The sequence below is a fragment of the Vigna unguiculata genome, chromosome 6 (genome assembly GCF_004118075.2).
Source record: "Vigna unguiculata cultivar IT97K-499-35 chromosome 6, ASM411807v1, whole genome shotgun sequence".
In the NCBI taxonomy this organism is placed as follows: domain Eukaryota; kingdom Viridiplantae; phylum Streptophyta; class Magnoliopsida; order Fabales; family Fabaceae; genus Vigna; species Vigna unguiculata.
This window is the reverse complement of record NC_040284.1, coordinates 13,172,588-13,316,766: the sequence shown is the minus strand read 5'-3', so window position 1 is coordinate 13,316,766 and position 144,179 is coordinate 13,172,588. Positions and strand designations below refer to the sequence as shown.

The 144,179-nt window shown below is 34.2% G+C and overlaps 4 protein-coding genes and 5 non-coding genes across 12 annotated transcripts; 3 read left to right on the top strand and 6 right to left on the bottom strand.

The window, feature by feature from the left end:
- Nucleotides 1-41,044: 41,044 nt before the first annotated feature.
- Nucleotides 41,045-46,302, top strand: LOC114186883 (pentatricopeptide repeat-containing protein At3g49710). Its single transcript, XM_028074946.1, has one exon. The coding sequence runs from the start codon at nt 43,204-43,206 to the stop codon at nt 45,370-45,372; it is 2,169 nt and encodes a 722-aa protein (XP_027930747.1). The 5' UTR covers nt 41,045-43,203; the 3' UTR covers nt 45,373-46,302.
- A 724-nt stretch (nt 46,303-47,026) lies between these two features.
- Nucleotides 47,027-50,116, bottom strand: LOC114187073 (reactive oxygen species modulator 1). The gene is made up of 3 exons (XM_028075197.1): nt 49,958-50,116; nt 48,234-48,271; nt 47,027-47,437 (listed from the first exon to the last, which is right to left on the bottom strand). The coding sequence occupies exons 1-3, from the start codon at nt 50,100-50,102 to the stop codon at nt 47,324-47,326; spliced, it is 297 nt and encodes a 98-aa protein (XP_027930998.1). The 5' UTR covers nt 50,103-50,116; the 3' UTR covers nt 47,027-47,323.
- Nucleotides 50,117-81,735: 31,619 nt separating this feature from the next.
- Nucleotides 81,736-81,896, bottom strand: LOC114189358. The gene has a single exon (XR_003605661.1). It is a non-coding gene; the product is annotated as a U1 spliceosomal RNA (small nuclear RNA).
- Nucleotides 81,897-83,606: 1,710 nt separating this feature from the next.
- LOC114187234 lies at nt 83,607-88,422 on the bottom strand. 2 transcript variants are annotated; one of them, XM_028075426.1, is made up of 13 exons: nt 87,640-88,422; nt 87,189-87,262; nt 86,502-86,656; nt 86,156-86,423; nt 85,944-86,040; nt 85,572-85,690; nt 85,400-85,484; nt 85,192-85,324; nt 84,930-85,084; nt 84,728-84,848; nt 84,267-84,446; nt 84,087-84,155; nt 83,607-83,964 (listed from the first exon to the last, which is right to left on the bottom strand). In XM_028075426.1, the coding sequence occupies exons 1-13, from the start codon at nt 88,125-88,127 to the stop codon at nt 83,812-83,814; spliced, it is 2,097 nt and encodes a 698-aa protein (XP_027931227.1). In that variant the 5' UTR covers nt 88,128-88,422; the 3' UTR covers nt 83,607-83,811. The 2 variants fall into 2 exon arrangements, with proteins under 2 accessions (XP_027931227.1, XP_027931228.1); XM_028075427.1 differs by having other exon boundaries at nt 83,607-83,961.
- A 4,087-nt stretch (nt 88,423-92,509) lies between these two features.
- On the bottom strand, nt 92,510-92,667 carry LOC114189276. The gene has a single exon (XR_003605591.1). It is a non-coding gene; the product is annotated as a U1 spliceosomal RNA (small nuclear RNA).
- Nucleotides 92,668-107,923: 15,256 nt separating this feature from the next.
- LOC114188948 (squalene monooxygenase-like) lies at nt 107,924-113,082 on the top strand. 3 transcript variants are annotated; one of them, XM_028077626.1, is made up of 8 exons: nt 107,924-108,251; nt 109,471-109,582; nt 110,499-110,673; nt 110,795-110,966; nt 111,140-111,355; nt 111,532-111,789; nt 112,018-112,296; nt 112,600-113,082. In XM_028077626.1, exons 1-8 carry the CDS (start codon nt 107,982-107,984, stop codon nt 112,702-112,704), a joined length of 1,587 nt encoding a protein of 528 aa, XP_027933427.1. In that variant the 5' UTR covers nt 107,924-107,981; the 3' UTR covers nt 112,705-113,082. The 3 variants fall into 3 exon arrangements, with proteins under 3 accessions (XP_027933427.1, XP_027933426.1, XP_027933428.1); XM_028077625.1 differs by having other exon boundaries at nt 107,926-108,251; nt 111,514-111,789; XM_028077627.1 differs by lacking the exon at nt 107,924-108,251 and adding an exon at nt 109,098-109,285 and having other exon boundaries at nt 111,514-111,789.
- Nucleotides 113,083-113,948: 866 nt separating this feature from the next.
- On the bottom strand, nt 113,949-114,109 carry LOC114189335. Its single transcript, XR_003605638.1, has one exon. It is a non-coding gene; the product is annotated as a U1 spliceosomal RNA (small nuclear RNA).
- Nucleotides 114,110-129,032: 14,923 nt separating this feature from the next.
- LOC114189285 lies at nt 129,033-129,192 on the top strand. Its single transcript, XR_003605593.1, has one exon. It is a non-coding gene; the product is annotated as a U1 spliceosomal RNA (small nuclear RNA).
- Nucleotides 129,193-138,546: 9,354 nt separating this feature from the next.
- On the bottom strand, nt 138,547-138,626 carry TRNAL-UAG. Its single transcript has one exon. It is a non-coding gene; the product is annotated as a tRNA-Leu (tRNA).
- Nucleotides 138,627-144,179: the final 5,553 nt, after the last annotated feature.

The following is a 144,179-nucleotide window of genomic DNA, read 5'->3' as shown; positions in this document are numbered from 1 at the left end:
TTATGAACACGAATTAGTTCCACAATGGCACTTGGTAGATGTAAATGGTAAGAGCACGACAGTTACCTATAACATGGATTCAAATAACCCAAAAATCATAGAAGGTTGGAGTAATATGAGAGATTTTGTATGACATCAAAAGTGACTCTCACATGCGGTTTCAGTATTTGGGAAATTCTTTATTTTACATAATTATGTTTAAAAGTGGTTGTACACCAAGGAGTTTGTCAACATTTATGTGCCGTATCAGTCATCAAGAAACAAGATCTATATTTTCAGTCAAATTGACAAAGTATCAAAGCAAAGCAAGTCACTTGGTATATGTCTTACGAATTCTTTTGATCATTTCAATTATTATCATATCAATTTACATATAATTAAATGACAATAATTAATGCACTAACAATAAAATTTGAATCATACAGGACTTGTTATCAAAGTTTGTCAACTTCATTCGGGACGAGAATGTAGAAGATGTGTTTCTTATAGGGCCCAAAACTATAGTCAATTGCAAAATTCTATTATCAAATAGGAATAGAAGTCCAACAAAGATAGGTCAAGGTTGGAGGTTATTTTGTTGTGAAAATGAGTTAAAAGAAGGTGATATTGTTGTCTTCCAAACAGACAATGATTTTATCGAACCAAATATTGAGGTCTTTGTTAATGGTTGTTGTTGTGATTAGATTAAGCATATTTCTATAATGTTGTTGTTCTAAATGATGTATTTCATGACTTATGTTTATTATCATTTCAATAATATCATTATCTAAGTTTAACATTTTATAGATTTATATTTCATTAAATTCTTAAAACAAATTGTTACACATTTATAATTTATTATCAATAATAAAAAAACCCCGTGCATTGCACGGGTCAAAAACTAGTTATCTAAATATAGATGTTATTAACTTTAATATATAAAATAAAATTATATTTATTATAAATAAAATAAAATATATTAAAAAGATAAGAGAATAATTATTAATAAATATAAAAAAAATAAAAATAGATAATTTTATAAAAAGTTAATAAAAGTAATGGATAATTTTAAAAATTTTAATAAATAATTATATTTTAAAAAATAAAAATAGAATTTTGAAATGAGAACATAAATGAGGAAATCCTCTTTATATATTGTTATAGACTAACATAAACACATGCACTATCACAATTGTGTATACGCAATTTTTAAATATGTGTGATAATATATTATATCGTTAATATTATAATTTTATTAAATTAATATATCAAAAAAGATAGGAAAATAACGATTGATAAATAGAAAAAAAAAAGAGAAGAAACATATATAGACAGTTTTATAAAAAACTTGTAAAAATAACAGTCAAATTTAAAAAAATTAATAAATAATTATATTTTATAGGGTAAAATTGAAATTTTGAAATATGAACACAAAGGAGAAAATCATCTTTATATATTGATTGATGATATATTGATGATGATATTGATGATATTGTTTAAATATGTATGTTATTAAGTTAATATATAAAATAAAATTATATTTATTAAAAATAAAATGAAATATATTAGAAAATTGAGAGAATAATTATTAATAAATATAAAAAAAATAAAAAAAGATAATTTTATAAAAAGCTTATAAAAGTGATGGATAATTTTAAAAAATTTAATAAATAATTATATTTTAAAGAATAAAAGTAGAATTTTGAAATGTGAACATAAATGAGGAAATCTTCTTTATATATTGTTATAGCCTAACATAAACATACATGCACTATCGCGATTGTGTATACGCATTTTCTAAATATATATGATATTATATTATATTGTTAATATTATAATTTTATTAAATTAGTATATCAAAAAAGATAAGAAAATGGCGGTTGATAAATAGAAAAATATGGAAGAAGCAGAAATAGAAAATTTTATAAAAAATTTGTAAAAATAACAGTCAACTTTTAAAAGTTTAATAAATAATTATATTTTACAGAATAAAATTGAATTTTGAAATGTGGACACAAAAAAGGAAATCCTCTTTATTAGAGAGAATTCTCTTTATATATTGATGATATATATATATATATATATATATATATATATATATATATATATATATATATATATATATATATATATATATATATTATCTAATCTTACTATTATCGATTTCTTTGTTTGTTATTTTATTTTTTATATAATAATATAATATTTTTTTAATTAATTTATTTATATACCATTATAAAGAGATTTCCGTCTTTTAATTTTACATTTTATATAATAATTTTAAATTAATTGTTTTACTATTTTATATTTTAACTGGACACTTTTTTTAAATTTAACTATTTCTTTTATTTGATTGTCTTTTTTTAATTCAATTAGTTTTTTTAAACCAAATTAATAATTTATAATAAAAATATTGGAAATATTTATATTTATTTTTAAAATTACAATAATAATAAATTTATGAATTTATATTATTATAAAAATAATAAATACACGTACATAATATATTGTGTTTTCATTGTTTACGAATACAAAATTTCATTTATATATTAAGAAACTTAATTTTAATATGATAACACAATTTTATTTATTTATTTATATATATATATATATATATATATATATATATATATATATATATATATATATATATATTATAGATTTTGGTATGCTTTTAGAAACAATCTCTTTATTTCGTTAAGTATCATTTTATATGTGAGATATTGATTCATTTTATATCATTTTATCATTGAAATGTTTATGTGTATCCTTTTATAGTTCATTTTTTTATTCAATTCTTATCTTATTAATTAAAATGAACCATATCTCACTGTGTTTCTTTTAAATGGGAATTACTTACGGTGAATTCATGAATGATAAAAAATATATGTCAAAATAAGAATAACTATTAGATTTTGAATGAACAAGATGTTTTTATAATTAAAAATAATTCTTTTACTATTTTTTTAGTTCATATGGTTTTATTTGGGAATAAATATTAACGAATGTATTTGTATAGTTTGGTTTTTGTAGGTATTTTTGAATCTGTAATGCTTTCAACAATTGTAATTTTGTAGGTAATAAGTACAAATTTATGTCTTTATTTAAGTTCTTAACGTGTTTTCAATTTGGATTTCTGATTTTAGGACTCTAAAATGTTATAATAATTAAAAAAGTAAATAAGTGAGATTGATTAGATATTTTAAGTAAAGATGAAAGAGTTTCAAAATTATTTAATTAAATATTAGATATTATGAGATAATTTTAGATATAGTTAGATATTAAAAAGTGATAATTAATTATTTAAAAAAATTAATTTGTTATAAGAGATATAATGATTTATTATTATTTATTGATGGGGAAAACAATAACACAAATAATATATCAGAGAATGCAGCGGATATAATTTCTCCTAACTTGCAAGAATCTATGAGGAGCAATAATCAAATAGCAGCAATAATAAATCACCAAAAGCACAAAAAGGTACCAAGATTTTTAACGTGGAAAACCCCGCAAATCAAGGGTAAAAACCACGAGTCGTCCAGGCCAAAGAAATAGCTCCACTAGGTTAAGTGAGACATGGACTTCTCAAATTTTGGGCCTTTTCTCCACATAGGAAGGGAGCCCAATACCCAACAAATCTCCCCCTCACAACTATGTGGAGATAACCGCCAAACCGGCGATCTCAAAACAAACTTCAAACTTCCCTCTTGACAATGCTTTAGTCATCATTTCAGCACCATTATCATCTGTATGAACCTTTTCCAACTCCAACAACTTAGCATCCAAAGCATCACGTATCCAATGATACCTCACATCAATATGTTTGGATCTAGAATGAAAAGTTGGATTCTTACCAAGATGGATAACACTTTGGCTATCAACGAACAATGAATAGTTATCTTGCCTAAAACCAAGCTCCTGCAAGAATTTCTTCAACCATAACAACTCCTTGCATGCTTCAGTAATAGCAATGAACTTTGCCTCTTCAAAACACTCAGGTTCTCCACCGTTTGTCAAGGTTATGTACTCATCACAAGAATACCTTGTAGAAGGTTGTTTCTGTCTATTAGACCTCCTGAGTTGGACTTGAGGTGATTCAGGTATACCACCAAGATCATCATCAACATCATATTCCTCTTTAGCATCATCAATTGGAACCTCTACTCCACTTCCAAACTGTTGATCATCAACATCACCATGTTGCTCATTGCCTTGAGCTTCCATTTCAACATTCTCCAAATTGTGAGCGGGCAACCTCATCGGATTACCATCAGTGAGATTACTATCTTTCTCGGGTGTGGTCTTCTCCACCTTATTAATGTCTTCAATGGTCTGGTCTTCCATGAATTGTACATCACAGCTTCTAACAAGCTTCTTCTCAACAGGATCATAAAACCTGTAGCCAAATTCATCCTCACCATAGCCAATAAAGATACATTGCCTTGTCTTTTTATCTAACTTGGATCTTTCATCCTTAGGAACATGAACAAATGCCATGCAACCAAAGACACGCAAATAATCATAGCTAACATTCTTACCAAACCAAATTTTGTCTGGCACCTCAGTATTCAAAGCAACTACGGGACTGAGATTAATAACATGCACAACTGCAAGCAATGCCTCTCCCCAAAAGTGCTTAGGCAACTTTGCTTCTGAAAGCATCCATGTAACCCTTTCAACCAAGGTCATGTTCATCCTCTCTGCTAGACCATTCAACTGAGGAGTTTTAGGAGAAGTCTTCTCGTGTCTAATACCATGCCGCCTGCAATAAACATCAAAAGGTCCACGGTACTCACCACCATTATCACTACGGATGCATTTCATCTTCTTGCCTTATTGCCTTTCAACCATAGCATGAAATTCCTTGAACTTTTCAAGTACTTGACCTTTCCGCTGAATAGCATAGACCCACAGCTTCCTGGAACAACCATCAATAAAAGTAACAATGTAAAGTGCACCACTAAATGACTTTACCTTTAATGGGCCACAAACATCAGAATGCACCAATTCAAGCAATTCTGACTTCCTTGAGGGAGGATGCTTCTTAAAAGATACTCTGGTTTATTTACCAGCCATGCAATGAGAACATTTCTCCAATTCTGCATTTCTCAATCCCATAAGCACACCCTTTTTAGCTAAGTAGTTAAGCCTTTTCTCACTTATATGACCAAGCCTCCGGTGCCACAAAGATGCCTCCACATACATAACATTCACACTCTCTTTAGTAACCAAAGCTTTAGTCCAGTACAATTTAGATTGTTTCTCCCCTCTAGCCATAACCAAGTTACCTTTAGTGAGCTTCCATTTACTAGAACCAAAGTGATTGTCATAACCACAATCATCAAGCAACTGCACAGAGATTAAATTAAAATGGACATCTGAAGCATGTTTGACTCCTTTAAGCAACAACTGCACTCCCATGTTGGTTTGCAGGCAAACATAACCAACACCAATCACTTTAGACTCACCATCATTACCCATCTTCAACACTCCAAAATCACCAGAAGTGTAAGATGTGAAGAACTCCTTCCTAGGTGTAACATGCAGTGTAACACCACTATCAATAATCCACATGCTCTCATCAGATACAAGATTAACGGACTCAAAGTCACGAAGAAGAACAAGATCACCATCTGTAGCAGTAGTGACACGATCATCATCATCATCATGGTCATTCTCTCTTTGTTTGCCCTTCTTGTCTTTGTTCTCCTTTTTCCACTTAAAATAATATTTCTAAATGTGCCCAGTTTTATAACAAAAATGACACCTAAATTCTTGTATCTTGACTTGGACTTGCTCCTACTCTTCTCTCTACCACTTTTATGTTCCTTTTTCTGACTTCTCCCCCTAGCTTCTGTAACAAGCATCTCAGATTGAGATGAAGAACCATGTGCCTTCCTTCTCATCTCTTCATTAAGAGCACTGCTTTTTGCCATCTGAAAAGAAACAACACCAATCGAGGCAGAGTTTGTAATTGAAACCCGAAATACCTCCCAAGACTCTAGTAGAGTATTAAGCAACCATAATCCCATAACTTCGTCATCAAACTTTATGCCCATTCCTGACAATTGATCTAGGAGCCCTTGAAACTCATTTAAGTGATCAGAAATAGAAGAATTCTCCATGTACCTCAAATTCATCAAGCAATTTAACAAATACAATTTATTATTGCCCGACTTTGAAGCATACAAAGACTCAATCTTCTCCCACAAAGCTCTGGCATGTGTCTCATTAGCAATATGATTATAAACATTATCTTCAACATATTGCCGAATAAAACCACATACATGTTGGTGCTCAAAGTCCCATTCTTCTTCAGACATAGAATCTGGCTTCTGTGTAGTAAAGACCGGAAGATGCAATTTCTTGACAAATAATAAATCTTTCATCTTGCCCTTCCACAAATGATAATTTGTACCATTCAACGCAACCATCTTTGCATTTGCCTCCATCATTCAAGCAAGTAAATATAGCCCAACCAAGAGCTCTGATGCCATTCTGATGGGGAAAACAATAACACAAACAATATACCAGAGAATGCAGTGGATATAATTTCCCCTAACTTGCAAGAATCTATGAGGAGCAATAATCAAAGAGCAGCAATAATAAATCACCAAAAGCACAAATAAAGGCACCAAGATTTTTAACGTGGAAAACCCCTCAAATCAAGGGTAAAAACCACGAGTCGTCCAGACCAAAGAAATAGCTCCACTATGATCAACAAGAGTACAAATTAATAGCACAAATTAGTGCCAACACCCAACCAAATAACAAAGCAACAAAGCTTTCAAATAGAGAAGAACAAGAGAGGAAAACCTCTAAAAATCACTGTTGCAGTGCGAAATTAATATCTCCCAACTCAGACCTTGTATCAACGATCCAACCGGTCAGAATGAAGAGCAATGAGTCTCGAACTTGCTGTAAAAATTTCAGCGCGATCCAACTGTGAACGAACCCGCAATTCCAAATTTACGGCGACAGCTCTATGAAAAACAAACACGCAGTGTTCTGACTCTATTGTTCTGCCTCTCTCTTTATTTTATAGCCCCCTCTCCACTAGGTTAAGTGAGACATGGGCTTCTAAAATTTTGGGCCTTTTCTCCACATAGGAAGGGATTCCAATACCCAACATTTATTTTAGGTTAAATCATTCCATAGGTCCCCATTTTTGTAGCGAAATCTCAAGTAGGTCCCCCCATTTTTATTTGACTCAATTGAGTCCCTATTTTCGAAAATTCGTTGCAATTGGTTCCTTTTCGTTAGTTGACCAGTAACGGTGCTAATTATGTGCCACGTGTCAGCACGTGGTTTTTTTGACTTTTTTTTTAAATTTTTAATTTTTTTTTTAAATTTTTTTTAAATTTTTAATTTTTTTTTAATTTTTTTAAAAAAAATAAAATTTCCACGTGTCAATTTGACATTGTGCCACGTGGCAGAGACAGTGTGATGTGGCAGTGGCAGTGCCATGTGTCAAGATTGGATGTGAAAAGTCTCAATGTAGTCCCTGTATTTGTTATTTTGTCTCAATTTGGTCCAATTTTTTTAAAACTGAATTAATTTTATCCCTATATCAGATTTAATTTTTATATAAATTTACAATGGTATTTTTATTATAATTGATATTTTTAACAAAATTAAGTTTATTTAAATGTATATTTTGCATTGAACTTTATTTAAATGTTGTTTCAAATATTTATATATCAATAATTTATAGACAAATGTTAGAATTGTTATAATTTTTTTTTTTAATTTTATATTTGCATTTATAAAGTTTTTATTTTTAAAGCAACTCTAACATTTATCTATAAATTATGGATATATAAATATTTAAAATAAAATTTAAATAAATATTAGTGCAAAATATACATTTAAATAAATTTAATTTTGTTAAAAATATCAACTATAATAAAAATACCATTATAAAATTTATATAAAATTTAAATTTGATACAGGATGAAATTGATTCAGTTTTAATAAAATTGGGACCAAATTGAGACAAAATAACCAATATAGGGACTACATTGAGACTTTTCACATCTAATAGTGACACGTGGCACTGTCACTGCCACATCACACTGTCTCTACCACGTGGCACAATGTCAGATTGACACGTGGCAATTTTAATTTTTTTAAAAAAATTAAAAAAAAAAATTAAAAATTAAAAAAAAAAATTAAAAAAAAAGTCAAAAAAATCACGTGCTGACACGTGGCACATAATTAGCACCGTTACTGGTCAACTAACGGAAAGGAACCAATTGCAACGATTTTTCGAAAATAGGGACTCAATTGAGTCAAATAAAAATGGGGGGACCTACTTGAGATTTCGCTACAAAAATGGGACCTATGGAATGATTTAACCTTTATTTTATTTAAAAGATTATCTTTCATAGAATTATCAAAGAGGATATTTAAAATATACTAATCATGTGAATTGTTATTATAAGAAATATTTGACCGTTAAAGATATATTATGTAGGATATAAGGTGAATATTGACGTATAATTTGAATATTGTTACGCGAATAATTTAAAAAAATTATCTTTAAGGTCTGACATTTTATTTGAGAGATCTAATAAGTTTTTTTTTCTAAGAAACAAAAATAGAAAGGTAGGAAAAAATATATTTGATATTTTGTGGCCTAGAAGATCATGTAAATTCTCTTTAAGTGTATATAGGATTTTAAGGGTGAGAGTGAAACTTACAAATACGCATAGTAAACGAGTGAGTGAGTGAGTGTTACACATGGGTGAGAAATAGTGTGACAGTGTAGATTGAAGGAAAAGTAAGAGTAAGATTCGGACATAGGGAGAAACTTTGAAGGTTATGTACTAAATCCAGGTAAGGGAAGTTAATATTTCATGTGATTGTATGATAAGTATCGATATGCATTGTGACGAGCAAGCTAGATTGTTACCCACTATGACAGGTCAATGAGATCCAAAAGACACATTTAAAGAGTTGTGGGAACCTACATTGACTAGTTGTATGAAGGGTTGACTTGCTACTTAGGTGTTATGTTAAAGTATCTAAGTTAGTGAATATAGTTAGTTTAATTTGTAGTAGTTTAGGATAGTTATAATTACCTCTAATAGCTAGTAGCATAGGATTATTTTTTTCTTGTATATAAGGTTGAACGTTGTATATAAGGTTGAACGAAGCTTGTTGAACACACCACGAACAACACTACACAACTTAAGCACAAAATTTTCAATTTTCTACTTTTCATATATTTTTCTCTTCGAAGCTACTCTAGGGAGCCAGATTCTGGTTGGGAAGCTTGGTGCCTCGGGTAAACTTTGATCACCATTGTAAATATCCCATTCTTGTTTCAATTTTCAATTCAACTTTTCTCTTCATCTCTATTCATGATTCACTATTTTTCCACCGATTAATTTTCAATTTCTCTATTCTTCTCGTCTAAATTGATTTTGATTCACTATATTTGATTAATTAAATAAAACCTACATTTCAATACTAGATTTGGTGTAGGAACATGTTGAATTCAGAAGATACACCATGTATCTTTTTCGAATGTCTTTCGATTAGTAGGAACAAACTTCAATCATATTAGTTTCTAGTGAATGAAAATCTTATTTAGTGACCTATTTCCACTATTCAATTGTGATTTCCCATTTCTACATGTCAAAAACTGTATAGAATTGGTTTACATTCAATGTTATTGGTTGAATTGTTGATCTCTTTATTTTTCATCGTTTGTTTCATCTCAATTTTGCTTTTCTCACTAAAAATTAGATGACAATAGTTTAGTTTGCTTAAATTAGATTGGTTCTTACTTCTCAACATTGGATTAGGTATGGAACCATGGTTAATTCTACAAAGTACAAAGTAACAAATTTAGATCAAGAGGCTACATAGTGACTTGATCAAGTGAAAGCAAAACTGATTTAATAAAGCTAAATCATTGTCTATAGTTTTCGTGAGATGCTCATACCAGATTTTTTTTCTTCAATTCTCATTTTTTGTATGTTAGAATGTGTTGTTTTTGTCTCTCGTATGTTTCTTCCACTTAGGAGAACTTGTTTGTGCTTTCAATTTGAGAATTAATCACATAAAATATAAAAATCAAATTTTACAGTCTTTTTAGTTACGTAACAGTTTTTGTTATTATTTTAGGTTGTATATTTTCAAATTAAGTGTTTTACTCAATTGTTTTGTATCATTTTAGTTTTTATTTTCAATTGATGTTAATTAAAAATGTTCTGCATTTCCGATTCATCCATTGAACCATTTCATGAGCATATGTGAACTTGTCTTGCACTTTTATATAATAGTTTTTCACTATTTGCATCAGTTTTATGATTTTCTTGGTTTAACTCATGATTTTTAGTTTTAGTAGTTTCCATTTAATTTTAAATACATATTTGAGGTAGTTTAAACGTTTAGGTCATGTTTAGGAGAGCTACAGTGCATAGTTCATATCCATGGCTTGTTGTGACATTTTTACAAACACCTTGTGTGTATTCTATTTTCAGTGGAGCATTTATACAAACATTTTAGTTTTATGCATATTTACAACGTTTTGCTTAGCTTTAAAGTTGAAGATAAGTTATATATCATTCATTCATGTATTATAGATATTCATATTGCATCCTTAGGTGTTATAATTCAATTTGAGATGTTGATTCATTATTTTAAACCATTCATTGTGCAGTTTTGTGTTTGCAGTAAGAATTAGGTTCAATAATCATTTTCCACTACATTCTTAGTACATTTTAGTTAGTTTAAATCGTACCATTATGGCTTCAATCAATTGGAAATTCTCTTGCAATCTTTGATATGCAATGTCTTTTCTTCACGAGGCTTACTAAAAGTGAGGTACGAGTCACATGCCTTATCTAGACACATAGGAAAGGAATGATTAAATTAGTCCAGGGTTGGTTAAATAGGCCATCTAACCTATGACAAAGTGCACCATGTAACACTATATTCTAATGTTATATTTTGTTCAACATCATCCTTAGTAATTGTTTTCAATTATTTTAAAGACTATGAAATCAAGTTTATCAAGTAATTAAGATAATTTAGGATAGTATTAGAAAAATACGTAGATTAACAATAGTAATAAAAAAATTATTTGTTGGATCGCATCATATATAAATTTTTATTTGGCATAGGAGACAAATACATATAATGTTATTGTAAGGCCTCATTTCTTTTCTGCTCTAGAGTTGGTGGGCTGCCCTTGTAAGTAGGCCTAAAGGCTGGCCCAACGTATATAAACCCTGCTATGTTGCCCTAATCCCATCTCACACTCACTCTTTCAGAAACCAGCCGTCAACCCTCTCACCAAAAGAGCTCTGCTAGGGTTCCTTTCTTCATCTCGAACAAGTCCGCTCAAACTCCGTTTTTGTTTTCTGCTCCTTGTAAGTGATCCCCAATCTCATGCCTTTTCCACGTAAGAACTATTTTTTTTTTTGTATTCCTTCACTTAAGATTCCATAATAACGTTGTTCTGCTACTGTTCCGTCGTTCCGCCAGTTTTCCAGCCCGTCTCTCGAACTGCTGTGCTCCAAGGTCCCGCGTCGAAGTTCTGTTAAGCCGCTTTCTAGGTACGGGAAGTTAGGGTTTTAGTTTCGAGTCATTATTCTGAACCGTGTGTGAGTTGGTTGCTGATTTTATGGTGTGATATTTCGTTCTGATGTGTAAGAGTGTATTGCATGTGTTGTTTGGCCGGAAAACATGGCTGTGCAGTGAAAAACAGTGGCGAGACCTGTTAAACTCGTCCAGGCGAGTCAGTCTCGCCTAAGCGAGATGAAACAGGGAGCTCACCTAGAGCTTCTGCGCGAAAAGTCGCCCAGGCGGCTCGCTCAACTTTTGAGCGAGCAGGCAACTCGCCCGGGCGAGAGGGATCTCGCTTAAGCGAGATCCCGCGTTGCCCACACACTTGTTTTTGTGCTCTCGCCTAGGCGAGGGGGAGGCTCGCCTGAGCGAGCACGTCTCGCTTGAGCGAGACCCCTCAGCCTGAGCGAGGTGGTGGGCGAGACAGTGCCGTGGTTTTGGATGTTTGATGGTTCCCGAGGAATTTATCTTGTTTGAGTATGATTGTATGATGATGGACATGTATATAATGGAGTATGAAGTATATTTTTGGCATGATTCATGAATTGTGGATGAATGGGTTGGTATGAGACTTAGCATGTGGAATGAATGTGTGGTTTGAAATTAAAAGAACGTGGTATTGACATGAGATGAGACCCTAGACTCATTGGGGTGGTGATGATCAGAGGTATGGATTTGGGATGTGATTGATATGAGGATTAAACTTCGAGGGTTGATATGGGATTGAAAAATATAATTTAATATTCTCTTATTGCTGAATTATGAATGTTGGTCCGTGTCAGCGTGTAATTCCTTGGGGCCTCTAGGTGAGACCTCCGGGGTCGCGCTTCAGTGGTCGGGACGTAATTCCACGGCCCCTGCTAGTGGGTGTCCATGGTGGTGCCCCATCTGTATAACTAGGTAAGGATTCAAGGTAAGGTTGCATCCTGACGCTCCGAGGAGCCAGTTAGTCTCACTTAGAGCGGACTGACTCTTGTGGTGGGAGTAGCAGGAGGCCTGAAACTCATTAAGGGCTAACCTTGTGGTGGGAGAGATTTTGATTCATCATAACACTTGTATTACATAGCTCAGGGATCGAGCAGCTCAGGTTCGAGCAGAGGTATCCACACAAGTGCAAGCATCCGCTGAATCCGACCGAGTTATACGTATCCGGATGAGTCGAGTCGAGTCGTAGTGTATTGAATGAAGAGTCATAACATGTTTGGTTGCTATGTGGATGAGATGATGAAAATATATTTGATTGCATGTTGAATATGTTGATTGGCTCTAGCTTACCCGTTTTGTTGCATGGTTGTGATGTATGTGGCTGTTCTTTCTTGCGATGATCATCAACTTGGTTGATGGGAGCAGATGGGCGAGGTTCTCGTGGTCAGCAAGGGAACGATGATCCAGCAGCTTAGCCATCTGGGCTAGACCTCATGCTTCTTTCTTTCATGTTTTCTTTAGGGCTATGGCTCCTGTACTCGTTGTCTTTGGACTGTAAACTCTTAAGTAAACGGTTATCCTGCTTTTGTTGGCATCGTGGTGTGCCTGGTTTTGTAGGGGTGACGTTATGAACCCCAGGACTGCATAGTTGATTATCTCTGTGTGACGTTTCCTTTAATTTTATGTATTAAATTAAATGGGGCGTTACATTTATGGTATCAGAGCAGTTCGTCCTTAGGATGACCTGAGGTTGTGGGTTTGTCGTGCTTTGCGGGCGTAAGTAGTCATGTCTAGTCGAGTTTGTCAGTGAAACCAAAAGTTTAGGAACAGAAAACGCCTTGATAGAGTAATGAGGGTGCACACTCATGACTAGATTAAAGGTTGTTTTCCTTTCTTAATTCTGATGGTTCGGGAATTAGGGGCGACAGACAAAAAGGGGTTCGTTGTCTGTAAGTGATAGATTGTTGCTGGGTATGATCTAGTTTGTCTTGCTGCGCCTCTGTGCTTTGTGTCTAGTGTTTACGGAGATAAGGGAATTGAGATTTAACGTCTTGGACTAATAAGCTGGAGAATATGCTAGAGTTCCCAAAATAAAGATACTACAAGTTTTCTAAAGAGAGTGAATCAAAAGGGTAATAACACTAAGGAGTATCAGTGCATGCAAGTGCCACGTCGTTTGAGGAAATCAAGCTGATTCTACACCCCGACGATGGTGGGGTTCCGAATTATGAAAATGCATACGGTGTTAGATGGAGTGTCATTGAATATAGTCATATGGTCACATCTAGTGCTTCTTGGAGTGGTGTAAGAGGAACAATTGGCAAATCTGAGGTTGCTAAAAGTGGAGGAATTGCTTAGCGACAAGAAAGGTAAGAGAGGAGGAGACTGGGAAGTGCAAAAGATGGCAAACCTCTAGTGAGAGGCTGAGATGGATAAGGGTTACTGGTCAGTCAGGAAAGATGACGTTCCTAAGTAGGGGAAGGAACGATTGATGGATAGGGAGGAAGTGACATAAGGGATTCATACCAGGATTAATAGTCAGCAGGTAATGAGGGGTATTTCCAAATTTGTGAGTGGGATGCTTCAAGGGGAAAGTAGTTCCCATGAGTAGGACATCTGACCCTGGGTATAAAGTGAAAGGTTTCACGTACTAGAAGAAAGGGCAAGCCTTTAAAGGATTATTCTCGTATGGAAGGACAACCCAACTGGTGTCATAACACAATGATGGGGGAAATGAAGAGGGAAGTTCTGAGTGGTTGGCATGGTGTCTACGATGGTTGATGCTAAAGTGGTTAGCACGAATAAATCTCATACAAGAGATGTGCCTTACGAAGAGATGCTTGGACTAAGGGCCGATTTTCTTGGGATCGTGTACTCCTTGATGTCGTCGGTATGGTAGAGGAGTGATGGTTGTCCTTAAGAAAGGACTCAAGTTGAGACGATGGTTTTGCCAAAATTGCGACCAAGTGGAGACCCGCTCAAAGGTATGGTGTTTTCAGGATAATCAAAGTATTTAAATTTAAATCCGATCTGAATTATGCGATGTTGGGACGTAGTCTCAAGGGTGAATCAGTTGTTTTCTCAATCTCATCCTGATGAGCTGGACAACCCACGAGGTGGTGTTCTTGGATTAAAAAGAGATGATTCAATGGTGGCGTGTGAGGTATGGACCAAGCTAAATAGTGGGGACAAAGCTTCACGTGAATCAAAGACGTCTGACGAGGGAAAGTGGATGGTAGACGAAGAGGATCTCAGTGGTAAAGGGAGTTATAGACGTGCTGTGGGACAAGTACCAGAGTTTTGACCTTGGTGTGATAAAGTTTCCTTTGCATTGGTGCCTGAAGAGGAAACTTGAGACAATAGTCCCAAATGGAATGGTTTCTACAGCGAGTCTGAAATAAATACGGAGGTGGAGGAGATGTCGGAGAAGTAGTGGCTTATACTAAGTATGACCACAAGGATGGCAGCAAATTTGGTGAACATCAGAGGAAAGGTAGTGGTGGAATAGATTGTTCAAGGGAAAACGTTAAATAAGGAAGAACTGGCTTTTCGGACCTATGGTTGTATAGAGTGGAAAACATGATGAGGGTAAGACAATCTCAAACATGTTAGTTGTGTCGTCAAGGTTTAACGGCGAGTATCCAAGTGCGAACAGAGTCTTTAAAATGTGCAAGAAAGGGTATTGACAAAGGATGAAGTGCCTAACAGGACGCATAGTTAGGAAGGGTGGATGCAATGTTGCGAAAATGAGACGCTAAGACTATAAAGAGGTGAGTCCAAAGGATTTTACAAGTTGCATAGAAGTTTTGGAAGAAGGTTTCTCGGCGATGGTTGATTCCTTGTCACGATAGACATGAAAGGGGCATCATTTTGAGTAAATAAATGAGTGGCTTTTTGTGGTGATCAGAGTAGCGCAACGGGATGATGGCAAGTGATACTTATGAGGGGTAAAAGGTGTGTGGAAAGAACTATCTTACTTGTGAACAACAAATGTGTCGTTCTTATGAGTATCAGTTAAGGATGTTCAGTTACCAATTAAAGTTGGAATTATGAAGTTGCTCAAAGAAAGTTGTGCAAGAGAAGTAGGGGATGGTTTGAGTTATGATTTCAAGTTAGGGTGCCAACTTGGAAGTGAGGAAGTGAGAGTAGATGTTTAGCCAGGGAAGGGAATTGAAGATCCTTGATTTGACGAAGTAAGAGTGAGAGTTGGTTGAGAACCATAAGTGTTTGGGTTGGGAAGAGAATGTGTGAGGGGGTTTCATTAGTCTCGTCATCTTGCTAGCACTAATGAACCTCTCAACAAGGTTGAGAAAAGCCAAATCGGAATATCTTAGTTTGAGGTGTACCGTGGGGTTGAGTGGTACAAACCAGACTAGAAATTTGAAGTCAATGGAAGTTATGATTCTGAGGTTTTGTGGAATGTTGCCTATAAGTTAGGGGGGATTAAAGATGAAGATAGGATGCCGATGCGATATGGTGAAGAAAGCAGTTGAAGGTTTAAATGAGAAGAAGATGTAGGAGTCTCAATATACATAAAAGTGGTCAGAAGTGTTGATGGTGTGGCAGTAGGCCAACACTCAAGAGTGATCAAGTCAGTGGAGTGATGCATAAAGGAGTGAACAAGGTGATGTGAAGTGATAACGAGCGTGCCTTGGTTGGAGACTTAAGGTCATCTGAGAAGTTGATAAAAACCTACAAGAGGTAGCGGAGAACATATAGAAAGTGAGTCAGTGTGTTAGATACAAGTTAGTGGGGCATGCATGGAGGAGCATTCGGATTTTTAGGTTGGAGGATTTGGAGCGCTTCGAGAGTAGTGACTAATTTAATCTACATAGTTGGACGTATGTCGTTTAGCACAGAGGCAAAGTTTCCAATGACTATAGGTGTGAGAGTCGTTGTATATGTCGTGTTTGAGTAGTGGTTCCCAGAGGAGATAAGGAAGAACATAGCTCCTTCCTATCTCATCGATGAATTTTCGAGGACGAAAATTTTCTTGTTGGGGAGAATGTAAGGCCTCATTTCTTTTCTGCTCTAGAGTTGGTGGGCTGCCCTTGTAAGTGGGCCTAAAGGCTGGCCCAACGTATATAAACCCTGCTATGTTGCCCTAATCCCATCTCACACTCACTCTTTCAGAAACCAGCCGTCAACCCTCTCACCAAAAGAGCTCTGCTAGGGTTCCTTTCTTCATCTCGAACAAGTCCGCTCAAACTCCGTTTTTGTTTTCTGCTCCTTGTAAGTGATCCCCAATCTCATGCCTTTTCCACGTAAGAACTATTTTTTTTTTTTGTATTCCTTCACTTAAGATTCCATAATAACGTTGTTCTGCTACTGTTCCGTCGTTCCGCCAGTTTTCCAGCCCGTCTCTCGAACTATCGTGCTCCAAGGTCCCGCGTCGAAGTTCTGTTAAGCCGCTTTCCAGGTACGGGAAGTTAGGGTTTTAGTTTCGAGTCATTATTCTGAACCGTGTGTGAGTTGGTTGCTGATTTTATGGTGTGATATTTCGTTCTGATGTGTAAGAGTGTATTGCATGTGTTGTTTGGCCGGAAAACATGGCTGTGCAGTGAAAAACAGTGGCGAGACCTGTTAAACTCGTCCAGGCGAGTCAGTCTCGCCTAAGCGAGATGAAACAGGGAGCTCACCTAGAGCTTCTGCGCGAAAAGTCGCCCAGGCGGCTCGCTCAACTTTTGAGCGAGCAGGCAACTCGCCCAGGCGAGAGGGATCTCGCTTAAGCGAGATCCCGCGTTGCCCACACACTTGTTTTTGTGCTCTCGCCTAGGCGAGGGGGAGGCTCGCCTGAGCGAGCACGTCTCGCTTGAGCGAGACCCCTCAGCCTGAGCGAGGTGCTGGGCGAGACAGTGCCGTGGTTTTGGATGTTTGATGGTTCCCGAGGAATTTATCTTGTTTGAGTATGACTGTATGATGATGGACATGTATATAATGGAGTATGAAGTATATTTTTGGCATGATTCATGAATTGTGGATGAATGGGTTGGTATGAGACTTAGCATGTGGAATGAATGTGTGGTTTGAAATTAAAAGAACGTGGTATTGACATGAGATGAGACCCTAGACTCATTGGGGTGGTGATGATCAGAGGTATGGATTTGGGATGTGATTGATATGAGGATTAAACTTCGAGGGTTGATATGGGATTGAAAAATATAATTTAATATTCTCTTATTGCTGAATTATGAATGTTGGTCCGTGTCAGCGTGTAATTCCTTGGGGCCTCTAGGTGAGACCTCCGGGGTCGCGCTTCAGTGGTCGGGACGTAATTCCACGGCCCCTGCTAGTGGGTGTCCATGGTGGTGCCCCATCTGTATAACTAGGTAAGGATTCAAGGTAAGGTTGCATCCTGACGCTCCGAGGAGCCAGTTAGTCTCACTTAGAGCGGACTGACTCTTGTGGTGGGAGTAGCAGGAGGCCTGAAACTCATTAAGGGCTAACCTTGTGGTGGGAGAGATTTTGATTCATCATAACACTTGTATTACATAGCTCAGGGATCGAGCAGCTCAGGTTCGAGCAGAGGTATCCACACAAGTGCAAGCATCCGCTGAATCCGACCGAGTTATACGTATCCGGATGAGTCGAGTCGAGTCGTAGTGTATTGAATGAAGAGTCATAACATGTTTGGTTGCTATGTGGATGAGATGATGAAAATATATTTGATTGCATGTTGAATATGTTGATTGGCTCTAGCTTACCCGTTTTGTTGCATGGTTGTGATGTATGTGGCTGTTCTTTCTTGCGATGATCATCAACTTGGTTGATGGGAGCAGATGGGCGAGGTTCTCGTGGTCAGCAAGGGAACGATGATCCAGCAGCTTAGCCATCTGGGCTAGACCTCATGCTTCTTTCTTTCATGTTTTCTTTAGGGCTATGGCTCCTGTACTCGTTGTCTTTGGACTGTAAACTCTTAAGTAAACGGTTATCCTGCTTTTGTTGGCATCGTGGTGTGCCTGGTTTTGTAGGGGTGACGTTATGAACCCCAGGACTGCATAGTTGATTATCTCTGTGTGACGTTTCCTTTAATTTTATGTATTAAATTAAATGGGGCGTTACATTTATGGTATCAGAGCAGTTCGTCCTTAGGATGACCTGAGGTTGTGGGTTTGTCGTGCTTTGCGGGCGTAAGTAGTCATGTCTAGTCGAGTTTGTCAGTGAAACCAAAAGTTTAGGAACAGAAAACGCCTTGATAGAGTAATGAGGGTGCACACTCATGACTAGATTAAAGGTTGTTTTCCTTTCTTAATTCTGATGGTTCGGGAATTAGGGGCGACAGACAAAAAGGGGTTCGTTGTCTGTAAGTGATAGATTGTTGCTGGGTATGATCTAGTTTGTCTTGCTGCGCCTCTGTGCTTTGTGTCTAGTGTTTACGGAGATAAGGGAATTGAGATTTAACGTCTTGGACTAATAAGCTGGAGAATATGCTAGAGTTCCCAAAATAAAGATACTACAAGTTTTCTAAAGAGAGTGAATCAAAAGGGTAATAACACTAAGGAGTATCAGTGCATGCAAGTGCCACGTCGTTTGAGGAAATCAAGCTGATTCTACACCCCGACGATGGTGGGGTTCCGAATTATGAAAATGCATACGGTGTTAGATGGAGTGTCATTGAATATAGTCATATGGTCACATCTAGTGCTTCTTGGAGTGGTGTAAGAGGAACAATTGGCAAATCTGAGGTTGCTAAAAGTGGAGGAATTGCTTAGCGACAAGAAAGGTAAGAGAGGAGGAGACTGGGAAGTGCAAAAGATGGCAAACCTCTAGTGAGAGGCTGAGATGGATAAGGGTTACTGGTCAGTCAGGAAAGATGACGTTCCTAAGTAGGGGAAGGAACGATTGATGGATAGGGAGGAAGTGGCATAAGGGATTCATACCAGGATTAATAGTCAGCAGGTAATGAGGGGTATTTCCAAATTTGTGAGTGGGATGCTTCAAGGGGAAAGTAGTTCCCATGAGTAGGACATCTGACCCTGGGTATAAAGTGAAAGGTTTCACGTACTAGAAGAAAGGGCAAGCCTTTAAAGGATTATTCTCGTATGGAAGGACAACCCAACTGGTGTCATAACACAATGATGGGGGAAATGAAGAGGGAAGTTCTGAGTGGTTGGCATGGTGTCTACGATGGTTGATGCTAAAGTGGTTAGCACGAATAAATCTCATACAAGAGATGTGCCTTACGAAGAGATGCTTGGACTAAGGGCCGATTTTCTTGGGATCGTGTACTCCTTGATGTCGTCGGTATGGTAGAGGAGTGATGGTTGTCCTTAAGAAAGGACTCAAGTTGAGACGATGGTTTTGCCAAAATTGCGACCAAGTGGAGACCCGCTCAAAGGTATGGTGTTTTCAGGATAATCAAAGTATTTAAATTTAAATCCGATCTGAATTATGCGATGTTGGGACGTAGTCTCAAGGGTGAATCAGTTGTTTTCTCAATCTCATCCTGATGAGCTGGACAACCCACGAGGTGGTGTTCTTGGATTAAAAAGAGATGATTCAATGGTGGCGTGTGAGGTATGGACCAAGCTAAATAGTGGGGACAAAGCTTCACGTGAATCAAAGACGTCTGACGAGGGAAAGTGGATGGTAGACGAAGAGGATCTCAGTGGTAAAGGGAGTTATAGACGTGCTGTGGGACAAGTACCAGAGTTTTGACCTTGGTGTGATAAAGTTTCCTTTGCATTGGTGCCTGAAGAGGAAACTTGAGACAATAGTCCCAAATGGAATGGTTTCTACAGCGAGTCTGAAATAAATACGGAGGTGGAGGAGATGTCGGAGAAGTAGTGGCTTATACTAAGTATGACCACAAGGATGGCAGCAAATTTGGTGAACATCAGAGGAAAGGTAGTGGTGGAATAGATTGTTCAAGGGAAAACGTTAAATAAGGAAGAACTGGCTTTTCGAACCTATGGTTGTATAGAGTGGAAAACATGATGAGGGTAAGGCAATCTCAAACATGTTAGCTGTGTCGTCAAGGTTTAACGGCGAGTATCCAAGTGCGAACAGAGTCTTTAAAATGTGCAAGAAAGGGTATTGACAAAGGATGAAGTGCCTAACAGGACGCATAGTTAGGAAGGGTGGATGCAATGTTGCGAAAATGAGACGCTAAGACTATAAAGAGGTGAGTCCAAAGGATTTTACAAGTTGCATAGAAGTTTTGGAAGAAGGTTTCTCGGCGATGGTTGATTCCTTGTCACGATAGACATGAAAGGGGCATCATTTTGAGTAAATAAATGAGTGGCTTTTTGTGGTGATCAGAGTAGCGCAACGGGATGATGGCAAGTGATACTTATGAGGGGTAAAAGGTGTGTGGAAAGAACTATCTTACTTGTGAACAACAAATGTGTCGTTCTTATGAGTATCAGTTAAGGATGTTCAGTTACCAGTTAAAGTTGGAATTATGAAGTTGCTCAAAGAAAGTTGTGCAAGAGAAGTAGGGGATGGTTTGAGTTATGATTTCAAGTTAGGGTGCCAACTTGGAAGTGAGGAAGTGAGAGTAGATGTTTAGCCAGGGAAGGGAATTGAAGATCCTTGATTTGACGAAGTAAGAGTGAGAGTTGGTTGAGAACCATAAGTGTTTGGGTTGGGAAGAGAATGTGTGAGGGGGTTTCATTAGTCTCGTCATCTTGCTAGCACTAATGAACCTCTCAACAAGGTTGAGAAAAGCCAAATCGGAATATCTTAGTTTGAGGTGTACCGTGGGGTTGAGTGGTACAAACCAGACTAGAAATTTGAAGTCAATGGAAGTTATGATTCTGAGGTTTTGTGGAATGTTGCCTATAAGTTAGGGGGGGATTAAAGATGAAGATAGGATGCCGATGCGATATGGTGAAGAAAGCAGTTGAAGGTTTAAATGAGAAGAAGATGTAGGAGTCTCAATATACATAAAAGTGGTCAGAAGTGTTGATGGTGTGGCAGTAGGCCAACACTCAAGAGTGATCAAGTCAGTGGAGTGATGCATAAAGGAGTGAACAAGGTGATGTGAAGTGATAACGAGCGTGCCTTGGTTGGAGACTTAAGGTCATCTGAGAAGTTGATAAAAACCTACAAGAGGTAGCGGAGAACATATAGAAAGTGAGTCAGTGTGTTAGATACAAGTTAGTGGGGCATGCATGGAGGAGCATTCGGATTTTTAGGTTGGAGGATTTGGAGCGCTTCGAGAGTAGTGACTAATTTAATCTACATAGTTGGACGTATGTCGCTTAGCACAGAGGCAAAGTTTCCAATGACTATAGGTGTGAGAGTCGTTGTATATGTCGTGTTTGAGTAGTGGTTCCCAGAGGAGATAAGGAAGAACATAGCTCCTTCCTATCTCATCGATGAATTTTCGAGGACGAAAATTTTCTTGTTGGGGAGAATGTAAGGCCTCATTTCTTTTCTGCTCTAGAGTTGGTGGGCTGCCCTTGTAAGTGGGCCTAAAGGCTGGCCCAACGTATATAAACCCTGCTATGTTGCCCTAATCCCATCTCACACTCACTCTTTCAGAAACCAGCCGTCAACCCTCTCACCAAAAGAGCTCTGCTAGGGTTCCTTTCTTCATCTCGAACAAGTCCGCTCAAACTCCGTTTTTGTTTTCTGCTCCTTGTAAGTGATCCCCAATCTCATGCCTTTTCCACGTAAGAACTATTTTTTTTTTTTTGTATTCCTTCACTTAAGATTCCATAATAACGTTGTTCTGCTACTGTTCCGTCGTTCCGCCAGTTTTCCAGCCCGTCTCTCGAACTGTCGTGCTCCAAGGTCCCGCGTCGAAGTTCTGTTAAGCCGCTTTCCAGGTACGGGAAGTTAGGGTTTTAGTTTCGAGTCATTATTCTGAACCGTGTGTGAGTTGGTTGCTGATTTTATGGTGTGATATTTCGTTCTGATGTGTAAGAGTGTATTGCATGTGTTGTTTGGCCGGAAAACATGGCTGTGCAGTGAAAAACAGTGGCGAGACCTGTTAAACTCGTCCAGGCGAGTCAGTCTCGCCTAAGCGAGATGAAACAGGGAGCTCACCTAGAGCTTCTGCGCGAAAAGTCGCCCAGGCGGCTCGCTCAACTTTTGAGCGAGCAGGCAACTCGCCCAGGCGAGAGGGATCTCGCTTAAGCGAGATCCCGCGTTGCCCACACACTTGTTTTTGTGCTCTCGCCTAGGCGAGGGGGAGGCTCGCCTGAGCGAGCACGTCTCGCTTGAGCGAGACCCCTCAGCCTGAGCGAGGTGCTGGGCGAGACAGTGCCGTGGTTTTGGATGTTTGATGGTTCCCGAGGAATTTATCTTGTTTGAGTATGACTGTATGATGATGGACATGTATATAATGGAGTATGAAGTATATTTTTGGCATGATTCATGAATTGTGGATGAATGGGTTGGTATGAGACTTAGCATGTGGAATGAATGTGTGGTTTGAAATTAAAAGAACGTGGTATTGACATGAGATGAGACCCTAGACTCATTGGGGTGGTGATGATCAGAGGTATGGATTTGGGATGTGATTGATATGAGGATTAAACTTCGAGGGTTGATATGGGATTGAAAAATATAATTTAATATTCTCTTATTGCTGAATTATGAATGTTGGTCTGTGTCAGCGTGTAATTCCTTGGGGCCTCTAGGTGAGACCTCCGGGGTCGCGCTTCAGTGGTCGGGACGTAATTCCACGGCCCCTGCTAGTGGGTGTCCATGGTGGTGCCCCATCTGTATAACTAGGTAAGGATTCAAGGTAAGGTTGCATCCTGACGCTCCGATGAGCCAGTTAGTCTCACTTAGAGCGGACTAACTCTTGTGGTGGGAGTAGCAGGAGGCCTGAAACTCATTAAGGGCTAACCTTGTGGTGGGAGAGATTTTGATTCATCAAAACACTTGTATTACATAGCTCAGGGATCGAGCAGCTCAGGTTCGAGCAGAGGTATCCACACAAGTGCAAGCATCCGCTGAATCCGACCGAGTTATACGTATCCGGATGAGTCGAGTCGAGTCGTAGTGTATTGAATGAAGAGTCATAACATGTTTGGTTGCTATGTGGATGAGATGATGAAAATATATTTGATTGCATGTTGAATATGTTGATTGGCTCTAGCTTACCCGTTTTGTTGCATGGTTGTGATGTATGTGGCTGTTCTTTCTTGCGATGATCATCAACTTGGTTGATGGGAGCAGATGGGCGAGGTTCTCGTGGTCAGCAAGGGAACGATGATCCAGCAGCTTAGCCATCTGGGCTAGACCTCATGCTTCTTTCTTTCATGTTTTCTTTAGGGCTATGGCTCCTGTACTCGTTGTCTTTGGACTGTAAACTCTTAAGTAAACGGTTATCCTGCTTTTGTTGGCATCGTGGTGTGCCTGGTTTTGTAGGGGTGACGTTATGAACCCCAGGACTGCATAGTTGATTATCTCTGTGTGACGTTTCCTTTAATTTTATGTATTAAATTAAATGGGGCGTTACATTTATGGTATCAGAGCAGTTCGTCCTTAGGATGACCTGAGGTTGTGGGTTTGTCGTGCTTTGCGGGCGTAAGTAGTCATGTCTAGTCGAGTTTGTCAGTGAAACCAAAAGTTTAGGAACAGAAAACGCCTTGATAGAGTAATGAGGGTGCACACTCATGACTAGATTAAAGGTTGTTTTCCTTTCTTAATTCTGATGGTTCGGGAATTAGGGGCGACAGACAAAAAGGGGTTCGTTGTCTGTAAGTGATAGATTGTTGCTGGGTATGATCTAGTTTGTCTTGCTGCGCCTCTGTGCTTTGTGTCTAGTGTTTACGGAGATAAGGGAATTGAGATTTAACGTCTTGGACTAATAAGCTGGAGAATATGCTAGAGTTCCCAAAATAAAGATACTACAAGTTTTCTAAAGAGAGTGAATCAAAAGGGTAATAACACTAAGGAGTATCAGTGCATGCAAGTGCCACGTCGTTTGAGGAAATCAAGCTGATTCTACACCCCGACGATGGTGGGGTTCCGAATTATGAAAATGCATACGGTGTTAGATGGAGTGTCATTGAATATAGTCATATGGTCACATCTAGTGCTTCTTGGAGTGGTGTAAGAGGAACAATTGGCAAATCTGAGGTTGCTAAAAGTGGAGGAATTGCTTAGCGACAAGAAAGGTAAGAGAGGAGGAGACTGGGAAGTGCAAAAGATGGCAAACCTCTAGTGAGAGGCTGAGATGGATAAGGGTTACTGGTCAGTCAGGAAAGATGACGTTCCTAAGTAGGGGAAGGAACGATTGATGGATAGGGAGGAAGTGGCATAAGGGATTCATACCAGGATTAATAGTCAGCAGGTAATGAGGGGTATTTCCAAATTTGTGAGTGGGATGCTTCAAGGGGAAAGTAGTTCCCATGAGTAGGACATCTGACCCTGGGTATAAAGTGAAAGGTTTCACGTACTAGAAGAAAGGGCAAGCCTTTAAAGGATTATTCTCGTATGGAAGGACAACCCAACTGGTGTCATAACACAATGATGGGGGAAATGAAGAGGGAAGTTCTGAGTGGTTGGCATGGTGTCTACGATGGTTGATGCTAAAGTGGTTAGCACGAATAAATCTCATACAAGAGATGTGCCTTACGAAGAGATGCTTGGACTAAGGGCCGATTTTCTTGGGATCGTGTACTCCTTGATGTCGTCGGTATGGTAGAGGAGTGATGGTTGTCCTTAAGAAAGGACTCAAGTTGAGACGATGGTTTTGCCAAAATTGCGACCAAGTGGAGACCCGCTCAAAGGTATGGTGTTTTCAGGATAATCAAAGTATTTAAATTTAAATCCGATCTGAATTATGCGATGTTGGGACGTAGTCTCAAGGGTGAATCAGTTGTTTTCTCAATCTCATCCTGATGAGCTGGACAACCCACGAGGTGGTGTTCTTGGATTAAAAAGAGATGATTCAATGGTGGCGTGTGAGGTATGGACCAAGCTAAATAGTGGGGACAAAGCTTCACGTGAATCAAAGACGTCTGACGAGGGAAAGTGGATGGTAGACGAAGAGGATCTCAGTGGTAAAGGGAGTTATAGACGTGCTGTGGGACAAGTACCAGAGTTTTGACCTTGGTGTGATAAAGTTTCCTTTGCATTGGTGCCTGAAGAGGAAACTTGAGACAATAGTCCCAAATGGAATGGTTTCTACAGCGAGTCTGAAATAAATACGGAGGTGGAGGAGATGTCGGAGAAGTAGTGGCTTATACTAAGTATGACCACAAGGATGGCAGCAAATTTGGTGAACATCAGAGGAAAGGTAGTGGTGGAATAGATTGTTCAAGGGAAAACGTTAAATAAGGAAGAACTGGCTTTTCGGACCTATGGTTGTATAGAGTGGAAAACATGATGAGGGTAAGGCAATCTCAAACATGTTAGTTGTGTCGTCAAGGTTTAACGGCGAGTATCCAAGTGCGAACAGAGTCTTTAAAATGTGCAAGAAAGGGTATTGACAAAGGATGAAGTGCCTAACAGGACGCATAGTTAGGAAGGGTGGATGCAATGTTGCGAAAATGAGACGCTAAGACTATAAAGAGGTGAGTCCAAAGGATTTTACAAGTTGCATAGAAGTTTTGGAAGAAGGTTTCTCGGCGATGGTTGATTCCTTGTCACGATAGACATGAAAGGGGCATCATTTTGAGTAAATAAATGAGTGGCTTTTTGTGGTGATCAGAGTAGCGCAGCGGGATGATGGCAAGTGATACTTATGAGGGGTAAAAGGTGTGTGGAAAGAACTATCTTACTTGTGAACAACAAATGTGTCGTTCTTATGAGTATCAGTTAAGGATGTTCAGTTACCAATTAAAGTTGGAATTATGAAGTTGCTCAAAGAAAGTTGTGCAAGAGAAGTAGGGGATGGTTTGAGTTATGATTTCAAGTTAGGGTGCCAACTTGGAAGTGAGGAAGTGAGAGTAGATGTTTAGCCAGGGAAGGGAATTGAAGATCCTTGATTTGACGAAGTAAGAGTGAGAGTTGGTTGAGAACCATAAGTGTTTGGGTTGGGAAGAGAATGTGTGAGGGGTTTCATTAGTCTCGTCATCTTGCTAGCACTAATGAACCTCTCAACAAGGTTGAGAAAAGCCAAATCGGAATATCTTAGTTTGAGGTGTACCGTGGGGTTGAGTGGTACAAACCAGACTAGAAATTTGAAGTCAATGGAAGTTATGATTCTGAGGTTTTGTGGAATGTTGCCTATAAGTTAGGGGGGGATTAAAGATGAAGATAGGATGCCGATGCGATATGGTGAAGAAAGCAGTTGAAGGTTTAAATGAGAAGAAGATGTAGGAGTCTCAATATACATAAAAGTGGTCAGAAGTGTTGATGGTGTGGCAGTAGGCCAACACTCAAGAGTGATCAAGTCAGTGGAGTGATGCATAAAGGAGTGAACAAGGTGATGTGAAGTGATAACGAGCGTGCCTTGGTTGGAGACTTAAGGTCATCTGAGAAGTTGATAAAAACCTACAAGAGGTAGCGGAGAACATATAGAAAGTGAGTCAGTGTGTTAGATACAAGTTAGTGGGGCATGCATGGAGGAGCATTCGGATTTTTAGGTTGGAGGATTTGGAGCGCTTCGAGAGTAGTGACTAATTTAATCTACATAGTTGGACGTATGTCGCTTAGCACAGAGGCAAAGTTTCCAATGACTATAGGTGTGAGAGTCGTTGTATATGTCGTGTTTGAGTAGTGGTTCCCAGAGGAGATAAGGAAGAACATAGCTCCTTCCTATCTCATCGATGAATTTTCAAGGATGAAAATTTTCTTGTTGGGGAGAATGTAAGGCCTCATTTCTTTTCTGCTCTAGAGTTGGTGGGCTGCCCTTGTAAGTGGGCCTAAAGGCTGGCCCAACGTATATAAACCCTGCTATGTTGCCCTAATCCCATCTCACACTCACTCTTTCAGAAACCAGCCGTCAACCCTCTCACCAAAAGAGCTCTGCTAGGGTTCCTTTCTTCATCTCGAACAAGTCCGCTCAAACTCCGTTTTTGTTTTCTGCTCCTTGTAAGTGATCCCCAATCTCATGCCTTTTCCACGTAAGAACTATTTTTTTTTTGTATTCCTTCACTTAAGATTCCATAATAACGTTGTTCTGCTACTGTTCCGTCGTTCCGCCAGTTTTCCAGCCCGTCTCTCGAACTGTCGTGCTCCAAGGTCCCGCGTCGAAGTTCTGTTAAGCCGCTTTCCAGGTACGGGAAGTTAGGGTTTTAGTTTCGAGTCATTATTCTGAACCGTGTGTGAGTTGGTTGCTGATTTTATGGTGTGATATTTCGTTCTGATGTGTAAGAGTGTATTGCATGTGTTGTTTGGCCGGAAAACATGGCTGTGCAGTGAAAAACAGTGGCGAGACCTGTTAAACTCGTCCAGGCGAGTCAGTCTCGCCTAAGCGAGATGAAACAGGGAGCTCACCTAGAGCTTCTGCGCGAAAAGTCGCCCAGGCGGCTCGCTCAACTTTTGAGCGAGCAGGCAACTCGCCCAGGCGAGAGGGATCTCGCTTAAGCGAGATCCCGCGTTGCCCACACACTTATTTTTGTGCTCTCGCCTAGGCGAGGGGGAGGCTCGCCTGAGCGAGCACGTCTCGCTTGAGCGAGACCCCTCAGCCTGAGCGAGGTGCTGGGCGAGACAGTGTCGTGGTTTTGGATGTTTGATGGTTCCCGAGGAATTTATCTTGTTTGAATATGATTGTATGATGATGGACATGTATATAATGGAGTATGAAGTATATTTTTGGCATGATTCATGAATTGTGGATGAATGGGTTGGTATGAGACTTAGCATGTGGAATGAATGTGTGGTTTGAAATTAAAAGAACGTGGTATTGACATGAGATGAGACCCTAGACTCATTGGGGTGGTGATGATCAGAGGTATGGATTTGGGATGTGATTGATATGAGGATTAAACTTCGAGGGTTGATATGGGATTGAAAAATATAATTTAATATTCTCTTATTGCTGAATTATGAATGTTGGTCCGTGTCAGCGTGTAATTCCTTGGGGCCTCTAGGTGAGACCTCCGGGGTCGCGCTTCAGTGGTCGGGACGTAATTCCACGGCCCCTGCTAGTGGGTGTCCATGGTGGTGCCCCATCTGTATAACTAGGTAAGGATTCAAGGTAAGGTTGCATCCTGATGCTCCGAGGAGCCAGTTAGTCTCACTTAGAGCGGACTGACTCTTGTGGTGGGAGTAGTAGGAGGCCTGAAACTCATTAAGGGCTAACCTTGTGGTGGGAGAGATTTTGATTCATCATAACACTTGTATTACATAGCTCAGGGATCGAGCAGCTCAGGTTCGAGCAGAGGTATCCACACAAGTGCAAGCATCCGCTGAATCCGACCGAGTTATACGTATCCGGATGAGTCGAGTCGAGTCGTAGTGTATTGAATGAAGAGTCATAACATGTTTGGTTGCTATGTGGATGAGATGATGAAAATATATTTGATTGCATGTTGAATATGTTGATTGGCTCTAGCTTACCCGTTTTGTTGCATGGTTGTGATGTGTGTGGCTGTTCTTTCTTGCGATGATCATCAACTTGGTTGATGGGAGCAGATGGGCGAGGTTCTCGTGGTCAGCAAGGGAACGATGATCCAACAGCTTAGCCATCTGGGCTAGACCTCATGCTTCTTTCTTTCATGTTTTCTTTAGGGCTATGGCTCCTGTACTCGTTGTCTTTGGACTGTAAACTCTTAAGTAAACGGTTATCCTGCTTTTGTTGGCATCGTGGTGTGCCTGGTTTTGTAGGGGTGACGTTATGAACCCCAAGACTGCATAGTTGATTATCTCTGTGTGACATTTCCTTTAATTTTATGTATTAAATTAAATGGGGCGTTACAGTTATAATTTCATTTAATCGATCATGCTTAAGCTCACAACTTTCTCTAACGGAATAAATGCAAGGTCCTTTGCTTTACATTTTTGCAATTTAAACATACATCATATTAATGTGGTTAAAATGTTAAATATACGTATATATTTATGTCAAAGAAGTTTACTTATACTTTTGCAACAAAAATAAAGATAGTCTTACTTTAAAACACATTACAAAATAAGCTAAATTTTATCAACTACAAATTTAACAAAATTAAGGGTTACAAGAAAAGTTATAGTGGACTATTCTCATAGTTACAATTCAGCTCCCCATTTTCTTCTTTTGAAAAAAAGAAGTAAGGGTGAGTCTTTTTTTTTATCTTTAAAACTTCATCATAACATCTCAAAGTTTACGCATAGTTATTCAAATGAAGTTGCAATTGAATTAAGCAACTTCTCCAAATTTTAGATTTTCATGAACCATAACTAATCATGCCAAAATAAATCAAATTAATCATAAAAAAAATCATGTCTGTATATTTTGAGTTCAAGCTCTTACTCACAATTATCAATCATTTAATAATCATATTTATATAATTTGAGTTCAAATTCATCATTAGATTTATCGCATAATCATTCTTTAAGTGCTTAGGTCCTTGATAAACCCCCTTATTGCATAGAGATTTAGCAAACATATAAGTTTCCCCCTAATGTAGTGTAAAGGTCAACCAATGTATCAATCTGAAGACATATAATTCATTTAGACACACTAGCAAAGCATTGACCAAGATTAAAATGCATGATTTTGGGGGAAACTATGAAGATATCAATGCATGAAACTAATGCAATGGAATGATCTAAAACAATGAATACAGTAAATAACATAGAGTTTTGACAAAATGCCCAAGTGACAAAATGCATATGTTAAAAGGTGTTTATTAAAATGTCTCAATGAAATGGAACTATGCAATTATGATGCTTGGAATATGTTTAAATGATTATAATAATGCATGAAATGTTTTTAGAATCATGAAACTACTCTAAAACAACAAAATCACAAAACAAAATTTGACAACAAACTGGTGTAGAACAATGTATCAGGTTTTGACAACTTTTTACTCTTGGAGAGAATGTATAAAATTGTGATGCAATGGGTTATATGATAGAATGGGCAAGCAAACAAACATAAAGCAATGCTAATTTAACAATGAAATCATATATTGCATCTAATTATCAATACATAATCACAATTCCTAAAACTAGGAAAGCTAGAAAACCTAATATTTATAAACAAGAATGAACTGAATTAACATGAAAAGCTTGAATCATTTGTGCAAGAAATGTTTCGAGCATGTCACCCCACATTATTGATAGTATAAGTCTTTAGTTTCTTTAGTGATGATAGTTGATTAAATCTTCCAGTCCTTGAGACAACCAACAATCAGTTCATTAAAGCAAGAATAAAACATAAGAGTTGTAAGATCCGAGAAATTTAAATAATTAAATAAATAATTATTTAATAAATGCGGGTAGGGGGAACCTTTATGGTATTTGATGCGGGCATTTATGACATGGAAAAGTATTAGTTCAAATAGTTGAGAGTACTTGATTGTGTTAAGAGGACTTGGCTTCAAGTCTTAAGTTTGCTAATTGTTTGTTAATTTAATTGTGTTATTATTTGCTTGAGACTAGAGTAAGAATATAAAATCATAGAGAAGTAGGAAATACCAAGAAACATGAATTGGTTTAATGGTTGTGCATGCACTTGATAATTGGAAGGTCATAGGTTTAAACTTTGGTTAGAGTAAAATCATCTCATTTTTTTTATGCCTCGGGAGGTTCCACAAATGTGGACACAAAGAGGTTAATTGGACTTAATTAGGCTTTAAGGACCCAATTAAAGGGCAAAATTAATTTAATTAATTTTTAGAGCTGAAAAGTGAGGAAAATTCACTTAATTTTCGTGTGGCTGCCAACCAAGGAAGTTTAGGACCCTAAAAGTTGAGTTGGGAGAGTGTTAGAGGGTTTGGGAGATGGTCTCAAGGTTGGAGTTCAAAGGTGGGACGAATTAGGAATAGAGAGGAACGCTAAGAGAAATCATAGTAGTAGAAATTCCAGGTTAGGAGAAACTGAACTTGTTTTTTTTCTCTTTTGCAGTTTGATGTTTGGTTCTTGTTGTTTGCTCAGATGTATGAACACGTCAAAATGTTGAATGTCTTTGTTCTCTTTCCGTTGATTATTTTGTGACTTTCAGGTGTGTGAAACTGTAAGTTGGCTGGTGGGTTCTTTTTGAACCTATGTATGGACGTGCATTATAGTTTTGGGTTTCTTTTTTTTATGCGTGCATGATTTTTTTATACGTTGGCTTGGTATAGCAATTGTTGGGTTGATTTGGTGCAGTAAGTGATACAATTATAAAGGTTTGGAGTGGGTCTTTCCACGTCAATCGATGGGCAACATTAGAGTGTGTGTATGTCGGGTGTAGTTTTGATTAAAACCCTATTTATCAGAGTTTCGTAGGGGTGGGATGGAATCACTTGGTTGACAACCTTTGTACTTTTTATTCTTTGATTAAAACCTAATAACCTTGGTTAGGAGCGTGATGTAGTGTCGGTCTTTGGTTGGTTATTCACACTCATTGCACATCAAAAATTGTTATCAAAATTTAAGCGAGGAAGAGTGCATTCATTGGGTGGGGACGTATGTGTGTATTGCAGGGGTGCGTTGATTACAAATCAAATGCATAACCAAATGTTTCGAAAATGGGTTACGTTTTGGTTAGTTTTCAGTGCAGTGCTTTTGCTTCAAACTTGGTTTAATTCCATGGTAGATTATTTGATCAAGGGGCCCACTATTGAAAAAAAAAAGAAACACATTTATGGGTGTGAGGCCGTTTTGTCTCTTCCATTGTTTTATATCACTTTTAGATTCCTTTCTTTTATAGTTGTGTGGTTGCAGTACACGTGAGTGAATGGGTTTTAGCCTAGAATTTATGACATCTTTGTATCTAATGGGATCACGAAAATGAGAAAGGGTTTAGTTAGTTTTGGATTCTTCCTTGTTCATTTTAAGGGAGGTATATAATGTATTATATATCTATATCTTAAGCTATATTAGGTGTGGAATGTTTGATACACGTATATATCTGTATATATAATATAATGATAGTATAATATTATATAAAGGATTCAATTTAAGTTTTAAGATTGGATGGTAGTGGGGTATATTATATATTAACCATCCGTGAAAACCTAAGAAATAGAAGGTGCAATTACACTATTTCTCAGATTTTTCGCGCAGCAGTGACCGTCGGGCGGTGGTTTCCTGTCATTAGGCGCTAGGTCACTGGTCCTATTTCGTTGGGCGATAAGATCAAGTCGCTGGGTGACTATGATTTTTCTGGTTTGTGCAGTTTTCGTAAAACTATATTTTTCGATTCGTTAACCGTTCAATTTAGCTGAATTTTTGACAGAGGTTTCATAACATGTTGCTCTTAGTGTGAACGGTGTGATATTAGTTTGGATGTCTGTAGCTGGAGATATATGATACACATGGTTTCTGGATTGGAAGTCTTTAAAATGCACAATGATGATAAATTGTGGGCTGGACATAATGTATTTGGAATGAATAGAATGTTGTAGAAACTGTTTTGGTGTTAAATTCAATATGGCATGATTTATTGATAAAATAAAATCTGTAAGGGATTATTGTGAAACCTGAAGTGATGGTTTAATGAATTCATGATGAATGTAATTGTGTTGGATTGTGATCTAGTCATGTGATTATGACTGAATAAGCATATTTGATGTTATGGATTGTATGTTGAGTGCTTGGGGTTTTTTGGAACTTGCTCCAAAGTTCCAGAAAGGCAGTAGCAGTGACGTTACTAATGTGACGCCTAGGGCATGGGGTGTGCTGCTAAGCGATAAGGAAAAACTACAAAAAGCCTGCAATGTGTGGCACTGGCGAAAAGGGTGATTCCGCCAGGCAGAGAAGATCGAGCAAAGGATCTAGGAAAGCGCATGGCGCCTGACAGCGTGAGGTGTCCGCCAGGCGGTCTGGAACTAGACAGCGCTAGGAGACGTGTGTGATGCGCCAGGCGGTTTAGGGTGCTGAATTGGACTACGAAGATAATTCTACACGGCTTGAATTGAGGTATTGATGCGATGATTTGTTGGGGGCCCAATTACGAATGTAACTTGTATTGGGGTAACACGTGGCCACTCGAGGGTGTAGCCTAGTGGTTTTGGAAGTCTAGTGGAGTGTGGAGATCATGGCTCGTATGGCGGGGTTCCAGAAGATTGCCCTCTTCAGTTTAACCGATTGAGTTTGGTAGTCTGGGAACAACTACGGACTACGGTTTGTTTTGGGGAACTCCACTTGGAGTCGCGAATTATGGCCGTGGAAATTTATCCCGCGTGTGGACTATTAGGTAGTGGCCTGTAGTCGGAGGAGCGAGTAGACACTCGTGCAACAAAGATCGATCAATGTACTCATCAAAGGGTGTAGAATCAAGAGGCGTCCAGAGGAAGATATGAAAGTTTGGGTCCAAGTTTTGAGTGTAGTAGAAGTGTTAGGGGTTTTTAATTCTTATTATAATGTACATTGTAATGCATTTTTATTTTGAGCTTGTAACATCCTGTTAGGATATTATGGATTTTAATAACAAATAAAGAAATAATAAACAGTTTCATTTAATAATACCTCATTTCCCAAAATGCGGGAAATGTAAACTTTTATAGATTCCAATGATAAAACCAAAATCCATAATTACAAAAGTGGAATAATCCAAAAATATCTCATAGAAGCTTACAACTTATGCCAAAATCATAAAACATGAAAATATATAAACTCCCAAGCTTTTCCCCGCTCCGTGGCTAAGCCTCACCAGCACCACCTGCATCAACATCATCTGCTCACGTGTACCGCACACGCGATCATCGCCAAACACAAGCAGATAGGGTGAGCTTAACAGAATCAACATAAATTATATTCATACACATATATAAGTCACTTATATATTTCATGCAAACACACCAAATGAAATCCCTCCTTTGATTCCATATCACCTGGCCACAACCGGGTCATTCGTGTTCTACCTCTTTTAGTGATTACCCCAAGGTGACTTGCTGACATACCTATCGGCCACAACCGATAGAGCACATGCGAGAACCATTGCTACGGATCATACACCGTAACGCCAGGTGGAGTTCCCAAATACGAACACAGTTCGTAACATCCTAAGACTACCAAACTCGTCAACTATTTACTAAGGAGGGCAATCTATCTGGGCCCATCCGTACTGGCCACAACAAGCACACTCACACCGGCAACACTCACCAACCTAAGCTCAACTCGAGGGATGCCATTCTGAGCTCAACTCGAGGAATGCCACGTGCTTAACCCCTATCCCGAGCTCAACTCAAGGGATACGTTCCGAGCTCAACTGAAGGAACACCAACAGTCCCACCTTTGAAGCATCACCAAAAGCCTTGTAGATCACGCATGTAGAATCTAACAACTCAAGTCTACAACATCAAAATCGCCTGGCGAGGGACGCGTACCGCTAGGCGCCAAGCGCCTCGTTTCATACTGCCTCTGCAACTATCGCCTGGCAGGACATCCTTCACCGCCAGGCGCCTCGCGTCATACAGAGCTTCTGGAATAGAAGCTATCGCTTGGCGGGTTGCACTCTGCCGCTAGGCGCCATACCAATATCTGCACAATACAGTATTGGTCTGAAGTTAGGCACTATTTATTTGCATCCAGACTCAGTTAGTCACTCAACCAAGTTCAATGGTCACATCCAAATTCTGTCGTAGTGCCCACAATGTCTCACATCCATTACAATTACTAGATCAAAAATATTAGCTTGACCTCATATTAAAATTAAAATTCTTAGCCTTAAGTTTTAGCACTCTATTTGCATCCAATGCCAGACCAGTCTCGAGTCATATGACAGTATTCCCAACATGCACCCAAACAATCCTATTCCTGCATTCTACATTGCCCTAATGTAATACCTTGATTTCCAAACCAATTTCCACAATTTATTCACCCCACTCAAACTTATCACATGTCATAGATATCGATCAACCAACACAATGAAAACAACTTCACGTAATTATTGCTTTATACATTAGTCTAACTAGTTCCTGGTTGAATTATAAATACTAATGTGTTAGTATTACTCCATTCCTTTACCACAACTTAGTAACTCTTCTCACTTCGTTTCAAGACTTAACATCCAAATAACATCTCCACAAAACTCCTCTCTAGGTATTTATTTACTTATCAATTATTTCCAACTGCCATAACTGTCTCGACACCAAAACAATCTCACAATTTACTCCCTCAGCGATGGCGCCTGGCGGCTCAACCCTTGCCGCCAGGCGGTGCCTTCTATTTTGGAAAAATTCCAGAATTTCCCTCTTTGTACAGCTCCTCCTAACAGCTTCTCATAGCACTTCTATGCCTATTCTCATCGCTCATCTCATGAACATAATAATGACCTACCAATAATCAATTTTAATTATTTTCAACCCAATAACAATTGTATCCAATTCATCCAAACTCCAATCATTCAGCATAACTCACACTCATACCATGTTCAACTCAATTAAACCCCAAACCCCACGAATTTAAGAAAAGTATAATGTTGAACCATTCTCCATCATTAAGACATGATTTTCTTTTGATCAGAATCCTCCTAGAACACTTTAACCAAATTCGAGCCAAATTGCTCGCGCCGCTTAGTGGTTCGACTGTCACCGCCAGACTCTTCATCCAAAACCCAAAAACTGGTGAAATAGCTTTGTGTCGCTTGGCGGTCGGGAGCTTACCGCCAGGCGGTTCCTCTTCAGGAACCCAAAACAGGTGAAAATCACATGTGCTGCCTAGCGGCTATGAACAGCCCGCCAGGCGATTTTTGGAAAATTTCCAAAAACTCAGAAAAACACAAACAGAACAATGGAAATGCATGCAATTCATATCAAACATTATACAGTTCATGCTCATAAATGAAAACTAACGCGTAAACTCCCATAACCTGGTTCCCTTAGCTTAAATTTGGAATTGTTGTGAATTCTTTCTTGATCCTCAATAATCTCCCTTTGGCTTTCTCTCCCAATTCAACTTTAAAGCTCCACTCCAACCTCACAACTCTTAAAATATTGGCCTTTTAAAGGTGCCTTAAAACTAGATAATTACAAAAAACGAATTTAAGGTTTAATGGTAATGTTTATTATCATTCATTGATTCTTTATGGTCCATTTTTCAGCCACCCTTGGCTGCCCATGCATCTAGGGTTTCCCTTAACCCTTCAAATTCAAGCGAAAACCCAAAATGATCCATGCATAATCATCAAACCAATTCATGTTTCTTGCTAACGAATATAATTCAAGGATTATATCATTCCATAACAAGATCACATATTTATAAAAATATAATAACAAATAAATAACACATAATTGGCATACATAAGACTTGAACCCAAGTCCTCTCACATAATAAAGTACTCTTAGCCAATTAAGCTAGTACTTTTCCACGTCATCATCATCAACATTTAATGTCATAAAGGCTCCCACTTCCCGCATTTATTAATTATTTAATTATTTAATTAATTTAATTTTATGGGTCTTACAAAGCTCTCCCTATATGTATGTGTGGCGATGATCATGTAACTCGTTACATGGGAGCAAATGTTAATGCAGGTGAGCACGTGGATACTTAGTGCCAGAGTGGGGTCAACATGGGAATTTTTACATGGAATTATTTTATGTATTTTATGGATTATTTTTGTAATCAGTTACTATAAATTGTTTTATATTTGCAGGCGTTGAACACATTTATGGATTTTGTCTTTTAATGCTTTTAATAAAGTTTGAAATCTTCTCGCATTTCGGGAAACAACTTTGGTTATTAAATGCGTTTTATTTTAGCTTCATTTTATTTTATTTAAAATAGTAATATCCGACCGGGATGTTACAAAAGTGATGGAAAAGAATTATATTGTTAGTAAAATTCACAGAGAATTAAAAATACATTACACCCAACCCCGTAAATGAGAGAGTTAGCCACTCCTAGACAAACTGAATACAAGACTGATGTTGAAATTGAATGCCTCAATCCTTCATCCTTATGAATGCTCTTCTACCTTCTAGTGTAGAGACATCAAGTTTCTTTCTCTCCAAGTGTGTATTTGACCTATGCTAGGCCCTTTATTTATGATGTAGGATTATCTTGTTCCTTTTAGAAGATTATTGAATATGGTGATGATTGATTAAGAAAACCAAGAAAATCCCCACTGCACATTAAGATAGCAAGCTATCTAGATGTGAAGGTTCCTTTCCAAGGTTCTAGAGTAGAGAAGAAAGGATTGATTCAAAACAAATAAGAGTGGACAACACATAAAAAGAGTAAAACCCAAGTCACACACACAAAGGAAGAAGAAAGCATAAAATGGAAAGGAAAGGAATAATAAAAATGTGAGAAGCACACCACTACAAGGCTATGCTAGAAGAAGCCATGGCAACCTTGAAGATGAGTGGATGTGTGCTGCCACTTGAATCAAGATTCAAGATAAGGCTTAAAAGCATTCTCTCCTTAAGGAGGAAGACTCTCACAATGAGGGATTAGTTTATTGGATTCTCTCCTTAAGCAGGGCTAGGTTCTGTTACAATTTTATTTGGGATTAGTTTATTGGATTCTATGATATCTGGTGAAATTTGATGAGGGAGTTGTTTGGCAAGAATTAAAGAGGTTGGGATTACCTTAGGGTATAATGATATTTGCTATATAGGTCTTGCTTATATCAGTTATGGCATAGTAGAAATTATGAATTTTTGGATAAGATGGGTGTAAGGGGTTTAGGGAATTGAACCACCACTGTTGCGATTCGGAGTTAACTCCAAGTTAACATTAGAAAAGGGAATGAGTCGAGAATGGCTGTAATGATTAGAATTAAGTTAAGGAAGCAGCACTAGGGAGTGCATTGTGATGTGGTAGTGTTGAATAAGGTTGAATTAGAGAAAACCAAGTTGTACCCTTATGTGGTTGAATATAAATGAAAGTAGGAAATTGGATAGCAAGTTAGCCACTGGAAAGGAAATACCATAAACCGGAGAAAATAGCGTAAGTCGTGATGCTTATATGAGTAGTTTAATCTGTGCAGATTTGTAAAGAAACCAGTACAACGTCAATAATTATATGGCACCTGGCGGTGGCTGTTAGACCGCCAGGCGAGAGCCACAGCGTCAACGAAGTCTGGTAGGAGTTCGCCTGGCGGTGAATGTAGTTACGCCAGGCGGTTGCGGTGAATTCAGTAAGGTCCGAGCGTGGATGCGCCTGGCGGTGTGGAATTTCCCGCCAGGCGGTATCTACAATTATTGATAATTTTGAGGTGCTTGGCGGTATGGATTATTCAACTTTTGTAATCATGGATTTTGGTTTTATCTATTGAATTTATAAAAGTTTAAATTTCCCGCACTTTTGGGAAATGAGGTTTATTCATAAATGCGACGTCTTTATGACTTTATTTATTTTATTTATTTGAAATCCATAATATCTTGACGGGATGTTACAGGAACCCTTAAGTTGAGCTCAGGTTGGCGAGTGTTGCTGGGGTGAGTGTGCTGGTTGTGGCCAGTACAGATAGATCCAGATGGATTGCCCTCCTCAGCAAATCGCTGACGAGTTTGGTAGTCTTGGGACGATGCGAACTATGTTCGTATTTGGGAACTCCGTAGCAATGGTTTCCCGTACGTGCTCTGTCAGTTGTGGCCGATAGGTTTGGCAACAAATTACCTTGGGGTAATCACTAGAAGAAGTAGAACACGAAATACCTGGTTGTGGCCAAGTGGAATGAATGAGAGGGATTGGAATTCCTATGGGTTGAATGTATTGTCTATATATATATATATATATATATATATATATATATATATATATATATATATATATATATATATATATATATATATATATATATATATATATATATATATATATATATATATATATATATATATATATATATATTTGTGTGTATATATGTGTATGCTCTTTCATATGTTTAAATCTGTTAAGCTCACCCTATCTGCTTGTGGTCGGCGATGATCGTGTGCACGGTACACGTGAGCAACTGATGTTGATGCAGGTGGTGCTAGTGAGACTTAGCCGCGGAACGGGGATAGCATGGGAGTCTTTTTAATTATTATGTTTTAGAAAGAATTTGTAAACTCCTATGAGACCTTTTTGTTTATTATTTCAATTTTATAAACTATGGTTTTGAAATTTTATGTGGATTATATTGTACGTTAATAAAAGTTTAAAATTTTCCCGCATTTTGGGAAATGAGGAATTACTTTAAATGCGATTGGTTATTTAATTAATTCCATTTTATATTATTAAATCCGTAATATCCTGTTGGGATGTTATAATAGGCACAATGTCACATAATACCTCATCCTTAAAATTGCCTATTGAAAAATTAATGAGGACTTGTTTAGTTACTTTTATTTCTTCTTCCTTAAGCCATGATAACTTGTAGGGTTTGGCATGAGGAATGATTTTCAAGCTAAACGTATCCACCACCCTTGGGCTAGCCATATTTACCCAACTTCCACTATCTATGATGAAGGGACATATCTTGTCATTGATAAGGCACCCTCCATGAAAAAGGTTTTGTCTTTGAGAAGGATCAAGTTCTTTGGGAACTTGCCCTAGTTGGCGCCTTACCATTAACAATCCACTTTAGTCCTTTCAATTGAAGAAGAAGAAGTGTGGGAAGAAGTACTTTAGGGGGAAGGAGAAGAAAAATGTTCACTCTGATCATCACTCTTCTTTAAGATCATTGTCCTCTTGATTGGGCAATTCAATGCAATGTGTTTATATCCTAAACATTTAAAACATTTAATGGAACTTGATCTTTGAGAAGTGGAATGGTGAGTGTGACCACTTGGTGACTTATTTTTACTTGATGGTGCTTGGTGAGACTTAGAAGGAGATTTATCATGTTTCTCTTTAGCTTTTCCCTTCCATGAGTGACTATAGTAGTGGTTGGATGAGTAACTCTTCCTTGCCCTATTATTTCTTTTCAAATGAGTTTCAATCCTAAGGGCAAGTGTGAAAACATTTTGAAGAGTGGAGTACTCATACAACTCTACTTGGTCTTGTATGTCTCTCACAAGACAATTCACAAACTTTTTCATTTTTTTCTTTGTTAGTTTCTTTTATTCCAACCCTAAACATTTGAGACTCTAATTCTTTAAAGTACTCACTCACACACATAAAATCTTGGTGAAGCCTTTGGAGCTTCAAAAGAAGTTCCTTCCTATAGGAGGGAGGAACAAATCTAGCGGGCATAAGAGTTTTAATGTCCATCCAAGAAGCTGCGGGTGGCCCTTGGTCAAAACTTTTACAAACTTTATGCCACCAAATTTTGACATACTCCAAAAATCCTAACACTACTAGATCAACTTGTGCTTGATCCTTTACATGATTTTCATTGAAAATTTGTTCCACTTGAGCTTCCCAATCAAGATAGATTTTGGGATCACATCCACCATAGAACTTAGGAATCTTTGGAGTTTCCTTCTTTTGTGATGTTTGGCGTCTAGAATACTCTCTTTGGAATGGTTGCAATTGTTGTTGAATTTGTTGTTGCATTTGTTGCATGTAAACTTGAAGGGTTCTTTCTTGTTGTCCTCTATCTTCTTGTCTCTTAAGCTCCATTTCTTGTAAGATTTTACCAATGTCTACCAATACACCTTGATTGGCCATGGGAGTCACCATCTCACTTTTCTACAACAAAACTCAAAATCCGAGAAAAGAAGGTGTTATTAACAATTGGTAACCAAACCCGAGATTAAGTATGGTCCAAAGAATTCACCCAAGTGTTTAGATCACTTTCCCCCAAAGCAACAAGGCAAGGTTACACTCAAATCCACCAAAAGGAGTGAAATACTTTTAAAGTTTTTAAAACCTTCTCAAACACAAACTCAAGTGGGTCGACCACCAAACTGAAAAGAGAACAAAGGAAGAAAACCACTAAGACAAAACAAAGATTACTTAAGGACAAGCAAGAAAAGCACAAAGCCGAGGAAGTTAAACTCTAATGAAAGGAAATTATGTGACAACTTTTACCAAAACAAACAAGAAAAGCATATTTAAAGACTCTATGGAAAGTACTTGAACATGCCACACCAAGTCTTAAATCATGCATACACTAAGAAAGATAATAGCCAAGTTAAGAATGGAACTAATTAGCAATTATCACCCACAATTTTAATATGAAAACTAATAGCATAACACCTAATCAAAATTGAACTTTTGGTTCACCAAAGAGCAAGTTTGCCCTTGAAAAAATGAGTAAAAAGGTGTTAAGATTTTTCTTCTTTCACAAGTTTCATAAGATAGAAAGACAATGTTTTTACGTGACTTGGACACTTAGTTCCTCAAATTTTAGGCCAAAATCAATTTCAAGGAGCATATATCAAGCAAGACATAAAATGAATGCCATATTCAAATACTTGGAATAACAAGAACAAGAAAACTTCAACCTAACATATGACATATGACTCAAGCAAAAGTTGGACACATTTATGACTTCCATGGGCAGAATATTGGTTCAACACGACATATCATGAGTCAACAGGTACTGCCCCATTTGAAGCGGTGTACGGACATAGACCTCCCCTAATTGTGCGGAGTGTACCGGGGGAAGTCAGAGTGGAAACAATGCAAAAGGAGTTATTGGATCGGGATGAGGCTTTAAAGAAGCTAAAGAATCACTTGTTGAGAGCTCAAGGTCGAATGAAGGTTTAAGCAGATAACACAAAACAAATATAAGCTTCGAGGTAGGAGAAATGGTATTTTTGAAGCTCAAGCCACATAGACAGAATTCGGTGGTGGCCAGGATATGCCCGAAGTTGAGTGCTAGGTATTATGGTCCTTTTCAAATTCTGGAAAGGATAGGTGAGGTTGCTTATCGTTTAAAATTGCCCCCATCATCAAGGATACATCCTGTTTTTCATGTGTCCCTCCTCAGGAAAGCAGTGGGGGACTAAAAGACAAGGGAAGAATTACCTACCGGGTTAGAGGATGATGATGCTGAAATAATTGAACCCCTGTCGATTCTAGCTTCCTGCAGTGTTATGAAGAAGGGAGAACGAATGAATCAATGACTCGTCCATTGGAAGGGAAAAACCACATAAGAGGCTACATGGGAAGATGAAGTTTACATTAGAAGTCAATTTCCTGAAATCGGTCTTGAGGACAAGACAATTCTTCAAGAGGAGAGTACTGATAAGGCCCAAAGAATAAGTGGGCTCCCTCAACAACAAGCCCACGATGGTATCAAGGCACGGTGGGGAAAGTGTACGTGAGAAAGAAGGATCCAAGGGGTGAGGTGGCAGGTAGTTAGAAGAAAGAGAAATCAGGAGGGGAATGGGGGGAGATTCTATTTGATATTCAGTTTTGCAAAGTGTGAGGGGGGAAGTTTTTTGGCAAAGAGAGGAGAGGAACCATAGGTGTTGCTCCAGAGAGGAGCGTAGCTCTGGGTGGGATTTGTTATCCTTCTATTTCACGTTTTCGTTTACAGTATAATAAATACATCAATGTGTTTTTTCTTCCTCATTTCCTTATTTCTAAACTTTTAAGGAGTGGGTATGTATCAATCATTTACTTCCTCTAGCTAAAGGGGAAAAATAGAAATTCACAAAACAAATTTTCTGATGATGAAAGAAGAGTTAAGGAAATTTCCAACACCTTATGCTGTCGAAAGTCCAAAGCAAATATAAATTACAAAAGGGTGTCAAAGGCATTGAAATGCAATACATAATTCTGTTTTGGGAATACATCAAATTGTGATTCTATGGCGGTTCTATGTCGTTGTTGATTAGTTGAAGTTATAGATGCCATGATTGGTTTCTTCATAATAGCTAGTTTGTAATATTAGATGACCCAATTCCTATGCAATGCATGTACCCCTTTCAAGTTCAAACCTTTCGCAACCTTCTCAAAGTTTGCATAGCCCAAAGAGACCTCATAACAGGCAAAACCCTCCATGCCCTTTACTTCAAGTCTCTCATCCCACCCTCCACCTACCTCTCCAACCACTTCACCCTCCTCTACTCCAAATGTGGTTCCCTCCACAGTGCCCAAACCTCCTTCCACCTCACTCAACACCCCAATGTTTTCTCTTACAACACCCTCATCAATGCTTATGCAAAACACTCCCTTATCCATCTTGCCCACCAGCTGTTTGATGAAATTCCCCAACCAGACATAGTCTCTTACAACACCCTTATAGCTGCCTATGCTGATAGGGGTGAGTGTGGGCCGGTGTTGAGGCTCTTTGAGGAAGTTAGAGAGCTCGATTTAGGCCTTGACGGGTTCACGCTGTCTGGCGTGATTACTGCCTGTGGTGATGATGTTGGATTGGTTCGGCAGTTGCACTGTTTTGTGGTGATGTGTGGGTATGATGGTTATGCTTCTGTGAATAATGCAGTGCTCGCTTGCTATAGTAGGAAGGGGTTTTTTAATGAGGCGAAGAGGGTGTTTAGGGAGATGGGGGAGGGTGGGGTCAGGGATGAGGTTTCGTGGAATGCAATGATTGTGGCATGTGGGCAGCACCGGGAGGGATTGGAGGCGGTGGGATTGTTTATTGAGATGGTTAGGAAGGGTTTGAAGGTTGATATGTTTACCATGGCAAGTGTTTTGAATGCATTTACTTGTGTAAAGGATTTGGTTGGGGGCATGCAGTTTCACGGAATGATGGTTAAGAGTGGGTTCCATGGGAATTCACATGTTGGGAGTGGGTTGATTGATTTGTATTCTAAGTGTGCTGGTGGCATGGTGGAATGTAGGAAGGTGTTTGAGGAGATTTGTGCACCTGATTTGGTTCTTTGGAACACGATGATCTCTGGGTTTTCTCAGTATGAGGACTTGTCTGAAGATGGCCTGTGGTGTTTCCAGGAGATGCAGCGGAAAGGTTTTCGTCCGGATGATTGTAGTTTTGTGTGTGTGACCAGTGCTTGTTCTAATTTGTCATCCCCTTCTGTGGGAAAACAGGTTCATGCATTGGCTATCAAATCTGACATTTCTTATAATCGCATTTCAGTGGATAATGCTCTTGTAGCTATGTATTCTAGATGTGGGAATGTTCAGGATGCAAGAAAGGTGTTTGATACAATGACACAGCATAACACGGTGTCTTTAAACTCGATGATTGCTGGCTATGCACAGCATGGTGTTGAAGCTGAGTCGCTTAGGCTTTTTGAACTGATGCTGCAGAAAGACATTGCACCAAACAGCATAACCTTCATATCTGTTCTTTCTGCGTGTGCACACACAGGAAAAGTTGAAGAGGGTCAGAAATATTTCAATATGATGAAAGAAAAATTTGGGATTGAACCAGAAGCAGAACATTTTTCCTGCATGATAGATCTTTTGGGTCGAGCAGGCAAGCTCAGGGAGGCTGAGAGGATTATTGAAACAATGCCATTTAACCCTGGTTCTATTGAATGGGCTTCTTTGCTTGGTGCGTGTAGGAAGCATGGAAATGTGGAGCTAGCAGTGAAAGCAGCCAATGAGTTCCTCCGGCTGGAACCTTATAATGCTGCTCCATATGTAATGCTTTCAAATATGTATGCAAGTGCCTCCAGATGGGAAGAGGCTGCAAACATTAAAAGGATGATGCGGGGGAGAGGAGTGAAGAAGAAACCAGGTTGTAGTTGGATAGAGATAGATAAGAAGGTTCATGTCTTTGTGGCCGAAGACACTTCACATCCAATGATAAAAGAGATTCATTTGTACATGGAGGAATTGTTAAGGAAAATGAAGCAAGCAGGGTACGTACCTGATATAAGATGGGCATTGGTGAATGCTGAAGAGATAGAGAGAAATGAGAGAGAAAGAAGGTTATTGAATCACAGTGAGAAGCTGGCAGTTGCATTTGGCCTAATCTCCACTGAAGAAGGAGTGCCTATATTGATTGTGAAGAACCTAAGAATTTGTGGTGATTGCCACAATGCCATCAAACATATTTCAGCCATCACTGGCAGGGAAATCACTGTTAGAGATACTCACAGGTTTCATTGCTTTAAGGAAGGGCAATGTTCCTGCAGGGATTATTGGTGACGAAAAACAATCAGTATTTCTATTTCAGTGGGAAAGTGTTATACTACTACCTTACTAATTACACACCTGTGTCAAGTTTGGGTAAACACTTTTTCAGTAGAAGTTTTTCACACCAGAGCTTATATCATTAGCTTGACTTTGAAGCTTACTGAAATAAGTTAAAAAGAACTTAATTTAGTAAGATTCATTGTGGTAGGAAGGCCATAAACGTTTAGGTGACAAAAGGTTATGGTTTCAATGAACATTTGGGTTATCAACTTTACTTTTTCCCAAGTATAACCATCCAAAAGACAGATTTCAATCTGCTGAAAGTTCTTGCTTTATATCTTAGGTGAATAATTCAGTCATTGCATAGGTCCCTTTTTTCCTTTGTTTTCCTTACTTGTGACTAGATTAGCCAAAGCATTAGACTTTTGGGTGTCCATTCCTCCACTAGCCATTGTTTTTTATGTCTTACACCTGATGATTAAACGAAAAAGCCAAAGGCTCTCACCATAAGTAAGATCAAGTACATTTGAGGATACCTTACCACAAAAAAGTAGTCATTGATGTTGTAGAGCAGAACAGAAGGTTTTATAAACTCCACACCAAATCTAGTACTTCTAATGTCAGACTCAAGATCTCTACTTTGAATTGGATTTGTTTGGGATTCAATTCTGTTGTGATGCTCATCTAGTTGATCGACTCATGTTTGTGATCCTGGGGATTCTGAAAGAACAAATTATTCATTGATTATGTATTATTCTGAAATGACGACTTATAGGACTTTCCTTTTGAAGAAAGCAATTGCGCCGGTGTCATCTATTTCTACCTTCTTATACCGTAGCAATGCATTTGAATTCATTTTCTGTTAGTCTTCATTCGAGAATCATTAATTAGATCTTATTCAGAAAAGTTTGTTATGTACAATATACTGATTAATTAATACAAAATAAATTATCTGTGGTAATTTTGTTTTAATGAGAAAGTGACTTACAAATTTGAAACTTTGGCATCCGTGATCTTCTGCTCAATGAATTGTGTAATCATTTTTAAAAAAAGACCCTTTCCTTTTCTTCTAAAAAATAAAACATTGTTCTCTGTAATACAGTACCCAATGGCATATACACGTTTTTAAATTATTTGAACTGTAGTGTTTAAATTATCCAATCAAGTTTTTTTTTTTTAATATCTTCATGAAAACTAGTCTCATGATAGAATTGATTTTCCATAAATTAGTGAGAGAAGTGTATACAACTTCCTGGCAGGTTGATTCATTTACTTAAAATTGTAGTTCATTCAGTATTTAAGCAAGAAATAAACTAAGAAATATACTTACGTTTGAGTTTAATTTTGATACATTGTAGATATAAATAAGTTGTCAATCAATTAAAGTATAACTTTAAAAAGTGAATTTCACAAAATAGATTAAATGAATTCAACTTTTTTTTTTTCTATTTCTCCGGCACCAACTTCTCCAAATCCCATCTTTTAAATGAATTTGGACATACTTCATACTTAACCAATAATTTATCTGGCACTAGTTACTATTATATACCAATTTCTGGCCAGAAATAGTGGGATCGACCCAATGAGCATCTCAATAACAAGTCTAGAATTACTGTTGAGTGAGTATTTGTGGAAGGACATGAGAGCTTAAAGACATTAAGTAAGATGAACACAACACCATCAACCCACACATCTTCACTCCTTTTTTATTGCAAGAGCAATTCACCGTCTCAGATGAAAGTGAGGAATCAAAAGTAGGAGAGCCCTAGTAAAGAAATTTCAACAGTACAGCTCAGAGATAAACAAATGGGAATTTTCATAGGAGTAGTGCCATGAAACCTTTTCCATGATCCAGAAAATAATACTACTAGTAACAAAAAAACAGGAAATCCCTGGTCTACTCATACTTTATAAGGGCAGCAACCAAAGAAATGTATGTAGGGGAAAGGTCAAATCTTTATCCTCAATATGATTTTCCACAATGTATCAAGCTTCCAGCACCCAAGAAAAGACCAAAAATAGCAGCACTTCCAAGTGTAGTTTGTCCAATATGCCTAATTTTCATTAGTCCAGGCACCTGCATACAAATCAATGCACTAATAGATAGGAATGCTGCTTTGTATCAAAGAGGAACTCATTTTTACTTTTATGATACTGTGTATAAATATCAGCACAAAGGATTCAAGATGTAAGTTTTGACAACCGGTATACTTCTCTTCAGTTTTTTTTACCGAGTTTGTTGCCAGCAGCAGTGTGTGTGCATTGCTGGAAAGTTTGAGGCGGGTTGATAAACAGCTGGGAAATACACCGTTATGTTGGGGAAAAATAGGCCAGCTATTGGGAGGATCTCAGCCTAAACTTTAATAACATGGAGAATTTCTGAATTACGTGTTACACACACTTTACATCTATATTTTAATAAAATTATTACAAGGTTATAAGACCTGTTTGTAAAGGATTTTTACACTATTTTCCAACCATAAACAACTATTTATGATGAGTTTGTTTACTTTTACAATAACTACCTTGAAAGTCATATTACTGATGACTTCTGATTGGTTGACAGTGTAATTTTTACACAGGGTGTGTTTAGAAATTTACTATACGTTAGGTTTTACTATAAGCATTTGTTCTTGTGTAGTCTCAGCTAACAAAAAAACATAAAAAGCGTTTTTCATATAAAATTTAAAAATGTTTTTCATATAACATAAGGCATTTTGTTTGTATATCATACAAAAAAAATTTAAAAATGTCTTTCATATAACAAAAGGCACGAGGAAGAGTATGAAAAATCTATTGTAATAAAAGGAAAGCCAAACTAAAGTTGCAAATAATATTATTCTTGAAGTTCAGGACGAGACCACAAAGCATACCTTATACCTAATAGCCTCATATGTTCCATACACAGCACCTGCAATAAAGCTAAAAGATTAGACAACGGTGTTGTACAACTTTTCCATGTTGAGTAAATTGAATCTATTGGACAACCAAGATGATCTTACTCTATAAATGCATTTGACTATAAAATTCCAGCAGTTACACAACCACTTGGCTGACAATATGGAACGATGCACCCAGATCCCTTCCCTCTCTTCTAGGCAAAATTTCAAGACTTCAAAATTCTGTTTGTCTGGAGTTGAGAGACTTCCATACAAATGTTGGGTTATATATTTTTTTTATATATATATGGGTTATAGTTATAGGCATGGTCATTAAGAAATTGTGGTTCTATATGGTTATATAACATTAGTCTTACACATATAAGACCTTAGACACCACTTTTACACCAAAACCTTAAGGCAATGTTGTTATGGGTCTTTATTTTTATATAGTGTTTAACTTTATTTATTCTATCCAATGTGGGACTTTTTGACTCACACTTGGACTATTCCCAACAACAAATGCCTTCTTGTAACAACCTTTTTGTGAAAAAAAAAAAAAAAACAGAGTAATGTTCTACTTTAAAATCCCCAAGGTCCAGGAATATAAAATATCTCTAGAACCACTACAATAAAATACATCCCAAAAAACAGAAAGAGAGCTAAAATATCCGACCAACCAATATCAAATTTATATATTCAATCACAAAGGCGCATAAACTGGTGCGGAGAGGGTAAAGGTAGGCAAAATTTAAGAAAAAGTGAGTGGTGAAACTCAAACCTGGTATCAGCTAGTTCCAAAAGATATCCCTAACACTAAACGACTAAAATTCTTGGTTTAAAATAAAATTTTTTTTTACTGAAGAATAATTAGTTCATACTGAAAATGAAGAGCAAGTGAAAATCAAATCTGTTGGTCAGACAAGTTTATACACCATAGTCCATACATTATATAAAATATTTATGAATAATGGTCTCTTTAGTTTTAAGAAATCATATTCTATTTCTGTTTCGTCCTTCACAAAAACAGTGTGTTAGGATAGGCATAAATAAGCATTGATACTCATAAAATCACATCAAATGCGTTCAACAATGCAGAAACCAGGGGACACAAACATGCTGACAATTACAAAAAACTATGTACAAATCTTGGAAAACAGAACCATTTGGTTACAGAAAATTCATTTCATCTCTCCTTTTTCAAAAGTTTGCACAAAAACCACTATGATAAATAAATTAAAAAAAAAACAAGAAAACATTCTCGTAACAAAAATAAAAAAGTTTTCTCAACCCATTGCCGAAATATTTTCTAACATTTTCTGAAAACCAAGAAAACTCTTCAATTCCACTCCAACACAACATCATCGGCGCCAAGGACACAGCACCTGAAGCTTTAAGAACACTTGTCCAAACTAAACATACACTAATAGAAAGAACCATTCTCTAATAAAATACAAACTAAACATACACTCAGAGAAAGAACAATTCTCTAACAAAATACACAAGTAAACCATCAAACTTCATTTTATTTCAAAGCAAATCTAAAACAAACCAAAAAGAGTTAAAAGACCGGGCCTACACAATAAGAAACAGGTAAAGCTAACACATATAACACTATATATAATAAGTTTTGAGAAATACCATCGAAATGGAACATAAATAAAGCCTAAGGTAACAGTAACAGTACAAGGTGAAGAAAAGGGATATATGAGACTGACCGACAGCGCCGCCCACAGCACCACCCATAGCGGCGCCAGCTACGACACGAGTGAGGCAACTGTCCCTTGCCATTTGAAGTCCGAGGTAGACACTAGAGAGGGTTTTGGGAGAAAATAACCTCTTAAAGGGAAAAACCAAACTCATGGGTTGCTTCTTTCTTTTATAATCCCTTGCTCCTTTTGTCAAAGGATGCGTCAAATTAAATTTTAGATTTCTCTTAATTTAGATTTAATTCTTCACCAAGTCTTAAAATTATTACTTTCAATTAACATTATTATGTATGATTAGACCTCACTTTTCTTCTTTAAATTTCTAATCAAAGCTAGGGATATTATCACTAAAATTAATAAAATAATCCATATAATTATATTCACACCGAAAATTCATGTTTTTTTATAATAATAAAATTATTATTGATATTTTATGGTACAATCGGAAATATAAATATTATCCGTATTTTTTAAATATTTATATGTAAAGTAAATTTTGATTCAAGTTAAATATAACTTTACAAATACGAATGAAGAAATAAAAGAAGAAAAAAAATTAAGAGCAGTTTCATTTAACAAATTTTAAAATAGGGATTATTCTTAAAAACACACAATTATAAAATAAATATGAATACTAAAAAATAATCCTCTCCAATATATAGATGGATAATGTAAGACCTGTTTATTTTTCTGTGGTTTATCCTAAGCAGATGGGCCTAAAGGTTTATTCATTGGGTGCTAAGACCCATAAAGGAGCCAGGATTCCCCATTTTGCACTCACTTGCAAACTTTTCTTTTCTCAAACACTCTTTTTTCCTTGCAGAAGGCTCTGCTAGGGTTTAGTCCTGGATTCTCGTCAAGTTAGCTCAAACTCGTCATCTTACTCCACGTAAGTCATTTTCAATTTGTACTCTTCCATTCAGTCTACTCTTCCACGATTTTCCAACTAGGGTTTTGTTAGGGTGAGCTCGTTTTAAAACTGTTTTACTGTTTTCAGCTCTTGAATTTGCTCTTAGAGCTACTTTGCTCAATTGTTGGGTGTCAGAGTCCCTTTTTCTAGCTATTTCCAGGTAAGGAAAGTTAGGGTTTAAGGTTATTTATGTTTTTCGTATGTTTTCTGAGTTTAAGTCATATGCTGGAGGTATGCTAATGGTTTGATTGCTTGGTATTGGTTAAAAGTGATTTGGTGTTGTTCCTGCATTTTTGCACGAGTGAACAGTGGTGAGCATTGGTTTTCTCGCCCAAGCAAGCGTGTCTCGCCTAGGCGAGATTAATAGAGGCTCGCCTAGGATCTGCTGCTCGAACTATTGCTTAGCTCACGAGTTTTCATTTTGAGCGAGGAGTGGTCTCGCTCAGGCGAGGAGGTCTCGCCTGAGCGAGAAATCGCAGAATCCATTATTCCCCTACTCGAGCCCTCGTTTAGGCGAGAAAGGGGCTCGCTTGAGTGAGATCTTCTGGCCTGAGCGAGACTGGGGCAGGTTTTGGTACTATTGTTTGAATGGTTCACTGATGTGGTTGCTTGTTTGCTTGACCTAAATGCTTTATTAGAAAAGGTTTGAGGGATGATGCCATGATTACTGTATGAGGTTGAGATGAAAATAAGATATTGCTTTATTGTGTATGAATTGGGAACTATAAGTTGTATGATTGGTTGTTTATATACAAATACATATCAACATGATATTAGTATTGATGGGAACTTTCTGATTGGTTGGTGAAACATGTACAAAGTCTGAGTAGGACGTAATTCCATGACTCTTGTAGCGATAGCTCATGGTGGTGCCTCACCTAATGGATGTAATCCCATGGACCCTCCTAGTGAGAGTCCCTAGTGGTGCCTCATCTATTGGACTTAAATCATGACAAACAAATTAATCCATAAAATAAATAAATGATAATTAAATTAATGTATAAATATTTATGGAGAATAAGGGAAACTAATTAATTCACGTGGAAACATAAAAAAGTAAATTCAAATCTTTGTATTAATAAAAATTGGAGAATTTCTTTCTCCACCTCCAAGATTTCTTTAGCACCTCTTATAATATTTTAAAACCCAAAAATACCCTTTAATTATTTAAGAAAAGTTATGCGGATCACATCTCAAATTTATTTTTGAATGTCGACTTCCAATAAAAATGCTTCCGGATGTTGATATTTGATGAAAAATTTAAACTTTCGGTATACCGAAAGACGACTTCCAAATATATATATATATATATTATTTCATTTTTTTAATTTAAAGTCTATTAATTTTTCGTTTTATTTCTTTTTTAATATTTTAACTTAGATTTTGATATGTTAATTTATTTTTATAATATATATTAAAACATAAAAAATAAATGAAACAACAAATAACTAAAACTAAACTTTAAGTAAAATTATAAAAATTGAAATAGAATAAGAATAATATATATATATATATATATATATATATATATATATATTAATTGTATATACTTTAAAAAGAAATCAAGTTAAAAGTAAATTAAATTAAAAGAATAATTAAATTTTAAATTAAATATATTTTAAAACTTCATTTACTATTTATCTTTAATATATATTTTAAAAATAAAATAAAATATTAAAAAAAGTTATAATACTAGAAAATAAATGAAACTAAAATAAAACTTTAAATTAAAAAAATGAATATATATATATATATATATGTTTTTTAATTTGAAGTTTAATTATTTTTTTTAATTTTATTTTTTTTATAAATATGTATGCAATTATTTTATTTATATAATTAAAATATTTTTTTCTATTTTATTTGAACTTTTTTTAATTTTATTTAAATTTATTTGTTTTAATTTTAATTATTTTTTCTTTACTTTTTTATCTTTAATTATATTTATTTATAATTTTTTAATTTAATTTCTTTTAATATAATGTGTTAAAAAATAAATGAAAGTAAAAAAAATTAAAAAAATAAACTTCATATTTAAAAAAACCAATATATATATATATATATATATATATATATATATATATATATATATATATATATATATATATATATATATATATATATATATATATATATATATATATATGATACAATATGATTTTTTTTTTATATTTAGAAGTTCAAATTCTTTATATGAATATCAATATTAGAAGATTTTTATTATAAGTCGACATTTTAAAATAATTGTGTTGCGTTATTATATCAAATGTTTAAAGAGTATTTTTGAAATTTGAAAATTTTTTAAAGATGAAAAAAAATTGAAGATGAAGGAAGAAATTCGCATATATCCAAATTTCTCGTATGGAGAAAAAAAACACCTTACTGGATTTACCGATGATTTTCAATATTGTATTTTTTTTTTATATTTTTTATGTGAGACTTTGACGTACTAAAAAAACCAACAAAAATTACTTCCTTTTGTTTAGATGCTTCCATTAACAAAACATTTGGGTTAAGAATTTAGGAAATGGAGTATAATGCAAAAAATGTGTATTATTTGAATTAGCCAAAATATATATGTGATAGTACATTCGCTTTTGCATTTTATTGTGTTATTATGTTTCTGACAAAAAAAAATCTATTTAATATTTTATTTATTTTATTTTGAGTTAAATTTATTTAAGTGTGAGAGTGATTTAAATGAGATAAAATATAAATAGTTTATTAATTAAATTAAAATAATTATAAATAAAAAAGAGATCATTTTCACTTGTGTTCTTAAACTAACTGATTCAAATATTTTAAAAAGATGTTTTTTAATTAATATTAAATAATTATATATATATATATATATATATATATATATATTTATTGATATATATTATTGAGGTAATTTCAACCAAATTTAGAATATGAGATCGAGGTTATTTCGACTAAACATTTTGATATTATGTCAAATTTTATGTATACTTCATCACAATTGATTTGAGTATTGGAGTGGTTGTAGTACTCACCCTTAGATCAGTTCAACCAAACAGTAGAAAATATCTCTAACAGAAGAGTAGGGAACATTTGGACAAATGAGTAAAGATACTATATCTTGTAGGACAACTCTTATAAATGTGTAGGGGTGACATTCAATACTCTAAGTACTCCCATGGTGAACTAATTAAACGAAAGACAAACATGTAGTTTTGTAATTAAGGTTGAATACATATAAAAGAATTCATGGAAGTAACCCTTTTGGCCATGGTAAACGTGCTAACCCGTTTTATGCTTATAATATCATCATCTATGATTTCAACCATCATTTCTACACTTTTAGCTAGGACGGTTATAAATGAAGACCATCTAAAGCTAGATAAATAGGCTTTCACCCCTAGGGTCTACCTAGTAGTAAGACTGACATTTCACCCCTCTTACCAGTATGTATACTAGCATTACTCCTTGAGGAGAATGAACTCGATCCCTGGGCACCCCTAGAATCATCAAACTTATCAAAGGAATTACAAGAGGTAGAAGAAGAGGGCAACATACTTGAGTAAATACGTCATCAACTCGGCTGGGTACTCTCAGGTATTAGACAAGTGAGGGCCTTTTTGTCTCCACTCCTCTATTTATAAGCATAAAGATATGATAACAGGCAGTTACATTAAGGCTTATCAACAATTATATCTCTTTAATCTAGCGGATGTAATGGTGTGACTCTTCATTTTTTAAGCACTGCGAAGTCATGTCTATTAGTTACCCTTGTCAAAAGTAAACCCTAATAGCTCTTAGGGGATTGATTATTTTAAAGAAGGTACCCATCATATCAAAATCACGATTATATCGACTCAAGACTCTAGTTACACTTCGTTCAGAGCGAGATTGAGAGCATTTTTGTATTTCAGGGTCATTTTGAAGTCAAAATTGTAAAAATGGGTTGATTGACTCTTTTTTTTTTTTTGTAAAATAGAGTAATGTCGTCAGGACTCTGGACAACATTACAAGTGAAGTTGTCCTGTATCATGTCGATTTCTATTTCTTTTTTGAAAAAGCAAAGTCGTTAGGAGTCAGCCGGTTTTAGTGCATGGAAAAAGTGAAGTTGTTAGAACTCATGACGATTTCATTTTAGTTTTTTTTAAACGTTCCAGTTTAATTTTTTTTTAAATTTTTTTCTCTTTAGAGATTTTTTTTTGTAATTTTAATTGATTGGTAAAATAAATTAACATAATAAAATACATTAGATAATAAAAAATTACATAATAAAATACATTAGAGAATTGGATAAAGAAACAAACTACTGATGATAGGGACAATTGCCCCTAGGATGTCCTTCATTTCTACAATATGAACATTTACTTCGTTTATTAGGATTTGGTTGATCCATTTCATTGTGGATTCTAATAGTTGGTGGTCTTCTCGGTATCCTACGGCGCATGTTTGGGTCTAGAATGAAATTTGGTCTGATGTTTGTGGACCAATAATCTTTATTCTGAATTCAATGAAACAATAATTCATATGCTTTATTGATGTTGTAGAGGCTATAAACTGGATGGATGTATGTGGTTAGGTCTATATGGGAGAAAGAGCAGACAACTATTACGTGATGACAAGGTAGTCGAAGAGCTTGGAAATTACCACAATCACACCACCAATCATTTAATTTAATTGTAAAAGGCATGGGTAGGCAGTGATCATGTGGAGAAAACATCTCTTGAACTTGAAATTCATTATTTTCTCTTGAGTATTGGCACACTTGACACATTCCCGCTTGTTGATTTTTTCTAATAATAGCATCTATTTCCTTGGGATACTGGTGGCATGCTTGTAACATCGAGTCTGCCTTAACTCGTCGCTCAACAAACCATGTTGTAGTCCTTTCAAATGTTGCCTTAATTAGAGCACAAATTGGTAATGAATGAGCTCTTTTTAAAACATAATTCATACGCTCTGCCAAGTTTGTTGTTATGTGTCTGAATCTACTACTCATGTCGTAGGCCTGACTCCACTTTTGTAGTGGTATCTTATCAATCCAAGATGCCACTTCGGGTGAATGGGATCTTAATGCCGCCAAGTTTGCATCCAATATGGGTTGTTTGACCTTATAAGCTGTCAAAAGGAAATTATATTAGTTAATTTAATTTTGAATACCATTTTCAATGAAGAGATAGTATGGTGAATGAAACAATATTTTTATTACCCATGTTCACTAATCGACTTTTCAACTCATGATTCTTGAACTTTTTGTTGAAGTTTGAAGCAATATGTCGTATGTAGTATACTAATTGTAGCCCATCTACTTCCCATTCTACTTCTTTAGATTGTAGGGCTACCAATATGCTTTTCCCCGTGTCTGTTATCAAGCAGAGGTTTGATTGTAGTATGACGTACTCCCTTAAGAGTTGAAAAAACCAGATTAAGGTCTCCTTTGTTTCTCCTTCCACTATCGCAAAGGCCAAAGGGAATATATTACGTGACCCATCTTGAGCGAGTGTTTTTAGCAATGTCCCTTGATATCTTCCTATGAGAAATGTCCCATCTACTTGGACAACGAGCTTGCAATAATTAAACCCTTGGATGCATGGTCCAAAAGACCAAAATACTTATTCCATAATATAGCAAGAAGGGCCAGGTTGACCATTTACAACTACGAGAGGTGTAGTACATTGAATTATTATGCTAGGGTTACTTTCTTGTACAACTTGATACCACCTGGGAAGTTCATTGTAAGAGTATTCCCAATATCCAAACTCCTTAACAAGCGCTTTTTGCTTACCATTCCAAGCTTTGTCATATGAAACTGAATATCTGAAACGATTTTTTATTTCAGCTATCAAACTTTTGATAGGTATGGAAGGAGTTTCCTTTACAAAGTTCAACATAATAGAACCAATTTGGTTGGAATCAATATTGACATGATCCGTAGGTTGCATGGTTGAAAAACACGTGTGTAAACCGTCAATCTTCTTTATTTCCCTCTTGAAACTACGCTTGCTATAAGCAGCCCATAAATGCCATGGGCAACCTTTTTTGTAGTCGACACATCGACATATATATATATATATATATATATATATATTTATTTATCATATTTGCTCTCAACAACCACAAATTTATAACCATTATCGATATGGTATTGTTCGATATATGACATTGTGGGCTCCTTTGTGTCAAAAGACATGTTGATACTTATTTGTTGTTCACTCCCTGTAATTGAAGTTTGAAATGAGGTGTGACTTGATGAGCCGATGTGACTTGATGACCCCCAAGCCGTTATAGGGAATGTGTATTGGTTGGGCACTTGTGCCCATGAACTGGGTTGTGAATATTTCTGAGGTTGATCCCATTGAGAGTATTAAAAATTATTTTGATCTACTTCACCTGTGGTATCCATCTCATCTTCACTAAAATAAGAAAGAATATAAGGATATTGACTTAAGGGATCAACCATTGTATGCAGATATGAACAAGAGATAACTAATTCAAATTTTGGTTGTTTATAATCACAATCTTGTGCAACTAAACTAGGTGCGCATGCAGTCTCCCCTAATAACTCTCACGTAGTTGAAATAGGTGTATGCAATATTCATTAAAATCCTGCATGCAACAACTTTAATGAAAACTGTTGAACACCACAACGATATCAATGCATATTTAATGGAATCCGACAACTTTCACTTTTAATACATCCACAAAAAATGTAATAAAAGCCAATGACGTCAGTGCATAAGGTTTAATGGAAACTATTGACAACCAGAACAATTTTAATGCATATTAAATAGAAATCGGTGCATGTCAGGATGACTTTGCTATGCATTTAAAGGAAACCATTATGTCTCAGGACGACTTTAATTGGCATTTAAAAATGAAACTAGTACGTGTCATGGACCCTTTCCTTTCTGTTGTTGCCAGCGCTTTCCCGGGCCAAGAAAAAAAGGGACGACTTTAATTTGGCATTTAATGGAAACCAGCTACAGTGGTGACGACTTCCACCAGAAATGGACTTAGGTCATAACGGCTTCCAATTAGAAACCGTATGCATGTATGACGACTTCCAATTGAAAACCATGTGCATTTATAGTGACTTTGCTTTGTCCAAAACGTTGACACATCCACTTCCCACATGTAGAGACAACTGTGACGTTAGAGGATGTGGCCGTCTTCCTTGGCCTATCGATAGATGGAAATGTAGTCACCGGTCCCACCACGGTGGAAAAGATATATTCTTGACCTTCAATCAACATCTAGGGGTCATTCCACCACTAACGTCCATAAGAGAAAACTCAATTAGAGTTTCTTGGTTAAATAATACTTTCCAAGAACATTGGTGGATACATGATTTTGTTACAATGTTGGGCTTGTGAGAGAATTACATCTATAGCTCCACAACTTGAGACTTTAAGTGATGAGGAGGTGGTCGAAGGGGATGGTTTCCCCCTTGTAAGAAGGTAAAAGCTGACTTTTAATTTAATTATTTATTGTTCTTGTTGCCTTGTAATTTACCTAACTTCTAATTGCTACTATTTTTAGGTGGATGAGGCTACGACATTAGACAAACCCTAGTTCCATTTTAGGTAGTGAATTTCATTTGAGATTTGATCAACTACATACAAGACAGGTAATAATTAAGGTAATTGAAAGATTTTTTTAAACATTTTAATCTAACATTTACAATTTTGTTTCGGTTCTTGTGGAGGCCTTACATGCAAAACAAAATCAGTCGGTTGATTGTCATTGACATCCCCCTAGTCGCCATAGCAACAATCCCTATAATTTCACGACAATCGAAATCCATCAGGCGGATTGGGTCATGCATCCATTTAGTTTAAGACAAAACATCCCATTTGACCCGGTTAACTTGGATCAAGTTCACAAGGACGACTTGAGGGGGAGAAATGACAAAGATTAGGCAGCACATCATCACCAATGGATTGCAATTTGTAATGACCGAAAAAATCGGGTCATTCAAGGTACACCATTCACCGGAAACGGCCATTTGCGTGATGAAACACCCTACATGCAGTGGTACATAAACCACACTATACGCTATATATCTTCATCTACAGAATCTTCCGACGATGATGTTAGTTTAACTTCAATATTATACATTTTTTTATCATGCGTTTTATTCATGACAATAACCCTTCTATTTATGTTACAATATGATATGTCACAAGAATCTCCCTAGCCTGTTTCGCAACCCTACACTGGCCATGTTGGGTCTTCTTCAAATTTTATACATCATCCCCACCAATTTTTTGGAGAGTCGTCTATGGGTCACGGTGAAATATTTGGACATTCACACCCTCAACATGGTAACCCATCAAACACCTCATTCCAACACGTCCCTTCCTCATATGCATTCTTTCCATCTCAATCAAGCTATGATGCAAGTCTGTCACACATGTTTGGCATCTCAGTCTGCCCATTATCCAGGATCTTCATCATCAATGTCATTCTATCCTTCGTCAATGCCTTTTCAAACCCCCCAAACTTCGGTTCACCATCCCTAATTTCCTCAAAGTCATCAAGATGAAGATGATGATGATGATGAACCACACCAATAATAACCACTAAAACGACCAACCAGACCTAAAAGACGACCTCCATGTGGCACTAGAGGCCACATATGAATGTGTTATTAATTTCCACAAACTTAATTGTTGTATTTTAATTTTTAATCAATGTTAAAATATATTAATGTTTACTTTTATTTCAATAATATTTTTATATTTATACTATTTATTCTTCCAATAAACTCAAATTAAACAACAAAATTAATTATGTTTAAAAAAATTATTTAAAAAAAATAAAAGCTGAAGTGAAGTCATCATGAGTCCTAACGACTTCACTTTTTCCATACACTGAAACCGGCCTGACTCCTTATGACTTTGCTTTTTCAAAAAAAGAAAGAAAAGAAACTAGCATGATGCAGGATGACTTTACTTGTAATGTCGTCCACACTAGTGACGACTTCACCCTATTTTACAAAAAAAAAAGAGTCAATCGACTCATTTTTACAATTTTGATTTAAAATACAAAGAAGACGAGATTGGGAGACTAATGTACTATATGTTGCTGAGGTCATCTCGACCAAGCTCAATATATGAGGTCGAGGTCATCTCGACCAAGCTTGGTTATATCATGTCAAAACTATGATAACATAATAGTCAACTTGTATGCTGTTACAACAATTACGATGAAGCATTTATTAGCATTTATGAAAAATTTTCCTAAAGTGGATACAACATAATTAATAGAGGTCAAATATATAAAGGTGATGAATTCATATGTAAAGGGTATTTAGGGAAATCTATTATTACTAAAATTATCATATATTTAACCGCTATCGACTTAGTGTCGAAGTGCATTTTGGTACTCACTCCCATCGGTTCAACCAGGGAGTACGGAACATCTTAGACTAAAGTGTAAGAAACATCTGACACAAAAGAGCAAGGACATACCATATCTTGCAAGACAACTCAGTTTCATACAAGAACAATATATATATTTTTTGTATAGAAGATGTTAAATTATTATATTTAATTAATTAATTTGATTATGTTAGATGAATTGTTATATAAAAAATATAAATGGATTGATTTGAGTTTATATCCTATAAACATGTTTACCACTTTAAAAAATATGTTTTCATGATTAGGGAATTATATTATAAATTATTTATATTAAATTTTATAATAGGAACTAGTTAAAAAAATCATTATAGACACATTTAAATTTAAATAATTTTAAAGAAGATATTATAAATTATTGTATTTGTTTGGTTGAAACAAGTTGTTGTCATCATTAATCATTTTTTTTTTAAATTAGTGTTAAATATAACTATCAAAAAACATTTACTTAAGTTCGCACTCATTTAGATTTGCATTCGTCTAAATTCGCATTTGGAAAGGAAAAATTCATGGATCATTAATTGTGTGACTTTATTCTAAAATATTGATGGAAGTTTGATGCGGATTTAACTAAGATTCTCACTTACATAATTTTAAGAGTCATATAATTATAATAGAATATTAGGGGTCATATAATTACAGTATGAAATATTATGGGTGTTGGGAATTTTGAGGGGTTATGAAAGTATGAGATATATATGATAGATATAACAGATATTTATATGGAAGAACTTGTTATTTTATATTATTTATATACTTTATATACACACACACACACACACACACACACACATATATATATATATATATATATATATATATATATATATATATATATATACATATAACAATACAATATAAAATATTTACAATATCTCAATCTTGATTCCTAATTCTAAAATAATAATTAATTTCTAAAATTGAAAAATATTTTTTAAAATCTAAATATTTCTAAATAATTTTTAAAGTCTGTATCTAGAGATGACTAATAAACCCGTACTCGTGGGTATCACCCGAACTCGTCCCCATTTTGACAGAAAATTCTTGCATTGACTGGGTATTGGTATGGGTATGGTAATACCCGAAGTTTTCAACTGGGGATGGGGATGGAGATATACATTGTTGACATGTGAAGCCAAGCTGGTGTGCTTCTTGAAGATTTGATGAAGATTTAATGAAGCCTTTTTAAACTATCTTGAAGCCATTACTATTGGAATGAAGCCTACATTGATGAAGGAAAGGAGATTTGATGATATCCATGTTGATCAAGGCTGAAATGTGTGTTATCCACATGATTACATCATTAAGAAAGTGTATTTGGTGTTTGTAATTCATATTGTAGACTTTGTAGCATTAATTAGATGTAATTTGGTCTTTGTTATGCTTTTAATCTATTGAATGGTTTTTCAACAGGTTAAAATGTCTCTTTTAGTCTGTTGAATGGTTTTTCAATAGGTTAAAATGTTGGCTGCAATAGTCTTAAATTGTAAAAAATTCAATCAGTTGATTTATTTTTTGATCGACTGATTTTACTTAAGTCAAGTAAAATCAACCGATTGATTTGGAAATCAACCTGTTTAATTTCGTAACAGTTTGACTATAAAAGCTGTGATTTTTGAAAGAGAGGTATGTTGATAATTTTTTAGCGCGAAATTGTTTTGGAAACTTGTGGAAACTCTCTTCTTCGTGATCATATAGTTTGTAGCAGTTGAAGATTGATATTGGATCAAATCTTGGAGCTTTTGGCTTGGTTTGAAGTTTGGAGAAAATGGTTTGTGGTAGGCTGGGTTGTGCTACCACTCAGGTTTGATCTTTCTCAAACTTTGTGTGTGTGTGTGGTCGTTTTCCAGATCTGCTAGAGGGTTCTTGTTGTGCTGGTGTGACTCTTGTGTGATTCAAGAGTCTTTTGTGTGGTTTTTTCATATTTTGAAAGTGTAAGGATGAATACTTTGTATGTCTTTTGAAATAGTGCAAAGTCAAGCTCAGGTTGTCTTGACAAACTGGATGTAGCTCAGGTTTGAGTGAACTAGTATAACATCTTGTGATCTCATCTCTTCTCTAACCTTTCTCTCTTGCATACTCATGTGTTCTAATAATCTTTTTCATGATCTTGTACATTTTCATGACATCTGCAACATTGAGCAAGTTTGCATATTCATTTAGAAACTGTCTTGATCATTCTTGTACACTGTTCCTGGTTTAAAACTCAAATATGCATTTATGCATTTTTCCCAGTATTTCAGTCAACTATTTTTCTATTCCAATTGGTTGATTATACTAGAACAAAACCTGTTTAGTAAAATCAATTTGCGAACTCTATTTTTGATTAACTGAAAGTATACTGTCCAACACCTTTTGCATCTCAACTTGGTGATCTAATTGATCCAATTAAAGGTGGTTTTTAGCTTTCAAAGATAGCCTAAAATTTTAATTAGCCAATTTCACCCCCCTTCTTGGCATTTCAACCATTTCAAAACTAACAGAAACATGCATACATTGCATGGGTGGACAATGATGATTTATCAACAAGTAGCTCCTCACAAGATGAGAGTGAAGAAGCCAACTTGTGCCTCATGGCTGGTTATAAGTCATCTTTCTTAAGCCAAGTAAGTTCTCTAGACATAAATGACTATAATCAATTGTTGCATGATTTTGAATTAATGAAGCAAACAAGATTTCTGCATTAAACAATCAATTGAAAGGCTGAAACAACTGGCTGGAAAACAAAGTTAGTCAACTAGAAAAAGAAACAATTGATTTTGAACATTTAGAAATGATTTACAGTAATTCAACAGACTATTTTAGAAATCAATCAGTTGAAAAACCCTATGAAAATTGCACAGTTTTGAAAAATCAAGTGAAATACCTTATAAAGACCTGTGCAAGGCTCATAAGAGGGGAAGAAAACTTAGAGGTTGTTCTTGGTTCTCAAAATTGTGTGTTTGGCAAAGCTGAACTTGGTTACAATCCTTCTTTTCAAAAAGTATGCCAAGTGATATGCCATTCATTTCATGCAACTACTGTATGGAAAAAGGTCATGTTATTAAGAACTGTCATGCTAGAAAATATGATGTTCCTAAAGGGATTATGAAATGGATCCCAAAAGGATCAAGAAAGGCTTAACCATGTTGGACCCAACCTATAAAAGGGTACCATGTAATGTATATTTGTTTTGCAGGTTAGAAAAAGTGAAAAGAAAGACTTATGGTACCTTGACCAACTTAGTGATAAAGGTTATGCTTTATAAAGCCATGCATAGAGTTTATAATAAGAGATTAATGACTATTGAAGAGTCCATGCATGTTGTATTTGATGAAACTAACCCAAAGTTGCAAGATCAAGTGTCAAAGAATGCAGATGAAGAATATCTACTGCAAGAATAGATTTCTGCTGCAAAAAAATTCTTTGCTGTAGGAAATTAATCGGCTGAAAAAGAAAAACAACCGACTGAAAAAGCTGCAGACATCAACTTGCCCATGGATTGGATCCAGCCTAGAGGTTTATCAAAGGACAACATCATAGGTGATATCAAACAGGGAGTATCTATTAGACGTAGGATTGTATTTTGTGAACATGTTGCTTTTGTATCTCAAATTGAACCTAAAAATGTGAATGATACTTTGAATGATAGTAATTGGATTGTTGTTATGCAAGATGAACTTAACCAATTCATAAGAAATGATGTGTGGTTTCTAGTGCCTAAAACTGATGATATGAACATAATTGGAACTAAATGGGTTTTTAGAAACAAAATGGATGAAGATGGTAATATTGTAAGGAACAAAGCTAGACTAGTTGCTAAAGGATATAATCAAGAAGAAGGCATTAACTTTGATGAAACTTATGCACCTGTAGATAGGCTAGAAGCTGTGAGATTACTATTAGCATATGCTTGCATGTGTAACTTTTAAATTGCATCAAATGGATGTGAAAAGTGCATTCTTGAATGGTTTCCTAAATGAAGAAGTGTATGTATCACAACCTCCTGGATGTGAGGATCATCTATATCCTAACCATGTTTTCAAATTGAAAAAAGCCTTATATGGTTTGAAACAAGCACCACGACAATGGTATGAAAGGCTAAGCAATTTTCTCTTATCATAAGGTTATGTTAGAGGTGCAGTGGATAAAACACTCTTCATTAGAAAACATGAAAATGATGTTATACTTGTTCAAGTGTATATCGATGATATCAACTTTGGTTCAAATAACATCACTTTGTGTGAAGAGTTTGTTGCAACTATGTAGGAAGAATTTGAGATGTCCATGATGGGTGGGCTTACCTACTTTCTAGGGCTGCAAGTCAAGCAACTCAAGCATGGAACATTTTTAAATCAATCAAAATACTATTTTCACTTGTTGAAAAAGTTCAAAATGGAGGATTGCAAGGAAGCTCCCACTCCAATTACAACAAATTGCCTTATGGATGCAGATAAGGCTGGCCAACCAGTATATTCAACCAAATATAGAGGGTTGATTGGGTCTTTGCTCTATCTTACAGTAAGTAGGCCAAACATTCAGTTTGGAGTATGCTTATGTGCTAGGTTCCAAGCAAATCCAAAAGAATCACACTTTAAGGCTGCAAAAAGGATTCTAAAGTACCTTAAAGGAACAACCAATGTTGGTTTATGGTATCCATGTGATTCTAACATAACTCTTAGTGGATTTTTCAGATTTGGACTATGCATGATCCAAATTGGATAGGAAAAGCACAAGTGGTCCTTGCCATTTGCTTGGCTCAAGTCTAATCTCATGGAATAGTAAAAAGCAAGCATGTGTGGCACTCTCCACTGTTAAAGTTGAGTATATTACTGCTGGACATGGTTGTGCACAAATCATATGGTTGAAGCATCAACTTTTGGACTATGGTGTAAGGCTAAGCAAGGTACCTTTGTATCATGATAATACTAGTGCAATCAAATTAATAAAGAATCCAATACAACATTCTAAAACCAAGCATATAGAGATTAGGCATCATTTCGTTCGTGATCATGTTCAAAAGGGAGATTGTGAAATTCAATTTGTTAAAATTGAACATCAATTGGTTGATTTGCTTACCAAACCATTGGCTAGAGATAGGTTTAACAAGCTAAGAACTGAACTATGCATATTAGACATCAGGAATGTGGTCTGATGTGTTTTTAGCATGTTAATCTTATGTATTCATGCATTGGTTTCATAAAAATTAGCTGTTGTATGCAAAAATTGAAAACTGTCATATTTAACCTGTTGATTTCTAATTTTAACGTGTTGATTTCACTTAAATTTGCCTTTGCATAAATCATGATCTGTCAACCTGATGATTATGGTTTTCAACATGTTTATTTCACTTAAACTGCCATTGAATGATGAAAAATTGATCTGCTATGGTTTTTAATCTGGTGATTTCAAAATTCACTATGTTGATTTCATTAAAACTGAATCTGGAAAAATAAAGTTCAATTTTACGATTTTTAATCGATTGATTTTCAAAATCAGTCAGCTAATTTCACTTAACCTGATTCTGGTTTTAATCTCTAATACTCTGATGCTGTTTTAATCGACTGATTCTGCTTTTCAACGTGTTGATTTTACTTAAACTGTACATTTACTCACGAATTGAATTGTAAAGTTGACCCAGTCAAAGAAAACATCTTTTTGTCAGGTACTATCTGATGGAGCTTGGTGTAGACATGAAGCTCAAGTGCAGCGAAAATGATGGAGGAAGCATGGAAGAGTGGAAGGCAAGTTTGTAGGCTCTTGCTTGCAATGGATAAGTGAAAGGATGAGTGATTTAGAGGTAGCTTTAGCCTAGGAAGGGGGCTAGAGGTAAAGAGAGTAAGCTCTCTAAAAGATGACTCTCAAGTGGCAATAGTGAGGAGTGTTCTCAACTCAAAGTGTCTATTGCACAAAAATTCAAGAGTGAAAATGTACAAATGGTCTACTTTTGGCTTTTATATGTGAGCCTAAAAGCTAGACTAATTCTTGGCCCTTAGATCAAGCTTGGAGGAGAAGCTTTAATCATCACCCTTGGATGGTGGCTTGGAGAAGGAGGCATCCTCCTATTGGGCTTAGTCAAGCCCAAATTTATCAATTCAACGACACATTGTTTGGCTTATTATTCTAGAAAACAAGGCCTAAACAATGGGCCAATCTTATTGCTCTTTGATACACCTCTTCAAATCTTCATATCTTCTTTGACCCATGTGAAGAGTGTGAGAAGCCCATGTGGGTTTGGGCCATCTTGAATGAAGCCCAATTTGATCTTTTTGAGCATGCTCTTTGTATTGGGCCTCTTGATGGGCTTGGGCTTGAAGGTGCATGTGGGCCATGTATTGGGCCTTGAGCATGATTTGGGCCTGAGCGTTGACCCAAGCTATAAGCCTTGTTGGGATCACATCATCCCCTCCCACTTCAAGAGGATCTGACCTCAGATCAAAAGGGTTATTTAAGGCTCACAGCAACTAAACCTAGGTTCCACCAAGATAAAAAACATATCTGCAATAGTCATAAAACAGAATTGGATTAAAATCATGAAGACCATGCAGTATAATTGATTGGGAAATGTGTGAAAGTGGGCTTATAAATATGGAAAAAGTTGGGATTAGTCCCACTTCACAAGAAGAGTGTTTCACACTTTGACTGGGATGATTTTTGAAAAGAATTTTAAAGTCAAAGTGTATTTTGGCACTATATTTTGAAGAGGATGAAATAAGGGAATGAGATAAAGAACAATAAGTTTGAGAAGGAAACAAAATAAGAGATTTAATGAAAAAGTGAGAAGAGTTTAAAGATGGGAAAACTCCCTTTGGAACTTGGGTCTTCATGAAAGGAATTGGTGAAGGATTACACACCAAATCCCTAACAATGAGTTCTCTTGAGATTGAATTACTCTTTAACTCTACCACTTTTGATTTTCTTTCAAACTCACTCTCTTTTTTTAATTTCTCTCTTGCTTCAAAGTCTTTTCTCTCATTCTCTTCTTTGGCTTTTCTAATATTATCCTCTTTTGCCTTTTCTTCTTTATCTCTTTTCTTCCTCTCTTTTATCACTTTTTCCTCTTGTTCTCTTTTAGCACAAAGCTTCTCAAGCTTTTCTTTTTCTCTCTTCTTTTCATACTCTCAAAGCTTTTTAAGTTTTTCTTTCCCTTTCTTATGTTTTGCTCTCTTTCTTTGTTCACTCAAGAGCAAGTCCAAATTGTGCTTAAAATCTTTTTCTAGTCTAGAAAACTTAGCAAGATTTTGGATGAAAGCATCCCCTATGTCAATGAAGTTTTCTATCCTAGCTTGTTGATCTTTAGTGATCCTAAATGAAGGGGGAATGAAATGTTTCCACATGCATGTTTTTAATTCATAAAATGTATTAATGCATGATTCTCTCCCCTTTTTCACTCTATATTGCCTCTCTTGCCACCAATCAAATGCACGTTCTACAAACTTAGAAGTAACATGCCTAAGAATGTCTATTTGACTATACTTAGTAAACATTGGTTGACCAATTTCTCAGTATCCCACATCCAATCTCTAAATGATATTGGTCCTATATCTTCCCCAAAGAATGGAATGTCACTATGAATGATATGATGCAACTCATGACTACGATTATGCCTACCTAAATGCACACTACTATGCCTATCTACATGCATACGGCTAGATGAAGAAAAATTTGCACAAAATAATGTAAGAATTCCTAAAGAGAAAATTGAGTGAAAATAGTCTAGAAATACTCCCAGGAAAGGGAGGTGAGTCTCTTGGACAAGCTTAGAAACCAAGCCTTTCATAGCCAGAGATTTCTAAACAAATTTCACAAAAAATTCTCAATAAAATTCTAGAGAAAACAGATTGTGTGAAAACAATTTTGCAAAGTGTGTGGACAAAATAAAACCTAAAGACCAAAAGAAGGTCAACTTGGTGTTAAACACAAAACACCTAGATATCACGGTGACCTAAAACATAGAAACAATCATACAAATCACACAAAACCTGGACATTGAAAACATAAAACATAAAGACTGAAAACATAAACTAGACGAAAATCCTAAATGAAAATTCAAGTGGCCTTTGGAACCCCTTGAATCTCACACTACACGTTTAAAAACTATTACAAACCAAGCTAGGTTGGGATTGCTCTAAACAATTTTCCCACCTAAGCCAAATGAAAAGAGAAAACTGAAATAAAGAACATTGACAACCCCAAAGTACCGTGACATGAAAACAACAATACTGTCCCAACCGGAATCGCGACGGGAAGGCGAACCGAAAAGGAAAACGGGTTTAAAAAGAAAGAGATTTGGGAGTCGCCACCACAGTTATTTTTGGAAAACTATGGAAAACCATGAAAATAAGACAAGTCTGCAAAAAACTAGATTTTGGATCCGAAAGTCGGTTACGCGTAGGGAAGGTGTTAGCACCCTACCGCGCCCGCCCAAGGGCGGTACCTTTAATTAAAAATGCAAAGCTGATGTAATTTTCAAAATATTAATTTTCCACAAAAATAATAAGACAAAAATGCTAAAAGAAATGAAATATTTTTTTTCATTTTTTGAGCTCGACAAGGATTGACCTTGGTCCTACGTATTCTCATTTAAGTGAGAAATCAGGGTTAAGTAGTTCTTTAAAAGATATTTGGATAACAATTGAGAAAATGATTTGATTTTTTGAAGGTGAACCCAACAAGGACTGGCCTTGCTCCTACGTATCTCACATGGGAGAATCAAGGATCACGTAGTTCTTGAAAAGACTTTTTGCTTGAAAATGTTAATATTTTTGTATTTTGAAAATTTTATAGTTTTTTGTATTTTTTGAATTACTTGAAAATACGTGCCACACGACGCGGGCGGTCGGACAAACACTAAAAGAGAAAGAAAACTATTTTTAGTATTTTTGAAAATGAGTGTCACGCGATGCGAGCGACCGAACAGATACAATAAAGTGAAAGAGAATATTTTTCATTTTTTATATTTTTTCTATTTTTTTGTAATTTTTAATAAATTTCAAATATTTTCATTTTCTCTTTTTTAGGAAAAGAGAAAAAAATTAATAACAAAAAATGAAAGAAAACAGAAAAAAAAAAACAATAATAGAGTGCATGAGTAATGTGGGAGGTGCAACGAGTAAACACGAAAATAGGCCCAGAACAATGAACAAAGTCAACACGGGTGCGGATAAACAAAATATAGGGTGCGCAAGAAAAAGTCAATACAAAAAGAGGAGGTGTAAGAGATGAAACCAGGGGGTGCACGGAAAAATAATGGGTTTAGGAAGCCTTTTCTTCTGCCTTTTACAGAAAACCCCAAAGGGGTTCCTCTCCTCCTTCACGCAGCATGGGCGGCTCCCCACCAAGCATCAGCGCACATTATCACAGATGCAAACAGTAGCTACAGCCACTGCACGTACCACGTTCGTCACCAGAGTGCCCATTAACGTCGTTGGCCACCACAGAAGGCGTCGTCAGTGCTGCAGTGGCATCATCCTCCTTCTCTACCGTGGAATGCGCGAAACGCAGCAATCCCATCGGCGAAAGCCATCGCCAACGATATCCATCGTAGTCAGAGCCTCCACCGGCATCACCCAAACTTCTCACTCTTCGCGTTGAATCAGGGCTTGCAACCATGCCACGACACCATGCCGCTGTGGCGCATCTCTATTTGAAGCTCTGATTCACCGGCAACGATGCTGGTGCCGGCGATTGTTTTCTCCTCTTTCTTTTTGTTTCTCTTTTCCTCTGTGTTGGTTTATACGGTATTCTGGAAATGTTGGAGCGATGGCTAATGTTGGAGGGACCCGGTGGTGAATGGGGTGGCTTTTGGAAGGGGTGCGAATGGTGAAGAACAATAGTGATGGTGGAAGGTGATGAAGATATATACGTGTGTTGTGCGTGAAAGGGGGGGAGAAAGAAAATGGCTCTGGAGTGGATTATTGTGTAGGAAGAAAAAATGGAGGACAAAGAAATAAAGTAGGAATGGTTTGGGTTCCAACTATGAAGGCATTGTGGGCTATTGTTTTTGTGAGTTGGCCGTGAAAAATGAGAACGTGCCCCCGAGAGCCCCTGAAGGTGGTTGATGGTGGGGGTTTTAAGGTGAGTGGCGTGATGAGTGTATGTTAAAAAGGGATTGCGTGTTTTAATATGTTTGTTCCCTTTTCTTTTCTTTTGCCCGTTGCGGAAGAATCCAAAATTTGAATTCAAATATGTCTACGTTTTACCAAGAAATGTATGAAAATGACAAAAAGTAGCTATAGGTTAAAGCATGGTGAATGTGTGTGAGAGAGTGTGGGTCCCACGGATGTGAGAGAGAGAAAAGAAAAAAAAAAAAGAATAAAAAAGTGATGTTGGGAGGAGTTGGTGTGTGTGACGTGAATAAAGTGAGTGAGAAAGTGAATCAGTGGTGTGCATGTGAGATTGTGAGAAGTAGTGTGGGGTCATGATATTGGAGAGATTTTGGAATGGTGTGAAAAAAAGAAAGTGGGGGTGTGGTTAGAGAAAATGAAAGTCTAAAAATGGGTTAAAATAATGTATCAAACATGCTTTCCTTTTTTATTACTATTTTTTAACTAATTAATTTTCTTTCAAAATTTTAGTTTTCTCTTTTACATTTTATTTCACCTTTTTTTATCTTTTGCATTATTATTTTTTATTTATTATTTTTTTAATTTTGAAAATATATTTTATTTGTCCGGACGAAATTAGGTGTTGACAAATATAAAAGAAAATAACTAAGCTATGTCTCTCAAGCTCTTGGTCCAGCTTCCAAATATGTCACTCTCAAGTGTTTGCACTCCCCCTTGAAGGTCCCGACTCACTCCTTTTTCCTCTCGGTGTCCACTTAATTTGTTTTTCCTCACTACAACTGCACCTTTCAAAAAGGTTATCACCTACAAGGCTACCAAAAATAGTGAGTTTCAAGCCAAATGAACCAAGAGAAAATGAGTAGCCAACCACTTTTGAGAGTAAAAAGCAGAAAACAATAAAAGTTCAAATTTGAGGCAAGGACAACATCAAGTGATGGATTTAATGATAAACTCAACGGAGAGCCAATAAAGACAAGCAAGAAAACAAGCTAACCAATAAAGAAGGCACACAAAAGGAACCTAAGGAATGTATCTAGAATATGATGAACAAAGCTAAAATCAAAGAAAGACTCAAAACAAGTTGAATCAAGGGCATATGCAATTGATTTTGAAAAGAGCAGTATTCAATTTGGGAACTGTGCAAGTCAACTTGTATTTTGCTGAAACAAATATTGTGTTCAAATTCAATCAAGACTGAATCATTCTCTTTCAGATGCTTTTTCTCATCATACATTCTTTTTCAACTAATTTCTTTCTCTTTTTCTTTTCAGCTCTCAAAGATTTTAAACACAATTGACATAGTGCCAATGTGCTACTGCCAAATTAGTGATCAAATGCATATCACAGAGTTCAAAGGTGATTCAAATTAAACACAATGGAAACAGACATACAAGAATTGAATCCATTGGCCAATATATATAACTCAGCAGTATGCAATAGAATTGCATCAACCATAATCCAATTAATATGACACAGATTGCAACAAGAATCAACAAAGAAATGCACAGCTAGTGTAGTGAACTAGCAGAACTATGCATCAAAGTTCACAAAAATTGTGCCAACACAATCAAAGCAAAAAAATGAAACTGCAGATATATGACAGATGCACAGTCTAGGCCAATCACAGATACAAAAAAAATTGTGATATAACAAATGGAAGTGAGCAAAACAAATTTAATGTCAAATAACTGGAAACTGTTCAAACAAGAACAACACATAGCAAATCAACCAAGATTTTTCCAATTAACAAACTGAAATACTTTTTCAACACATATAAGCTAATGAATTGGAAACAAAAATGGCCAAAAACTAAGTCACTCAACCATAACAGATAGGTATGATTTAGCCAAAACAAAACGGTCAAGCGTGAAGTCTGCATAGCAGATTGTATCCACAAAGATAGTTAATCCAGAATGCACCAGCACAAAATTATATGGCAAAACTGAATCTGTTACACAGTAGTAAGTATCCACTGTAAGCCAAAACGCAAAGAAGGATCAACAAGATTTTACTTCAAATAGATGGATACGAATCTATGTAGAGCACTCAAAAATCAATCACAAGATAAGACTCATTCATTGAAAACAAAGTATTCAAGAACAAGGTGCTAACATAGCCTATGCCTTCACATGACCAAACTTGCATTTCCACACATAAAGTTTGATATGACTCAAATTACCGTGATGGAATGCGATTGAGGTGTGTCGGTCACAACAATCCTTAGCCAACAATTTTAATTTCAGGAAAGCAACAAATTCAAAGTGAAACAGAAACGCAGATGCATTTAGATAGGAAATGGAATTCAACAACAGATCAAAGCAATCAGCAACAAACTTAGCAGAAGTAAACATGAACAACTAGAATCATACACTGTAGAACAATCGTCAATGATCTAATAGCAATTAAGGAACTCCACAAAACACAGATGCAGACACTAGACTCAACATATTACAAATGAAAAGTAGAACAACACACAAAAAAGTATAGACAAATCTATGGAATCAATGACATATAAAACGTATTACACAAACTGATGACAAAACACGAGATTATAAAACTGAAAGCTAGGTAAGCAAATTGAAAGTAAAACCTATTTGACATGCATTGGAGTGGTAGATTCAACAATCTAGACATTTCATCAAAGTATTGATTCAGAAAAATCAGAACAAGCAAACTTGAATCAATTTTAGCAAGAAAAACATCAAGAGCACGAAATCAACAGAGAATCAGACTCAAATAATCATGAACAAGACGAAATCGAACATATAAAGAGAAAAATAGTAGAGATAGGGGTCGAATACTTAGCTTTGAAGACATCCGAGAACCGAGTGGCTCTGAATACCACTATGATGGAGCTTGGTGGAGACATGAAGCTTCAAGTGCAGCGGAAATGATGGAGAAAGCATGGAAGAGTGGAAGACAAGTTTGTAGGCTCTTACTTGCAATGGATAGGTGAAAGGATGAGCGATTTAGAGGTAGCTCTAGCCTAGGAAGGGGGCTAGAGGTAAAGAGAGTAAGCTCTCTACAAGATGACTCTCAAGTGGCAATAGTGAGGAGTGTTCTTAACTCAAAGTGTCTATTGCACAAAAAATCAAGAGTGAAAATGTACAAATGGTCTACTTTTGGCTTTTATATGTGAGCCTAAAAGCTAGACTAATTCTTGGCCCTTAGATCAAGCTTGGAGGAGAAACTTTAATCATCACCCTTGGATGGTGGCTTGGAGAAGGAGGCATCTTCCTAGCCTTTGGATGAAGACTTGGAAAAGAAGACACTCTTTTAGCCCTTGGATGAAGGAGGCGCATGGGTGGAGTGTGGACTTGGCTCCATGGGATGCATGATCCATGAGGTGTAGGAAGGAGTGTTGACTTCCACTTAGTCCACCTTGAACTTATGATAGCCCATGGCCAAATCTCCTATTGGGCTTAGTCAAGCCCAAATTTATCAATTCAACTACACATTGTTTGGCTTATTATTCTAGAAAACAAGGCCTAAACAATGGGCCAATGTTATTTCTCTTTGATACACCTCTTAAAATCTTCACATCTTCTTTGGCCCATGTAAAGAGTGTAAGAAGCCCATGTGGGTTTGGGCCATCTTGAATGAAGCCCAATTGGATCTTTTTGAGCATACTCCTTATTATTGGGCCTCTTGATGGGCTTGGGCTTGAAGGTGCATGTGGGCCATGTATTGGGCCTTGAGCATGATTTGGGCCTAGGCGTTGACCTAAGCTATAAGCCTTGTTGGGATCACATCACTATCTGCTCCTAACAGTTATTTCATCAGCCATGTGTTGCTTTTACTATTTTGTTTGACCAAAAAGCATGTTTAGTGTACAATTCCAATGTGCATGCAGCTCACATGATCTGAACTGATTGATTCACTCATAAAAACACATTGAAAACTCCATGAATGTGTGAGATATTGTTTTGGATTGCATTAATCTGGTTTGGGTAACCTAAAATGAATTAATTAGGAAAATCTGCACCATTTAATCAACTATTTCTTAAATCAGTCTGTTCAATTATAAATATTGCACTTGTATTGTTGCATTTGCATCATACTTCTATGAGAAACAACCATCCCACACTCATCATGCCTCGTCATCAACAAAGAGCTACCCAATCTAATGATGAGCACTCCACTCCTTCTACCCCAAGGTCTCCAAATCAAGAACATCATGGGAGAATTGAAGCATGGTTTGAGGATCATGAGGACAACATTCAAGTGTTTCTCATTGAGATGAACAAGAAGCAAATCAACATTCCTAATGTGCTAAGATTCTCGTGGCTAAGGGCTGAAGGCTTTGAGAGCCTATTTCAACAACTCAAACATCAAAAGTTGAAGGCATTCCTTGAACTTTCAGGGAAAATTTATCCAGACTTGATGAAGGTGTTTTTCACTAACTTGGAGTTCAAAAATGATGTGCTACTGTCAAGTATCAAGAGTGTTAACATGGAGATCAACAAGAAAGCTTGGAAAGATGCGGCTGGACTCAAATCAAGAGGTGTGCAAGTGAGAAAGGGAGAAACAAGGGTTGTTCCAAAATTCAACAAGGTTCAATATTATGGCCAATGCTTAAGGAATCCTGCTGCTGAGATCAAGCACTTCCATGTTAGTGGTCTTAAGGTGGATCAAAGGCTTCTTACTATGATTGTCATAAAAATCATAGTTCCACATGGTAGCAACCATTCAACGTTGAATGAAGGAGATTTGATACTCATGTATTGCATCCAACACAATATTCAAGTGGACTGGATTTATGTGTTTCGTGATCACATGCTCAAGGCCAAGAGACTCATGGATTTTAGGTTGCCATATGTGGTTTTGGTGTCAAAATTTATTGAATACTTTGGAATTGATGTAGAGGATGAGCTAGAAGAGTCAACTAGACTGTTGAACCATACCTCCAACCAAAATTTGCACAAAATGGGCTTTCTGAAGGTGGGAAATGCTTGGACAACTGCTAGTGCTATAGTTGGTGGTGCACATGAACATGAAGTTAGCCCAAGTGGTACAAATCAAGAGGAAAAACCAATTGCTAGACCCATGGACTTAATTCCCTACAACCCTCCATAGGATAGAGGCCCAGTGTACTCACATTTTGAGAGGATGGTGCTGAATCAGCTGCATGAGCTCAATGTGTCCCAACATGCACATCACAACTATTGCAATGAGAGATTCAATGTATTGGATAGCCAAATCCATGATATCCATGACATGCTGAACTCATTCTAGACCAGAAATGATCCTCAGGATGATTGAGTGTGTTGGTTGTTTAGGATCATGCATTGCATCCATGTGTTTGCGCTTTTTTAGTTTGTGCTTTGTCAGTTTCAGTTGGTTGTTTTTATTTTTAGTCGACTGATTATATCAGCTTTATGGTTTTATTTTCTGTTTTCAGTTTCTGTTGGTTGTATTTTGTTCCAATATTAATGAAATGATATGCAATGCTTGTTATCTTTATGCATTTGTTTTGTTTGATGAACCCAAAGGGGGAGAAAAATTGATAATAAAGCAAATGGATCAAATTGGACTAAATAAAAGCATTAAAATTGGAATTAAAATCAAATATGAATCTGAACCCATATTATTGATAGAGGGAGCATGTGCATATTTGTATGCTTGCTATTGCTACTGTAAATGTCTTTCAAGTTCACAAGTTTAAATCTAAGGTGTCACTTCTTCAATTTAATGGTATCCAACAAATGAAAGTAATTTGCAATGGAAGATTGAAGAAGATAGAGGTTGGCTTCATCAAATCAGGGGGAGAATGTTGACATGTGAAGCCAAGGTGGTGTGCTTCTTGAAGATTTTATGAAGATTTAATGAAGCCTTTTTGAACTATCTTGAAGGCACTACCATTGGAATGAAGCCTACATTGTGTGCTCTCCACATGATTACATCATTAAGAAAGTGTATTTGGTGTTTGTAATTCATATTATAGACCTTATAGCATTAATTAGATGTAATTTGGTCTTTGTTATGTTTTTAATCTGTTGAATGGTTTTTCAACAGGTTAAAATGTCTCTTTTAGTCTGTTGAATGGTTTTTCAACAGGTTAAAATGTTGGCTGCAGTAGTCTTAAACTGCAACAAATTCAATCAGTTGATTTATTTTTTGATCGACTGATTTCCTTTAAGTCAAGTGAAATCAACCGATTGATTTGGAAATCAACCTGTTGAATTTCGTAACAGTTTGACTATAAAAGTTGTGATTTTCGAAAGAGAGGTCTGTTGATCATTTTTTAGCACGAAATTGTTCTGGAAACTTGTGGAAACTCTCTCCTTCGTGATCATACATTTTGTAACAGTTGAAGATTGATCTTGGATCAATTCTTGTAGCTTTGGCTTGGTTTGAAGCTTGGATAAAGTGGTTTGTGGTAGGTTGGGTTGTGCTACCACTCAGATTTGATCTTTCTCAGGCTTTGTGTTTGTGCTTGGTGGTTTTCCAGGTCTACAAGAGGGTTTTTGCCGTGCTGTTGTGACTCTTGTGTGATTCAAGAGTCTTTTGTGTGGTTTTTGCATATTTTGAAAGTGTAAGGGTGGATACTTTGTAAATCTTTTAAAATAGTGCAAAGTTAAGCTTAGGTTGTCTTGACAAACTAGATGTAGCTCAGGTTTGAGTGAACTAATATAAAAATCTCGTTGTCTCCTCTCTTCTCTAACTTTTTTCTCTTGCATATTCATTTTAAAGTTTAAAGAACTTGTGCTTTAATCATCTTTTTCATGTTCTTGCATGTTTTCATGACATCTGCAGCATTAAGCATGTTTGCATAATAATTTAGAACCTGTCTTGATCATTCTTGTGCATTGTTCCTGGTTTAAAACTCAAATCTGCATTTCTGCATTTTTTCCAGTATTTCAGTCGACTGTTTTTCTGTTTCAATCGATTGATTATACCAGAATAGAATCTGTTTAGTAAAATCAATATGTTAACTTTGTTTTTGATCGACTGAAAGTATACTGTCCAACACCTTTTGCATCCTAACTTGGTGATCTAATTGATTCAATTAAAGGTGGTTTTTAACATTCAAAGATAGCCTAATTTTTTAACTAGCCAATTTACCCCCCCCCCCCTCTGGGCATTTCAACCATTTCAAAACTAACATACATATCCTTTCCTAAATACCCGTCCCATTTAAATTACTAAAATATCTATAATTTATTAGGTAATATATATATATATATATATATATATATATATATATATATATATATATATATATATATATATATATATATATATATATATATATATATATATATATATATATAGATATAGAATATGCTATAATATAGTTTTGGAATATCCATAAAAAAAGAATGAAACTTCTTTTTATAGATCTACATCGTTGGAGTTGGGAAAGGTTATTGATAATGATGCGAATAGATTTTTAGAGTTTATGACAATGAAGAAAAATTCTAGAACTAAGTTTATGAAAACAAAGTTTGATTATTACTTGGAAGAAGATAATTTTTCAGTTACACAAAAATTTGATATCCTATCATGGTGGAAAAAAAATAGGTTAAAGTTTCCAACCCTTCAAGCAATTGCAAGGGATGTTTTAGCTATTCCAATAACAATTGTGGTGGTCAAATATTAACTTCTCATTGTAGTCGACTTCATCATATTATTATAGAGGCTTTGATGTGTACAAGAAGTTAGATATGGAACTCAAACCATCTAAGTAAGTTACTCAAATTTATTAACATTTATTGTTAGTATTTTTTATGAATTCTAATTTAATATTCTACATTTGGTGTTTGTAGGTGTTAAAAAATTAAAAGAAAAAATATGTTCTCATAAGTGAAAATGAATCTGATGTGAAGGTACATTATATTCTAGTAATTAAAATTTTCAATTTCAATTATTATATTATATTTTTTTTTCTATGTGTAGATGAATCGAATGCAAATGAAACCACTGATCGTTTGTAAAATGGTTAAATATGTTTTGGGTCCCTCACGTTTAAATGAAATTTGGAATTAGTCATTCTTCAAAAATTTTGACCAATTTAGCCCTTCATCTTTAGAAATGCGTGTATTTAGTCCTTTTAACCAAATTTTGATAAGTTTATTTGACGTTTCAAACGTGTTTTATGAAAATATTTGAATTAACATTAAAGCGAAAATGTGTCAAACGGTGTAAATAATTTAAATACTATCATGAAATGCGCTTAAAACGTCAGATAAACTTAACAAAATTTGGTTAAAAGGACTAAATCCACGTATTTCTAAAGATGAATGACTAAATTGGTCAAAAGTTTCGAAGATGGACTAATTTCAAATTTCACTGAAATTTGATGGACCAAAACATATTTAACCATTTGTAAATTTAATAAATATTTTGGTTATTATAAAATTTTAGTAATGTGTAATTGTTTAGTTTTTATATAATTATTTGAATTTTCTCTAGTTGATATTTGATACTTTAATTTGAGATTTATACTATTATAATATTTTTCTTAATATTTGACATCATGTAAAGAAAAAAGAGTATGTTATTTCAATATTGAATATTTTGATAGTATCATGATTTCTTTGGTGTGATTTTTAAAATTTTTTATAAAAAAATTATTTAATTAATATTTGGAACAATAAAAAAAATGGATATAGATATGGGTATACTTCAAAAGTTATATATCGTTGGATTTGAGGATAAAGATGGAAATGAATTTTTATTATAAGAATGAGGATGAGATCATGATACCCATAATCATATTCGTTCCGCCCCATTTTCATCCCTATTTATATCTCAATTAAATATGCATCAAACTATCTAGATAATATCAATATGCGGGCTTAAAACGAAGATTTATTCTGGTATAATGTAACATTTAGGTTACCATGTTAAAACACACCAATTATTTATTACCACATAAAAAAAATATTATTGAAAGTAACAAAATATACGGAAACTTACCCAAACTTATGCACAAAAAATATATAACAAACGTTCTCGAAAAAAAGTTAAACAAGTTTAAACATAGAAAGTTTATACCTACAGTTAAAAATAAATAAATAAATGATATAATATTATACCATTTATAATGAATTTAATTTTGAATCTCGAAAAAATCAACTTATTCCTAGAATAATTTTTTCTTTCCTAAAAATATGAAAAAAAAATTAAACTCTAAAAAATCAGCGTAATTAAATTTCTTGATTAAAAAATACAACAAAATTAAATTATAATCAACCTAAACATATATAATAATAATAATAACTAAATTTAGTACATATTTTAAAAATATTTTATACAGGAAATTTTTTTACCATAAAATATTGCATTATTTAAAATAAAAAAATAATTTATATAAAATTATAAGAAAATAGTTTAGTTATTCAACCACATTAATTTACACTTTTTTTAAATAACTTTATCATCAATTTTTTTTCCTACATTGACTAATTTGTTTTTTCATGTTTCAGGTCATTATTTAGATACATAATATCGCATGTTAAAATGAGTTTCCAGTTTAAAAAATTCTTGAAAATATCTACACATATTTTTTAAGTAATTAATTTTTATATATATTTGAAAAAGTCTTAATTTAATATTTCATAATTATTATTCATTGTGAAAAAGTCCTAATAAATTCAACAAAATGCTAAGGTGGTAGGTAGGGATGGCAAAAATACCCGTGCCCGCGGATATCCGCGGATAAAATCCGTGACGGATAGTTAATACCCGCAGGTAGCGGATAACGGGTATTTTAATACCCGCTTATAAACGGGTTGGGTACGGGTATCATACTATCCGTACCCGCGGGTACCCGTTACCCGGAAAAAAATTAAAATTAAAATTAAAATTATATTTTATTAAGTTAAATTTAATTAAAATTAAAATTTGCAGTATATTTTATTATGTCAAATTTAATTATAATTAAAATTTAATTTAATTTAATTTAATTTTATATTTAATTTTTATAATTTTATATTAAACAATTTATAAAATATAAAATTTTTAAATATTTGCGGGTTTCGAGTATCCACGGATACCCGCGGGTTTTAAAGATATCCGCGGGTATTTTTTAAGCGGATACCCGGTGGGTAAACGGGCAGGTAGCGGGCGAATTTTTTTTTTACGGGTCGAGTTGCGGGTAGACACTATCCGTACTCGACCCGACCCGTTGCCATCTCTAGTGGTAGGTACCTTTAACATTTCCGTAAAATAGAAACATAAACCCAAGATAGAAATATTTTTCAAATTTTTAATACAAGTTTTCCAAAGCACTTCTAAGTTATAGAAAAACAGATGCATAGTTTTTCAACTACAAAAGGGATCAAAAACAAGTAAATAAGTCTTCATTCAGGTTGCTTAAGAGTCTTCAAAATCTTGCTATTTCTACTTTCCTTAGCTAAATCAAAAGAGTCATGCTTCTTTCTCTTTGAATGAGTAATCTCATCAGTGCAATCTTTTTCAGCACTCAAGTAATTTTACATCATCAAGAATGTGTATACCTTTGAAGGTGATGAGGACAGTAAAAAGCAGAAGTTGAAGCGTTCTTTGTTAGCATTGACCAATGGCACATCAAATTCCTTGCACACAATCAATGGAAAAAGTTTTTCTAGGTTGTGTTTGAGAATCTGAAGTGCCACATGATTTTTGTTTTTTCATGATTCTTGAATTGCTTAACATTAAACTTACAATTTTAGGAGCAGAAAGCCTTAGAAACTTTTCAATTATCAACTCATCATCTAATATTCTTTATACTGAATAAGAATACTGAAACTGTGAATTGCTCAACTTTTTTATCTCAACCTTAAAAAGCAAGATTTTTCCAATCAAGTCTTCGATATCTTTGGGAACACTTGTTGCATTGATGGCCTGCAAAATTTACTGATATCAACATAGAATTTGGATTCTCTATTAATTTTTTTTTCTGTATTGTTCATCTTCTCTAATTCAAAATACACTAATAAATACTAATTTTAATATTTTAAAATATATTAAAAAAAATAAAATACCAATTTATAATGTTCAACAGAACATAACAATAAGAATGTTGTGTGCTAAAATTGTACAAACCATCAACAGAAGGCAGTAGTTGTGCATGAAAAGCAGTTCCTAACCATGAATAAAATTGTATTACATGCCCTACATATATTTGCTTTTTTCACTTGGAGCACTGAAAATGTGGTTGTTGATGCAAATCTTGGGTTCTTATCACTTATGGTGAAGTTCTCATCTCGGTTGCAGAAAGAAGTTACATTCATATCTAAATAAAATAAGAATTTATTTTTATAATATTAATCTTTCACCGAAACCTACTTCAAATTAAGGTAAGGACATTTAAACTGGCAACCACAACACAAAAATGGATATACACATAACCAGAAGCAACCAATTACTGATATCAATGCTGGGCTGAATCAAACAAAACATGATGCAACAGATTATGACGTAGGTTCTACCACTTGAAACTGAGATGCAAGGACCGCGCGAACGCAGGTCCCCTTTGCAACAAATTATGATGTAGACTCTACCACTTGAGTAGACCTTAGAACAATATTACTTCGAAGTGCAATGAAAGTCACTGTCCTAGACCATGGACCTTCTTGATCATCCATTGATCCCGTCCAGGTAAGTATGTTGTTCAACCATACACACTTTTCTTTTGTAGCACAACTTTCATAATTCTCACCGCTCTCTCAGCGATGCGGGACTTGAAACTCTAATCTACTATCTTCAAAAACATAAATCTGATAACTTGACACCTCTGCCACCAGATACAGCAAATTGTTTGAAAATACTCAACTTGTAACAACAAACTTCAGAGAAAATTAACAATAATGTGCAAAGTGCAATCTTATCCTGGGTTTGCAAACTTAAAAACTTAAATATTTGAAAGAGAAACGACTGAATTTGTTATAAAACAATTAATTAATTAACATAGCACTATGTGAAATGAAAATATGAAACTTAAGAATAATGGCTTGCACTTGGTGCCATAGAATTTAGTTAAAAATTGATGACACATTAGGGAAGAAAAACTCGATTGCTTGGATATGAATTGGTCTCCTAGATCTATTTCATGCAAGATATTATCATGTAAATTGTTTTGTTTTGAAATATATGAATATGATAATTTTGAGATTTTAATCGTAAATTGTTATTGTTAAAATTGTTTTAAAAAGGTTGAATAGATGAGTTGTACTGTTTGTTTATGGAAGGAAGAAGTGTTCACGTTGTTAAAAAGTGATTTTGATTGAGTTGGAGAATTGGTAAAGTCTTGTTGAGTCTAGGAATATTTGATGAGTCATTTCATACATTGATTAGATAAGTATAACAGAAAAATATTAGAGGAGTTTAGGAATATATTGATTAGAAGAGTATAGCAGAAAACATTAGAGGAGTTTGTTGATGCATTGGTTAAATTAATTAGTCTAGCAATACACATTTAACAAGTCTTTTAGGTATTGATTAAACTAGTCTAATAATACATTAGTCAAGTATGTCCATACATAGATTAGACAGGTCTATTAATATACATTAAACAAACTTATTCATTCAGATAAATCTTGCAATATACATTAAACAAATTTAGTCATATACTAATTATATGAGTATAACAAATAACATTAGACGAGTCTAACAATACACATTATATGTGTTTGCCCATACATTGATTAGACAAATATAACAATCATACATTGATTAGAGAGTCTAAGAATGCACATTAGATGATTTTGTCCATACATTGATTACACGAGTCTAACAAGATAAGTTAAACAAGTTTGTTCATACACATATTAAACAAGTCTATTAATACAATTAGACAACTATTCTCTAGTTAGATGAGTCTTACAATACCATATACGGAATAGATATGTCTAACAATATACATTAGACAAATGTTTTTATATACTGATTAGACATCTAATAACATATATTAGACAAGTATGTCCATCTACTAATTAAAGAAGTTTAACAATATATATTACACCAGTAGTATGTCTGGCCATATATCGATTTGTCTTTTTTGCAAATATACTTAACATATTTTTGCATTTTCTGTCTTTTATTTTTAGAAAGTTTACTCTATATTGTTGTATATACTTTATCCTTTTTATTTTTACAAAATTCACTATGTACTTTTACAAACATGACATATTGACTTTCTAAATTTATAAATCATCTTTCACGCCGAAATCAAAACTTAATTATAAACTTGAAATATTTATTATTTCTTTCCTCAATGTAAAAATCTTTTTTAATAAACACAAATAAACACCAACATTGCATTTGGTGAAAAATATAAACAATATTTTTTAGAACAAGAGGTAGTTAAAGAAGCGTTATAAAAATACACATAAAACCATTGTATAAATTCCAAAAAGACCTTTCTGCCACTGTTAACACCAATCAAATTAACCTGTTTTTCCCAAATAACCTCGAAAAGTTCTAAATTTTTTATACAATTTTTGAAAAGCACTTCTAACTCATCTAAAAACAGATGCATAGTTTTTGAACTACAAAATGAATAAAAAACAAGTAAATGACTCTTCATTCAGTGTCCTTGAGAGTCTTCAAAATCTTGTTATTTCTACTTTCCATAGCTAAATCAAAAGAGTCATGTCTCTTTCTTTTTGAATGAGTAATCTCTTCAGTGCAATCTTTATCAGCACTCACACATGTGAAATCTTGCAGCAAATTCTGCTGCAAATGATGGTGAACTTAATTACTTCATTGAATACAAATTTTGCCAGAATTTGAAAACAAGAAGATTGGTTATGGAAATAAAGCCTCAAGTAACTTTACATGATCAAGAATGTGTATACCTTTGAAGGTGAGGTCAGTGTAGAGCAGAACTTGAATTTGTTAGCATTGACCAATGGCACATCAAATTCCTTGCACACAATCAATGGAAAAAAAGTTTATTTAGGTTGTTGTCTCGGAATCTGAAGTGCCACATAATTTTGTTTTTTCATAATTCTTGAATTGCTTAACATCAAACTTACAATTTTAAGAGCAGAAAGCTTTAGAAACTTTTCGATTATCAACTCATCATCTGATATTCTTTTTACTGCATAAGAAGACTGAAACTGTGAATTGTTCAACTTTTTTATCTCAACCTTAAAAAGCAAGATTTTTCCAATCAAGTCTTTGATTTCTCTGGGAACACTTGTTGCGTTGATGGCCTGCAAAATTTACTGATGTCAACATAGAATGTAGATTTTCTGTTGGATTTTTTCTGTGTTGTCCCTCTATTATGTCTTCAAAATAAACTAATAGATACTGATTTCGGTGTTTTAAAATATATTAAAAAGGTTATTAAAATACCAATATTAGTATATTTTAATGCTCAGCAGAAAACAACACCAAAAGACCTAGTAGAGAATTTGAACTAGTCAACATATTATAAGAATGAAGTATGTTTTGCAACCAAAACCATTATTTGGCAGAAATGGTCCAGATAAACCTTGTTATGTTTCTTTATCATATCTGCACATTTGATCTTCAATAAGGAAGAAACTTCATGATCAAAGACGACAAATGATGCAGAATCTGTGTCATCACTGACCCTTAGTTTGATTCGGTACCTTCAGAAGAAAACACAAACAGATCTTGTCAAAGCTAACTTATCTACAATACAAAACTGTCTCAAGTTATGAAAGCTATACCTTGGGAAAGTAGTAACAACATGGAGATTGCAATTAGCACAGAAATACATATTGGAGTCTGGGAACACAGACTTATTACATTTGCAAGCTGTGTACCACCAGTTATCAGATTCTTCTATGTCTTTGATGGTGGCCAAAGTTATGCAAAAACAATCCTAAGAAAACTTTCTGTTAACATGTATGTGTTTTTGATGGTTCAAACATGATAAGCAGTGAACAAAACTTGATAATAATAGACTTCTTAAAATATTCTTGTACACACCTCCTTCAAGTCTTTCAACTCTTCAATTGTTTTTCTTGGTGTTAAGAACAGGAAATCTTGCTCCATGTTGTACTTGGGAGAAGCATTAGGTTGGCTAAGCATTGTAGAAACAGCTTCACTATTTTGAGTGATTCTGTCAACAGTGTAAATTAAATTAAAACAACTCTTATGTTTCATATTCTCATGTGAAAAAGAGTACTGTTGTTACCTTTGCATAAGTTTTATAGACTCTGGAACATTCTCCCTAAACAATAGTTTAGTTCCATGCATCATACTTTGCAATGATACTTTACCTGAGAAGTAAAATTGAGATATATGAATATGTTAAAATGTTACACTTTCTGTTTCGTTAAAGTTAGTTAAGGAAGAAAGAATCAAACCTCTAAAAGTCTTTACTCTTGCAAATTGTATAACAACAGGGCTAGCCACTTCACCAGAGCCAAGAAAGGAATTCAATTCATCCACATAATTTCCAAAGAGAGCACAGTCCATCTTCAGTCTTTGGCCATTTAATCATAAGAAATATGTTATTAGTAATAGCTTGGAAAATATAAGTTAAAAGTCTCACATTGAGTAAAACTAACAAAGTTGAGTATTATATAAAAAAACTGGACTCACAAATTTTAAATCTTAATATTTTATGTTGGAAATGTTGTTAGGTTTTTTATATGGGTAACTCATACTTCAGTCGTGGTGCAGTTTATCCTTCACTTTAAACACTAAGATGAAGACAAGGAGAATATGATTTTTACCCCCCACTCTCGATCTCAATAACTATCATTCTGATTTTTCTCTCTTGTCTGATATATTCTCTTTTACTTACAACACCTGTGACTAATCCAATAACATCTGCAGAAGAAATAAAATTGCATATATATCACATTTTGCAAACATGCTAAACTTTTTGTAGAAGAAAGGCAGTACCAATACAAATGAAACAAGTTAAAGATGAAAAAACAGATACCAACTAAATAAGACATGTCATATTCTTTTTCCAACATATCGTTAAATGGAACAAAAGAATATGGTGAATGTGTAATGGATGGCTCTTTCAACTCTTCCACAACTGTGTTAATCTCAAAGTTTAGCTTGAAATCATGCTTAGTTGTTCTATAATCTCCATCATTTGATCCAACTGTAAAAAAGCCCATGCAGTAGATGTTTCCTTCCTTTAACATACTAATAAACTTGTAGATCAAGGCCCTTCTCATTGATGCATGAATCTTACAACCCTATAAAACAAAATGGAGCAATAAGTAAATGTACACATTCAGAAACTCCTTCAGTAAATCCTTAAAATAAAAAACAACCTTATCATCCATGAGAACCATTTCAACAGAAAATGGTTGCCTACTATTCGGTAAACCTGGTATGGTCCACATTCTTATTATTTTCACCTGAATCCTCCATGTCTTTTTCTCTGCTGTAATGCTTGCAACTGAGTCATAAACACACTCCATGGTATCTACAATGAATGGTCCAAAACTATAGTGATATGATTAAATCCATATACTGTAATCTGATGGTAATACAACTTGTAGAATTCATGAAAACATTAGAGGCCATTTGCTTAAAGCCTTAGAGAAAGAAGCATCTTGTAGAATTATTTGTGAAATTTTTAGTGGAGCAGATAAAAGCCATATTCTCAGTTGGTAAGAGAATACACATGTATGCGTATCTTTTGAAGGGGTTATATATATATATATATATATATATATATATATATATATATATATATATATATATATATTACTAGATTATAGATTGCCTGCTTTAATTTTTTCCTTTCTCTTTCACTTTAATACATTCTTACTCTGTTTTAGTCACTAGTTTTTTTCTTGTGTATTTGAACATATAATTATAATATTTTAGTGTTCATCTTTTATTTTAATTTGTATTATGTATCTTTATCGTATAATATTAGTAAAATATATATTAGTCTTCAAATAAATCATAATATATATATAACCCATCCTCAATTCCCATCCTTCCTTTACATTGGTTTCGGCATCTAGGAGGCAATCTTTTCAAAACATCTCCAACAATGTCCTTAAGTAATTCAGCATCCGTCCTAGCATATGAAAAGTGAAACAAAGAATTACATCAGTGATATGTTGTTAGTCTAACAAATTCAAAACAAAAGCATAACTACACAAATGATCATACTAAGCAAAGTATCATGAAAGTTGAACACATATTGTTCCAAGGAAAAATGAACCCACAACCTCTTCCACCCTCCTTTTAAAACTCACCAAACCAATTTTATAACTTCTAAATGTTAAGAGGAGTGAGGAAAGTTGAACACACAACTTATTTCGCTCTTCTTCTTATCAACGAGCCAACCTTATATCTCCAGCAATGCTTAATCTAGAATGGCATTAGGTAAACTTAATCCAACACAAAAAATATTGTCTGACTAATTTGCACACTCTCAATTCATTTTGTTACCTATAATTTTGAGAGCTCCATCCAGCTAAGTTGGCTGCTTGAGTGAGAGCAGTTTTCCATTTTATGCAGTTGGGTTCTCCTTCATGTTTTACAAAGCTCTCCATAAACCTCCCAGTTTGGTTCCTGACATGGGATGGATCTGTGCTGTAGAACACTGGTATTACAATCTGTCCCAACTCTTTCTTGCAATCCATAATCTTTATGAGTTCATTCAAGCACCACTTTGAGGAAGCAAAATTCTCTGAAAACACAACAATAGATACACGAGAATCTTCAATGGCTTTCATCAGTGCTGCTGAGATTTCATCACCCTTTTCAATATCTTCATCTATATAGGTTTCCACTTTCTTTTGCATCAAAGCCTCATAAAGATGGCTGCTGAAGTTCTTGCGTGTGTCTTTACCTCGATAGCTTATAAAAACATCATATTTTTTTGTACAAGAGTTAGAGGAAGAAGGAACAACACTCATAATTCTCTGCTCAACCATTTTGCACCTGCAACGAGTATAACACTACAATTGAAGAGATAGCAAATGTTTTTATATTTCCCTTTGTTCTTGACACTTCTCCTCAACATGAGCATAGATAGAAGAGAAAACCAGAAGATACCAAATTAACCATATCCATTATTTCTATTCAGAGGTAAAATTGAAAACAGAGAAAAGACCATCAGGAGAGAATGAAACAAAGATTCTTTACTTGAGCACAAGAACTTCTGAGATGCAACAGAGAATAACTAGACTCTTTTACAAGCATTAAAGAAGAACTAGAAAAATGAATGTAAATACAGTGACCATGTGATGCAAATTTCTGAGAAGTATCATAAAAGGGTTCCAAGTGGGATCCATTGGTCCAACATGCCTTTGAAAAAGTGTTTCATGTCTCTTCACTTTTTGACCCGGCACAGAGTATTCTATATTCCTTCTGTGAATAAAATTTAGGATTGTTTAATGTAGAGTTATTTTATATCTAAATTATATAAAGAAATACAAGATAATATATTAATTCTAACTAATAATGTACTAATATTTTATCTAAATTATTTTTATTTATTTGATCACATTAAATTATCTAATGTAATAATTAAATATTGATATGTTTTTAACAAATATTATACAACAGTACAAATATTCAATCTACTTTAATAAACTCCTTTTAATTTTATTATACAGCTCGAACTTGTTATTAACGCTGAGAAACCCCTTCTTAAATAATAATTAATTTTACACAAGTAACTAATTTCTTGCAATCCATAATCTTTATGAGTTCACTCAAGCACCACTTTGAGGAACCATAATTCTTTGAAAACACAACAATAGATGCACGAGAATTCGATGGCTTTCATGAGTGCTGCTGAGATTTCATCACACTTTTCAATATCTTCATCTTCACAGGTTTCCACTTGCTTTTGCATCAAAGCCTCATAAAGATGGCTGCTGAAGTTCCTGCGTGTGTCTTTACCTTGATAGCTTATAAAAACATCACATTCTTTTGTACTAGACTCAGAGGAAGAAGGAACAACACTCATAATTTTCTGCTCAACCATCTCGCACCTGCAATTAGTATAATAGTACAATTGAAGAGATAACAAATGTTTTTATATTTCACTTTGTTCTATTCAGAGGTAAAATTGAAAACAGATCACAGTTCTTATGGGAGAGATTGAAACACAGATTTTTTACTTGAGCACACTCTTTTACAAGCATTAAAGAAGAACTAGAAAAATGAATGTAAATAAAGTGACCATGGGATGCAAATTTCTGAGAAGTATCATAAAAGGGTTCCAAGTGGGATCCATTGGTCCAACATGCCTTTGAAAAAGTGTTTCATGTCTCTTCACTTTTTGACCCGGCACAGAGTATTCTATATTCCTTCTGTGAATAAAATTTAGGATTGTTTAATGTAGAGTTATTTTATATCTAAATTATATAAAGAAATACAAGATAATATATTAATTCTAACTAATAATGTACTAATATTTTATCTAAATTATTTTTATTTATTTGATCACATTAAATTATCTAATGTAATAATTAAATATTGATATGTTTTTAACAAATATTATACAACAGTACAAATATTCAATCTACTTTAATAAACTCCTTTTAATTTTATTATACAGCTCGAACTTGTTATTAACGCTGAGAAACCCCTTCTTAAATAATAATTAATTTTACACAAGTAACTAATTTCTTGCAATCCATAATCTTTATGAGTTCACTCAAGCACCACTTTGAGGAACCATAATTCTTTGAAAACACAACAATAGATGCACGAGAATTCGATGGCTTTCATGAGTGCTGCTGAGATTTCATCACACTTTTCAATATCTTCATCTTCACAGGTTTCCACTTGCTTTTGCATCAAAGCCTCATAAAGATGGCTGCTGAAGTTCCTGCGTGTGTCTTTACCTTGATAGCTTATAAAAACATCACATTCTTTTGTACTAGACTCAGAGGAAGAAGGAACAACACTCATAATTTTCTGCTCAACCATCTCGCACCTGCAATTAGTATAATAGTACAATTGAAGAGATAACAAATGTTTTTATATTTCACTTTGTTCTATTCAGAGGTAAAATTGAAAACAGATCACAGTTCTTATGGGAGAGATTGAAACACAGATTTTTTACTTGAGCACACTCTTTTACAAGCATTAAAGAAGAACTAGAAAAATGAATGTAAATAAAGTGACCATGGGATGCAAATTTCTGAGAAGTATCATAAAAGGGTTCCAAGTGGGATCCATTGGTCCAACATGCCTTTGAAAAAGTGTTTCATGTCTCTTCACTTTTTGACCCGGCACAGAGTATTCTATATTCCTTCTGTGAATAAAATTTAGGATTGTTTAATGTAGAGTTATTTTATATCTAAATTATATAAAGAAATACAAGATAATATATTAATTCTAACTAATAATGTACTAATATTTTATCTAAATTATTTTTATTTATTTGATCACATTAAATTATCTAATGTAATAATTAAATATTGATATGTTTTTAACAAATACTATACAACAGTACAAATTCATTAATTTTACAAAAGTATTTAATTATATCTAATATTCATTAAGGCATTTAATTTCTTAAATTAAAATACATAACAAATATCTTGTCAACTAATAAGGTCAAATACAATATTCATTTTCTTTTTAAGAATTTTCAATAGGTTGTAGCATTTAACTGATCAATCCTCTTGGTCAGTGGCAGATCTTCAATCAATAGTTTGGAGGTGTCAAAATTTTAGTTAAATTACTCTTTTGACCATTTTTTTCATTCAAAAATGTTAAAATTGGTTTTCTAATTTTTTTTAGCCTCAATTTAGTCATAATTTTTTAAAAATTGATGCAATTTAGTTTTTTTTTTGTTAAACTTCTTGAAATGAAGTTAAGATTTTTTATTAAAATTGACACTAAAATTATGGTCACTACACCAATCAAGTAAATCATCATTATTCATTACTTCAAATTTGATGAAAAAATCTTGATCCAATACAAGAGATTTAACAATAAAGGATTAAATTGCATCATTTTTTTAAAAATCGGAATCGAATTGAGATTTAAAAGAACTTGAGGAAAATAGGGACCAATAGAATAATCCCAAAACTTTTATATAAACTAGTAAAAATATTGTATTTACTTTTTTATGACAATAAAAAATAGTAAAATTATTATTATTATAATTATAAAATTAAATATAATAATTTTTATAATTTTATTATAATTAATTTTCATTTATAATATTAATTTTTAAAAAATAGCTAAATAAAAAAATGTTAATTAAACAAATAATCACATAATATTAATAAAATAATTATTTTAATTTAAAAAATATTTAAAAGATAAAATTAAAAAATAAATGTGGACAATAAAAAGAAAATTTATCTTTTATATATAAATATAAATGTATAATATTTTTAAAATATCAAATATATAAAATATATTAAAAATATTAAATTTTTAAAAAATATATTAAAAAATATACTAATTATAAAAATTTTGGAGGGGCATGACTATAGTGATGGTCTGCCGTTGATCTTGGCTGTCAATAAACAGAGACATTGCCTTGAAACTGAAAATTGAGAGCATGTACGATAAATTCTATTTTATTTTCCTTTGTACTAGAAAAAGATATACATTCTGGTTCTAAACTCTGAATTGCATAGGATCATTACGTACTTGTAAACAAAAAGAAACAATATCATATGTTGAAGAATATATTGTGACAAAAAGAAAATTATATTACTTGTGGTGCAGTGTACATGTGGAATTGTACATTATGGTGTATTAGTTATTTTAATGTGTATTATTTTTAATCTTATGTCTTATCATATTTTTCGAGTATCAGTTTGAGTACTTTCTTGACATGTACAAAACAAAACATGAACTAGTGTAGCCTTAGCTTTACCGAAACGAAACATAATAAAGTAGACTAGCTTGAACTTTTGTTCTCCATAAAATACTGTCTCGCATCAATTTTTTTCCCTTGTAGAAAGATTTTACACATTCTCGCATCCATAATAAGTTTTGAATTTTAATAATTGAACAAATCTTACCAAATAAATTATAGAAACTAAATAAAAACTTTAAAAACACTCAATGTGAGTACCACAACAGAAACATGAGGATTCCAAATACAAGAACGTACACCAACCAAAAAAAGAAATATGCAGACAACAGAAACATGAGAATTCCAAATACAAGAGCGTACAACAACCAAAAAGAAACAACATGCAGAGTAAGAACATACAAAACCAGAACTGTGCAATGATGGGCTGCAATTAAACCTTAATTATGATAATGATAAAAACAAAACTAAATTAATTGAAGTTAAATACAATTACACAGAAAAACAACCTAAGACTGGAATGTAGAGGCTGCGCGAACATAGACCCCCTCTACCACAAATTATGACATAGGCTCTGCCATTGAACAGACCTTAGAACAACACCCATCCAAAGTGTAATGGATGTCACTGTCCTAGACCATGGGCCTTCTTGATCGCCCATACACACTTTTCTTTTGTACCAAAACTTCCACACTCCTCAACACTCTTTCACCGATGTTGCACTGGAAATGTCTTAAAAAACAAATATCTGATAATTTAATCACGACCAAATACATCAACTATAATGGCTTTGTGCTCCGAAGAATAAATTATTTGAAAATACCAACTGGTAACGGCAAAATATAGAGAACATTAACTATAATGGCTTGCACAGAATGATTGTTCATTTAGGACACATCAGCACCAAAGTGCAGTCCTATAGTTATTAGTGTATAGAGGATAACAGAAGATAAAAACTAGAGATAGAAATCATAATGCTTTATTGATCAACTCAATTGATACAAAGATAGAGACTTAGTTATATAGGGCTAAGCTCCGCAGAGAAAAAGGGGAAAACAAACCCTATAACGGTAACAACAAAAAACTAACTCAACTAACTCTAATACCCCCTCTCAAGGTGGGTTGTGAATATTGATTAAACCCAACTTGGAAACGAAAATAGAAAAGGACTTAGGATGTAAAGCTTTGGTAAAAACATCAGCAATTTGATGTTGAGAAGAAAGATGAGAGAGAACAATGAGCCCGTCAACTATCTTGGAACGAATGAAGTGGCAATCCACTTCAATGTGTTTTGTCCTTTCATGGAAGGAGGGATTCTTAGCAAGCTAGATAGTGGATTGATTGTCACATAAGGTGGGTATAGGCAGTGGAATAGCCAGAGATAATTCGTCAGATATGTATTTTAACCACTGAATTTCACAGGCAACAACAGCAAGAGCCCGATATTCAGCCTATGTGGAACTTCGGGAGACAGTAGATTGCTTTTTGGATTTCCACGATATTAAGCAGTGGCCATAGAAAACACAATAACCGGTGACTGATTTGCGTGTTGTGCTACAGGAAGCCCAGTCTGAATCGGAAAAAGCTTGAAGTCTATGAGGGTTATGAGCAGGATAAAACAAACCCTGGCCAGGAGCATTTTTGAGATATTTGAGGATCTGGAGGGCTGCTTGTAAATGAGAAGTTCTTGGAGCTGTCATGAATTGGCTGACTTGTTGAACAGCAAAGCTAATGTCAGGCCGTGTGTGGGTGAGATATAATAACTTGCCAATGAGCTTTCGAAAATTCGTGGGATTAGAGACAAGTTCTCCATCAGTGGCATTCAACTTGATAGAGGGGTTGGCAAGGGAAGAGACAGGTTTGCAACCTGTTAAGCCAAAGTCAGAAATGATATCAAGACAATACTTCCTTTGATTAATAACCAATCCACGTTGAGAACGGGCAACTTCAAGCCCTAAGAAGTATTTCAATTCTTCGAGATCTTTGATATGAAAGTGATCATTAAGATAGGACTTAAGGTGTGCAATGGTTTGAATATTGTTCCCAGCTATAACTATGTCGTCAACATAGATTAAAAGAGCAGTAAAAGCAGCTGGTGTTTTCTGAACAAATAAGGAATGATCAGCGGAGCTTTGAGTGAAGCCAAAGTGTAATAGGACAGAAGTGAGATTGGCATTCCACTGTCTACTGGCTTGCCTTAAACCATATAAAGATTTATGAAGCTTGCAAAATAAATTGGCGGAAGAATGGAGCAAACCGGGAGGAGGCCTCATATATACTTTTTCATCAAGGTCACCATTTAAAAAGGCATTATTAATATCAAGTTGATGTAAAAACCAACCATAAGATATAGCAATAGAGAGAAGAAACCGAATTGTTGTGAGCTTGACAACAGGTGAAAAAGTATCAAAGAAATCAATCCCCTCAGTTTGAGTGAAGCCCTTGGCGACTAGGCGTGCTTTATACCTTTCTATGGAGCCATCAGCTCTGAATTTGGTTCGGTAAACCCATTTGCAGTTTACAACTTTCTTTCCTGGAGGGAGAGGAACGAGAGACCATGTTTTATTTCTTTCAAGGGCATCCAATTCAGCTTTCATAGGTCTTTGCCAACAATCAATCTGATTAGCCTCTTTAAAGGAAGTTGGCTCATATGTACCAAAAAGTGAAAGACAAAAAGTTGTGTGAGATTGTGAACAATTAGAATAAGGAAGGTAAGAATGCAAAGGATAGGGAGTACTGTAGGTGACATTAGAGGAAGAAATGGTGGGACAATGATAGTCAGCCAAATAGTAGGGAGGCTTCTTGGAACGAGTAGAAACTCGTGATACACATTCAATAAGCTAATCAGAATCATGTGATTCTGGATGAAATCATGTGATGCAGATTCAGTATTAACAATGTCATGTTGCTGTAAAGGAATACTTGAATTGTCATGCATTGGGGAAACAAAATTTTGTAAAGGAATGATACAATCAAACTGTTCATTATTGGAGACAACAATGGTATTGGTGTCTTATGTGTTTGAATGAAGTGTATCATATGGAAAATGGGTTTCATAGAAAACAACATTTCGAGATATGAAAATGATTTTACTTGAAAGATCATAAAGGATATAGCCTTTGGTACCAAGTTTAAAACCAAGAAAAATAGCTTTAGTTTCCCTTTTGTCAAATTTAGTGCGACCAACAAGAATGGTGGAAGCAAAAGCCAAGCATCCAAAAACTCATAAATGAGTTAAATCAGGAGAGTGTCCATGAAGTAGTTCATATGGTGATTTTAATTTTAAAAAAGGAGTGGGAAGCCTATTGATAATGTGAGTGTCATGTTTAACAGCAAAAGACCAAAAATAGGTTGGAAGATGAGCTTGAAAAAGCAATGCACGACTAACATTGATCAAATGTTGATGCTTTCTTTCAACAATACTATTTTGTTGAGGAGTCTCAACACATGTGGTTTCATGAAAAATTCTTTTTGTTGAATAAAAATCATGTAAAAGGAATTCTTTTCCATTATCAGACCGAATGCGTTGTAGTTTCAAATTGAATTGATTTTCAATTTGCAGAATGAATGAAGGTAATATGGTTTTAACATCATATTTGAGCTTTAAAGGATGAATCCATGTAAAACGAGTGAAATCATCAACAACAGTCAAGAAGTATTTAAAACCATCAATAGAAGATGTTGCAATGACCCCTATATATCTACATGAACTAATTCAAAGAACCTGAGGCTTTTTTTTGTACTATGAGAAAAAGGCAACTTCTTTTGTTTAGCAAAGTGACAAGTATCACAAGGTTGAACATAATCGAAATGTATATCAGTGTATATGAGAGACATGTGTTTCAAAATTCTGTTTGAAGTGTGTCCTAACCTAAGATGCCATAACATAGGCTCTTTATTGGAAACAACATTAGCAAACTGAGGTATAGTACAACTAATATGAGAAACTGAATCACATGATTTATGTTTGGCTATACTGGAATGTTGAAGGTAGAACAAGCCTCGACACTGCTTAGCTGCACCAATCATCTGAAATGTTGATTTCTGCATGATAAAGCACATTTGTTCACAGAAAATAATCATGCAATCAGTATATGAAAGGAGTTTAGGAATGGAAATAAGGAAGGCAACAAAATCTGGTACATACAAAACGTTTTTAAGAATCAAATTGCCAAGGTTAATTGTGCCAGAAAAGGAAGCAGTGACAGTGGTGTTATTAGGCAATTTGATATGTATAGGTGTGATAGGTGATAAAGATTTAAAGAACTTTGGATGGACAAATGTGATCAGTGGCACCACTGTCCAGAATCCAAGAGGAAGAGATGTCACCTGAAGGAGAAACAAAGATTTGTGTTGTGTTGTGTTTCCTTGTTCTTGGTTTCAAGAGCGACCATCATTTCTCTTTACCACTGATGGAAGTTGTTTTCGGTGAGAACGGGTGAAACAAGGATGAGTGCAGGGTTTTCTCCAGGGTGGAGGTATAAAGGGTTTGCCGGATTTATGACATGATCCGGAGGGTTTTGGCTTAGGTGAGCCATGGTTGATCAGAGAGAAGAAGCAAAAGACCGGAAAGGCGGAAATGAAGGAGGGTAATTACCAAACTAATACCATATTAGTGTATAAAGGGTAACAGAAGATAAAAACCAGAGATAGAAATCATAATGCTTTATTGATCAACTCAATTGATACAAATATAGAGACTTAGTTATATAGGGCTAAGCTCTGCAGAGAAAAAGGGGAAAACAAGCCCTATAACGGTAACAACAGAAAACTAACTCAACTAACTCTAAAAATAGTAGGATTACAAACTCAAAAACTTAAATATTTGGAAGAGAAACGACTGAATTTGATGTAAATTAATTAATTTACCCATATAGTGAAAACATGAAAGATATACACATATACTGTGCTGTGTTAAAGTTGTACAACCATCAACAGAGGACCGTATTACATGCCCTACTGAATATTTGCTTTTCCAATTGGAGCATTGAAAATATGCTCCTTCATGTAAGTCTTGGATCAATCATGAGGTTCGCAAGAAGGTTATAACTTACGGTGAAGTTCTCATCCTCTTGGTTGTAGAAAGAAGTTGTTCCCTGTTTTTCATTTTCATTATTAGAGCCTCCAACTCTGATTTCTCTGCATTCCCATTTAACAATTTCTTTGCTATTGCTACTAATCAGCTTCAACCCTGTTGTGGCATATTTGGAAACACCCCACACTCTTTTATCATCCTTTTGGTACCAAATTCATGTTCAGAAACAAATGTTATGTTCTTGAAATCATCATACACTTTAATTATTTTGTCAAATTGTCTGATGTCATGATCTCAAAATAACACATGATCTTAAATTAAATTTATGCAAACTTTCTTCTTGCAACTCCAACCCACCTTTATGCCATTTAGATAGACAGAAAATGAAACTTTATTGTCAAAAAGATAATCCTATAGAAATAATGATGCAGTAAATGAAACCAAACAGGTTAGAGTTTGGAAGGTAAGGAATACTTATTTCTAGTTGTAACAATGACTCTACTTCCTGCTCCTAATAAATCACAATCTTCAATCACTTTTTCTAGTTCTTCTGAGGTATCTACATTATCCAACACAACGAAACCTTGTCTACCTCATATCGAGTACAACATAACAAAACGTCATATATTTTAGATGGTTAGAGGTAGGGGTGGCAATGGGGGCCGGTCCGACCCATTTAGGCTCAACCCGCATAAGATCTGCACAATGCGGGCTGGCCCGTCCTGCCCCGCTTACTCCTTGGCCTGCGGGCTGGCTCGCTTATTTTTTTTTATATTTTTTATTTTTATGATAAAACTTCCAATGTTTAAAAATTGGAAAACTTTAAGAAGTTCACAAAATTAACTAAAAACTTTGGAGAATTAGATGATAAATTGATAATTTAACATTTTCATCATATTCATACTATGACATACATAATGTATTCTTTAAATTTTTAGCACATTAAAAATTAAATAATACTTATTTTTTCCAGTTATACAAGAATTTGAAACATTAATGCAAGAGTCCATAAAAGAAGTAATTAATATACACAAGTGCAAGTTTTTATTTTCAAAATTTTATGCGGACTTACGGGTCGGGCCTATGCAGGCCTGCGTGCTCACTACTTTACTCCGCCCCGCGTTTTTTCTGCGGGCCTGCGAGTCGGCCCGACGGACCAAGCCCTAATTGCTACCCCTATTTAGAGGAAGAAGCAACATCACTTCTCATTCGTTGCTCAGCCATTATGCATTTCATGTGCTGCACCTGCACCTGCACCTGGAAACTGCAATCACTATAACATAGAAAAAGGTTTATGTTTCAATGTTTTCTTCACACTTGTCCTTAACATTATTATTTGGGTGCCTAACATGCTAGAGTTCAAAACTAATATGATTATGATGTGATATGTGATCCGAGGAAATTTTGCCTTTGGAAGAGCTGTATGTTCGTTTGAAAACATAACATATCCGTAAATGATTAGAAACAAAAAGTGTAAGAAAATTCTTAACAGGAATGATTTGTTTGTTGCAAAGGACGGAGGTTAAAACTTCATTTCTATAATTTATTACTAATACTAATACTAAGATTCGATAGGTAGATTTATATTTAATACTAAGAAAAAAAATTTGAAAAATAGAATTTTTTAATAAAAAGATAAAAATTTGGTTTAGGGACAGAACATATTGAATCCATTTTATCAATGTTTCGATGAAATATTTTATTTTGTGAGTACATTTATGTATCAATAAAAAAGAATTTAGTGTTATGATTAGAATGACTTCAAAAATCCATTTTGGAATAATATATTTGATATGGATCAAATCCAATCTTAATCAATTCTTTCTTTTTAACTATATTCTATTCACTAGGTAAATCCCATTTTTTTTTCTTTGACAAGACATTATACAAATAATTGATATTGATGTACATATATTCTAATCCCATTTTTATCATTTAATTTATATAATTTATATAAATTTATAGAATAAATATACATTGTACTAGTCATGCTGGTTCGTTATTTAGGAATTGAAAGAAAAAGGACCAGTAGAATAACGCTTAGGAGTGTGAATAGAAACATAGTTTCGCAGCGTGTTCTAGACTATGCATCCAGAGTATATATTGTTCTGAAAATGCTGTCAAGTATAAATATAAATATGATTCAGCTTCTAGACGGGTCAAGTGGTATATGTGTAAAATTCCAATCCTTCTCTACACCTTTAAAGCCTTCTAGTTATAAACAACACATGATAAACTTCTCAAATTTTAACGTCTAATAGTTAAATATTGGGTCGTTTAAGAGACTAAAACTGATATCGTCTGGAGTGCAATGAGTTAAGTGTTAGTCGTCTCACGCTTAAGTATAATAGCCACTTCCAAAATCGGTTTTTTTTTCATAGTAGGCAAATTTGCTTCTTTTATTAGGAAAATAGGTAGATTTTTAAAAAATTATAAAAATAGACAAATCATACTACAAGTTTTTAAATGAAGAAATCGTTCATCTCTGTAACGTTTTTCTTGATTTTAGATCTTCAAAAGATCAAATGAAGAAATTGCGTAGAGCACACGATTTTGGACCTAAAATTGTGTTGGAAAAAAACGATTTTACTTTGTAATCGATTACAAAATTGTTTACTTTCCGAAGGGTGTAATCCATTACTAAATAATCAAATATGTATAATCAATTATAATAACCCAAAAAGATTTTGCACATCCTTACATCCATATGATTGAAAAAATTGAACAAAATTTATCTAATAAATTATAAAACCTATAAAAACACTCAATGTGAGTACTACAATAAATGACTTTATAATTGAAAAAATGTTAAATTTAAATAAAATAAAAATGCTGATTCAAATTAAGGTATGAACAGTTAAATTGAAAACTACAGTCAAAACTTGCAACTACATGATCATGAGAATAAGAATTAGATTGAGAACAGATGCTAAAACCAAGGGAAAGTTCAAAACTTTAAAAACCTACACAAATAAAACAGGAGCAGAAAAAACACTTAAGCCTATGTTCGTTTGTGTAGTTTGTACTCTTCATGCAAATTATAAAGGACGAATTTAAAAAGTTTTTGTGTTCCCAATCACTGATTTAAGCAGAAAAGGAAAGATGGATTTGCGAATTCTTCTTCAAAATCCATCATCTCAATATTGTAAAGATTTGAGCAGACATTAACCACTTTACTTTCGTGCCCTCTCCATATAATATATATATATATATATATATATATATATATATAAAATTAAATATGTTTTTTATCCCTTAACTTTTAATGAAAATTAGAATTAGTCATTCTTCGAAACTTGGACCAATTTAGTCTTTCATTTTTAATAAATTGGTGAATTTAGTCCTTTAAACCAAATTTTGTTAAGTTTATTTTAAACGTGTTTCTATGTAAATATTGAAGCGAAAAATGAGTTAAATGTTGTAAACAATTCAAATACTATCATGAAATGTGTTTAAAATGTCAAATAAACTTAAAACAAATTGGTTAAAAGGACTAAATACACACATTTTCAAAGTTGAGGGATTAAATTAGTCCAAAGTTTCGAGAAGGAACTATTTTCAATTTCTACTAAAAGTTAAAAGACCAAAAACATATTTAACCCATATATATATATATATATATATATATATATATATATATATATATATATATATATTTGTGTGTGTATATATATATATACACACACACAAATTCATATTTTAAATTGTAATTATTTATTTTAAAATTTTATTTAATTCTTTATAAATTTTTTAAATTCGTATTATTTAATTTTAATTTTTTTATCACTTCAAATTACAAAATTATTCTATTTTTTCATCAAGAATATTTTGGTAAACTTCAAATTTTATTTATTTTCACAATTTTTTATCTATCGCATCAATAAACTTATTCATTAATTTTCACCAAATTTATTTTTAAATCTATTGAGGATTAGACTAAGGTTCATGTGCAATTAGAAGGGGACAATGAAGCTAAGGTTGAGGTTTATATGGGTCTGAGTGAGGGTCATGCTCAAGATGATATCCATTTTGAAGAGGATCCTCAGGCTCAGGTCGAGGTTGTTTGAGTGAGTGTCAAGTTGAAGATGATGTCCACTTTGAAGAGGACCCTTGTAACATCCCTGGCTACCCCTCCTCGGGCCCCAGAGGCTGTCAGGTTACTACAGCCCAATGCACCCCAACCCCTCACCCTTCTCCGTCCATTCATACTGGGTGGGTTGTTGCTAGTGGGAATCGAACCCCCAAAACTGGTAGCATCTGCTGGTGTGCCAGAGGTGTTAAAGGTCAGGTTGGGGGTTCGATTCCCACTGGCAACAACCCACCCAGTATGAATGGACGGAGAAGGGTGAGGGGTTGGGGTGCATTGTGCTGTAGTAACCTGACAGCCTCTGGGGCCCGAGGAGGGGTAGCCAGGGATGTTACAACCCTCAAGCTCAAGTTTAGGTTGATGTGGGTGTGAATGAGGGTCATGTTGAGGTTGATATGGGTGGGGAGGGTGATAATGAAGACAATGGGATCGAGGAGAGTGTGTATGAACCTAATGTTCAGAAGGAAAATGATGTGGAGGAGTTTGATGTCAGCGGTTGGGATGAGTCCATAGGGAATTCTCTTAATGAAGATGAACTAATAGATGTTAGTATCCATAATGAAGAAGGTCAAGATGACTCTTAGGAAGGTAATGATGATGTGGATGTGGAAGTTGGGATTGGTGAAGTTGATTTAAGTGGACTAAGTGCTTATCACAATCATGTGTAGGATAGGGGTTTATCTAACACTAACTGGGAATTTGAGAGTTTAAATAGTGTTGAATATAGGGATTCCTTTAGACAAGATAAAGACAATTATGGAAAGTTTGGTATTTTTTCAGTGCGCAAAAGTGTGGAAGACTATAAGTGGGAGGTTGGGACATACTTCACAGAAAAGGAATAATTTGTAGAAGCTATAAGAACTTATGGTGTGCATAATGATAGGAAATTGAAGATTTTTAGAAACGACAAATGAAGAGTGTGTGTTAAATGTTTAGGGGCAAAGGGTACATGTAATTGGTATGCTTATTGTGCTTATAGAGGTGCGCAGAGTAGTTGGCAATTAAGAAGAATAATCAACCACTATACCTGTAGTAGGGAATTTATTATCAAGTTGATGACTTCAAAATGGTTTAGTCAGAGGTTAGAAAAAGAGTATAAGAGACAATCCTAAAATAAAACTCACAAACATAAGAAACAAAGTTGGAAGGAAATGGAATATGGGCATCTGGAGGTCTACTGCTCATAGAGCAAAAACAATGGCATATAACGATATTGAAGGTTCCTTTAGGAACAATATAAAATGGTATATGATTATGCACATGAGTTGTTAAGGTGAAATCTTGGATCTACTGTAAAAGTTAGTGTAGAAGACAATAAGGGTAATAAAACTTTCAGGAGACTGCATGTGTGTTTAAAGGCTTGTAATAATAACTTTGTAAGCTATAGACCTATTATTGGGTTAGATAGATATTTTCTAAAAGGAAAATATGGAGGGGAGTTGTTATTAGCTATGGCAAAAGATGACAATGATCAAATGCTTCAATTGGCATACTCCGTGGTTGATGTTGAAAATAAGGAAACATGCAATTGGTTTTTGGAACTTTTGATTGATGATCTTTTGGGTCCTGAAGTTTGTTCAGGAATAACTTTCATGTCAAACCAATAAAAATTGAGTTTCTTTCCCTGAATCTGTTTTTTCTATATTTCCATTTTTTTGTACTGCCTTGTACTCTTAAGTGAGTGTTATTTTATAGGGTCTACTGTCAACATTACAAGAATTATTGCTTGGGCTAGAACAATGCAAATTTCAGGAAAAAATTTCTTGGGAAAAATCTCAAATGACTGTTATGGAAGGCATCAACATGTACTCACCCTCAAGCTTGGGAAGCAATCATGAGAGACATGAAAGATCTAAATGAAGATGCCTTTAAGAATTTGTTAGCTATTCCACCAAGCAGGTTTTCCATACATTTTTCTAGTAATTTCTCAGCTACTAACAACTACTAAAGTACTAACTATTGCCTTTCATTTTCATGTTTTCCACTAGATTTTGGTCGGGGTCCAAGTTCACAGGAAAAGCTATATGTGACACACTTGTCAGCCTAGAACAGAGACCCCTAGTTAGGCACTAAGTGAACCACAAACGCAACCAACATATGACCCACCATGTGCCCCACCAACAAGACAACAAGTGAGACAATTCCACAGCCACCAACTAAGACACTTTCACAGCTAGCAACTGAGACATCAGGTAAGACAGTTCCACAACCATCAACTGAGACACTTTCACAGCCAGCAACTGATGTAAGACCCATGAAATTAGTTAATTAAATAATTAATTAATTAATTAATTAATGTGATTTGAAAGAGCCTTTATGGCATTAATTGTTGTTAGGTGTGATGTGGAAAAGTGCTAGCTCAAATTGTTGAGAGTACTTTAATTGTGTGAGAGGACTTGGGTTCGAGTCCTATGTATGCCAATTATATGTTGTATGGTTTATTTATTATTTTTTTTTGGTAATGGAATTGTGAATGGCGAGTGATAGTATAATCATAAGATTATAATGGTTATCACCAAATGTGATTTGGCATGGTGGTTATGTTTTGTTCTTGTGAGTGGAGGTCACGGGTTCAAACCTTGATGGGCATAGAGTAAGCTTTATTTTTGCTAACTATCAACTGTGGTATGAATGTGGAAAGGTAGAGACAACCTATAGCAGCCAAGAGGGTTGGGAAAACCATAATAAAGCCCAATTTCGTTTTATTTTTAAAACCCATTTTTAAGACACCTATAAAAGGCAAAGTTTAGGTAAAAAGAAGGGTTTCTGCAATTGTTTTGTGGCAGCTTGAGAGGAGAACGAAATTGGAGAGTGAGAGGTTGAGTTGGGTGTGCAAGGGCTGAATCAAGAGGGAAATCGTGAATCAAGGGGTCCTGTCTTCACAATTTTTGATTACACATTCCAGGTTAGGGGAGCTGAACCCAAAATTCGTGTTGTTGCATATATGGTATGTTTTTGATTAAATTATGTGCTAAAATTGGTGATGCATATGATGGAAATAGGGGGTTGTGAATTTGGTACTGCTGTGTTTTTGAATTTTGGACTAAATGCATGAAAAAGAGGGGTTATACATGGTTTATGCGGGAATGGGGTGGAACCTGGAAATTTGGGGATTTTATGGAGTCTATACTATGCCAATGTGAAGTTGCAAACCGTGTAAATTGTTTTGGTATGCTCAAATTCTGTTTGGTATGTTTTGTTGTGCGAATTGAGCAAAGTTGGAGTAAGTCGAGTGCGTGATCAATGAAGGAGTCTGCATTTCTCGCTCAGGCGAGCTTGGCTCGCCTAGGCGAGATTAGCAGAGACGCATAACCTAAGCGAGATAGTAAGGGAGTCGCGTGTGTTGAGCGCGACTTCTCGTCCAAGCGAGGGTTTTGTGGGTTTTGAGCGAACCTAGGTCTCACCCAGGCGAGATGGCCTCGCCTAAGCGAGATGTCATGGCCATGCGTGGTGCTTTGTTTGTATTTTAGCCCAAGCGAGTCTGAAATGGGTGTTTGGGCGAGAGATGATCTGGCCTAAGCGAGGGGATCTGGCCTAAGCGAGGGGATCTCGCCTAAGCGAGATAACGTGCTATTGTTGCTGATTTAAACTCGCTCAAGCGAGGTGGATTAGCCTAAGCGAGACTGAGGGTCTAGCTTGGGCGAGAGGTTCCTAGCTTAAGCGAGTTTATGCGAATTACTATGTTTCTATGTGCTTGTGAGTGTGTTGTGGCTGTTTATACCAAGGTTAGGTTGTATATGCATGTGGTGTGATGTTTGGGCTTGAAGGACTAAGTCCAATAGGGGTCTGGGATGTGCTTGGTGGTTGGACACATGATGGGCATGGAACTGGTTGAGTTCCCGTCGGCTACTAATGAGCGAGGAGTCCTTAGTATGGTGATTGCATGTGTCGGGCGCTCGATGGGCAAGGAACTGTATGTTCCCGTCGGCTACTATTGGGCGAGGAGTCCATAGTATGGTGATTGCGTGCGTGCCAGGATCCAAGTGAGAAGACTTGGATGATTTACTACAGACGAGGAGTCTGTAGGGCAGGACTATGAGTGGGATAGGCTCATAGGGTTGGACCACGAATGAGTTAGTTTCGTGGAAGCACAGGGAAGTCCCAAGACCTAGTTTAGGCATATGACTCATGAAGGATTATGAGGTTATGGTGGGATGATTTGAAAAGTATAAGAATTTAGTTATGCTATTTTGGGTTGGGAAACATATTTATATTCATGTTTATTTATATATATTGTGCATAGCTCACCCTTTCTCTGTGTGTGTGGCGATAATCGGATAACTTGTTATCCGGAAGCAGATGATGTGACAGGTGGGTCAAGAGATGCTTAGACTCGGAGCGAGGGCTAGCAGGGGATATCTTTGTATATACATATAGTATATGTTTATGATTTTGTTTTGAGAATATTATGTAAACCTGGCGGGAGCCGTTGATTTTGTATTTCAGTTTTATGAATTATGAACTCCCGGTTTTATAGTTTTGTATATTAAAGTTTTGAATTTCCTGTGTTTTGGGAAATAATTTATAATAAATGCGACAATTATTGTGTTTTGAATTTTTATTTATTTAATATCAGTAATATTCCTTAGAGATGTTACAACTGAGACATCAAGTAAGACAGTTCCACAACCACCAACTGAGACACTTTCACAGCCCGCAAATGAAACAACAAGTGAGACATTTCTACAACCACCAATTGAGACACTTTCATAGCCAGCAACTGAGATAACAAGTGAGATAGTTCCACAACCACCAACTATGAGACTTTCACAGCCACCAAATGAGACAATTTCACAAGCTCTGCATGATCCCCCACTACAACACACCAGCCAAACTCATTCAGGTTCTGCACAACAAACACATCCACCACGAAGACTATCTACGAGAACTTTGGGAAGAAAAGAATTACCATATAGGAAGGCAGCAGTTTGGAAACCATGATTGCTTATTCTTAAAGATTTTGAACTTGTAAGATGTATTTATTATGTACTTGTTGGTATTTTGAAAGCCACACTTTTTGGAACTTCATGATATATTATGCAGGGTATTTTGAGATGTATTTTGCTTAGAACTGGACCTATTAATATCATTGTGAATTTGACAAATTATGCAGTACTAGGCACATTATATAGAACTTTATGTTGTATTCAACAATGCATGTGCTCTATTAATATGACTGAATTTTTCAAATTGTTTATAGGAATCACGGATTGTGTGTTGTGTAATTTATCGAACTATTTAAATCAAGTATAACTTACAAGTAATTTCACCAACATTTGGAACCTGTAATTTGTTTTTCAATTCATATAAACAAAACAATTGTCCTTTTAATCATTGAAATCAATTGCAATAGCCATGTTTTTAAGTGAGAATTCAGATTTTATGTTGCTATGTACATCCCATTCATTATATCAATTTGAACCATATTTTATCACCTCAATTCACACCAAATTTATCTAATATGCTTCTCTTTATATTCGTATACAGTTATCAACAATAATGTAACAATTCATTAACAAATGAAACTTCCCATTTGTTTCATATTGCAGTAAATTACAACTTCACTCCACAAAATACAATCATTCCTCTTTACAACACATCTAACTCACTACAACCATTCAACGAATTTTAAACAACACAGATACAAGGATGATGTTAATTAAACCCAAAAATAATATTATCCCAACTAAAAAGTTAACCCTCTTTTCAGAATCTATCATGGCTCTCTCCATATCACAAATATTTTTGCTGTGTTTTCTAATAGTTGCACCCTTTTCATCCAAATTATCTTCATTACACCATTTGAAGTAATTGTATCTTTTCAAATCTTCATTTCCACTACATTGTTAAAAAAGCCATCAACAAATATCCCCTTAACCACGAACAATAATCTAAGACCAAAATGAATGAAAACCATAACTTAAACCTTATAGTTAGAACAATCCCAAAATTGTTTCCCACCATTCTTCACTGTTCTTGCCACCCTCTACACTTGCAGATCCACTGAATGACCCACACCAACCACGAGGAGAAGACATGCTGTGGTTTTGTGACCCATAGAACAAGAAGAACAAGGATGACTACGACTTCAACCACCAACTCTTCAGCGAGACATCTCTTGCTCTACGATGAAGATGAATACGAAAATGGAGATCAGGGCAAAAGGAAGATATCCATTTTAAAGAAATCAATGCACACGTAACAACAAAAATGTCACTGTACAATTACGATTTGTGACACGTATAAGTTATCCTATGCCACATCACCTCACTCTTAACGACATCTCTCAACAATTAACGGGACGGATTGCATTAATACAAATTAACAAATTTGCATACTAAATTAAAACAATTAAAAGAGGGTAGCATTTTAAAACTTTGGAATGAAAGTGAGTATATTCCAACTAATTAAACCTTCAATTATAGATTACGTACACCAAACATATAAAAATATTTTATTTAAAAAATAATATAAAACTAAAAATAATATCAATATTAAATTTTAATTGTTAAAACTAGTGGAAACAAGCTCTCACGCTTCATTTTTCCGTATTTTTGTAATTTAAAAATGCAATTTTAAACAAAACACAATTGTAAAAGAATGATTTAAAAATTAAAAGTGAGGAAATTAGTCAGTTATATTCCGTGAGAAAGATGAACAATTATTTTTCAGATGAAGGGGTAGTTAAAGAAAAGTTATATCCTATTTTACTAAAAGATAAAATTGTTAAATAAAAAATAAGATTAAATATGGTTAAAAAAATGGAATAGTTTATACAAAATTCCAGAATTGCTGTTCTTCCACTGTTAATGCCAATCAAATAAACCTGTTCCTTCTTTCCAAATAAACCAATTCCTTTTACTTCTTCCAAAATGTTTTCAGTTTCTTCACACTCCCTCACTCACACTCACACAACCATGTCTCAATCTGCTTTCTTCAAATTCAGTTACCACAAACCTCACCATCACACCCCTCTCCTCTTCCCTAACCATCTTTCTATCGCACCGCCGCTTCTCCGCACCACAGCCGCTTTCCGCAGAAATGCTGCGCCAGATCCACCTCTCGGTTTCCCCGGCGCCGCCGATGTCATCGTCGTTGGTGCCGGCGTCGCCGGTTCGGCTCTCGCCTACACCCTCGCCAAGGTGCCTCTTCCTATTTCCATCCTCGCGCCACGTCACTTGTTGTGTTTTTTTGGTTAAATTATTCATTCGCATGTCTTGAATTTTTGAATCTTCCAGTAGAGATTTCCATATAGTTCTTTATGTTTGAAAGTTTGTAATTGAAATCATGAGTTTATAAATTAGTATAATTGGGCCTCAAGCTTATTGGACGCATAATATGCATAAAAGTTTAACATGTTTTTTAACACTCTTTTATTTCTTATAATTTACTTGAAATTAAAATATAGAAAAGAAACCTTAAATAACGATTCGTATTTTTTTTTTCAGTAAGTTTTAACGGATACAAAAATGTGTCCGAAAGCGTAGTATATTATGATTTTGCAGTAAAGTTCTTTCATGATCATAAATTTAGTTTTATGCATAGGTTAAAAATTATTTTTGGAGGAGTTGATAGACAAAGATTATACTAATTAATTTATATAAAAATTTAATTTAATTTATTTCAGTTTTTACTTTTTATCATTATTTATCTAAAAAAATTTAACTCAATGAATAAACGATATTGCCGAGTGATTTGCTAAATAGTTGAATTTTGTAGTGAAGTGCATTTATTTATGGAATACTAGTAAAATTCTAATTAAAAGGATTATAAATTTAGAAATTTAATTACGACCTTTAAAAGTCTATTGACTTGTTTAAAACTTCTAAGTAGCTTTAGCATTAATGTGTTACAAATATAGATTGGTTGGAAGTATGCATGATGGTGTGATGAGACAATAATGGGCAAAGTTGCTATTTTGGATTTTATGGTGGAGGTTGCCATGCTTAGAGTTCTGACAATAACTAGTATTTGAATTTTTCAAGTGTTAACTAGATTTTATGAGTCTTCTTTTTCTTGGTCATCTACTTTTCCTATATCATGTTCTGTAGTGCCTCCTATTCTTAATATAGAAGGTAGGACTACAATAATCCGGGATAAAGGATCTCAAATTGGAATTCGGTTGTTATCCTTACAGAAGATAGCGTTGTATATCTACATCGGTGGTGATTTTCATGTTTGTGTTAAATTTTGTCACCATTTTATATATTTGGATTTTCAAAAGCTGTTCAACCCATTGTCTTCGTCTCTCTCCCTTGCTTTGACTCGGGGAAATTATATTAATACAATAGGGGAAAGGAATGCTTTGGTTGGTTAGTATCGAAATCTTCAGTAAGAGTATATGTATTAAATTTTTTGAAGGAAGGACGGCGTGTCCATGTTATTGAGAGAGACTTAAGAGAGCCAGACAGAATCGTTGGTGAACTTCTCCAGCCAGGAGGATATCTAAAGCTAATTGAGTTAGGGTTAGAAGGTATGTATCAAATTGGCTAGTAGACAAGATTATTCCAAGACTTTGGTTGGATATGGTCCGTTTTCTGAACATATATTTTATACATGCGCAAATTCCCAATTGGCACTCACATTACATTGAAATGAAACTTATAACTATTACCATGTTTGAAGACTGTTATGCGTTTTTTGCTTTGTTTGCCTTGTGCTAAATATTCATTTTATTCATATCCTTTTACAATTTGTTAAACCGGCCTAGTTTTGCTTTTCTTTAATTATATTAATTAATTTTTTCACTGCCTCTTTGTGCTTGTATATGTGGTAACCTATATCATAAACAGAGTCTTATCCCTTCAAGTGGTTATGCTTTCCTCATCACCCAACAATAGCAAAACAAATCAACAAGCCCCTGATGAAATTAGGTATTTTCATCTGTATGGATCAATGTCATTAGACTTTGTCTGAAGCTAAATGGTAAATCCATTTATGTTAAGGCTTTACTTTATGGATCCACTTATCACATCCTCTTGGTCTTTAGACATGACTTAGCCATCTTAAGCATCCTTTGTCATCTCCCCAATAAGGGCTACTTCAATTTTCCCTTGTATTCATTCGTTCCTCTTTTAATCCTAAACTTGTATTGTTTTCCTCTACTCACCCTCTGTGGCATGTTCATCCTATGTAGACCTGGTTTTGGATCATGTTGGCATTTTCTGCATAACATTTACTAATTGAAGTCTTATTGCTCCACTCAGAAACCATATGCACTTTCATGACGTTACTTAAGCAGGGAAAAGAATATAAAATCATTTCTGATAATCAATATTATGTTTCTTAATGTATTATGCACTGAAATTAGCTTATGTTTAATTGTGGTGGAATTAAGCTTGTTGAGATACCATTCTCATATTTCCATGTGCTGTGTATATCCTTGTCAGACTGTGTTGATCAAATTGATGCACAAAGGGTGCTAGGCTATGTTCTTTTCATGGATGGGAAAAAAACTAAGCTGCCTTATCCTTTGGAGAAGTTTCATGCTGAAGTGGCTGGCAGGAGCTTCCATAATGGACGTTTTATACAGATGATGAGAGAAAAAGCTGCTGCTCTGCAATTGTAGTCCTTAATATATTTTGATTGTTAATTTAATTATTAAAATTATTTACAGGGCCAGAAAATAAGCCTAAAAACTACTAATTTTTAATTGAAATTATTGTCTGGTTTGTTTACTGTTCAGTGTACGAATGGAGCAGGGCACTGTGACATCTCTTCTTGAACAGGATAACAAAACTGTTGTAGGGGTCCAGTACAGAACTAAAGGTGGTGAACAACTTAAAGCATATGCTCCCCTCACAGTTATTTGTGATGGCTGTTTCTCAAATCTGCGTCGGTCTCTCTGCCACCCCAAGGTTGAAATGTCTTCTAAATAGTTGAGTGACAATACTTTCCTTTTAGTGACACCATATATCGTGCTTATGATCAATTCAGACACAGTTTGTAGATGTTATGAAATCTGGAGGATTTGATTCATCAGTTTTGCACAAGTTTTGGCTCTCCTAATATGTTATTAGCCACTTGCCAGGTTGAAGTATCCTCCTCTTTCGTGGGTTTAGTTCTGGAGAATTGTCAACTCCCATTTGAAAATTATGGGCATGTTATTCTAGCTGATCCTTCCCCTATCTTATTTTATCGTATCAGCAGCACTGAGGTTCGCTGCTTAGTTGATATACCAGGTCCTAAAGTCCCTCTTATGTGGAGCGGAATGGCCAATTATCTGAAGACTACAGTTGCTTCCCAGGTATCTGTTATGATCCTGCATGTGCTTGACATGTGTGTAGTCCAGATGTGATTTATCAATCATTACTTGTAGTATACAAGTAGCCAATTTTACTAGTTTCAAAGAAGCAAAAAAGTTTATTCCTACTTTATCTTCTTTGTATCTGGTGTAATTTACAGATTCCACCTGGGCTTCAGGATGCTTTCCTATCTGCAATTGATAGAGGAGATATTAGAATCATGCCTAATGGTAGCATGCCAGCTGAACCAAATCCTACTCGGGGAGCAATGTTAATTGGTGATGCTTTCAACATGCGTCATCCTTTGACTGGTGGAGGAATGACAGTGGCACTGTCTGATATTGTTTTGCTGCGGGATCTTATCAAGCCAGTTGGTGACCTGAATGATGCATCCTCACTATGCACATATCTTGAATCCTTTTACATCTTGCGCAAGGTGAGTAGCTTTTACATGTTGGGTTATATATTATTAAAGGCTTATATATTAGTCATATAGGCTTTGATTCCACATCATGAATCAACTATTTCACGGGCTTAAGCTGGAAGGTGAAGACTAAAGGCACATGAATGGTTTATACTGCATTTCTAACCTTAAAATAACAACCAAAATTTAGAGATTTTAATCTTGAAAGAGACTTTACCTCATGACTTATGCTGTTTGCAGCCTATGGCATCCACCATAAATACTTTGGCAGGTGCTCTGTACAAGGTCTTTTCAGTTTCACCCGATGATGCCAGAAAGGAACTGCGCCAAGCATGTTTTGATTACTTGAGCCTTGGAAAAATATTTTCTGGTGGACCCATCGCTCTACTCTCTGGCCTAAACCCTTACCCTTTGAGTTTAATTCTTCACTTTTTTGCTGTTGCATTCTATGGGGTTGGCCGTCTGCTCTTGCCATTCCCTTCATTTGAACGCATGTGGGTTGGAGCTCGAATAGTTTTCGTGAGTTATTCCTTCCACCCATCCATTTAATTTCTAGTCATGAAATTTGTCTTTTGGCACCTTACACAGTGATATTGTTGTTTATTGATAAGTTTCACCATAACATGTTTTCCTTGTATTGTACAAGTTTGAATAAGATAACAGTTGTGCACTAATTTGATCATTCAGCAACAAATTCCACAAAAAATTGCATAATTGTTGTTTCAACGTTCTTTCATTCCATATTTACAGAATGGGGGTTTCTTCTGCAGTGTCCATAATCATTATCTTAGTACTGTATGTTAACAGTGATATATCTTTCAGTGTGCGTTTGGCATAATATTTCCAATCATCAAGGCTGAAGGAATAAGACAAATGTTTTTCCCCACATCCATAGCAGCTTTTTATAGAGCTCCTCCTCACAGGTGATGCATTGAGGATTAAGGAATACTCACACTCCTCTCTCTACTATGCATTTTCAACTTCAAATTAAGAGGAATTTTGATGGAGGCAAAGACATCTGTTATGCCACTTGGATGAGGAGTGTCGATGGGTTGTAGCATTTAATTCATCAATCCCCTTGGCTGTCATTGTACCAAAAGAAACAGAGGCATTGCCTTCAACCTGAAAATTGTTAGAATGTACCATAAATTCTATTATATTTTCCTTGAACCAAAGAAAGATACATACATTCTGGTTCTTCACTCAGAATTAGATAGAATCATTGCGTACTTGTAACCAAAAGGAAACAATACATACGTTGAAGAATAGTGTGGAAAGAAAATTATATTACTTGTGGTACATTCATATACCTGTGAAATTGTACACTATGGTGAGCATTAAACTCCAAAATCAATTCAAAAGTAAAATTTCTTTTTTCATTTTTTGCAATCGAAAGTAAAATGAGTTTTTGATACGGTATTTGAGCATTAAAAGTAAATCAGTTATAAGAAAGTAACCATTAAGCAAAACATTAGTTCTTTTAACGTGTATTACTTGTAATCTTATATATTTTCATTTTTCTAGTATCAGTTTGAGTACTTTCGTAACAAAACATAAACTAGATTGGCCTCACCGGTTAGCAATCGAAACATAAACTAGTTTGTTGTAGAAAGATTTTGCACTTCCTCATCCATTCTGATTGCAGGGTTTAATGTTTTTGGATTTTAATAATTGAACAAAGTGACATAATTACAATAAAAAAATATAGAAACTATAAAAAAATAAAAAATAATAACTCAATGCGAATACTACAATAAATTAACCTTCAACCTTTAATATAAACAGTTATATTGGATAGTACTATTAAATGACATAATTACATAAGAATCTCAACCTTTAATATAAACAGTTATATTGGATAGTACTATTAAATGACATAATTACATAAGAATCTCGCTTAGAACATATAAGAAATCAAAAACAATATTCACAAACTAAACCAACACAAACAGAGATTTATGACTAGAATGTAGGAGTCGCGCGAACGCAGACCGTGAACTAAACAACACTTAGGATCATAGGTAAATTTTAATAAACCTAAATTTCAAAAACAAAACTTATGACTAGAATGTAGGAGTCGCGCGAACGCAGACCGTGAACTACACAACACTTAGGATCACAGGTAAATTTTAATAAACCTAAATTTCAAAAACAAAACTTATGACTAGAATGTAGGAGTCGCGCGAACGCAGACCCCCTCTGCCACAAATTATGACGTAGGCTCTGCCACTTGGGCAGACCTTAAAGCAACACCCTTCCCAAGTGCAATGGAAGTCACTGTCCTAAACCATGGGCCTTCTTGATCACCCATTGATCCCGTCCAGGTAAGTATGTTGCATAACCATCCACACTTTTCTTTTGTACCACAAGCTCCACACTTCTCACTACTCTTTTAGTGATGTGGGACTCCAAATATCTTTGAAAACAAACCTCTCATTAACTTCATCACCTCTGCCACCAAATACATTAACATACCTTGCTTCCTGCTTAGGATAATAAACTATTTGAAAATACCAACTTGTAACAACAAAATATAACAAAATATAGATAAAATTGACCTTGCACTTGTACCATAGAATGATTAAATGATTCTTCATTTAGGATACATCAACTGCAAAGTGCAATCCTATCGTGGGATTACAAACTTAAATATTTCAAATAGAAATGATTGAATTTGTTGTCAAACAATTAATTACTTAACATGGCACTCTATGAAATGAGAACTTGAAACCAACATAGACAACAAACAAAGTGCATGTCTTTCTTCTTTTTTCCTACTTTTGAAGGTTAATTTTTTAATTAAATTCAGAATAACTATTTCAGATTTGATTAAAAAAAAAATTCCATGTGCTACATGAGATAAAGAAAACACTTTTCCACGTTAAATGCAATCATTATGTATAAACTAGAGTAATTTTGAAGAATCATAACTATTTCAAAGCTAAAAGCTAAAAAATGAAAACACATAAATATAAAACTTTTAAATCTTCATAACTTGTGGATTTCAACTCATGATTTCACATTTTGTTGCAAAACTTATAAATGTCCATATAAAATGTTTAGTACTCCACCAATCAAATCAGAAAGAACATGTATCGAGTATAACATATAGACACAAGAGCAAACAGATAAATAAACAATAAAAGAAGAATATATCTATTGTAGATAATATAATGTGATAAAAAAAGTGATATCATTAGTTAGATATTTAAAAATAATGAATATATCCCTAAAATATATTAATGTTCTTTTTGCTCTTCTATATACCGTTAAACAAATTCACATGACTATTAAGGGGACCTTTATTCAACCTGAACCTAAATTTTAATAATGTTGTTTATATCGATTACTTGTATAAAATAAACTCGAAACTGAGAGGTCAACAAAAATCTATATATAAAATCAGTAATAAATGAATCAAAATCTATGTATTAAAAGATAATCACTTAGTAAATTAAAGTGCATAGAATGCAATGAAAGTCACTACTTTAGTCCAGGTAAGTATGTTCGACCTACGTACACATTTCTTTTTTCTATATCTCTTGATTTTCATTACTTAATATACCCTAAACAATGTGGGACTTTACACACTTGTATACTCTCCACTTGTACCAACTTAACCATTTTCTTATACATATGTTACTTTGCACGAGTACAAAGCTCTTTTGATTTTTATAAAGAATTACAATTACAACCAAAATACATCAAGAAATTGTTATTGCCAAAAAAATAATGAATGTTGAGTTAATGAGAAATAACAAGTGAATACTACATTATTCATAAGATGTAGGAGGAAACAAGGTTATATAATTACACACTTGTACTCTCACTTGCACCAACTTGACCATTTTCTTATACATATGTTACTTTGCACGAGTACAAAGCTCCTTTGATTTTTATAAATAATTAGAATTACAACCAAAATACATCAAGAAATTGTTATTGCCAAAAAAATAATGAATGCAGAGTTGGTGAGAAATAACAAGTGAATACTACATTATTCATAAGATGTTAGAGGAAACAAGGTATTTTGATGCTTGCATGGTTTCACATATTTTTGAAAATTATAAGTTTTTAAGAGGCTAAAACTAAGGTACTAGTAGTGACTAGTTTAATAGACGTAAAGTTTATGTGACAAGAATTGTGGTATCTTCAGAAATTTTACTTGCTTTCTACTTGTAGTAAAAGGGATCTAAATCCTCTAAAATTATCCATTCAACTTAGAGAGTAAAATCAATAACGTTAATAGTTGATACTACATTCATATTCATATACATAAATTTCTCATTAGTGATTGAAATGGCTTATACCATTTTACTCACTTTAGATGAATTAGATCCTAGTAAAATATTTTGAACACTGAAACTAATGTAGTAATAAGTGGAATTCATTCTCATGCTAGTCCTGTGGGTTGTCTCCAATGTGTTGTATATATTATTATTTTTGTTGGATTTGTCAAATGCATGCATTATCCATATTCATGAAAAGCTCTACCAAGGATAAATATTCTTAACAAGGGTAAAGGAAAAAATGCATTTTCTTTTTCTTTTCTAAGCACTTATTTCACCTCAATTTATTTTAGACAGATGTTAGTTTTGCGCATTTTGAAAATCATGTCAGAAAAATGGAATTGTTTTGAAGATCGTTTCCTACTTATGGAACTTCAGTGAGGTATAAAAACTAATTAATAAGAAGGTATATAACAAAGGTGTTGTTTGTTGCCCCATAGAAGGCTAAAAAGATTATGGACTAATGGATTTTTTTGTATTTAATGATGATAAATTGCCACCATTGAAAAAACATGACAGGTGTAGGATTTGAACCCTTAGACCACTCGGCCAAACTGTCCTCTGATATTGACAATTGGGCTTGTAAAGTTTATATGTTATTTACTTTTAAACATAACAAAATAATTTGCACTTACTTTATTAAGGAAGAAAATGAATAGATTATGAATAAATTAGATCACGTGATATTAAATGGGACAAGTTTGTCACAATGGTGCAATTTAAGTGTGATATTATCCAAATTGGCAAGTTTTGAAAATATTATGTGCATGACTGAGTCCTGCTTACATGACATGACTTATGACTCCTCAAATTGAAGTTATGTTTAGTCAAACATAACTCTAATGTGTTGTCATCTTGTTCATGACAAGACACTAAGAAAGACATCTTTTGAAAACAATAATGAAGTTGTCACCATAATTTATCAAGAAAAACTACGAAAAAACTACATAAAAAGTGGTATCTGACAATGGATTTAGGTTTGTTCTAAGATGGTCCCTTTTAATTAAACTTGCAAAATTAATTTAGTTGTTAAAATATTTTTTTCTGCTAAAATCAAACAAACAATTTTTATATTTTTTATTAAAAAAATATTTATGTGGATTTGACAAGGATTGAATTTGCTCCAACTTAGTCTTGTTCACAATAAAAAATAAGAGTTGTGTAGTTCTTTATTAAAAAACAACTATTTTATGGTTGTTGATATTTTTAAAATTTGAAGTCTTTTCTATTTCTTGAAATTTTAATATTTTTTTATAATTCGTGGTGTAACACCTCTTTATTAGGAGCAATGAAACTCAATTATTTCCTCATCTTCCATGAGCATATTAATATGCAAATACTTCCTTATAGTCTACCGACCATAATGCACCTTTGATAAGTGTCGAGTTTTAGTAATTTACATATCGTTTAGACATTTATCATGCATGATTTTAATATAAATCTTAGTAAAACAACCATGTTTACCTTTAATTACTGAATGAGGAGTAGAGAAGTTATAAAAAGTTGAAATTAATATGTTTCTGTTGTTTTAGCATGTAAAATGAAGGAAATTGTGGTTGGTGCGGCTGAGCGGTATAAATGGTGTTAAGCGCCACAAAGGCAGTTCTCTAAACTCTTTGTACTGCACTTGATTCAATATATTATGTTCTTGTTTTATGTGTTGGTTATTTGATATGCAAATACTGGTTTAGTGTTTAGATCCAATTAAATCTTCTAATGCTTGGGATATACCAGAGATGGATATGCAATTTTAGTTGGTTTAAAGAGTCTTGTTCTTAAAGCAAGGGTTCCTCCACTTGAATGGGAATCATCATGCGTCTGGCACCCTTAAATTCCAATACTACAAACATGAGGTTAGAATGACTTTTAAAAGTACTTCCATGACTACTAAGATTAAGAACATAACTTATAGATAAGGGTAGTGCATTCGTGTGAGTGAAATCAAGTTCAATCCCAAGATCTTAATGAACATCACTTATTAGTTATCACATATCACCTATCTTTATTACTATTCAAACTTTTTATTTCGAATAATCAAACATTTATCATTTTGTTATTGCAAAATTGAATAGATTATAAATTACTATTTTATCAAACCAAATCCCTATGGATACATTCTTGTTATGCTATAATTGAATCAAATCACTTGCTGGATAATGTCAACACCCAATTTCGTCCGGGTAAATGCATTTGTTTGGTAAAAATAATAATAATAATAATAATATATAATATAATAATAATAATAATAAATAATAAAATAAAATAAAAAAATATGTTTTGATTGATGGTAGGTTTTTTAACTTTAATTCTACCATGGGAAAAAAAAGAAAAAAAAAAGAAAAAGAACCAAGAGAGGAGAATCTAATTTATTATTAATTATCACACTCTTTTCATGAGCCCAAATGTTTTACATATTTTCACCCCCATTGTTTGCTATTTACACTCTTCACATGACATGTCAGAAAAGGACGTTTCATAATTTTATGTTTTTAGAGAAGGGTATAATATTAGGAGCAATATTTTTTTATAATAATTTGAATAAATATCTTGCATTTATACTTATGTGTCTTTTTGCGTTGTCAATCTTGGAAGGTATTATTTTAATTAGAAGCAAATATTTCCGATAATAATGCTTTTAGAGAATGGTAGGATTTTAATATTTAGAAGAAAATATTTCTGGTAATAATTAGAATCAATTATATGAATTATATGTTAGGATTTGATCACAATCTTTAGGTGACAGAAAATAAAATATGATTCTAGTAATTACAGGCAATATTTCTTCAATGCAAGACACAGAAAAAAATTGGAAAAACCCCTCTCCTTTTTTATTACAGCACGCGTAAAAGGGGTCACCTTAAGGTAAATTCTCTTTACTCCTAATGCTATGTATGATTATCTTATAATATCAAATGTATGATCGTTTTGAATTGTTGTATGATTAAATGTGTTTGGGGTTCTCATGTTAGATAATTTTGGGTTTGTCATTGATGTGCTCAACTTCTCTCTTTCCCTCTATTTTAATCTTGATAAATAAAAAGGTTTCTTTCATAGGCTTTAATTCTCTCAAAACAAAAAAATAATAAATAAAATAAAAAAAAAACATTTATATTTTTTTTATATAAGTATTGCATACCATGTCAAGTCTCGGACTTGCTTGGTAATCAAAACACTTCTTCGTAGGCTTTTTTGTTCTTAAAAGGAAATTAATAACAATAAAAAAAAATATAAAATTATAAAATTATTTTTAATATCATGTCAAATCTCGGATTTACTTGGTAACTAAATATTTTATCATGTAGAATCTCGGGTTCTCTTGATATTAATAATATATATATATATATATATATATATATATATATATATATATATATAGAAAAATCTAAAATTAAAAAAAAATAATAATATAAAAAAATAAATATTTGTACAAAGAACTGCGTTATCCTTGATTTTCCAAATGGAAATACGTAGGAGCGAGGTACAATCCTCGTCGAACCCAAAAAATAAAAAAATAATTTTAATCTTTAATATTTTGTATTGTGTTTTTATTTTGTTTGATTTTTTGGGGAATAACAAATATTTTAAGCATCAAATTCTACTTTGCACACTTAATTAAAGAGGGAACCGTCTTAAGACGGGCGTTGTGGGATGCTAATACCTTCCCCACACGTAACTAACTCTCGAATCCAAATTTGGTTTCAAAGACCATTCTTTTAATGTTTTTCTATAGTTTTCCATAATAAACTATGGTGGCGACTCCTCTGTTTTTTTAATTATTTTTGCCGTCCCGCTGCGATCTCGGTTCTGACAGATGAGTTAGCCCATTAACCGATAGTCAACAAGTGTTTGGTGTCATTGTTAGGGGATTTGTGCTGATATAACTAGTAATTTGTAATCAGTTTGTGTTTGTTGTAAACTTTTGTAAATATGTGCACACTTGTGTAGTTCACTAACATTTCCTTTGTAAATATGTTCATATCTTCTAAAAAATATACTTGTCTACACGTTTTGTTTTTTTTTCTTTTCTAAAGTGTCTTTTTTCAGGTTTCTATTTTACTCTCACACAAATATCAAACAAGAGGTAAGTTCAAATGATACATATTTGTATTACTATTTGAAAATTTTGGCTATTTGATGCTATTGGAGGGATTTTTTTTTTTTTTTTTGCAAAAAATATGGTTTTTTAGTGTAAAATTGAAATCTGGCAGCTTTAACCTTTGTTGTTTGTTTGAAGCATAACTTTCTCTGCAATTATCCAGTTGAGCTGGTCCTTTTTCTCATTACATTCTTTACTCAATGATCTTTAATTTGAATATAAGAACATATTTTTTTGGATTTTTGTGAAAGATGCATCTTAATTTCAAAATTAGCAGATAGATTGCATAAGATAACTTTGACCTATAGTGCTTGTTTGATGCATAACTTTCTCCACATTTATCCAATTTAGCGGATTCTTTTTGTGTTACATCATTGATTCAATTATCTTTAATTTGAATATAATTACATATTTTTTGTATTTTTGTGGAAGATGCGATTTTGAAAAAAAAACCAAACAAATTGCATAGGTATTGATTTGTGTTTTAAGTGGATTTAAGATTTTTAACTTATGGTACTAGATGTTGTGATTTAAGTCCAATTCTGAGCATTGAACTTAAAGGAAAAAATTGAATGAAAGTTGGATAGAAACTAAAAGACTTATTGTAGGCAACTAAAAGTTCAACTCGGTAAGTTAAAATCATAACTGATAAAGGATACTTGTTGGTGCAGTTTTGATGACCTGTCCAAGCTTTGGTTCAGCAAAACAAGTCCTAAAATTTAGTAATTAGTGTAGGCAAGCTAAATTTTTCTAAACCTTATAGCAGTACTGATGAATCCACCCCAAGGATTATAGCTTGGGCCATAGATTAAGCCAATTTTCTTTATCCGTATTAATTAAATAAATATTTGTTTTGGGCCTTATGCTTTTCTTGGGCCATGATTTTGTGCTACCTTTAATTGTTTTGTTTATTTTTTAAGTGGACCTGGAATATTTTCAAGCCAACAGCCTTGATATGGAAGTGTATGAGTGGACCAGGCTTGCATTGTGACGCATCAAGCTTCATGAGTGTTTGGGTCGAGGGCTTTCCAACAGCCCAATTAACAGCTCTGTAACCTCTTTACCCGTAGCCAATACATCACGCGTGCATCTTTAGTGTTCTCCAATGTATGTAACCTGCAACGCACAAAAGACTTCATAATTCATATTTGGCCTAAAACCAACAGCCCAATACACTCCAGTGTATGTATCACATTCACGAAGGCTTCCCAAAGAATGAATCTCCTCTACTAGGGTTTCTCTCATCACGCACCTTCACACCAGCTGCTAGGATTGTCTCCTCTTTCACGCACATACTTAGGGTTCCAGATCTCACTTTCTTGGCTAGGGTTTTGCTTTCGTTTACACATGCTCCTCACCCTTAGATGCTAGGATAATGTTCAAACCTTGTTCATGTTTTTCTTTTAGTTTACTTTCGTGGTTGCCTTTCATCGATAAAAGGGGCAGACCATTTGTTTGTAATTTTCAGCTTTGATTAATTGAGAGGTTTATACCCTATTTTCATAGCTCCCATTCCTAGTATCCATTCCTAGTAGAGGTTTTACCTCCTAGGGTTCCAAAACTAGTGAAAACTTGAGAGGTTCCTCACACAAGAGAGATTCGAGCCTTCTGTTGCGTTTTGAAGGTGTTCTGCGTGAATTGATCGGAGGAACACTGATTGGAGTGGACATTTGGCGAATTCCGTGATGGAACATCTCCATCAAATACTTACAATTTTTCACAGGATTGTAAAAATAAAAGAGAAGAATATGGATGGAAGCAAGGGAGATAGTATCCTTCATTAAATGAAAGAACTAACAAACTTGAGGATACTTTGGAAAAATTCATATAATTCTCATTGTCCGACTAGAGTAACACTGAAGCATCAATAAAAAAATTAAAAACACAAGTTGCACAGTTGGCTAAACAAATTGCAAATCAGTTGAGAAGCCAATTCTCTACCAAACACACAAACCAAAGCCAAAGAATTTTGCCAATCAGTCAATTCAAAAACTTCAAGGATTGTTGATGCTTTAGCTGAGAATGGGGGCTGTGACATAATTGTAATAGGTGTCGAGCTAAAGACATTAATCAAACTCTCTTGGGATGCAGTCCAATGTTTCATTTAGTCTTGTTTCATTAATCTTATTTCTGTTTTCCTTTTTCTTGGTTTTTGAGTTCTTGATATTTGTGTTTTATTTTGTTTTGAACTTCTTTTAAAAAGAAAACATTTTTCTCTCTAATGTGTTTTATTGTGCGGAAGATTTGATCTTTGAATAATCTAGAATGGAAAACTAAGAATGAGGCGAAAAAAGATAAAAAGTTTTCAGGTACACTTAGAAAAATTTAAAAACTAAGAATGGATAACTCTTAGAAAATTTTCTAGATTTGTCATTCCACTTGCTACAAGAAGAGTAGAAAGTAAACTTGCATTTCTTAACATAATTCTTCACATTTATTTTCAGGTAAAGATCATGAATATCCCTTAGCTAACCTTGAAACATTTTATGAAGTTTGCGCAAACAAAGGGAATTGGAATAAGGGGATTTTGAATCCTTGACTAGCACTTAAAGGACGCAATTAGCCAATACTAAAGTTGGCCAACCAAGTCAAGGATCTAAACTAGAAACACAATTTACTAGTACTAAAGTTGGCCATGTAGTTAAAGAAACATAATTGGCCAATATTGAAGTTGGACAAGTAGTCAAAGAACTAAAGTCGTATTAGAAGAAGAGGATGTTGAAGCCTCTAAATTTTAAGATGAAGAGTTCTTTGACAAAGATATTCACTCTAGTTGTTAAGCAATGGAAGAATCTGATGCAGAGGAAGAATGAGCCAAAAATAGAGTTCCTTTTCAAATTTTCTACACTTTAAATTATTTTTTTAGAATAGTTTTTTTGATACATAGTCTACATGTTTTTAGGAGTTACTTTTGGAACATGGTTGGACTAGGAACTAAGAAAACATAGAACTAAATACACTATTTGTAATCCATTTTGAAAAATTAGCGAGTGTAAGGAAGGAAAGATTCAAAAACCATTAGTGCTTAATGAGAATCTAACACATTGTAAGACAATTAATGGCTAGGAGTTAGCATAGAAAAGTGAACATGCCTTGTGAGATGAATGAGCCAAATAGTTCATGGGAGATTGAGAGAAGCACCTAAGTAATAGAGCCACTGGTTTTGTGTTGAATTTTTTATGTTCATTAAGCATGTTCAACATAGAAATTATCTAGGAAAAATTTTATTGTGAATATTTTGTATAAACCAAAGCCAAACAACCGCCCAACATGATTTTGAATATAAAAAAATACCCTTTTCAAACCTTGGCCTAAAACACACACCTTAAGTCTAAAATGTAGGTAATCCAACCCTTCTTACTGATGAGAAATATTCAACAAATGTGTGTGTACCATGAAAGGAAATGGTAAGTTGTAAAGTGGATGAAAAGGAACAAAGTTGGGGTATGTAAAACCAAACCCAAAAATGCAGATTGCAATCAAAGCAAATTGAAATTGGGACATCTCAACTAGATAAAGAATGTACTAAATTAATACAATGAAAGGCGTGCTCAAAGGAAATGTAATTGAAAAAGAAAATGAGATGCAAGAGAAGAATAAGGTTGGAACAAACTTAGACTCATGGCACTTGCATGTTGTTTGTTTTCTTTTTAGGAGTGAGTCTTGAACATCTTTAAAAACAAATAACTTTTGATAGCCTAACCATGTTACAAGCCCAAAAGACCTTAGTGATCGTTTCTAATGTGTGTACATGGTAGTTGAAAATGAAATACAAAGCTAAGTGGACAGTTGCAAAGTTGCAAAATAAAGCAGACACTTTGAACACCTGAGAGGATACAATTCTGCACTTTAAATTAAAAATCCATTGAGAGACTCTGTATTGTGATTGCATTCATTTTAGCATTTTGTTTTAAATTAAAAAGTGTCAAAATTATAGTTCCAAAGCCAACCATGATCAAATTTTTGGAAACCATTCTATAGAAGTGTTTAGGCTTTGCTTAGGACAAGCAAAGAGCTAAAGTTGGGGTACATGATAAATGTCTAATTTTAGTAAAATTGTATATCATTTAGACACTTATCTTGCATGATTTTAACATAAATCTTAGTAAAATAACCCCTTTTACCTTTAATGATAGAATCAAGAGTAAAGAAGTTATAAAAAGTTAAAATTGATAAGTTTATGGTTTTTTGCATGTAAAATGAAGAAAACTGTGGCTGATGCGACTAAGCGGTAGAAAAGATGTTGAGGTGGGAGTTGCAGTTGTGGTTGTCCTACCAATTGATGCAACAACGTGGAAAAGGTGTTTGAGTTGAGAAAGAGGAGTCCTTTATAGTTTCCACAACCATAAGGTTGGGTGCCCTTCTCTTTTCGGGTGGAGCTGCACTGTAATAGCTTTCCCCTTCTTGGAGGTAGGAACCTCATAAGTTGTCTGCCTCTTTGGTGCCATTTACAAAAGAATCATAATTATGAACATCCACACCTTATACACGACAATCAATCCACTATTTTCTTTAGAGTTTCATAAAATGCGACTTCCATGCTCTTTTAATTCCGCAAACTTTTAGAAATAACATGATCAATAATCAAAACGAATTTTAAGCACACTCAAGGATGATATATATACTTCAAGTCAGTTCTCCATTTACGAAGCCAACATGCAACCTTAAAAACACAATCTTTACTCAAAAACAAGAAAACACAATTTTTGAGTCATCTTTGTACTTGTTGTGATTGTTCAAAAATCAATGGCTCTAAAATGTTTTAGCACAAATGAATTTGATGTATAGAGACTTGATGAAGATATTGCATAAAGACTTGATAAGGTTATGAAGGATTGATGGATATTGATGAAGACTTCAAGAAATAGTGTGTTGATCAAGCTTGAAGTGTGCTTTATTTTGCTATCATGTGATGATCTTGAAACTTGAAGATTGGAGCTTAACCTAAAGACGTTTTGACATGGAATAAGTGTTTTGTGTCTTTTAGTCTATTAAAAGGTTTTTTAACATGGTAATTGACTGATTGTTATTGTTTTGTTATTAAGATATTTAATTAGCTAAATTATCATTTAATTAGTTGATTTTACTTAAGTCAAGTGAAATCAACAGATTCAACAGATAGATCAACATGTTGAATATGCTAACAAACAAACTATAAAGTCTAGTTTTTTAGGGAGATTAGTAACACTTCATAATTTGAGCGCAAAATCTGTTTGAATCTTTTCGAAAACTTGTTCTTTTTGAACTACATAGTCTTGTAGCTGTTTGTGATTGATTCTTGGAGCCTTGGAGACTTGTTGACTTGGAGTTTGTGCCTTAAAGAAAGCATTTGGTTAGCTAGGGAGAGCCATCTCCAAGGTTTATCCTTTCTTGGGTACCTGGGTGTAATCTAGCATGACAGTAACCAAGTGGTCAAATAGGTTGGTTAGTTATTTAAATTGTGTTTGTAGTTAGGGTTTGAGTAAGGAGGTTAATTAAGTTGATTATATATATATATATATATATATATATATATATATATATATATATATATATATATATCTTACACTCATGTATAAACATGTGGCATAAAAAAATTCTTACCTTTTTAGTTATTTCTTGAAACACAAGAGTGGATGTGAGAGACATGTTAAATTTGTCATTATATCATAATTGGATTATTTATGATTTATTTATATAATCCTACAATTATGGTATATTAGAGGCCCAAATGTAATAGAAAAGAAAAAAAAATGAACTATGGAGTTAGTCTAATAATTAATAAATATTTTTTAGAATTTTAAAAATTTTAAAAATATTTCAAATAATTTTTGGCGGTTTTTAATTATGAAAATATGATATATTTTGTGGCGGTTTTTAACCATAAAAAATGACATATTATGTGTAGGTTTTTAACCGTAAAAATATGATATATTTGTGGTGGTTTTTTTACCGTCAAAATATGATATATTTTTTTTCGATTTTTAACCTTTAAAATATGATATATTTTGTGGCAGTTTTTAACTATTAAAATATGATAAAATATAATCAATTAGATTACATTTGTATCGATTTTTAACCGTTGTTATTTTTTTTCTTTTCTGACAACAATACCCATAGTTAGAATATTTTTGTCACAAATTATTTTTGACTTTTGTAACTGTGATGGATACTTTTTATTTTAACCGTCGGAAATTTCATTTTTAATGATTTTTAACCACTAAAATTTGTAATTTTAACCCTCACAAATATCAATGTTTTTTGCATTGATAATCTTCTCTTTTTATTTCAAAATTACTTTAATAAATACTAATTGTATAAAACAAGTGTTTTTCTTAGAAAATAAAATTAACGCAATAGTATTGATATATGTTTACATTATCATATCATATTGTGCACTTTGTAAAACTATCCATCTAGTCGCTCACACAACGTTATATTCTAAATGACATGAATTATAAAAAAATTTAAAATCTTAAAAAATAAAAAGGACTTCAAATTTTAAACATATCAACATACAAATAGCTTTTTTTTAATAAATAACTACATAATTCTAATTTTTGATTGTGAATGAAAATAAGTTGGATTATATTGTTTGTTTGAATTTTTGAGAAAAATAAATATTTTAAAATTAAATTAATCTTGCAAGTTTAATTTAAGGGGTCGTATTAAAACAAAACTAAATCTAATTTCATAGAACATTCCTTATTTAGTTTTTTCATAATGTTTCTTGATAAATTGTGATGACAATTCCACTATTCTTTTTTTTCAAAAGTTGTCTTTCTTAGTGTCTTGTCATGAACACAATGATGACACACCGAGTCGTGTTGACTAAACATAACTTCACTTTGGGGAGTCATAAGTCGTGTCATGCAACAATGACTTACTCATGTACATAATGTTTTCAAAACTTGCCCATTTGGATAATATCCCATTAAAATTGTACCACTATGACAAACTTATCCCATTTACTTCCACCTAGTCTAATTTATTCATAATCTCTTCATTTTCTTCCTTAATAAAGTAAGTGCAAAATATTTTGTTATTCAGGCCGGTTGTATGATTGAGAGGTGGTAAATTTGGGCCGGTTGTGACAATTTAATTCATGATTACATGACAGTGCAGGACTTCATGAGTATCCCATTCAATGCATAAATCTAGAATTGAGTGTTGAATAGTTTATGTCAAAATTATAAAGTTGATGAATGATCATGTCTGATATATTGTGAAATGTTCAAGTCTAGTAATTCTGGTTATGTAAAATAGTTTATATTACATGATGGCCATATAAAATACTATTAGCTTACCATGTTTCTTGTGTTGGGTTATGCGTTATCCACTTGCAATGATCATATGTTGTACGTAAGCATATGATAGTGCAAGTAAAGATCCTCAACAATGAGATAGCTCAAGAGTGATATAGAGAGAAAGGGGTTGCATATGTATAGTTTCCTTTATGTTTTGCATATTTCCTCTAATTTAGAATACTTTTATGTTTTTTTTGTGTGTAAAACTTTATTGTGTAACTTGTGAGGAGTATGATAATACACAATTCATATACTATGTAGTTGTTTTGCTTATATATAAATTTCAAAAACTTTAATATAGTACAATGATTCTATTAAAATGGGTATTACATTTATAGTTTTAAGATTTTATAATTTATAATTTTATAAAATAAGTCTTTTACTCTGAAATAAAATTAATGCACTAGTATTGATATATAGTTTATATTATCATCTCATATTGTTCATTTCGTAAAAGTATCAAGCATAGTCGCTCACACTACATTATACTCTAAATGGCGTCAATTATAAAAAAGATATTGAAATATCAACAAATAGAAAAGACTACAAATTTGAAAAATATCAACAACCATCAAATAGCTTTTTTAATAAAGAATTACATAATCCTGATTTCTTATTGTGAAGAGATTACGTTGGAGCAAAGTCAATCATTCTCAGATCCATATAAATATTTTTTTGAAAAAATATAAAAAATTTTTGTTGATTTTTGGAGAAAAAAAATATTTTAACAACTAAATTAATTTTGCAAGTTTAGTTAAAAGGGACCATCTTAGAACAAACCTAAATCTAGTTTCGCATACCACTTCCTATGTAGTTTTTTTGTAGTTATTTTTTTTGTAGTTTTTCTTGATAAATTATGGTGACAACTCCATTCTTTTTTCAAAAGATGTCTTTCTCAATGTGTTTGCCATGGAAGTAGGACTTAGTCATGTACATAATTTTTTCAACACTTGCCCATCTGGATAATATCTCATTTAAATTGCACCATTGTGACAAACATTTCCATTTAATATCACATGATCTAATTTATTCATAATCTCTTCATTTTCTTCCTTAATAAAGCAAGTGCAAATTATTTTATTATGTTTAAAAGTAAATAAAATATAAAATTTACCTAAAGCTATGCTTATGATTTACATCTACCAATAATACAAAATGTAAAGAAAACTATTTAATGTAAATAAAAAATAAAAATCACCTTAATTTTATCTTGTCTCTTAGTTTTGTGTTGGAAAAAAAGCTAATAGCTTCATTAACGGATGCTTTACTTCTAAATAAAAGGGTAAGTAACATATGATTATCATAAGGACTAGGAATTATATTTGAGATTCAATGGTGGCAATTTACCATCATTAAATACAAAAAAAAAAAAATCCTTTAGTCCATAATCTTTTTAGCCTTCTATGGGGCAACAAACAACACCTTTATTATATACCTTCTTATTAATTAGTTTGTACACCTCACTGAAGTTCCATGAGTAGGAAACGATATGCCAAACAATTCCATTTTTTCTGACATGATTTTCAAAATGTGCAAAACTAATATTTGTCTAAAATAAATGGTTAAATTACTCTTTTAGTCCTTGTATTTATCTAGTGTCACACCGGTCCTCCAATTTTTCATTGTCTGTGGCCTAAGGTAGACTTTCATTGCACTCTTGAGGTATGCTACCTTAAGGTCTGCCAAAATGGTAGAGGCTACACCATAATTTGTGGTAGTGGAGTTTGTGTTCGCGCAACTCCTTTATTGTAGCTCTACATTTTCTACAAAAGCTAAAGCAAGTGATATTACTATGCACTTTAATTTACATTATAATGTCTAGATATTATCTATTATCTATTTCAAAAGAACTTTGGCCACAATGTATAGAGAAAATAAAATATGGTGTGTGAATTTCAAATAAATGTTCTATCTTCTAATCTATTAGAGTGAAATAAAAATATGCATTGGAATAAATGTATAATTAATTTACTACTAAGTCATTGTCTTTTAATAACATTTGATTCATTTATTACTGATTTTATATATAGATTTTTGTTGACGTCTTAGTTTCAAGTTTATTGTGTGTAAGTAATCAATATAGACAACATCATTAAAATTTAGGTTCAAGTTGAATAAATGTACACTTAACTTTTAAGTTAGTTATTGAAATAGTCATATCAATTTGTTTAACGGTATATACAAGAGCAAAAAGAACATTAATATATTTTTGGGATATATTCATAAGTTTGCACGACCCCTACATTTCATTCATAAGTTTTGTTTTGTTTGTGAAATTTAGGTTTATTCATATTTATCTATGATCTTAAGTGTTGAGTTGTTTGTGTAGTTCAGGTTTTCCCACAGTCTTTAAGTTCTTCTTTGTTTTAGTAGAAATCTTTGTTTGTGTTGGTTCAGTCTGTGTACATTGTTTTTATTTTGTTTTTGGTTGGTTATATGCTCTTCTAATTGGGATTCTTATGTTTCTGTAGTTGCCAATTATGTCATTTGGTAGTAATATCCAATTTAACTGTTCATATTTAAGGTTGAAGGTTAATTTATTATAGTATTCACATTGAGTTTTTATTTTTCACTTTTTTGTAGTTTCTATATTTTGTTAGGTAAATTTTGTTCATTTATTAAAATCCATAAACATTAAAACTTACAATCATATTGGATATGAGGATGTGCAAAATCTTTCTACAACGAAAAAAATCTATGCCAGACAAGTATTTAGAGAGAAGTGTCTTTAATCATGGAACAAAAAAGTTGAAGCTAGTATAGTTTATGTTTCCTTTTGGTAAACCTTTGATGCTTTCACACTGCCATAGTGTAATCTAAAGTTTATTAGACTTTTTATTTCTAATCATTTATTGAGCTCTATTTTATGTTAAAATGCACAAACAACTTTTCAAAGGTAAAATTTCCTAAGATCACAACACGTTAATCATATTAGTTTTGACTCTCTCATTTTAGACACCAAATCGTAATGTTAAGGACAAATGTGAAGAAAACATTTCAACATAAAACCTTTTTTACATTATAATAATTGCAGTTTGTGGGTTCAACACATGAAATGCACAATGGTTGAGCAACAAATGATAAGTGATGTTGTGTCTTCCTCTAACTCGTCTAAAAGATAAAGATATGACGTTTTCTAAGATTTCGAGGTGAAGACACTCATAGGAACTTCTCTAGCCATCTTTATAAATCTTTAATGCAAAAGAAAGTTTTGTTAGATGATGCGGGTACCTTAGAAGAACTAGAAAAAGTGATAAAATATTATGATTTATTAGGAGTAGGAAGTAGAGTCATCGTTCCAACTACAAATAAACAAGTACTTAGCCAAATTGATGAAGTATATAAGGTTAAAGAATTAAGATCTCATCTCTGTAAGACCCGAGAAAATTAAATAATTAAATAAATAATTATTTAATATAAATTTCGGTAATGGAATCTTTATGAAATTTAATGTGGGGAGTTATGATAGGGAACAATACTAGCTCAAGTGGTTGAGAGTACTTGGCTATTAGGAGAAGACTTGGGTTTGAGTCATGTGGATGTCATTTGTGTGTTAATTTGATTGTTTTATTATTTTAAATAGGCTTGACCATGGTGCGTGATAATATAACCTTAGTTGTATAAGAATTATCTTGAAACATGATTTGGTTGGTTGGTTGTGCATTCGCTTGGCAAGTGTGTGATTGTGTGTTCAAACCTTAACTTATGCAAAAATAGGTTTCTTTTTGCAAAAACTCTTTTTGGTCATGAAGGGAAATGTTCAGAAACCCTTGCCGTCATAGGGAGCTGGAAGGGCTAAGAAGACCTCCTGTTAATGGCATTTGATGGCCATTGCCATTAATGCCTCATAATAATAATTTTCGTTTTTATTATTAATTAAATTAAATTATGGTGGAAAATGGGAGGAAAAGAGAGGCCTTGAGAGAGTTAACTAGAGGAATGAATTTGGCATTGAGAAAAGAGAGTTTGGGCACCTAGTAGAGAGAGTATTGAGGGCTGGAATCAACTTTGGAGAGGAAACAAGGGCTAAGGAAAAAATGGGCTAAGAAATTTTAGGCGTTAATCTGTCGTGCTTTAATATGTTGTTAATTGATTGGATGTTGTATGTATTGTATGTGAATCGTTGGTCCTTGCCATTTTCTGGATTCTTTTCGTGTTTCTAGAAATTTTAAAAACCACCTTGCTGCCTTGAAGGTCTGCCAAGCAAGCCATGTGTATTGTTGTTAGTTTCTGGGTTTTTGCCAGAAACTGCCTGGCGCTATGAACTAGCCGCCAAGTGACACAACTAGAGTAACCCAGTTTTTTAGGTTTTTACATGAAGCGCCTAGCAGCGATGAATACCCACCAAGCGGCGCAAGCAAGATTGGCTCGTTTTTAGTGTTTTGTGGTTTTTGGGTTATTTAGATCGAGGGAAAAAGGTTCTTAGCAACTGGATACATTGCGAACTGTCAAGAATTATTGAATTGTGTTGTGGTTCGAGGAATAGGTTGAATCATTGTGAGTATGATCATAAGTGCATTTTAGGGTTTTGGGAAAATTGGGATTTTGATGTTCGGGGATTAATTGTAGTATGAATTGCACTAAAAAGTTGTTGGATATGATGTAGGTTGAGTATTTGTACAATTGTAGGCATGATTTGCTGTTGGGTTGTGAAACTAGACATGGGAATTGAGGGTTGTCATAGGTGCAAAGAAATTTTGGGTTTTACCTAGAATTCTATGCATCGCCTAGCGGACCTGGCTTGTCGCCAAGCACCAGCGCAGGGAAAAGTGGCACTACGTGTTGTGTTTGATGGAATTACATGGCTAAGTGTCGAGGTTTGATGATGGAATTATAAGAGGGTTGCTGGAAGGGTGATTGTAGTTATTCAGTGAGTAAGACTTGGAGTTCATAAATTTAGTTTTAACTTGTGATTGGGTTTGAAGGTGGATATGGTTTCAAATGGGAATGGTATGCATGCATTATAAATGCATAGGCATAAGAGAAATATGGATCACGTTAAAGTGTAGGATTTTCAGGCGATACCTGGAAATCTAGAGATTTTTGGAGCGTGTGGCGCCTGGTGGCGAAAGGCTTATGCTAAGCGGTCTACAACCAAACTTCGGTTGGCAGCGCTTAGGCAGGGGACAACAGGTTGTTCCAATGGATTGGTGCGTGTTCTACAATGCTTTGGATGACACCTTAAGGATGAAGCTTACTAAGGCATTCCTTGAGTTGTGGCTCAAAATGGAGGGTAAACACCTAGTGATCTCGAGTTGTGTCCTAGTGATATTGGAAAACCGGTGTGAGTATGCGAGTTGTGGCTCATATGGATGGGCTCCACTTGATTAGGAAAATCACGGGTTGTGGCCAGTGGGGTTGTAAATCTTGTGTTGAGAATACAAATTATGGTTCATATTGGGAAATCAACCTAGCGTTACGGATGGTGGTCCGTAACAGGATAGTCCCGTAGTCTATCTACTAGTTTTGACTTGTAGAGGTGGAACCACGAGTTGTGGCTTGTGGTAGCAAGGATTATCTTAAGGTCACCATCTGAGGATGTAGAGCGTGGATGAACATGGTAGTGACCATGTTTTATGGAATCGGGGTATGGAGGATTCCCGACCGAGTGTGTGTGTGTGTGTGTGTGTGTGCACTTTATTTTGGTTATGTATGTATTTATGTTGTTAGCTCACCCTATTTGCTTGTGTTTGGCGATGATCGTGTAATTCGTTACATGGGAGTAGATGATGTTACAGGTGGAGCTGGTGAGGTATAGCATCAAAGAGGGGCAACATGGGAGTTTTGTTTTATTGATTATATCTACTATTTTTTGAACGGGATTTATAACCAATATTTGGATATGTAAACTTTGAGTTAAAGTACAAATTTTGATTTTAGCGGTTTTAATAAAATTGAAATTTTCTCGCATTTTGGGAAAGAGTTTTTATTCAATGTGATATTATTACTATTATTATTTCTATTTTACTTAAATTAGTAATATCTGGCCAGGATATTTCAATCTCTCTCTGAAAAAATGGGTTTAAACCCAAAAATGTTGGGTGAATAGGTCTTAATCTTTGTTTCAATATCTTTAATCTGAAATATTGAATTAAATGGTCACATTGTACATTGTATAACTAATTCAACTCCTCTTTGACCAATCTTCTAAACTTTTCTAACTTCCCATTGCACATCCAATGAATCTGTCTAGCTGTTTAGATGCTTCTCTAAGTTAGTTGCCACCTAGGATGGGTGATGTTGACTTTTCACAAGAGATTTCTTTGACAACTTTTCTTTATCGTTCGACCAACTTGTAGATCTCATCAAATCTTCAAATTTAAATCTCAAGCCTTCTAGAAAACATAATTAAAATTCATGTTATTCAAGTTTAAGAGAATTTAATCAAAGTTAGAATTAAGGAAACACTATGCTAGACTAGTCTTAGGAACTCAAAAACATACTAAACTAGAATATCACTCTAAAAACACCCTTTTGACTACATTTTTATTAAAAATAAGATTTTTAGAAGAAAATATTACGTGAAAAATAGTTATGCATGATTGTTATGCATGTATTCCTATATAAACTCTGTAACTCTTGTTTTCTGATATACAATAATATTCTTTCTCTTCTCTCATTAAGCCTTGCTTCATCTCTTCTTCCCTTTCTCCTATTACCCTTTCAGAAAATACTAAAAAACTCTAAAAACAGAAAATAAAGAAGACAAAACTCCCAAAAATAGTGCTCTAAAAGACAAAAAATGTGTCTAATATGACACTTAACACAATTACTTCCATTAAATGACTCAAATGGAAGATTAACTAGACGAGTGACATCAAAGTATGTCTTAGAAAAGTATCATAACTATTAGACAAATCACGTTCAGATGATCAAATGGCGCGAAAAGTTAAATAAATCACCAAGTGACATAAAGATTAAGTCAAAGGTTGAAATTGATAACGAGTCAATTAAGAGAATATCAAATTATTTTATTAATATTGTCAAGCAAACACTCAAGGCTCAATGTTGATTGAATATATTATGATTGAAGATATATCTAAAGAATATCAATGTGATTGAGTATTTGATTGAATATAAATATAAAGGAAAACCTCTTTGATTGAATATTATGAATACTATCATATGATTAAAAAGCAATCATGAGCAAATAAAATACTCTATAGATCAAAGAATGCAAGAGAATATCTATAAAATTAAAGCCACAATAGTATGAAGTTTAAAATTCAAGTTCATGAATGGATGAAAAGGAAAGAATTGATAATTCACAAGCAGCAATACACTTTGATTGATATATCAAGTACTTTCATATGGAGCAAGATGAAGATATTTGAAGATACAAAGCATATACTCAATTGAATATGCATCGACGGTCAAATGACACTAATTATAAATACTAAAAAGACACTAAAACACTCTAAAACCAAAAAATACTAAAACACTTTAAAAATAGAAAATAAAGAAGACAAAACTCCCAAAAAAAGTGCTCTAAAAGACAAAAAATGTGTCTAATATGACACTTTACACAATTACTTCCATTAGATGACTCAAATGGAAGATTAACTAGACAAGTGAAGTCAAAGTATGTCTTAGACAAGTATCATAACTATTAGAAAAATCAAGTTCAGATGATCAAATGGCGCGAAAAGTTAAATAAATCACCAAGTGACACACAAAGCATATGCTCAATTGAATATGCATCAACGGTCAAATGACACTAATTATAAATACTAAGACCAAGATAAAGAAGAAGAAAAAAAGCGAGAAATATACTGAAAGAATTCTGAAATAAAGAATGAGTAAAATTGTTAAATATTCAAGAGAAATCAAAGTAAGATTACTATTAGCATTTTGTATTTTGTGGAGTGATATTGGGTTGAGTGTTAAACATTGTAATATCCTTCACATTGTGAAGTTTACCCTATGAGCGTGATTGTATTCTTCTGCATGAGATATCATTATTGTTTATTGTAAATGAAAGTTCTTGATCTCAATGAGAGATTGAGAAAGATACTTGGAGAGGTTAAACCCATTGTAACCTAGAGAGGTTTATACTAGTAATACTTGAAGAGGATGATACTCGTGAAAGTTAAGGGATTTGATTAGTGGAACTTCTTAAGCAAGTTGCTTAAAAGACTGGACGTAGCCTCAACGTGCGAGGTAAACCAGTATAAATCCTAAAGTGCATTCTTCTTTGCCTTAAAATTTTGGTTCACTTATATTATGTCTACGCAAAATAATTGTAAAATGTTTACATGCTCTATTCATCACCCATTTCTAGAGCCACCTTGCACCAACAAAGATCACCCTTGCTCTTTATATTTTGAAAAAACAAGTTTTATCCAATGACCAGAGCACTCACCGAGAGAGTCTGCATAATCAGTAGATGAAGAGCTCATATATTGGATCACAAAGAGGCTATTCAAGAATTTTATCCATTCCTCATGTTAAAATACCTACCTTTTAGTTCAAAAACACCTAAAATGACACCACTTATCTAATTGATATATCAAACTCACAAATACCATATTACAAACCAAAACTTCACATGAATTTCAACATTTATAATAGTCATATTATACCAATTAAATTATCAAAGCTACTCTACTCTAATTAATACAACAAATTACAGCCTCAATGCCTTAATTAAAAATTTAAGTATTATTATAATATATTAGCTTTCATTACCTTGTTAGTAAATTCCTAACACTATTAATGCTCCACATAACACAACTCTCACAAGTAACTTTAACTATGCAAAGAAAACACACATAAATGATTTGAACATACCCTTATGACCATAAAAAAATAGAGATTTAGTTTAGGGTATTGGGGGTCACATGAAAACCTTATAGAGGCCACATTCAAATAGAACATAACTGACTCAAGAAAAAAAGGAGAAAATGACTGTAATCACACTTTTGAATTAACAAATGTGTTGCCCTCTACACTAGGAGTCTATAGGTGGGTGCAAATCTTCAAAGGGATGAAAGACGAGGTCGAAATTTTACAAAGATTGCAAAGAAAGATTTAGAGTAAATGTTTTAGACAAATGATGGTTTTATATAAGAAAACTCGATTAATAAAAAATTATATTGATAGCTTAACTTTTTAATACTACAAAAATAAAAGTTTCATCTACAAAATCATTTCTACTCTTAAACTATTTTCTACATCAATAAATTTGCTCAAGAGAAAAAAGAACATTTTTTATTTTTTAGATACTCATTATTTTTAAATATTTAACTAATAATATCACTTTTTATCTTTTATTTTTATCACATTATATTATCTATAATACATATATTCCTCTCCTATTATTCATTTACTTTTTTTTTGTCTATGTGTTATCTTATTACTGTTTCAATATTACAATAGTTTTATCTTTAAGAAGAAAAGGAGCATGCAATTTTTTTCACTTACCCTTGTTAAAGAATATTTATCCTTGACAAAGTTTTCCGTGAATCAAGGATAATTCATGCATTTGTCAACTATCAACAATAACATCAAAAGGACTTTTGCACATATCTCACAAAAGTTATAATGTATACAACATATTGGAGACAACTCGTATTAATATCATGATAATCAATTCCACTTATTACTACATCAATTTTAGTGTATCAAAATATTTTACTAGAATTTGATTCATCTACAATGAGTAAAATAAAATAAATCATCTCAATCACAGATGAGAAATGTATGCATATGTATGCCCTATCAATTATTAAGTTTACTAATTTTACTCTCTAAGTTGAATGATTCATTTTTTAGATCTAGATCCATTTTACTCTAACTAGAAAGCAAGAAATTTTTTTGAAGATAACATAATTCCTTTACAAACATGTATACTCTCCACTTGTACCAACTTGACCATTGTCTTATACATATGTTACTTTGCACGAGTATAAAGCTCCTTCGATTTTTATAAAGAATTACAATTACAGCCAAAATACATCAAGAAATTGTTATTGCCAAAAAACTAATAAATGTTGAGTTGGTGAGAAATAACAATTGAATACTACGTTATTCATAAGATGTAGGAGGAAACAAGGTTATATAATTACACACTTGTATACTCTCCACCTGTACCAAGTTGACAATTTTCTTATACATATGTTACTTTGCATGAATACAAAGCTCCTTTGATTTTTATAAATAATTACAATTACAACCAAAATACATCAAGACATTGTTATTGCCAAAAAAAAATGAATGCTGAGTTGGTGAGAAATAACAAGTGAATACTACATTATTCATAAGATGTAGGAGGAAACAAGGTATTTTGATGCTTGCATGGTTTCACAAATTTTTGAAAATCATAAGGTTTTGGGAGGCTAAAACCAAGGTACTAGTAGTGACTAGTTTCATAGACGTAAAGTTCTTGTGACAAGAATTGTGGTATCTTTAGAACTTTTGCTTTAAAATGATCCATTCAACTTAGAGAGTAAAATCAATAATGTTAATAGTTGATACTGCATTTATATTCATATACATAAATTTCTCATTAGTGATTGAAATGGCTTATACCATTTTACTCACTTTAGATGAATTAGATCCTAGTAAAATATTTCGATACATTGAAACTAATGTAGTAATAAGTGGAATTCATTCTCATTCTAGTCCCATAGGTTATCTCCAATGTGTTGTATACATTATTATTTTTGTTAGATTTGTCAAATGCATGCATTATCCTTATTCATGAAAAAGTTTTTGGAAGATCGTTTCCTACTCATGGAACTTCAGTTAGGTGTAAGAACTAATTAATAAGAAGGTATATAACAAAAGTGTTGTTTGTGGCCCCATAGAAGGCTAAAAAGATTATGGACTAATGGATTTTTTTTTATATTTAATGATGATAAATTCCCACCCTTGAATCTCAAATATAATTCCTAGTCCTTATGATAATCATGTTACTTACCCTTTTATTTAGAAGTAATGCATCTATTAATGAAGCTATTATACTTTTTCCAATACAAAACTAAGAGACAAGATAAATTAAGGTGATTTTTATTTTTTATTTATATTAAATATTTTTCAAAATAATATAATTTTCCCTATGGAGGTGCATATAGGGTAATCAAAGAAAAAAAAACCATGACAGTTGTGGGATTTGAACCCACGCCCTTTCGGACTAGAGCCTAAATCTAACGCCTTAGACCACTCGGCCAAACTATCCTTTGTTATTGACAACTAGGCTTGTAAATTTTATATCTTATTTAGTTTTAAACATAACAAAATAATTTGCACTTACTTTATTAAGGAAGAAAATAAAGAGACTATGAATAAATTAGATTACATGATATTAAATGGGACAAGTTTTTCGCAATGGTGCAATTTAAGTGAGATATTATCCAAATTGGCAAGTTTTGAAAAAAAATATGTACATGACTGAGTCCTACTTGCATGGCATGACGTATAACTCCTCAAATTGAAGTTGTGTTTAGTCAAACATAACTCCCGTGTGTTGTCATCGTGTTCACGACAAGACACTGAGAAATACATCTTTTGAAAACAAGAATGGAGTTGTCACCATAATTTATCAAGAAAAACTACGAAAAAACTACATAAAAAGTGGAATCCGACAATAGATTTAGGTTTGTTCTAAGATTCTCCCTTTTAGTTGTTAAAATATTTTTTTCTCCAAAAATCAAACACATTTTTTTTATATTTTTTATTAAAAAAAATATTTATGTGGATCTGACAAGGATTGAATTTGCTCCAACTTAGTGTTGTTCACAATAAGAAATAGGAGTTATGTAGTTCTTTATTAAAAAACAACTATTTTTGAAATTTTAATATCTTTTTATAATTCGCCCTGTAATACTCCTTTCGTGTTGTCACATGTAAATTTTTTTCTCCTTTCAAACCAACGAAAATACTATGATATCATTCTATAAATAGGAACTTCATAAATACTTGTCCAAGTTCATTCAAATAAAACCTCACAAATACCAAAAACATCTATAAAGGTTCCTATTACAATTCTTTTAAACCACAAACATTCAAAGGAAAATTCAACATAAAAGAAACCATTTTTTTTTCAAAAGTTTTCAAAAAATCCCAAAGTTCTCCTTAGCACATCTCCTCACACCTATGCATTTGCACCAACATCTATGACAACATTTGCTCCCGTATAACACTCACATTACATGATCATCGCACAAACACAACAATGTAATGCAACTCAACTCATGATCACAAACGTGTTACATAAATTTAACCAAGTCATATTACCACCAAGTAATATCAATCAAATCATATTAGCACCAAGTAATATCGATCTAGTATGTCATTTTCTTATATCTTACCACTATCACAACGGTCAAACGAAAGAACAACGTGTTATCGATCAAATGTCGCAAATTTAGCTCAATCCAATGGTTAACGATCCGAAAAACTCAATTTTACCAAAATTGAGCAGACTAGAAAAATACACACTCGTCGAATACGAAAAACAACGTTTTGGCATATTAAAATGAACATGTTTCAATACAACCAATTCTCTAGAATACACAACAAAAATTTTGATCATCCCACCATCAAATTAATTGAGCATAAAATCATTTCCATATTCAAAAGTTCCAATTCTATGTGCTTATTCATTAAAATTGATAAAACCTTCAGATTTCAAATAATAAGGAGAAAAAAATACACTGCACTTGTAATCCTCTTAACATTGGACTCACTTACCTTATATTCACTTAATAAGCATTCTTCTATTAAATCAAAATTATACTCACCACTTAATATTAACAATTCAGCACGTAATTATTTAACCTAAACAACAAAACTATAGATTTTCCATAGAGATTAGCAACCCGAAACCACTTCTTATACCCTTATAACATCATTCCATTGATCATATAAAAAAACATCAATAATTAACATATAGTCACAATTTAGTACCTAAAATTATATTTCCATTGGATATTCCACTCATAATTATTAACTCCAAACCCAAACTGACCATTAATCCAAAAACTCAAAATTTAATCTTGCATTATAATTTCCTATATTTATCATGAATAGAAAAATTGCAAAATCCATAGAACCAACGTCACAACCATTGAGCGTCCCTTGAGAATCGTTATCCAATAATATAACTCATCATTCACTAAAATTCCATTTCACAATCCCATTATCATTATTTTTCCCAAAACCCAACTGTGCAAAACCACGTCACAAAATTTCCTTCCATTACACCCAACAATAGTCCACAAAAAAAGTGTTCATCACCACCACTTTATAATATCAACATTTCGATCAGCCAATAAGAACAACAATAGAAAACACACATTGCATCCACAGTAACATCCCGGTCGGATATACTAATTTAAATAATTAAAATAGGAAATAAGTATAAAATCGCATTTATGGTAACTCATTTTCCCAAAAGCGGGAAAGTTTAAAACATTTATTATACCGCAATAAACCAAAATTAACAAACTATAATTGTTGATTACAAATTCCAAGTCTGGTAAGATAAAGGTTTACAAAATGTTTAAAATCCATAAAACAAGAAAACATCATAAAGGTTTTTCCCCAAGCTAACCCCTCTTTGAATCTATGCTTCACTAGCAACACCTGCAACATCATCTACTCCCGTCTAACACATTACACGATCATCACCAAACACAAGCAGACAAGGTGAGCTTAACAGAATAAAAGTACACTACACAATATAATAAATAATCATTCACTATTCCAAATACATCTAATACTCCCAAGTCTCACAACATAATACACCATTCCCTCAGAACCAACTAGTTTCCTTTCCTACGCCCCAACACCTCTTGGAAGAGAATTTCTCCCATTGCGAACCAACGCCTCATGGAAAAACTAGCAACAACCCTTACCTGTTCACCAAAACCCTGTTGGCAAAAGCAATACAAGTCTAAATGCTGAAGCAAGATTTTGATGATGATAAATGAAGCCTGAAAGCCATCTGGAAGACAATTTGAAGACTACATGTTATAATGTTTAAAGTTATCTTGTAAATTGTAATTAGATTAAGTTAGAAGCAGTATTGTACAAGTAAATTCTAGTATTTCTCGAAATATCAAAATGATAATCGATTATCACTTGAAATAATCGATTATCCTGAGCTGAACAATTTTTTTCAAGAAAGCACTGGAATAATCGATTATTTCTTCTGATAATCGATTATCTGCTCAAAAATTTGTTTTTCATAAACCACACTGGAATAATCGATTATCACTAGTGATAATCGATTATCCTGGTCTGTTGGGCGCGACTGTTCAGCTTTTTGACCTAATTTCTGGAACCCCTATTTAAGGAACTTTAGAGTTACTTCTCAACAACCTTTTAGAGAAGTCTGAGTACTTGAGAACTCTCTGTGGAAAGGCTTTGAAAAACCTAGTGTGGGTAGAGCGATAACTTTCATCAAGTGGGATCTTGAGTGATTGAGTGCTGCTGCTGTTGCTAGGAGAAACCGATCATCCTTTGTGAGATTCAAAGGAGGTGTTCATTCCTTGTGTGATTCAAGGAAGGTGTTTTCATCCCTTGTGGATTTCAAGGGAGGTGTCTTTATCTCTTGTGTGATTCAAGAGAGGTGTTTTCTAAACCCTAATCTTTCTTATCATTGATTGTAAGTTTGGTTTATTTTAGTGATTTAGTTAATCTCGTTTTTGAAAGATTAACAACTGGACGTAGGGTCTTTTGATCCGAACCAGTATAAATACTTGTGTTCAATCTTCTTCTCTATCTCTTTATTTTATCTATTATTGTGTTATAAAGAAATTATTTATTGATCTACTTGATAAATTTTGAAACAAATTTTAAAGTGTTAATTTAGTATTCAAAAACCAATTCACCCCCCCTCTTGTTTTTGTCTGCACGCTCAAACATTCCGCTGCGCGATACCAACAATTGGTATCAGAGCTTGCTTTGATAGTTATTCAAAATTTTCGAAAATGGTTGGACAAAATCAAATCTTTGTCGAGGGCGCATCTATCAACAGACCTCCTCTATTTACTGGTGAAAATTATCCTTTCTGGAAAGTTAGGATGCAAATTTTTCTGGAATCTGTTGATAGGGGTATTTGGGATGCTGTTTTAAATGGTCCATTTGTTCCTGTTAATATTGTAGATGATGTGCAGGAACCAAAGCCATTCTCGCAATGGACAGCAGACGAAAATAGAAAAGCCCAATATGATGTAAAAGCTAGAAATATAATTTCATCTGCCTTAACCCTAGATGAGTTTTACAAGATCTCGGTATGCACCAGTGCACAAGAAATGTGGGAAATATTGCGTGTAACCCATGAAGGAACAGACGATGTAAAAAGAGCACGCAAGAACTCTTGGATCCAAGAATACGAAATGTTTCAGATGCAGCAAGGAGAAACTATTTACGATGTGCAGAAACGATTCACACATATCGTCAATCATCTCAAAGGTCTAGGTAAAACTTTTGACACTGATGAATTAAATATAAAAATTCTTAAATCCTTGAACAGGACTTGGCAGCCTAAAGTGACAGCCATCACGGAGTCACAAAATCTTGCGACAATGACGATGGCGGCTCTGTTTGGAAAGCTGAGAGAACATGAGCTTGAACTAGGCAGATTAAATGATGAAGAAGATATTGGAAGAAAGAAGAACATAGCCTTTAAAACCGAAGTTGTTAAAGGCAAACGACAAAAGGAAGAAGAAGATTCAGATGATGATGAAAATCTGAGTCTCATGATTAAGAAGTTTACAAAATTCATGAACGCCAAAGGTAAAAATCAATTCAAGAGCAACAAGAAGGATAATCAAGGATCATCCTCAAATTTCAAATGCTATGGATGTGGAGAATCTGGACACGTCAAAGCTGAATGCCCAAATTCAAAGAAAAGTGAAGAAAAGAAAGGTAGAAAATTCTTCAAAAAGAAAGCATATATAGCTTGGGAAGACAATGCCTCAAGTTCATCAAATTCTAGCGATTCTGAAATTGAAGAAGCAAATCTATGTCTGATGGCCAATCATGATGATTCCGATAGTGAGGTAAATTCTACTTGCCACGAAAATGATTATGATGATTTGTATGACGCCTTTCAACAATTGCTTATTAAATCTAGTAAATTGGATACTGCTCATAAAAAGTTAAAGTCTGATTTTAAAGATTTGCAAAGTAAATTTGAAAAATCTCTTGAAGAAGAAGAATTTTTGAAAGATAAAATTTCAAATTTAGAAAATAAAGAAACTGTTGAATGTGCTTCATGCAAAAGTTACATGTTTGATATATGTATTTTGGAAAAACATCTCGCAGATGCTTTAGAAAATAAGAAGTGTGAAAAGTTTGAAATCAAGAAAAATCCAAATAAGACCAAGCATGCTCATAATCATAGTTTTAAAAATAAGACTAAAAGAACTCATAGAGTTTGGATAGAAAAAGGAACATATCATTCTAGAAATACATATGCATGTACTACTACATGTTTTGATTGCATGAAAAAGGGTTATACTTCAAACAAATGCAATATCAAACATCTTCGTGTTCCTAATAAGAAATATATTTGGGTTCCTGTTCATAAGTAGATATTTTTTTTCTAACCCCAAGGACCCAAACAAGTTGTTGGGGACCTAAATGAATTGTTTCCTTATTTTGCAGATGACTTCTAAATCCAGAAGATCAATGTGGTATCTTGACAGTGGTTGTTCAAGACACATGACTGGAGATAAAAAGAAGTTTAAGAACTTTAAAAAGAAACAAGGATTTGTCACT

What these genes read in the sequence shown, in the direction of transcription:
- LOC114186883 (XM_028074946.1), top strand. Translation starts at nt 43,204, where the DNA reads ATGCAATGCATGTACCCCTTTCAAGTTCAAACCTTTCGCAACCTTCTC.
- LOC114188948 (XM_028077625.1), top strand. Translation starts at nt 107,982, where the DNA reads ATGTTTTCAGTTTCTTCACACTCCCTCACTCACACTCACACAACCATG. An exon ending in AAAGCTGCTGCTCTGCAATT is followed by an intron (nt 110,674 to 110,794) that starts GTAGTCCTTAAT and finishes TTTACTGTTCAG; the next exon opens with TGTACGAATGGAGCAGGGCA. An exon ending in GGTCTCTCTGCCACCCCAAG is followed by an intron (nt 110,967 to 111,139) that starts GTTGAAATGTCT and finishes GCCACTTGCCAG; the next exon opens with GTTGAAGTATCCTCCTCTTT.
- LOC114187234 (XM_028075426.1), bottom strand. Translation starts at nt 88,127, where the DNA reads ATGGTTGAGCAGAGAATTATGAGTGTTGTTCCTTCTTCCTCTAACTCT. An exon ending in AAGAGTAAAGACTTTTAGAG is followed by an intron (nt 85,485 to 85,571) that starts GTTTGATTCTTT and finishes TTTACTTCTCAG; the next exon opens with GTAAAGTATCATTGCAAAGT. An exon ending in GTTGTTACTACTTTCCCAAG is followed by an intron (nt 84,849 to 84,929) that starts GTATAGCTTTCA and finishes TTTCTTCTGAAG; the next exon opens with GTACCGAATCAAACTAAGGG.
- LOC114187073 (XM_028075197.1), bottom strand. Translation starts at nt 50,102, where the DNA reads ATGAGTTTGGTTTTTCCCTTTAAGAGGTTATTTTCTCCCAAAACCCTC. An exon ending in TGCTGTGGGCGGCGCTGTCG is followed by an intron (nt 48,272 to 49,957) that starts GTCAGTCTCATA and finishes GCTTTATTGCAG; the next exon opens with GTGCTGTGTATGGAACATAT. An exon ending in ATGAGGCTATTAGGTATAAG is followed by an intron (nt 47,438 to 48,233) that starts GTATGCTTTGTG and finishes ATTTGTATGCAG; the next exon opens with GTGCCTGGACTAATGAAAAT.